Here is a 138,435-nt window from a genome sequence, read left to right on the forward strand (position 1 = left end):
GCCCTGACCCATTGAGGCATGGACATCAAAGTCACATCCACATGAATGACAGAACCCAAGGTTTCCCAGCAGCACATTGGCCAAAACATCACCCGGTGTCATGACCCGGATTGTATTCGAACCGGGATCTTCCTGGTCGCTTAAACCATAGCCTTACCTGTTGTGCTACAGAAGAGATCTAGACCTTGGGAATGTTCTTACTGTGTTCAACACTACATCATACTCACTAGCTCCACCTGCTGCCAGCTGTGGACAATTCTCAATCTGGACAGCCTTTAAATAGGAAGTGAGGTCATCACTCAGTGCCCGTTTATTTGGATTACTTCCCTGGGTGTTTTGACTTCAGTGATCTTCCTTGTATTGAACTCCTGCCTGATATCCCGACTATTCTACAGCCTGCTGATTTTGTACCTTACCGCCAGATCGTGAATGACCTTAGCCTGCCTGACCCTTCTCCGGATTTTGATTGTGAACTATTTGCCTGACGACGCTTTGCCTGGATCTCAAGCATACTACTTCCACTTCGGACACTACCTTTTACAGGTACCTTACACCCGGCCTTCTTATACCGCATCCTGGTGCCAGCTATTCCCCAGGTAAGTTATGCCCACTCAACCGGCCATCCACTAGATGTAAAAGAAAACGTCATTCATCAGACCTGGCCACCGTCTTCTTTTTATTTATTATTATTATTATTTTTTTACTAGTAATGGCGATGATCAGTGGGACTGCAACAATGCAGCGGACAGATCGGACACTTTTGACACTTTTTTGGGACCAGTGACATTTATCGATTAGTGCTAAAAATAGCCACCGATTACTGTATAAATGTCACTGGCAGGTAAGGGATTAACACTAGGGGGTGATCAAAGCGTTACATGTGTTCCCTGGGAGGTGCTTCTAACTGTGAGGGGAGTGGACTGACTGGAGGAGGAGAGCGATCGCTGTTCCTGATCACTAGGAAAATCTGATCTCTCTCTACTCCCCTGTCAGAACGGGGATCCGCCTTGTTTACACTGGCAGATCCCCGTTATGGCTGTCTGTAGGCATAAAAAAATATGCCAAGCTTTGAACATCTCACGGAGATCTGTTCAATCCATCATCTGAAAATGGAAAGAGTATGGCACAACTGCAAACCTACCAAGACATGGCCGTCCACCTAAACTGACCGGGTCGGGCAAGGAGAACATTCATCAGAGAAACAGCCAAGAGGCCCATGGTAACTCTGGGGGAGCTGCAGAGATCCACAGCTCAGGTGGGAGAATCTGTCCACAAGACAACTATTAGTTGTGCTCTCCACAAATCTGCCCTTTATGGAAGAGTGACAAGAAAGTCCTATTAGAGTCTACAAAAGACTGGAGACTGGGGTGGAGGTTCACCTTGCAGCAGGAAATGACCCTAAACATTTATTTATAACCATCCATAGGAGCCGGGTTGTGCTTGTGGAGTGAGGACAGGGGGAAATGGCACACACACCACCATGGTTCCTTCTCCTCCATATTGCAGAGCGGTGTGTCACACAGACCAAAGACAGTGGCTTGCAGGCTTCATGCCCCGTACACACCATCACTTTATGTGATGAAAAAAAATGACGTTTTTAAAAACGTCACTTTAATTGACTGTGTGTGGGGGAAAACGTCGTTTTATGTCTTCTAAAAAACGACCAAAAAAAATTGAAGCATGCTTCAATTTTATGTGTCGTTTTTCAAAACGTCAACTTTTACTTCACAGAAATTGACCGTGTGTAGCAAAAAACGTTGTTTAAAACAAAGTTTTTTCACCCGCGCATGCCCAGAAGCTACTTATGAAGCGAGCTTCAATGGAAAAACGTGGTGGAACGTAACCTCGCTTTGCTAGAACATTGTGAGAAAAACGATGGTGTGTAGGCAACTTCGTCTTTGAAAATTGAAGTTTCAAAAACGTCATTTTTTACTTCACAGAAAATGTCGTTTTTTTTCATCACATAAAGTGATGGTGTGTACGGGGCATAAGGAGCGTGAGCCCGAGGCAAGCCGTGAATACCGCAACACGTTTCCGAGGGCAATTCAATTCCAATGCATCGTCAGAATGGCAGAAAATTAGTACATATTAGCTGTAGATTTTTTAAACCTTTTTGATAGTCAGCAATATCAGAGGGAGAGCACAGGTAGATTTCATGTCCAAGAAAAATAAATGATTGCCTCATTTCTAGGAAGGAAGACCAAAAAATTGCACAGATTTACAGAACACCTTTTAACCGTTTCCTGTCATATGAGGTCCTTGACTTTGAGTGGTTATATCTGAATGATGGGTGTAGTTACAGGCATCATTCAGATATCCACTTTTAGAGCCGACAATTCCCTACACCATGAGAGTGATCAAAGTGGCTGGTCAGCCGCTTGATCGTTCTTATGGGCGTCAAAGTGGGACCCCCACCCCCTCCCCTTGCCCTTTGGTGCTTCTACTGACTCACCACTGCCATCAGTGAGTCAGAGAAGGGATCCAGCAGCCCCGGATGCTTACGATAGAGATTTCCGGCAGACCAGATGGTTTCCAGAGTCTCTATGATGGTTCTGAGGCCGGGCGCAATGTTATGACGTCACGCCCGCCCTCTGCATTCAAACAAACGGCGCTGCCTTGTCCGGGAAGCCAAGATTGCTTTTTTTTATTACATTTCAGCCTTCCCAGCCTAGAGGTGAGATGTGGGGTCTTATTGACCTCATATCTCACTGTAAAGAGGACCTGTCATGCTATATTCCTATTACAAGGGATGTTTACATTCCCAATGCCCCCCCCCCGGTCGGTATGTTGGTCACACACTCGACTCCCGTCGCTCGATCATCAGTCCACCAGCCCCCCCGCAATTACCCCATCTAGACTGCATGCAGCGCTTCCTCCTCATCTGCTTCCCCCATGTCTCCTCCTCCTCGGCTTAATGGCAGCTTCCCCTGCATCTTCTCCTCCTCTTTGGCGACCAATACGATCACTTTTCCTTTCGGCCAATCGGGACAGGCTTCCTGATTGGCCGGAAGGAGAATCAGGAAGTTAATAGTGACAATTATTTTTCTATTGTCACACAACTGGGTGGGCTCACTGCGCTCCCGAGCCCACCCTTTTTTTAAGCCAATTAGAGCCTCAGGCTTTAATCATGTGTGTCTAAAAAAAAAAAAACATTGGAATCCATGTGTCCGGTGCCCTGAATGTAGATTGGGGGCAGACGCATGGATTAGGGGGGTGGCGCCCCTTATGGACTTTAATCACTTGCCGACCGTATTCTGTATATAAACAGCGGCAAGGCGGCTCTCCTGTGCAGAATCACGCACCTGTATGTGATTCTGCACTTCCGGGTCTGGGGTGCGCATGCGTGCCTCCAGAGACCCGCTCCTGCTGTGATTGGAGACAGAACAGTGATCTGCCGATGTGAGAATGGGAGGGAGAGATCCTGTGTTTCTTCTATCCTAGAACACGGACCTCTGCCATCCCACAGTTAAAGCACCTCCCCCACAGTTAGTTAGCACCCCCTATGGACACATTTAACCCTTAGATCACCCCTGATGTTAACCCCTTCCCAGTCAGTGTCATTAGTACAGTGACAGTGCATATTTTTAGCATCAATCACTGTATTAGGCCTCGTACAGACGAGAGAATATCCGTTGGAAACGGTCCGCCGGACCGTTTCCAGCGGACATTTCTGCTCCCGATTTTGATCTGATGGGCTGTACACACCATCAGATCAAAATCCCAGCGGAAAACATACGCGGTGACGTGCCGCGCCGTCGCCGCGACGATGACGCGGCGACGATGACGCGGCGACGTGCGTGACCCTGGAAGGTTAATACTTCCAATCATGCGTCGAATCACTTCGACGCATGCGAGGGATGGGGATCGGGCGGACTTATCCGGTGAGTCTGGAAAATGTCCGCTCGGGCCTAAACACGACCAGATCTGTCCGCTGGAACTGATCCGCGGATAAATCCCAGCGGACAGATACGGTCGTGCGTACGGGGCCTTAGTGTCACTGGTCTCCAAAAAAGTGTCAAAAAGTGTCAATCTTTAAAAATTTGCACTTTAGATTTCTCCCATAGACTTTTAAATGTGTTCTGCGGCTTTTCGAATTTGCCGCAAACACCCCAAATTGTTTGCTGTTTGCCGAACAGCCAATGCTCAAGTCAAACTCATGCTCGACTCGAACATAAATCTCATCTCTATCTCTGACATAGCACACTGACTTTAATTTCTGGGTAAAAATGCTTCATCTCTCGATATTTAAATGCAGTCTACTAGAAGGCTTATATGATGTCTCTGTAAGATTTCTGCCTCTTGACTCATTTCTCCTTCTTCAAAAGAAGCCCACCACCAAGACTTACAGGATGTTCATCGTGTCCCTGTAATACTTCTTATTTGTGTCTTTCACATAATCAATGTAATATTTATTTCTTGCTAAAATAAAACATCCTTGATTCTCTCCCTCTTCAAATTCGACCCACTTAAAAGGCTTACATGATTTGCAGAATGTCTCTGCAATATTTCGGCATAATCACTGTAATTTTTATTTTATATATTTTGTTAAAAACTTGCCTTGTCTCTCCATCTTACATTGCTGCCAATCAAGCTGCTTACATACTCTCCAGCCACTGCGTTATTTGTCTGACTATTGTCTCTGAAATATGCCTGTGTCGTTTTTATTTCTTCATAACAATTGCCTCATCTATGGAACATGTGATTCTGTCTATCAAGGTGTTTTGTACACTCTGTGATGACATTTGATTAAGGTCTGCAGACAATACAGTGTGGTACTCCATTAAATGAAGATCACACGCTCTGCTATGAAACATGTTTTGCCACTCTTTGGAAATTGTTGAAAAGTATTTAGCAATATTTTATTTAGAAATGTAATTGTATTCTATGCATTAAGATAAAGACTCTTCCATGTGCATCAGCCCCCCTAATACTTACCTGAGGTCCCTCTAGATCCAGCAATGTTGCAGGAGTGTCTCACCCATCCAGAACTCCCCTACTCATTGGCTGAGACAGCAGGGCGGTGCCATTGGCTCCTGCTACTGTCAATCAAAGTCAGTCAGCCAATGAGAATAGAAAGGGGGCGGACCGGGCTTCACCATATCTGAATGGACACAGGAAGCTATAGCTCGGCTCGGGTACCCGCATAGCAAGCTACTTGCTGTGGGTAACTCAACTGTAGGGAGGGGCCAGGAGCACCGAAGAGGGACCCAGAGAAGAGGAGGATCCGGGATGCTCTGTGCAAAACTATTACACAGAGCAGGTAAGAATAATACCAACACTTCACAATCATCTACAACCGAGAAAAACTTTATTTACATTAACATCTTTCCAAATTCCTCCTCCCTCACCAGGACATATCTTGTGATTATAAGACACACCATCACATGATACATTATATTAGGATACATTATAAAAGTGATCCTATAGAATTCTATTGATGGTCCATTCTATGGGGACACATTATATTGGGGACACATTCTAGTTCTAGTAATCATACATTATAATGGTGATATTATTATATTAGTGATAAATCCCATTATTTATTTTATTAGTAAATCTCTGGATCATTTCTTCACATGTTTCCTCTGAGATTTTTTCATCGATTTTCATCTCTTTCTATTTGTAGATCTATTATTAATTTCTATTTCTTCACACAGTAAAATAATCAATAGAATAATCATTGTAAATGTATTAATAATAAAGAAAGAGATAGATTTTTTTTCTTTCAACATTGGGTCCCTCGGCAGCCATTTCTCTACTATGACATCACAGCTCGGACACAGACAATAAGTCATATTACACTCTGTTCTCTGTCTCAGCTCTGGCACTCTATACAATTCTTCACCGTCCCATCTCACTATACACAGTGCTCATGTACTGGGAGGAGCCATTAGAACTAATGCCCCGCCCCTTTACGTAGGTGACACAGGAGCCGTACACACCCACTTATACTTTCCTTTGTTGTTCTTCAATCAAAGTCCTCACTAAGTCCCCATTTTCCTGGGTATGAGGGATCATGTGATCTTATTCCAGGATGCAGTGATCAGACCTGAGTGGCCAATCACAGGACTTACATGCTGTCACGTGATGGAGGGGTGACATCATAAGTCCTGTGTAAGCTCCGACATAACCCACCATGTATCTTACATGGGTGAGGACTCAGGGATCTGACATGGATTGATGGGGGGCTATGAAAGTGGATAGAAGTGGGTCGGGGGTGGGATGTGACTGCCTTAAAGCGGAGGTTCACAATAAAACAATTATATACCATTACATCCAGCATACTTCCGAGATCTACAGTATGCTGTTTTTTTTTTTTTTTGCTGTACATACTGTTTTATTGTTATTTTCCCCCCGGCTTCCAGGTTCTGGCTCCCGCGGGAGTGGGCGTTCCTATTCAGAGGTTAGATGATTGATGTCTGGTGAAAAAACTTCCCCTGGCGCATAAGGCGCGTCACCAGTTTTCCATAACTAGCCGACCTGCCAGTCGGCTCTATATGGCGCCTGCGCAGCTGTATAGCGCTGTATAGAGCCGACTCACAGGTCGGCTAGTTACGGAAAACTGGTGATGCTCCTTATGCGCCAGGGGAAGTTTTTCACCAGACATCAATCATCTAACCTCTGAATAGGAACGCCCAATCCCGCGGGAGCCAGAACCCGGAAGCCGGGGGGAAAATAACAATAAAACGGTATGTACGGCAAAAAAAACAGCATACTGTAGATGTCGGAAATATGCTGGATGTAATGGTATATAGATGTTTTTTTTTAGGGTGAACCTCCGCTTTAAGTGAGCATGTAGCATTTAGTGCGATTTTACCGCATTTATTGCCACAATTTGTGTTTTACATTTTTTTTATCTACCCAACAACAAATTTGCCGAGATAAAAAAAGCATAAAAATGCAAAACACAAAGCGCAGCAAGAACGCAGTAAAATTGCATGTTCAAAACACAAAAAGCACAGCAGAAATGCTGAAAAGCAACCTGCATAGGTGTGAATGGAGCCTTAGGCTGGGATGACACTTGTGGGATGCGGGAACCAGTGCGATTCCTTTGCGGGTTCCCTCATCACGCCTCAATCACCGGTCATTCACACCAACATCTGAGAACCGCTGCGGGTGTCAATGTAAAGTTAATTACACCACCAAATCAGACAGCACAGCAATGTGATCCCAGCCTAATGCCTAGTACACACAATTGGTTTCCCAGCGGTAAAAAGTCCGCCGGGAATACTGAAGGGAAAACCGAGAACCTACTCGGTTGCTTTCCCCCCTACACACGGCCGGGTTTCGTGGCAGGAAAACTGCCATGAGAGCTTTGGTCGGGAAACCCGGCCATGTGTATGCTCCACCGCAGTGTTTCCCATAGGAAAACTGCCGGCTTAAAAATTAGGAAAAAAGAGAACATGTTATTGTTACTACAGTAATTGGACAGATATTCTACCCAATCACAGCGATCAGTAAGAAATCTCACATTTATTTATAGTAGAAAAACTTGCAGGAAGCCACGCCCACTGTTATATACTATTGGATGAATATTATATAGATCCCAATTCTTCGTCATCTTCCGCCCCCCCACACATCTTTATACAACCTTTATATACACATATCCCAGCATGGAGGGGCTCAGTGAAGGTGGTGGTGAAGGTGTGGAGGTGTCGGGTCGGGTCACACAAATCATAAAAGGAGATCCGCCCGACCTCATAATCCAGATATATCATGACTCTGTTACTGGAGGGATTGGGGGGTAAGGGGGTCTCATCACTGTCATGTATCACAGAATACTGATTATTATATCTTTTCAATGCCCAGGACTTCTTATTAAATCCAATCTCTGACTCCCCCCCTCTCCTCTCTATACTGGGGTAACACATCCCGACTGTCCATCCATCTGATCCCCCGACATCCACTTCCCAGTAATGTCTCCCTGAGGAGAAACTCTGACTGCTCATCACCTGAGAATAATTCTGAAATCTCTCTGGTGTTTCTGGGTGATTCTGTTTTCTATCTGACACGGATACAGTTGTCCTGTCATCTGATATCTGTAGATCATTATTAGCTGTGTTTCCATCCAATAATATGTCTGCAGCTATCTCTATATAGAAGTATACATTTACCTCTGTTATTATATCAGATAAACCTGTGTGTAAGACCCCCGCCACATCCAGACCCCCTCCATCATGGAGGAGCTTCTCATGTCTCTCTCTGTCCTCATTATCTCCATCCTCAGTATCACACAAGTCACCTGTGTCTGATTCCTGTAAGACAGTCAGTGGATCCGTCATGTTACACAGCTCCTCAATGTGACGCATCTTCCTGGACAGCTCCTCCTTCTTTATTTCCAGATCCCGGATGAAGATGGAGATCCGCTCTGCCCTCCCGGAGATTTCCCTCAGGACTCTCTTCTCCAGATCTTCCAGACATCTCCTGAGCTCTATAAACAGGTCAGTGACTCTCTCGGTGTCACCAGCTGCTTCTTCTTCTACTTTCCTCCTGTGTTCCTGCAGACTCTGGACACTTTCCTCCGTCTCCTCTCTCTTTGTCAGAAGTTTCTGCAGAACATTCCTCAGTGTCTCCTTCTTCTTCTCAGAAGCCTCATTCAGTGTCTCCACCTGATGTCCCCGATGTTCTCCAGCCAAACTGCAGGACACACAGATACAGGTCTCATCCTCAGTGCAGTAATACTCCAGGATCTTCTTATGGACGGAGCATTTCCTGCTCTCCATGGACAAGGTGGGGTCACATAAGACGTGTGGTGGTGAGGTTTTGTGGACTCTCAGGTGTTTATCACACAGAAAAGCCTCACAGTGTAGACAGGATCTAACAGCTGGTACAGGAGAGTCCACACAGTGTGTACAGAAGACCCCGGACTCCTGATCTGGATGAGCAGACACAAAATGTCCCACTATGTTATGTAGTGTTGTGTTCCTCTGCAGTGCAGGACGACTCCTGAACCTTTTTCTGCATACAGGACAGAATAAATCTCCAGACCCCTCCTGTGTATCCAGCACACGATCAATACAGACCCGGCAGAAGTTGTGACCACATCTCAGGGTTACAGGATCGGTATAAATGTTCAGACAGACGGAACATTTCAGCTCAGCTCTCAGATCTGCAGACGCCATTGCTAAGGGGATAAGAGAAACGAAACTGAAAGTCTCTGACACCGGAGAGGAATGTGGATGGGGGAGGGGTGACATCCTCCTACACAGGGGGAGGCTGGATGAATGTTATAGAACACGGAGATCAGAGTACAGAAGGGAGAAGTTTAGTTTTGCAGTAGTAATGATGATCATACCTCCCAACTTTATAAGATAGAGAAAGAGGGAAAGACGGATGTGGAGAAGCATTGAGATGAAAAGTGGAGATGACTACATCATGATGAAAAGGAAATTGGTTATATAATCACCTGACCTCTGGAAGATTCACCCCCTTTATGACCAGGCCATTTTTTGCGATACGGCACTGCGTTGCTTTAACTCACAATTGCACAGTCATGCAACGTTGTACACAAATTACATTTATATAATTTTTCCCACAAATAGAACTTTATTCTGATGGTATTTGATCACCTCTAGGTTTTTTTTGCGCTATAAAAAAAAATAAAACAGTTTTGGAAAACATATATTTTTTCTTCCTTTTTTTTTCCATAAAAGTTTTTTTATTTATTAAGAGTAAAGCATAACATACAAGACAAGGTAATTGTCACAGAACAGAAATTAACAGGATAACACGGAAGGTACCTATGTCACGATACAACAGGAGGATCCCAACTGAGATTAACTGACCACGACCGAGGAACAAAAATGTGATGTAGCGTAAAAGGGCGGAGGATCGTAATTTTCAATCCCCCCCCCCCCCCCCCATTAAATGCTGAGGGAAGAAAAAGACGTAAAACAATGATCATGTTTATTATTTAAAGTGCAAGGTATCATGACAGCACAAAGGCGAGGAACCCACAAACAGGAAGAAAAGAGACAAGAAAAAAAAGAGAAGCAGGAAGTAGAGAAGGAGGACTGAAGAAAAGGGAAAGGGGGAAAGAAACAGAGGCAAACGGGTCTTTAGGGGAACAACGAAGAGACGGATAAACACAGCAGGGGAAAATGAGTATGAGTGGATCCGCGCAAGCCCCCCAACCCCCCATGCAACAGTGGGAGCAAAGCCCTCTTTGTTAGACAGCCTAAGAGACATACTGACGGTAGTGTGCTGTCACGCAGCTTTTACTGTCTAGCAGTTATTACATGTTATGTTATTATGTTATTTGGTATGATCCTTACCCCCCTGCTGTTCTGACTAGTTTGGTTGCTCCCACCCACCATTTCCTGCTCTAAACCCCATCTTTGCTTAGTTGCTTGAAAAGTCTGCAGAGTGTGGGAGCTGTGTATCTTAATTGGAAATCTATCTATGGAAAAGCCTCTATGTTTATATCCTTGTTACCTTGAAGCATAAAGAAGCATTGGAAAACACCTCTGGAGTCTTTATTCATTGAGTAAGCTGTCTGTTAAAGTCATCATTCAACCTGCTGCATACATCCTTACAGACTGGGTCTACAAGAAGCTTGTCACAGGTACAACCGATGCTGATACAGAACAGGTAGCGATCAGTGGTGACAAAGTGATTCCAGGAAGCCCATATAGTAGAGAATTTATGCATTCTATCTTGCGAAGTGAAAATCAGTTCCTCCATTTATTTTATGGAGGAAATCTGTGCAAGCCACTCCCTGACTGTTGGAACGCCAGTGGAGCGCCAATGTCTGGGTATACAATGTCTGGTAGCATTAACCATGTGCATGGCTAAGGATTTGTAGTAGTCCTTTTTAGGTAGTGATGTATGGTGCAAGAGAAACTGGGACGGGGTAAAGTCTAGGGTGTAAGTAGTGATATGCAAGATGAGACCATGGACCTCCTTCCAAAAGGGTTGAAGAATCACACACTCCCTCCACACATGAAGCATGGTTCCCACCCGGGCCCACATCTCCAACACGTATCAGGAATACTAGGGGAAAATTTGTGAAGACGTGACGGGGTCCTATACCACTTAGTGATCACCTTGTAGCCATTCTCTTGAATGGCCACATTCGGAGAACCTTTATGAGCGTATTCATAGATAGTGTTGACAAGGGCGTTTGAAGATCTCTATTTCAGGAGATTTGTGAAGGAGTGGGATTCTGTAATGGGGTCTCCAAGAGGTGGGTGTACAGGAGGTTAGATTAGGTGTCTTTGCGGCATTTTACGGTGGCACACGGATTCAAAAGGGCGTAAGTTGTCGTGTCCAAAGTGACTGACTGGCATGGGTTGTGAGAAAGTGTCGGATTTGTCTGTAGGTCCAGAAGGGTAGAGAGGACGTCTTAGTGATAGTTTTCAGGGCTTCATAAGATAAAGGCCTCCCATCAGAGTAGAACTGGAGTGCTAATACGTCCTTAAAAGGCCATTCCTGGCTCAAAAATTCCTCAGACACCCCTGGAGGAAAGTCCGGGTTCCCTCGTAAAGTTGTCAAAGGACTTGGGAGAGGGGGTGGAGACCCGTGTAAAGAGGCCTTTTTGAATGCCAGAAGAGAAGGGTGGATGAGCGGGTGAGCTAACAGGGAATGTGACCAGTTCTTAGAAGGCAGCCAAGGGAGTAGGTGCAAGGGTCCTGACGAGATGGCTTTCTCAAGGAATACCCATAGCTTCTTGAAGGTGTGGATATTCCATTTGGCGATCCTTGTGAGATGACATGATATTTTTGGAGGTCCGGTAGACCAATTCCCCCTCTAGACTTGGGTAAAGTGAGTTGGGAGTACTTGATGCGCGGTGGAGTACCCCTCCATAAGAAGAAAGAGCAGGCTTTCCGATAGGATTTGAAGAAACCTGGGGGTAGGGAAATGGGGATTGACTGTATTAGGTAAAGTAGACGGGGTAGAACTATAATTTTAATCAGGGCTGATCGACCAAACCAGGAAACGTTCAAGCCCATCCATTCTTTAAGGTGCTTTTGGATCTGGAGAACGTCAGGATGGAAATTTTTCAATTTCAAGTCTGTCAGGCAAGCGGGGATTCTAATGCCAAGGTATGTAAGTGCATTTTGTTCCCACCGAAAAGGGATTAACCCAACAGGACCAAAGTCTCTGCCATCCTCATATGCATATCTCTATTCCTAGAGCATCGAGGATGTGAGGTAACAACAGCAAAAAAATATATTAGAATAATAAAAGCAAGCAAAAATAAAAACGAAAAGTAAAAATTAAAAAATAAATGTTAAAAAGTTCCAAAATCTATAATAGAAAAAAAATAGAGGGGGGGGGGGGGGGTTGCAAAAAGTACACCACTTGACAAGAAACGGGGGCAAAAAAAACAAGGACAAAAATAAAAAAAATAAAAATTGTGGGCAAAAAACCCAGCCAAAAGATTAGAAGGAAGGGCCCAGTAGTTCCTAATGTGAAAGTTCTGCTCACCCGACCTGTGGCACGGACACTGCAAAAATGCTGGTGTGCAGTATAAAGTGACACTTCCAGTGGATCAAGGCAATATCTTCAGGTTCGGCCTTTGTGCTGACAGTTCCCTGGGGGGGATTGCAGGAGAAGATAGCGATGACCAGGAGGGATGAAGATTGATGAGTCAACGTGAGTGGGCCTTCACCGTTGCCGTCTCGCTAGCGGGTCATAGCATCTGTGGTCTAGTAAAGTCCACCGGCGAAATGGAAGTTGAGGGTGGGTGATGGCACTTGGCAGGGAAGAGTCAAGAGTCATTAGGCATCCACGCGCTCTCTTCTTCTAGAGGCCGTGGAGGGTGAGCCCGGGCTGCGCTGGTGCAGGTCGCGTCGAGATGCATGGTTTCCTGGGGAAAATGGGGCAGCTCTATACCTGCAGGATCTGTGTCGCTGGGCCTTCGGCGACGGGGGAAGAGAGACCGGGAGCCATGGTTCAGAGGGTAAATAAAAGGCATACCACTCTGGAAGCTTGATGTGAGGGAGGTCGAGTTGCTCACAGAAACCTTGCAGATCCGCGAAGTAGCGCAGAGAGACCCCCAGCCGATGCTGAGAGCCCAAAAGGAAATTTCCAGCAGTATTGAATATTTTTGAAACGCAAATCCTCCAGCAGGGGGCGTAGGGCTCGCCTGTTCTGGAGTGTTATCTGGGACAAGTTTTGAAAGAGTTTGATTTCTGCGCCATTGTTAGGACCTGAACCTGGAATGCTGGACAGCTCCTTGGACAGTTCCTTGCATAGTTACTTGAATGATCTTGTCGTGAATCTTGTTTGCCTTGAACCTTGAACCCTTGGCTCCTCCCATGAACTTCCTGATTTAAGCCATGTCCCTGCACTTCCTGGTTGCCAGAATATTGTGCCTTCACCAGCCATTATCTTGCTCCTGTCTCCTGCTGCCGACCGTATCTTTGCTACCATTCGCTACCGACATTTGGCTCGTCCACGACTACGCTTCTGCTGAATCCCAACCTGCAACTATTTGTTAACCACTTTTGGCTTGTTCCCCGACTACGCTTCTGCTTGATCCCTGCCTGTTATATCTGCTTCCGGACCACAGAGTGCTCACCTCCTGGTGGGGCTGTCCTGAGGACCACGACCTGGCACTAACACGCAGCAAAGCCCATTTCCACCATCAGGAGCTTTGGTGAATACCGGTTAGTGCTTAGACCCCGCACCTCAGGTAAACCTGTGTCATCAGCAGGGTGACCTGTGTGAATCCCTGCTCTGCTGCTATAGCTACTGGCCTCTGAGCTTGACTCCAGACCGTGACAGCCATTATGGAGGATTCTGCCTCTTTCTCTGGCTTTGCGGAGGATTTCCTCCTTATGTGGAAAGTTAACCACACAACAAATCACATCCCTTGGTGGTTCATTCTCACGGGGCAGTGGGCGCAAAGCACGATGGGCCCTCTCCATTTTCACGGGAGAGTTAGCTGGGCGACCGATCAAATCATTAAAGATCGTGCAGATTGTCTGTTGTAGGGAGCCCGGTTCAATACTCTCAGGGACCCCCCTCACTCTGATATTATGTCTCTGGCCTCGATTGTCGAGATCCTCGACATGCCTATGAATGTCCAGGAGTTGGGAGAGTTGGTCGTCGTAGGTGGTTTGAACTTGTCGAATACCTGCCGCATGCCTCTGGGTGGTTTGTTCCACCCCATCAATGCGATGTGCTAACGCATGGATTTTGGCTTTAATTTCCGTGACCGCCGCTGCAACAATGTTCTTGATATTGGCAGCCATTGTCTCTAAGTCAAACAGGCTGGGGGGAGGAGCGCATCCAATGGTCATATCTGAAGCCGCGGGTAGTGGTGTATCGGGTGCCGTTCCAAGCAAGACCCGGGTTTGGGCCTGTGAGGCCACGTGTGCAGCCATACGTTGGGAACAGAACAGCTCCGGTATGTTTCTGCTGAGCTGCGTACCTGAGTCAAAGGCTGCCCGGGATGCAGAGGAGCTCCGTGTGGATCTGCTCATGGTGATTGCAAGGAGTAGGTTCCCCTAGAAAGCAAGATTCAGTCCCTGGATCGCAGGAGCTCTCGGCTTATGCTGCCATTCAGGTCTCCGTTCAGGCAACGCCCCTTTATACTTTTTGTAAAAAAATATATCCAATAAAAACATTAAAAAAATCAAATTTCTTCATCAATTTAGGCCAATATGTATTCTGCTACATGTTTTTGGTAAAAACAAATCCCAATAAGCTTATATATTGATTGTTTTGCAGAAAAGTTAAAGTGTCTACAAACTATGGGATAGATACTGTGGGCCGGTATGAGATACATTTTCATATCTATCGGCGGGCGTAACGTATCTCAAATACATTACGCCGCCGTAACTTAGGGCGCAAGTTCCGTATTCAGAAAGAACTTGCACCCTAAGTTACGGCGGCGTAGTGTAAATGTGTCGGCGTAAGCCCGCCTAATTCAAATGTGGATGACGTGGGCGCGTTTTATTTAAATTACTTATGACCCCACGTTTTTGACATTTTTTACGAACGGCGCATGCGCTGTCCGTGAACGTTTCCAAGTGCGCATGCTCCAAATTACGCCACACACTGTTAATGCTTTCGACGTGAACGTAACTTACGTACAGCCCTATTCGCGAACAACTTACGCAAACGACGTAAAATACGACGCTGTTCATGTGTTTCCGACGTCCATACCTAACATGACTTACCCCTGCTTTATGAGGGGTAACTTTACGCCGGAAAAAGCCTTACGCAAACAACGTAAAAAAATGCGCCGGGCGGACGTACGTTTCTGAATCGGCGTATCTACCTAATTTGCATATTCCTTGCTTAAATCTACGGAAGCGCCACCTAGCGGCCAGCGTAAATATGCAGCCTAAGATACGACGGTGTAAGAGACTTACGCCGGTCAGATCTTAGGGAAATCTATGCGTAACTGATTCTAAGAATCAGGCGCATAGATACGACCTCCCGCACTCAGAGTTACGACGGCGTATCCGGAGATTTGCTGTCGTAACTCGTATCTGAATCCGGGCCTGTAATTTTTATTTATTTTTTTGTTATGCTGTTAATGGTGGCGATCGGCGACTTATAGCCGGACTTCGATATGAGTGAATCTGACACTTTGTGGGGACCGGTGACACTAATACAGTGATCGGGGCTATAAATATGCACTGTCACTGTACTAATGACACTGGTTGGGGAGGGGTTAAACATCTAGGGCAATGAAAGAGTTAAATGTTTGTCTAACCAGTGTTTTTGTGTGTGCAGTGTGGTGCTTTCACTAAGGCATGTACTTTGCAGAGAAACCAGCACATCCCACTGACAGGACAGGGCTCTGCATTGTTTACATAGACAGAGCTCTGTCCTCTCATCCTCCTCTCTGATCAGTGGGTGCTGGTGGTCATCTATTGGCTGGCACCCACTGATCAGCTTGTGCTTTTAGTAATCACAGCCCGAGCTTGTAGTATATTGTGGAGTAGATCTTTGACCTCCTTGCACAGGGTTGGGGGAATGTGACAGCACCGCTTACCAAAAATATGTAGAAGAATACATATTGGACTAAACTGAGGGAAAAAAATATGTTTTATATATATTTTGGGGGGATATTTATTATAGCAAAAAGTAAAAAATATACCGTATTTATCGCGGTATAACGCGCTCCCGCGTATACCGCGCACCCCTAAAGTTGCCCTGAATCCTGTGGAAAAAAAGTTTTGTTTGTACTTACAGTTTTGGTGTCTTGCGCGGCGTCCATCGGCGGCTTTGTTGGGTCCAGCGTCCGTCTGCGGCTTCGGGTGTCCTCTTTGTCGGGTCCGGCGTCCTTCTGCGGCTTCGGGTGTCCTCTTCGTCGGGTCCGGCGTCCGTCTGCGGCTTCGGGTGTCCTCTTCGTCGGGTCCAGCGTCCTTCTGCTGCGTCCTTGCATCCTCCCCGCTCGTTTCCCACGCCAAGTTTGAATACTGCACCGACATATACCGATCGCAGTACACTCGTGTATCGTCGGGCAGGCTCGGCAACTCTCGCGCTGACATCCTGTACGCTCAGGACGTCAGCGCGAGAGGCGCCGAGACTGCCCGAAGATACACGAGTGTACTGCGCTCGGTATATGCCGGCGCAGTATTCAAACTCGTGGCGGGAAAGCGGGTATCGGCGTATACCACGCACCCACGATTTTGCCCTGATTTTCAGGGCAAAATAGTGCACGGTATACGCTGATAAATACGGTAGATTTTTTTTCAAAATTGTCGCTCTATTTTTGTTTATAGCGCAAAAAATAAAAAACGCAGAGGTGATCAAATACCACCAAAAGAAAGCTCTATTTGTGGGGGAAAAAAAGGAAGCCAATTTTGTTTGGGAGACAGTTAAAATGACGCAGTGCCCAAATCGCAAAAAGGGGCCAGGTCCTTTAGCTGCATAATGGTCCGGGGCTTAAGTGGTTAATATGTATTGTCATAGTGTCGCCCAGTGTTAGTTCTCCCGCAGCCCTCTCTAAAGAGCTGACTGGGGCAGACTGACACTGGTTGAATCCCGTCTGGTGGTGGAAAACTTCCTGGGATTGGAGAGACGTGTTTGCAGAGTGGGGATATGTCCGCCAGTGAAAGGGCCCCTGTGCATTGCACAGAACGATCGTCTGAGGGGATACGTTTACTCTGCAATGACATTATCGGTTATAGGCAGATGTACGCCTTTGTCTCTGCTGTGTGTCTGATCAGCATAGGTCGAGATTCGTGGCGTACACCTGCAGATAACCTCCCATCCACAAGGAACGGTAGTATAATCTGGGTATGCGTTGTTCTCTGGAACAATGCAGAATAAGGATTTATAACCAGCGGTAAATACAGGAGTCTGAGTTGTTATGGTCAGAGATAGAGTTCATGTTTGTTTAGCCATGTGGCTTCCTTTGTTTAGTCATGCGGCTTCCTTTGTTTAGTTGAACAACATGGCTTCCAGGTAAGGCATACACCCTGTCTCTGCTCAGACACGCCCAATAGGACTCCTTTAGCCATTATTCATTGGTTGCTTGTATTAACTCATCCTGTTGGAAGGATTTCCTGTTAGGTCATTTCCTGTGTGGAGGTAGTTTCCTGTGATGTCACTTCCCATGGAGGAGGAGGCGATTGGCTGTTGGAGTCGTCACTTCCTGTTTGTGTTTTCTTTTGTGGTCTCTGAATAAAAAGCCAAGCACACTGCTCGCTGGGGCAGTCGTACGATGGAGCTGAGAACGTGAGCTGTGGTGATGTCTGTTTACTTGGGGATATACGGGAGATAGAGTGATAGGTAAGATGCATTATATCATTAGATGAAATGTGTGCTTATTAGCACAGGAGATATGGTGTGCGCTCTACGTACAGGGAGAAGGTCTCTTCACTATGCTCACTCTAAACTGTCTATTATTGTCACAAGGGATGTTTACCAGTGGCGGCTGGTGCTCAGATTTTTTTTTTGGGGGGGTGGGGGCACAAACGTAAAAAAAAAAAGAAAAAATTGCAGCCTCACTGTGCCATCAAACGCAGCCACTGTGCCATCAATTGTCACCACTGTGCCATGCCATCAAACACAGCCACTGTGCCATCAATTGTCACCACTGTGCCATGCCATCAAACACAGCCACTGTGCCATCAATTGTCACCACTGTGCCATGCTATCAAACACAGCCACTGTGCCATCAATTCACACCAATGTGCCATGTCATCAAATGCAGTCACTATACCATCAATTCGCACCACTGTGCCATGCCATCAAACGCAGTCACTGTGCCATGCCATCAAACGCAGCCGATGTGCCATGCCATCAAACGCAGTCACTGTGCCATGCCATCAAACGTAGCCGCTGTGCCATGCCAAATGCAGTCACCGTGCCATGCCATCAAACGCAGCCACTGTGCCATCAATTTTTCACCACTGTGCCATGCCATCAAACGCAGCCACTATGCCCCTCAATTGTCGCCACTGTGCCAATTGTCACCACTGTGCCCTTTAATTGTCGCCACTGTGCCCATTGTTGCCACTGTGCATGTCAATGTGCCCTTTAATTGTTGATACTGTGCCCATTGTTACTACTGTGCCCATTGATGCCACTGTGCCCTTTGTCGCCACTGTGCCCATTAATGCCACTGTGCCCTTTGTCGCCGCTGTGCCCTGTAAAATGCACTTACCTTAATCCTTCCACGTCCCTTGATGTCTTCTCCCGCCTTGGTGACGCTTCAGCCAATCAGGTTACCGATAACCAGAATCGGCGAACCTGATTGGCTGAGACGGCCGTCAGTCTTATTCAAGGAACGCACCCCCCGTACGTTCCGAGGATAAGACATCCGGGAGACGAGGGCTGTACTGGCTCTGATAGGCACTTCCGCACAGCCAACCAGCTGCCGTTATTCAGGTGGTCGGCGCTCAATGTCCGGCCATCTGAATAGACCAGCGGCAGCTGGCAACAATAACATGCAATGCATGAATGTATGTCATTTTCAGTGGCGGTGCGGAGCCAGGGGGGGCGGCGCTCCAGCGCCCTCTATGGACGGACCGCCGCTGATGTTTACATTTCTTGTGACAGCAATAAAAGTGATCTTTTTTTTAACCACTTACGGACCGTCCCCGGTCGTTATACGTCGCTACTTTGAAGAGGAATACCGTCGTTATGGTAGCGGCTAGCTACCATAACCCCCGGTACCCTCTTCAAGAGCGGGCGGTCCGCTTTAAAAAAAATGGTCTTTGTGGCGGATTCGCTGCGAGATCACTTTTATCGGCAGCAGGAGAGGCCCTCAAAACTTCACTTCCGTCCAATGCTCTGAAAGGGACATTTTTTTTTTTTTTTAATGACATAACATTTTTTTTCCTATTGCATTTTAGTGTAAATATGAGATGTGACGTCTTTTTGACCCCCAGTGTCTCATATATAAGAGGACCTGTCATGCTTTTTTTTTCATTACAAGGGATGTTTACATTTCTTATAATAGGAATAAAAGTGACCCAAACATTTTAAAAAAAGTGTCAAAATAAAAAAAATTAAGGAAAATATATAAGTAAAAAAAAAAACTTTTTTAAAGCGCCACGTCCCGACGAGCTCGCATGCAGAAGCGAACGCATACGTGAGCAGCGCCCGCGTATGAAAACGGTGTTCAAACCACACATGTGAGGTGTCGCCGCGATCGTTAGAGCGAGAGCAATAATTCTAGCCCTCTGTAACTCAAAACATGCAACCTGTATATTTTTTTTTTTAACCTTGCGTTTGGAGATTTTTAAGTGTAAAAGTTTTCGCCATTCCACGAGCGCAGCGCAACTTTGAAGCGTGACACGTTGGGTGTCAATTTTAACATTATCTTTCACAATATAAACAAAATTGGGATAACTTTACTGTTGTTTTATTTTTTTATTAAAAAAAGTGAATTTGGTCCAAAAATAGTGCGCTTGTAAGACCGCTGCGCAAATATGGTGTGACAAAAAGTATTGCAACAACCATCATTTTATTCTCTAGGGTGTTCAAAAATATATATAATGTTTTGGGGTTCTAAGTAATTTTCTAGCAAAAAAAAAAATGTTACTTGTAAACAACAAATCCCAGAAAGAGGCTCGGTCCTTAAGTGGTTAAAGATTAAGGGGCAGATCCACAAAGCGAGTACGCCGGCGTATCTACTGATACGCCGGCGTACTTTCAAATTTCTCGCGTCGTATCTTTGTTTTGAATCCTCAAACCAAGATACGACGGCATCTGGGATCGATCCGACAGGCGTACGCCTTCGGATCTAAGATGCAATACTTTGGCGTCCGCTGGGTGGAGTTCCCGTCGTTTTCCGCGTCGGGTTTGCAAATTAGCTATTTCTGACGATCCACGAACGTACAGGCGGTCGTCGCATTCTTTTACGTCGTCTCTAGTCGGCTTTTTCCGGCGTATAGTTAAAGCTGCTGTTTTGCGGCGTATAGTTAGACTTGCCATGTTAAGTATGGCCGTCGTTCCCGCGTTTCATTTGAATTTTTTTTTTTTTCGTTTGCGTAAGTCGTCTGTAAATCGGGATGGACGTAATTTACGTCCACGTCAAAAAAAATGACGTCCTTGCGACGTCATTTAGCGCAATGCACGGCGGGAAATTTAGGGACGGCGCATTCACGCAGTTCGTTCGGCGCGGGGACGCGCTTCATTTAAATGAAACACGCCCCCCTACCCGCCAATTTGAATTAGGCGTCATTACGCCGCGAGAGATACACTACGCCGCCATAACTTAATCTGTGGGCGTGAAATCTTTATGTATTCGAACCAAACTGCAGTAAGGTACGGCGGCGTAGCGTATCTCAGATACGGTGCGCCGGGGAAGATCTTTGTGGATCTGCCCCTAAACCTTTTTCTGACACTTGTTGCTTACAAGTCAAAATCATAGGGCCAGATTCACAGAAGAAGTACGCCGGAGTATCTGCTGATATCTGCTGATACTCCGGCGTACTTTCAATTTTGCCGCGTCGTATCTTTATTTGTAATTCACAAACCAAGATACGACGCCATTTGGCTAAGATCCGACAGGCGTACGGCTTCATACGCCTTCGGATCTTAGGATGCAATACTTCGGCGACCGCTGGGTGGAGTTTGCGTCGTTTTTCCGCGTCGGGTATGCAAATTAGCTGTTTATGGCGATCCACGAAGGTACGCGCGTTCGTTGCATTCTCTTACGTCATCGCTAGTCGGCATTTCGCGTCTCAAAGATATGGCTGCTATTTAGGGGGTGTAACAATAGACAGCCCATGTTAAAGTATGGCCGTCGTTCCCGCGTCGAATTTCAATTTTTTTTTTTCGTAAGTCGTCTGGGAATACGAAAGAACGTTACGCACGTCGCCGTTCAAAAAATTACGTTGGGGCGACGTCATTTCGCGCAAAGCACGGCAGGAAATTTCAAAACGGAGCATGCGCAGTACGTCCGACGCGGGAACGCGCCTAATTTAAATGGTCACCGCCCCATTTGAATTAGGCGGGCTTGCGCCGGACGGCTTTACGCTACGCTGCCGCAAGTTTACACGCAAGTGCTTTGTGAATCAAGCACTTACGCTGAAAACTTGCGGCGGAGTAACGTAAAGGACATACGTTACGCCGCCGCAATTGTTTGTGAATCTGGCCCATAATTTTTTGCTAGAACATTTCTTATAACCCCCCAAACATTATATATATGATTTTAGCAGAAACCCTAGAGAATAAAATGGCGGTTGTTGCAATATTTTATGTCACACGGTATTTGCACAGAGGTCTTTCAAAAGCCTTTGGGGTGGATTCAGGTAGGGGCGCGCAAAACTGCGGCGGCATAACGTATGACATTTACGTTACGCAGCCGCAAGTTTTATGGGCAAGTGCTTGATTCACAAAGCACTTGCCTATAAAGTTGCGGCGGCGTAGCGTAAAAGGTGCCGGCGTAAGCGCGCGTAATTCAAATGATCCGGGTAGGGGGCGTGGATCATTTAAATTAGGCGCGTTCCTGCGCCGAACGTACTGCGCATGCGCCGTCCCTAAAATTTCCCGACGTGCATTGCGGTAATTGACGTCGCAAGGACGTCATTGGTATCCACGTGAACGTAAATGGCGTCCAGCGCCATTCACGGACGACTTACGCAAACGACGTAAAATTTTCAAATCGCGACGCGGGAACGACGTCCATACTTAACATTGGCTGCGCCTCCTAATAGCAGGAGCAACGTTACGACGAAAACGACGTACGCAAACGACGTAAAAAACTACCGCCGGGCGCACATACGTTTGTGAATCGGCGTAAGTATGTAATTTGCATACTCTACGCTGACATCTATGGGAGCGCCACCTAGCGGCCAGCGTCAGAATGCACCCTAAGATACGACGGCGTAAGAGACTAATGCCAGTCGTATCTTAGGCTAAAGTCGGCGTATCGGGCTTTCTGAATACAGAAAGTAGATACGCCGGCGCTACTTAGCAATTACGCGGCGTATCTATGGATACGCCGGCGTAATTGCTCTCTGAATCTACCCCATTGTTTGGAAAAAAAATAGACTTTAATGAATTAATAAAAAAATAAAAAAACAGTAAAGTTAGCCCAATTTTTTTGTATAATGTGAAAGAGGATGTTACGCCGCGAGAAACGCGATCTTTATTCTAAGCAAAAAAAAAAAAAATTGTGATTCTCATCTTTTCCCCAGAATTGCGCCGCTCTAATACACAGCAATGCAAAAATCACAATTAACGTCCGAACAATCCGCAAACAAAATAACAAACCCGACATTCCCAGAACCCGACAGATAACTCTCACAGCTCAACGCCGAGGACATCTAGTGGTGGATGAGGAAAATGACTAATAATCTGTAAAAGAGTGATGCCCCGTACACAGGATCGGAATTTCCGGTGGGATAAAATCCGATGGAATTTTTCGTCGGAATTCCGTTTGTGTTGTGTTGCTTACACAATGTCAGACCAATTTCCGACCGTCCAAAACGCGGTGACGCAAAACACTACGACGAGCCGAGAAAAATGAAGTTCAATGCTTCCGAGCATGCGTCAACTTGATTCTGAGCATGCGTGTGTTTTTTTCTCCGTCGGAGTTCCACACAGACGATCGGAATTTCCGATAGGATTTTTTTCCATCGGAAAAAAAATAAAACATGTTCTATTCCTAAACTCCGACGGGAAAAAAAAAATCAGATGGGGCCCAACACGGTAGGAACATCCGATGAAAAAATTCCGTCTGACTTTTTTCATCGGAAATTCCGATCGTCTGTACAAGGCATACGTCTAGGTTTACACCTATGCGTTTTTTTTGGTGTGTTTTGCGGTTTGCATTTTATATACCGTATTTATTGGGGTATAGCGCGCTCCCGCGTATAGCGCGCACCCCTAAAGTGGCCCAGAAATTCCTGTGTAAAAAAGATGTTTGTACTTACAGTTTTGGTGTCTTGCGCGGCGTCCATCGGCGGCCTCGTCGGGTCCGGCGTCCGTCTGCGGCTTCAGGGGGCCTCTTCGTCGGGTCCGGCGTCCTTCTGCGGCGTCCTCCCCGCTCATTTCCCACTTGTTCCATTATTCTCTATGGGCATTCCATCTCCCTGTTAAAGTCTATGGGCATTCCATTCTGTCATTCCTTTTAGTATGTCCCAGTTATATAGGTAGATTCACAAAGAGTTAGGCCGGCTTATCAGTAGATAAGCCGACCTAACTCTGAATCTACGCCGGCGTTTGTTTAAGCGTATGCTCAAATAGAGATACACTTAAACAAAGCTAAGATAGGCCGGCTTGCGCCGTTCTATCTTAGCTTGCAATGTTTCTGATGGCCGCTAGATGGCGCTTCCATTGCGGCCGGCGTAGATTATGTAAATGAGGGGATACGCCGATTCACGAATGTACGGCCGGCCTACACCGTCGAATTACATCGTTTCCGTAAGGGATAGGCCACCTTAAGTTAGAGCTATGCTCTAGTGGACTAGTAATGTTAAAGTATGGCCGCCGTTCCCGCCGCGAGGTTCAAATTTTTTGCGTCGTTTGCGTAAGTCGTCCGCGAATCGGGAGTTACGTAGTTTACGTCCACGTCTAAATCAATAGGCCCGTACGGCGTACTTAGCCGCAATGCGCACTGGGAAATGTAGTCGCCCGGCGCATGCGCAGTGTCAAAAATAGTCAAAAAATGTAAGGTCGAGCCTCATTTCCATACTACACGCCCCCCTCCAAGCAATTTGAATTAGGCGCCCTTACGCCCGCTCGTTTGAGGCTACGCCGCCATAGATTAGCAGGTAAATAGATTGTAAATCACTACTAGCCTAACTAATTTACGGCGGTGTAGCCTAAACAGGCTAGGCTAGGCCGTCCTAAAGTTAGGCCAATCTACGTGAATCTACCTAATAGTGTCTACAAATAGGGGATATATTTATGGCATTTTAATTTATTGAATTTTTCACTAGTGTAACGCTATCGGTAACCAGTCCTGGCACATTTGGCTCTACTGATGCCCAATTGGTACATGTGAATGTCCCAGACCCACTTACTTGGTGGTTAATGTCCCAGACACATTCCTTCTCGGGGGGGGGGGAGTCCTTTTTCGGGGTGGTGGTGGATTAAATAAGGGCGCCTGTCACTTTGAATACATTTTAGATGTTTTAATAATGAACATGCATGAAAAGTGGGAAGGAGGGTGGAGGGAACACAGGATACGTGAGGGGTTCCATTAACAACACACAGTCTCTGGTCCCATACATGGTCTTCTCACTAATACGAGTCTTTCTGTAACAGAACTCTGCTGGATGGAAAACATCTCATAAATGTGGCTCCTTGTCAACTGAGGTTCCTGTGTATTCCCAGGCCCCGTACACACGGCCGAGGAACTCGACGTGCCAAACACATCGAGTTCCTCGGCCAGTTCAGCCCTGAAGCCGCCGAGGACCTCGGCGGGACGAGAGCTCCCATAGAACAACGAGGAAATAGAGAACATGTTCTCTATTTCCTCGCCGAGGTCCTCGTCGGTTTCCTCGGCTGAAAGTGTACACACGGCCGGGTTTCTCGGCAGAATTCAGCCAGAAACTCGGTCGGAAGCTGAATTCTGCCGAGGAAACTGGTCGTGTGTACGGGGCCTGAGTCTTAGGACACAAGGCAGGACAGCAGTAGGAAGGTTCATGAGGTGCCTCCCAGCTCAGTCACTCACCATCCCTGTGGTAGGACAACCTCAGCTTTGCTTCCCCAAACGACCATCTCAGCCAGCAGCTTAGGGAAACCTCCCATGGCAGGAGATCCCTCAACACCCCATACCTCTAGGCCCTAAGACCTGAGGCCTAGATAAGTGGATCACACAGACATCCTCTCAAGGAAAGTCCCTGGAGTGAAAGAGAGAGCAGAAAGTGACTAAGAAACTTAATAGTTCTCCCAGCATTCACAGCAAGCTCCCCAGGCCTGCTGATTGGCCAGGTATTAAATATCTATAATGTGCAGTCATATCTCTAGCACACCCTGCTGGAGAACACTCACACAGCATGTGACTGAGAATAATCACTGGACACTTAGGCCCGGATTCACGTAGCACTTACGCCAACGTATCTCGAGATACGCCGCGTAAGTGTAAATGTGCGCTGTGCCCATAGACCTAGATACGTCTGAAAATAGGCTTCCTCCGACCGACGTAACTTTCCTACGCTGGCGTATCTTGGGCGCATATTTACGCTGGCCACCTCATTGCAAATATGCAAATGAGTGAGATACGCCGATTCACGAACGTACTTGCGCTCGGCGCATGAATATACGTGGTTTACGTAAGGCGTACATCCGGCGTAAAGTTAAGCCTCATAAAGCAGGTGTAAGTCATGTTAAGGTATGGACCAGGGAACAGCCGTCGTATTTTACGTAGTAGTACGTGAATAGGGCTGGGCGTAGGTTACATTCACATCGTAGGCATTGAGCCGTCGTATCTTAGGGAGTATATTCAACGTGATTCTGAGCATGCGCACTGGGATACGTCCACGGGATGGCGCATGCGCCGTTCGTTCGGCCCATCATTTGTATGGGGTCACGCTTCATTTAAATGGATCACGCCCACCTTCCACCTACTTTGATTTGGGCCAGCTTACGCCTACGAATTTACGTTACGCCGGCGCAACGTTGGGAGCAAGTGCTTGCCTCTCTGTGTTACGTCGGCGTAGCGCATATGAGATGCGCTACGCCGGCAGAAATATGCGCCGATGTATGTGAATCCGGCCCTTATGCCGTTGACTTTTTTTCATTGGAAAAAACGATCGTGTGTGGGCCCCATCTGACTTTTTTCCATCAGTGTAAAAAAATAGAACATGTTTTAGAGAGAAAAATCCATGCATGCTGAGAATCAAGTCGACGCATGCTCGGAAGCATTGAACTCCATTTTTTTGGGCTTGTTGTAGTGTTTTACGTCATAGACACTGATTACTGTATAAATATGACTTAACCCTAGGGGGAATCAAGGGGTTAAATGCATGTCCTAGCGAGTGATTCTAACTGTGGGGGGATGGGACTGCCTGGAGGAGGAGACAGATCGCTGTTCATTATCTGTAGGAGCAACAGATCTTTCTCCTCTCTCCTGACAGAACGGAGATCTTTCTGTTTACATTGACAGATCTCCATTCTGTGTCTCTCAGGAGCGATCGCGGGTGCCCGGTGGACATTGCGGCCGGTGGGTGCGCGCATCGGCTCCATCATTGCGCCGCGCCCCCTAGTGCTCTTAAAGCTGCCGATGTACAGCTACAGCGATTAGCCCAGGGGAGCCAACCTGCCACAGTATAAATGCAGCGGCTGGTCCTTAAGTGGCAGCTGGTGCTCACTTTTCTTAGGGGGCGGCCTCCTCAGCCAGCCAGCCACCCCCCCCCATTTTCTTGGCCAGCCAACCAAACCCCCCCCCATCGCTTGTTTGCTTAATAGTTACACCCCCCCACCAGCCCCGCTCTTACCCCATCCAGGTTGCGGCCTCACCAAGCCTCCCCCCGCGCATTTCCTCCAGAATTCCAGTGGTTTCTTCTTCTCCCAGCCATTCAGGACTTCAGACTCCAGGCCAATCCGGTCTTAAGACTCCCAGCCAATAAGGTCTTAGGACTTACAGTAAATCAGGACTCAGGACTCGCTTCCTGATTGGCCAGGAGGAGAAATAGTAAGACAAAAGTGAATATTAATTTGCTATTGTCACACAACAGGGGGGGGCTCGGGGGCACAGTGCCCTGCACCCGGAGCCCACCCTTTTTTAAAGAAAATCAGAGCCTCTAGCTCTAATCACGTGCTTCTAAATAATAATAATAATAAAAAACATTGGATTTCGTGCGTCCGACACCCTGAATGTAGATTAGGCGCCGGACACATGGATTAGAAGGGCGGCGCGCCTGCATCCTGCAAGAGTGGCCATCACTGATCAGCTGTCAGCGGGGCTCTACATTGACAGCTGTATATATAAAAAAAGGAGTTGCCTGCAAAGACAAAATAAGAAAATAAATCCCAACTCTCCCCCAATCCATTTTAGGCCCTTCAGGTCTGGTCTGGATTTTGAGGAAAACCCCATGCCAAAATGTAAAAAAAAAATGGCATGGGGTCCCCCCTAATCCATACTAGGCGATTCAGGTCTGGTCTGGATTTTGAGGGAAGCCACACAGCCCCCTAGAATTATTGCTCCCGCTCGAACGATCGCAGCGATACCTCACTTGTGTGGTTTGAACCCCGTTCTCATATGTGGGCGCAACTTACGTATGCGTTCTCTTCTGCGTGCGAGCTTGGCGGGACAGGGCGCGTTTATTTATTTTTTCTTATTTATTTTACCTTTTATTTTTAATTTTTTCACTGTTCTTTAAAAAAAACGGGTCACTTTTATTCCTATTACAAGGAATGTAAACATCCCTTGTAATAGACAAAAAGCATGACAGGTTCTCTTAAATATGAGATCTGGGGGTCAAAAAGACGTCACATCTCATATTTACACTAAAATGCAAAAAAAAAATTGGCATTTGAAAAAAACAAATAATAAAATGTCCCTTTAAGAGCTATGGGCGGAAGTTACGTTTTGACGTTGCTTCCGCCCCGCAATGACTTGGAGACGGGTGGGGGTCATCTTCCCCTCACTCGTCTCCATGTCAGGCTAGGGACAGGTCCGGATCGCCTCCGCCGCTATTGGCGGTAAGCGGCGGAGAGCACCGGAGCGCGGTGGGAGGGGGGCCCCTTTCCCGCCACCAATAAAAGTGATTTTGCTGCGAATCCCCCGCAGAGACCACTTTTATCTGAAAGAGAACCGCCAGCTCTTGAAGAGGATACCGGGTTTATGGTAGCTAGCTGCCACCATAACGGTATCCCTCTTCAAAGCCAGGACGTATATAGACGTCCGGTGGGAAGCAAGTGGTTAAGAAAATAGCGGGGGTTATGAAAGCTATCTGCTGCCATAACCCCTGGTATTTAAAGTCAAAGTACCAACGTATAATGACAGCGGGCGGTCCGGAAGTGGTTACGTTAATTTTAGGGCACACAAACGCAACATATTGCCAATTTGCTTGGTAAAATATAAAAGATAGATACCAAACACATCAAAACTGCGTGCGCCTGTGAAATGGCGAAAAACTTCAACCCCCTATATTTTCCATAGGCCACACCTCTAAAGCCCCTTACAGGTCACCAGCGATAACTGTGAATATTGGGCCGAGAATTATTGATCGTACTCCGGCGCGTGCGCAGTGTAGGCTCTTCTCTCCCCTCCCCCTCTGATTGGGGGAGGGGTATTACATACTTCTTTATTCATTTATGTACGTACGGGGGGTCGGTAACTGGGGGCTTCCTTATTTTTTAAAGGGGACTTCCAGATTTCAATAAAGCCCTTCAATCACAGACCCCCCCCCCACAACCACCTGGCCAGGGTTGTGTGAAAGAGGCCCTTTCCTTCATCAACATGGGGACAAGGTGCTTTGGTGGGGGGATTCACCCTGGCGAATCTTTCCACTGCATATAGGGGGGTGGCCTGGAGAGAAGGGGTGGCGCCAGAACACCCCTAATGGACTGGCCACCCCCGATTACTGCACAGATCTGGAAGCAATACAAAACGTTTACCGAGATTTAGGAAGAAGACACATGACCAATGGATTTATTATCCCGGAGTTCAGCTTTAAACTAGTCCCTCCCCCCACATTAACATGCTAATGAAAGTAAAAATAAGTTTAAACATTTTTAAAATACATTTTTAATCACAAGGTGGGAGGGGACAACAGAGGGCTGTACAAAGCTTTATGAACCCGTCACATTATCCTGCCTCAGTACTCTTCTCAAGGGTCCTCAGACCTGATACCAGCAGTGGGTTGGTTCTTGGGAGGAGTTATGCCAGTTTGGAGAAGTGGGCTTTCCTAGGAAGTCTATATTTGCATGCAGACCATCCTAGGTAACGCCCACACATTGAATGTACTTAAAGCTAGTGAACAAAAGAGGCGGAGTGATGAGTGGGTGGAGATATCAGGTGTTCTCCAGGGTTCATCAGTGCAGGTCAGGACACTGTAGTGCAGGAGGCGGAGTGATAAGTGGGTGGAGATATCAGGTGTTCTCCAGGGTTCATCAGTACAGGTCAGGACACTGTGGTGCAGGAGGCGGAGTGATGAGTGGGTGGAGATATCAGGTGTTCTCCAGGGTTCATCAGTACAGGTCAGGACACTGTGGTGCAGGAGGCGGAGTGATGAGTGGGTGGAGATATCAGGTGTTCTCTAGGGTTCATCAGTACAAGTCAGGACACTGTGGTGCAGGAGGCGGGGTGATAAGTGGGCGGAGATATCAGGTGTTCTCTAGGGTTCATCAGTGCAGGTCGGGACACTGTGGTGCAGGAGGCGGAGTGATGAGTGGGTGGAGATATCAGGTGTTCTCTAGGGTTCATCAGTACAGGTCAGGACACTGTAGTGCAGGAGGCGGAGTGATGAGTGGGTGGAGATATCAGGTGTTCTCTAGGGTTCATCAGTGCAGGTCGGGACACTGTGGTGCAGGAGGCGGAGTGATGAGTGGGTGGAGATATCAGGTGTTCTCTAGAGTTCATCAGTACAGGTCAGGACGCTGTGGTGCAGGAGGCGGAGTGATGAGTGGGTGGAGATATCAGGTGTTCTCTGGAGTTCATCAGTACAGGTCAGGACGCTGTGGTGCAGGAGGCGGAGTGATGAGTGGGTGGAGATATCAGGTGTTCTCTAGGGTTCATCAGTGCAGGTCAGGACATCTTCTTCTCACAGATGTATGGGAAGTCGGTGGAACAATGGACTTTTCTAAGTTCATTTCCATCCCGCAGCTGCCCGCACTCCTCCCAGGTTCCATGTGTATCAAACATCCATGTGCCGTACCAATAATCCACCTCACCGTTTTGCCAGAACCTGCAGGAAAGAAGAGATAGAATAGATAGTAGAGATCAGACTGAGGCTGTCATTGACCTGAAGCAAGGGTGGAGGAAATCTTCCCCTGGAGGGAGTCCATCCTCCATGAGGCCAACCTGACTTTCATACACTACAGATAAGCCCATTACATTGCTCCCTCGGCTCTCTCCTGTCAGCACATGTACACTGTAGTATAGTCTGATTGCCTCTCCCTCTCCCAGTATGAGTGCTGCTGTACAGGACATTTCAGGATGCATAGTCTGGCTGCAGTAACAAGCAGAGATCTGTAGGGGGCGTGTTCCCCAATCTTCTCAGAAAGGGAGACATTTCACTTTGATGGGACAATCGATTTCTGTGCAGCGAGGGGAGGAGCTTTAATGTTTGGGGATTACGTCTCTTACTTGGAAGTTTTGTCATAAGAAGTCCCGTCCACCCATTTCGAGCCAGAGACCTCCTCCTTCAGACCGATCCATACCCACCAAACGGACTGCGAGAATGTCCTCATAAAACCCTTTAGAGAGACAAATAAGACAGTGTGATGGAGGCCATTTATCATCATTACCTGTACCAGAGGAGCTTACACTCTAATGTCCACCCGCAGTCACACACTATTATTATTATACATTTGTATAGCTCTGATATATACCGTGGTGCTGTACAGAGATCACTGAGCCAGTCACATCAGTCTCTGTACCAGAGGAGCTTCTCCACCAGGTGGTGCTGTTTTGCAAAGTGCTGTTGGTTCAGCTGGAGGAAACATCAAGCCTGGGCCTGTCCTGCAGGTTTCTCCCCCTACCACCATGCCGTGGGTGGGATGAGAGGAAGGTGGAGGCTCTCCAGAGGCACAGAGGCCTTCTCCATGTACCCAAGCTGCAATGGATCATGGGGGTATTCCTATGCAAGAGGAGTCCTTACCAGTCATCCAGGGTAAAATGGTGAACAGATTTTCCGCATTGCTAAGGAGGAACAGAAACTTGCTGTCATGAAAGAAGATCTTAGGAAAAATAAATCCCTGCATAATAAGTCTGGAAACATTAAGAGGAAAGTGTAAATAATTGGATTAGAGGGTGGTGGCGCTGCTTGTGCTTTTTGATAAGTGTCCACAAGATGTCCTATGTGTAGTGAGATATTATGTTTGTAGGGGAGCTTCAATTACTAGGAGAGACCAATGGAGGAGGGGCTCCTAGACCTGCATGTCGTTATGTCCAAACATCCAGGTGCTACCCCCTATTATTGCTTGTGATCAACACTGGTGACCCAATGATCTGTTGGTTCTACCAGTGAAATTGATGTATATGTTTCAAAAGAGTGTAAATGCAGCCAGTAGATTAAATTTCTGTTCTGATGATATCCTATGTACTTTTATCTAATTCAGATAGATGTATCCAATTATATTCAAAGGTGTCTCAGGTGGTTCCAAGGTGTAACCTCTAAGTGATAATATGTGCAATAGGTGCACAGATCCAGTGTTCCGTGATATCCAAATTAAAAAATAGAAAACACAAAAAATAATTATAAAGTAAAGTGTCCCCCAGGGCACTGTGAAATAGGTGATAATTCAGGGTTTAACACCCTAAATTGCTGTGAGATAAAGTGTTATACAAAATTTATATAAATTATTAGTGCCTTTTCCAGGACACTGTGCAGGCAAAAAGTAAAGTTTGTACTGTAGGCCTTAGTATAGATCAACTCTGGCATCAAGTGAGTAGAAAAATGAGTGTAAAGAAAAAATAATAAATAAAAAGAAAAAGAAACAATACAGTGGGATTAGGACCACCAACAAAATTTTGTCAGGTCTTAAACCAAAAATAAGTGCAAAGCGACAATTGATTAAATGTGAATATATACCGTCCCTAGATAGGGTACACAGAGTAATGGTATTGAAAAATATATATGTTGGCTGTTAATTGTCAATTAGGAGTGAAAAAAACAGCAACAGTGAAAAGTAAACATGTAGGGAGTGAAGTTGAACGTCCGGGCTCAAATATATAGTTAATCAGAATAAACAAACAACCCTCAGTGGGTGTAGGCAATTGATTGCTAAAAAGATCTCTTGGTTAGCCGGGATCTCAGAGACCAAACAAAAGTTCAGTTTGGAAACAATGTATCACTGATGACAAAGTGCATATTTAAGGAAAAGCAAAATAGTGACTTCATGTGATTTTCTTCTTGATGGATTTTAACGTGACTTTTGTGCTCCCTCTGCTGGGTCCCCACTCACCAGATGTTGGCACCCCTAGGGGCAAAGGGCAATGGTGGTGGTACCTCGGTATTTGTTGTTGCGCTGGTTTATATTTCTAAACGGCAGGAAAATTCTTTATCACCTCTCCAGAGGGGGAGGGAAGAGAATCCAAACAGCTTCCAGGTGTCCAAAGGATAGTAATTAAAAAAGAAATCCACATAGCGTGACACTGCGTTTGCAAGAGAAAAAGACCAAACGTCTTTATTTAAAAAATGTATCCATATATAGATCTGCTATTGTTTAGGTTGTTTGACAAACCAACCATTAATCCCAAATCCCTGTGGGATAGATATAAGATTTAGCAGAAAAATAGCTTTAAAAAAACATTTCCAGGAAATAGTTAACAAGGAATGAATAAAATTAAAAATGAAATTAAAAATCAGTGGGCCATTCAAAAACAAGAATGCAGATTTAGATAAAATAAAAATGAGCTGCAATGGCACAATAAGCCCTGTTATTCGTTCCTGATCACGAGCTAATGGGAGAAGCCTGTGTCACACGATACCGCCGTGCAGTCAGCAGAGAGCGTTCGTGGCTTCCCGTTCAGGCAAATCGCGGCTCGGAGGACAACGATACAGTCAGCTGGTGGGCCGTGCGTACGTGTGTGCTTGCATCTGGGTCACCTGACGCGTTTCGTCGTATGACGTTCTCAAAGGCGATTCCTGTTTTTTTTTGTCTTGCAAACGCAGTGTCACGCTATGTGGATTTCTTTTTTTCTTTTTTAATTACTAACCTTTGGACACCTGGAAGCTGTTTGGATTCTCTTCCCTCCCCCTCTGGAGAGGTGATAAAGAATTTTCCTGCCGTTTAGAAATATAAACCAGCGCAACAACAAATACCGAGGTACCACCACCATTGCCCTTTGCCCCTAGGGGTGCCAACATCTGGTGAGTGGGGACCCAGCAGAGGGAGCACAAAAGTCACGTTAAAATCCATCAAGAAGAAAATCACATGAAGTCACTATTTTGCTTTTCCTTAAATATGCACTTTGTCATCAGTGATACATTGTTTCCAAACTGAACTTTTGTTTGGTCTCTGAGATCCCGGCTAACCAAGAGATCTTTTTAGCAATCAATTGCCTACACCCACTGAGGGTTGTTTGTTTATTCTGATTAACTATATATTTGAGCCCGGACGTTCAACTTCACTCCCTACATGTTTACTTTTCACTGTTGCTGTTTTTTTCACTCCTAATTGACAATTAACAGCCAACATATATATTTTTCAATACCATTACTCTGTGTACCCTATCTAGGGACGGTATATATTCACATTTAATCAATTGTCGCTTTGCACTTATTTTTGGTTTAAGACCTGACAAAATTTTGTTGGTGGTCCTAATCCCACTGTATTGTTTCTTTTTCTTTTTCTTTATTATTTTTTCTTTACACTCTTTTGAAACATATACATCAATTTCACTGGTAGAACCAACAGATCATTGGGTCACCAGTGTTGATCACAAGCAATAATAGGGGGTAGCACCTGGATGTTTGGACATAACGACATGCAGGTCTAGGAGCCCCTCCTCCATTGGTCTCTCCTAGTAATTGAAGCTCCCCTACAAACATAATATCTCACTACACATAGGACATCTTGTGGACACTTATCAAAAAGCACAAGCAGCGCCACCACCCTCTAATCCAATTATTTACTATTTCCAGGTCTCTCTGAGACTTGTTAGGGAGGCAGCAGCTTAACATCCCCTTATCCTAAGCGCGGATCCCCCCAATTCATTAAGAGGAAAGTCTCCACGCTGAAGTCTCTGGAGGAGGCATTGAAGAAGCAGGAGAAGTTGGTCGCCTCTCTGAAGGAACGCAGCGGTGTGTTCAGAGAAAAGTATGAGAATGAGGAGAGATTCCAACAGATGAAGGAGAGTGCCTGTGCCAGTTCCAGCCAGAAGGTGGATACCACAGCAACGGTGACAGTATAGATGTGGGGGTAAGGAAGTGGCTTCACATGGTGGCCCCAGTACCATGGCATACCTCCCAACATATTGATATTGGAATGAGGGACACCTACTTGCAAACATATGTAGGCATAGGACACGCCCCCTGACACACCCCCTTAAAGGAGAATTAACCAAAAAAAGGTTAGTTAAATCCACAAGGACTTTTTTTTACCACTCCTATTCCTTTATATTGGCTTTTAAAATTTACAAATTAAGCAGTTTAGAATTTGGATGAAAGGTTTAGCACTGGGAAACACTTTTTGAAAGATAAAAAGTGCATTTTATATACATTTTTATACAACTATATGGATCAGACCAAAATGAGGGACAAATGAAAAGCAAAGAGGGACAGAGGGACTTTGCTCCAAATCAGGGATAGTCCCTCGAAATCAGGGACAGTTGGGAGCTATGCCATGGGCATCCGCTCCATAGGGCAAGGGGGGGCAATTGACCCCCCCTGGAAAATCGAGAAGGTGTTGAATATTAATGACACCCCTCCGCGACTGAAGCAGTGACAGCGCCACAGTGATAGGCAGGTTAGAACAGGCAGAGAGAGAAGCGAGCTGTTGGCCATGGTGTTGCAAGGGGGGGCAGGGGGTGGTCTGTTGCGGGGTGACACCACTGCACCACCTGACCAACCATCCCCTTCTCTCGCGGTCGCGGACTGTCTGAGCGGTCCCTGGCCGGATGTCACACAGGCACAGCGAGTGAAGCCACCTCCCCCTCCAGTGTTGTGCTGTGCCGCGCTGATGGCTGACCTTAGGTACTGAATGGGATGGGGGAGGGGGGTCCATCTGTGCTGAATGGGGGAGTTGTGCTGAATGGGGGGGTTTGTGCTGAATGGAGGGCCATCTGTACTGCAGGGGGGCCATCTGTGCTGAATGGAGGGGTCTGTGCTGAATGGAGGGGCCTGTGCTGAATTGAGGGGTCTGTGCAGAATGGTGGGGTCTGTGCGGAATGGGGGGTCCATCTGTGCTGAATGGAGGGGTCTGTGCAGAATGGGGGGGTCTGTGCTGAAGGAGGGGGTCCATCTGTGCTTAAGGGGGGTCTGTACATGGAGTGAACCTGAATTATCTCAAGAGCTATTTCACACTGCCAGCTAGCCGCGGTAAGGCACCTGGTAAAAAGCATCGCTTTAACATCGTTTTAGCTGCGCTATTCGGCCGCTAGTGGGGCGCTTTTAACCCCTGCTAGCATTTGAAGAAAGGGTGAAATGCGACTGTGTATCGCCGCTGCCAAAGTGCCCTCCCCTGACAATATTTCAGCGGACGCCCATGCCCAGTACTACCCCTGTCTCAGGATCTGTCGTATCTGAGTCGGTATCTGCCCCCCTCCCCCCAGCAGCCTGGATCTTATCAGGAGGAGGTTGAGGAAAATGGCGGATTGCTGCAGGCCATAACAGAAATGGAATCCTTGAGTGGCACTGACTCATCAGATGAAGATGAAGTTCTTGCTGAAAATCTCTCTCAGTGTGTGGGGGACATTCCTGAGATTGCACCTGCCAACAGATCCTTGCGATGCAGGAGGACATGGCGTGTATCCAGACGGAGAAGTTTCTGCTGGCTGTGAGAAGGAATCCCAAGTGGACACTAAGGATGAGCTCAGGCGTATTCGCCAAAAAACCCACATGCAGAGCCCGCCAGGAAGTCGGCACTGCGCTGCGCCAATCACAGGCAGCGAGACATTTCCCGATCTCCGTAGCCGCGCATCGGGACAATGTCTCACTGCTTGTGATTAGTGCAGCGCAGTGCCGACTTCCTGGCAGGCTCTGCATGTGGGTTAGTGGACACTAGGGTTGCAGAGCAGGATTGTCGCATGAACATTGAAACTTCAGAGCAGGACGGCCGTATGAACGCTGAAACAGCTGGTGTTTTTTTCTAAACAGAAGACTTTATTTGGTGATGGGACTGCTGGTATCTGTGGTACTTCTGGGACTATGGTGAGCGGGACTGTTGTGTTGGAAGGAAGGAGGGAGAATCGAGTGGTGGATAATTTACCAAACCAAAATTCATCCCTAGCTGAAGCGCTGGTCACCAGACAGAGGGTCCAAGACCTCTGCCCCACACCTGTGGCAGTTCCAGAAGCTCAGGGTGAGAATGTGGTGATCACTTCCCAGCAGCAGATGTAGGGGGAGAAGGTGTTCTTCGTTCCTCCCTAGAAGTCGGCCAGGGTGGAGATCGCAATCGTTCTTCCCCAGCAAAGATCTGTGCACCTGGGAGACAGTACCATAGACATGTCGACCCAGCAGCCAGATGACGGAATTAGAAAAGGAAGCAGCCAGCTCACCTCCCCAATGGCAGCTACACAGTTTGGGTGTGGAGAAATCCAGCCTCCTGCCCCAACAGTTAGCCAAAGCGGATGATGTGGAGTCCCCTAGCAGAAGTGCTGGCAACAGGGCAGAGTGCTACCAACCTCAGCCCAGCACCAGCAACAGCTGTGGAGATCCAGGGAGCCAGGGCAGTCGGTCCATCTCTTCAGCGACAAGCTGATGTAGTGAAGCTGCTACTCCAAGCTGAATCACTGGCAACAGGGCAGAGAGCTGCTGGCCACTGCCTAGCACCTACATTGTCTCTAAAGCTTCAGAAAGCTGGGGCGATCGGCCCCTCTGACCAGCGTTGGCAGCCGGACAGAGAGTCAATGACCTCTTCCCAGCACCTATTGGTGTCAGCTACTCCTTGCAGCCAAGATTGGAGATCATGTGGACTGACTATGTGAGTTTACTCTGCCTGACTAACGCATGTCCAGACCAGGTGGAGGTCTGGGACCTTGTTTGTCGACTTTCGATGGGGGAGAAATGTGACAGACTCACCCGGGACAGAGGCTTTTGGAGGGGACTAAATGCTAGCCTCTTGCCTTTCAATCATGGGCCCTGGCATTTGGGGGAACAATGCTCTTTGTGAGCTTTATGCCTGGGGATCCCGTAGGTGGTGGTACTTTGGATTCAGGTCCTTGTCCTCCCAAGAAACACAGACTCTGGGTATCCTGTATATGTCATATTAGAAAGAGTGACTGATTCATACTGTTGGGACACTTACTGTTAGATGCTAATGTCATCAACTCCAGCCACCTGTCTGTCTGTCTGTCTGTCTGCTATAATGCAAATAAGTCTAGGATAACTTCTAAGGATCTCTCACCCATTGTTGTCTGTGCTAATTGACCCTGCAATTCAGAGGCGGCTCTCTAATTGGGCAAATTAGGCGGTCACCTAAAGCCTCGCACTCACAGGGCTCTTGCGGCCGCCTAATTTGCCTGTGATCAATACTAATGTCAGCGCCATCGAATCTCTCTATCACCCATCTCTCTTTCTCACCTCCCCCTCTTCCGCCCCTCTTGCATTGGCTGAGTATGTCTGATGGGTGAGGAGGGTGCCTTGGAAGTGGTGCTGATCACCTGTGTGCTAGATCCGTGCATTTTCTGCAGCCATTTTTCTTGCTGCCTCTGCTGCAATTGTATGAAGGTGTTCTTTGTTGATATGTATGATAATGTGTATTGTAGTTAGGGAGTCACAACGGCTGCTTTATGTGATTAGTTAATTAGCTCATGTTAATTTATGTTTCTGTGTATTGCTAGAGTAATATGAGCAGGAGGGGGAACCTCCTTCTTATACTGTATATAAGACTTGTATTCTGGTTCTAATAAACAGTTCATGTTCAGCAGACAAACAAGTATCGTCTTGTTGTGTGCTTGTGAGCAGTTGGAATATCTGATATCTATATCCAGACTGGGAGGAAGTGGTATATGACGGAAGCACTCAAGCGGAGTGTGGGATATTTTGTTACACCTGTGTTATATATTCTGCAGTAATCTTATACATTGCATAATCAATAAAAAAAATGGAGGAATGTGATAAGCATTGGCCCAGTCATGACAACTTCTGACCGTATTTTGTTTAATGCTTTCATTTTCTATGATCATCGGCTCCATCTAGTGGTCATAATGAGGTATATTTCCTAAAATACCTCAATCAGGAAAAATACCACACGATGGCCACCAGATGGAGCTGATGGTCATAGGAAATCATTGCATTAGGCGAAATACGGTCAGAATTTGTCACATGCATCCCATGAGATGCTGACTTTGTTATCTGCATGTGTACTCTATGGAAGTTTGGAAGCCAGGCAGATAGCGTTTTCAGAAGGAAAGCAGCAATTGCAGCCTCCATATTTCTCTATGTACAGGTTTCCCTTCAAGCTGACTTTCCTTGGGCCGGTACAGGCTCAGTTCTTTTCCAGTTCTCCCACTTTGCGTTCCAGGAACCCTCTTATTGGTGTCACTCACCAATCTTCTTGTATACAGGTATTGGGGTCCAGTTGAGTGACCTTTGCCCCATTATATCTCCTAAAGAGGCCCCAACATCACCCCTCTATTCTCACCATTTCATCCACATCATTGATGATCACCAGGTGACCCTTCCTGTCTTCGCAGTCCTTCTTAGCCAATGACCATGGCTGGACACGTTTGATCAACAAGTAGCAGCTGGAGCCGTGGTGCGTCCAACCCCAATCACACAATGGGTCAGCAGAGCCTGAGGGGGAGGGGAGAGAGGAAGGAGAGGGTGCTGAGACATCTAAAGATTTCTTCTGGTCACATTATTTAAGGTAGGTGAAGTTGTTAAAATGAAAGCGATAAACAATAGAGACATCTGTTTATACTGGGAACTATAGAAGGGATCTCATTATGTTGGAGACTACAGAAGAGGTCTAATTTTGATGTTGATTATAGAAGAGGTCTCTTTAAGTTGGAGACTACAGAAGGGGTTACATCATGTTGAGGACTACAGATGAGGTCTCATTAGGTTGAAGACTATAAAATGGGTTTCCTTGTATTGAAGATCATAAAGGAGGTCTCGTTATGTTGGAGACTATAGAGGTCTCATGTTGAAGACTATAGAGGAGGTCTTATAATGTTGAATACTATAGAAGGAGTCTCAATATGTTGAAGACTTTAGAGAAGGTCTCATTATGTTGAAGACTATAGAAGGAGTCTCAATATGTTGAAGACTTTAGAGGAGGTCTCGTTACATTGGAGACTATAGTGCAGGGTTTCATTATGTTGGTGATTTTAGAAAGGGTCTTGTTATGTTGGAGACTATAGAGGAGGTCTCATTATGTCGGAGACTATAGAAGGGGTCTCATTATGTTGAGGACTTTAGAGGAGGTCTTATTATGTTGAAAACTATAGAGGAGGTCAAATTATGTTGAAGAAGACTATAGAAGTGTCTCATTATGTTGGAGACTATAGAAGAGGTCTCGTTATGTTGAGGACTATAGATGAGGTCTCATTATGTTGAAGACTATAGAAGGAGTCTCAATATGTTGAAGACTTTAGAGGAGGTCTCGTTACATTGGAGACTATAGTGCAGGGTCTCATTATGTTGGTGATTATAGAAAGGGTCTTGTTATGTTGGAGACTATAGAGGAGGTCTCATTATGTTGAAGACTATAGAAAAGGGCTCGTTATGTTGAGGACTATAGATGAGGTCTCATTATGTTGACGACTATAGAAGGGGTTTCATTATATTGAAGATCATAGAGGAGGTCTCATTATGTTGGAGACTATAGAGGTCCCATGTTGGAGACCATAGAGGAGGTCTCATAATGTTGAACAATATAGAAGGGGTCTCATTATGTTGGAGACTTTAGAGGAGGTCTCATTATGTTGGAGACTACAGTGGTGGTCTCATTTTGTTGGTGATTATATAAGGGGTGTTGTTATGTTGGAGACTATAGTAGAAGTCTCATTATGCTGAGGACTTTAGAGGAGGTCTCATTATGTTGAAGACTACAGTGGGGGTCTCATTGTGTTGGTGATTATAGAAGGGGTGTTGTTATGTTGGAGACTATAGTAGAGGTCTCATTATGCTGAGGACTTTAGAGGAGGTCTCATTATGTTGGAGACTAGAGCAGGAGTCTCATTATGTTGAGGACTTTAGAGTAGGCCTCTTTATGTTAAAAACTATAGAGGAGGTCCAATGATCTAATAAAGACTATAGAAGTGTCTCATTATATTGGAGACTATAGAGGAGGTCTCATTATGTTGGTGATTATAGAAAGGGTCTTGTTATGTTGGAGACGATAGAAGGGGTTACATTATATTGAAGATCATAGAGGAGGTCTCATTATGTTGAAGACTATAGAAGGGGTCTTATTATGTTGGTGATTATAGAAGAGGTCTTGTTATTTTGGAGATAAATAAATATATATATATATACATACAGTGAGGAAAATAAGTATTTGAACACCCTGCTATTTTGCAAGTTCTCCCACTTGGAAATCATGGTGGGGTCTGAAATTGTCATCGTAGGTGCATGTCCACTGTGAGAGACATAATCAAAAAAAAAAATTCCAGAAATCACAATTTATGATTTTTTAACTATTTATTTGTATGATACAGCTGCAAATAAGTACAGGCATACCCCACTTTTAAGTACACAATGGGACCAGAGCATGTATGTAAAACGAAAATGTACTTAAAGTGAAACAATACCTTTTTTCACTTATAGGGTGTAGTGGGGGGTCAGGGGGTGTAGTGGGGTTGTTAGGAGCTGTAGTTAAGGTCTCAGGGGCTGTAGTGGGGGTGTCGGGGGCACACTGGAACAGGGCGGGCTATGCTCTCTGAGCTTCAGCTCCTTCTACTGCGGCTGCAAAATGTCTGTACAGTGCTTGTAAGGCACTTTACATACACTCACAGGTATGTCCTTACTCGCGAGTGTATGTAAAGTGAGTGTACTTAAAGCGGGGTATGCCTGTATTTGAACACCTGTCTATCAGCTAGAATTCTGACCCTCAAAGACCTGTTAGTCTGCCTTTAAAATGTCCACCTCCACTCCATTTATTATCCTAAATTGGATGCACCTGTTTGAGGTCATTAGCTGCATAAAGACACCTGTCCACCCCATACAATCCGTAAGAATCGAACTACTAACATGGCCAAGACCAAAGAGCTGTCCAAAGACACTAGAGACAAAATTGTACACCCCCACAAGGCTGGAAAGGGCTACGGGGAAATTGCCAAGCAGCTTGGTGAAAAAAGGTCCACTGTTGGAGCAATCATTAGAAAATGGAAGAAGCTAAACATGACTGTCAATCTCCCTCGGACTGGGGCTCCATGCAAAATCTCACCTCGTGGGGTCTCAATGATCCTAAGAAAGGTGAGAAATCAGCCCAGGACTACACGGGAGGAGCTGGTCAATGACCTGAAAAGAGCTGGGACCACCGTTTCCAAGGTTACTGTTGGTAATACACTAAGACGTCATGGTTTGAAATCATGCATGGCACGGAAGGTTCTCCTGCTTAAACCAGCACATGTCAAGGCCCGTCTTAAGTTTGCCAATGACCATTTGGATGATCCAGAGGAGTCATGGGAGAAAGTCATGTGGTCAGATGAGACCAAAATAGAACTTTTTGGTCATAATTCCACTAACCGTGTTTGGAGGAAGAAGAATGATGAGTACCATCCCAAGAACACCATCCCTACTGTGAAGCATGGGGGTGGTAGCATCATGCTTTGGGGGTGTTTTTCTGCACATGGGACAGGGCGACTGCACTGTATTAAGGAGAGGATGACCGGGGCCATGTATTGCGAGATTTTGGGCAACAACCTCCTTCCCTCAGTTAGAGCTTTGAAGATGGGTCGAGGCTGGGTCTTCCAACATGACAATGACCCGAAGCACACAGCCAGGATAACCAAGGAGGGGCTCTGTAAGAAGCATATCAAGGTTCTGGTGTGGCCTAGCCAGTCTCCAGACCTAAACCCAATAGAGAATCTTTGGAGGGAGCTCAAACTCCGTGTTTCTCTGCGACAGCCCAGAAACCTGACTGATCTAGAGAAGATCTGTGTGGAGGAGTGGGCCAAAATCCCTCCTCCAGTGTGTGCAAACCTGGTGAAAAACTACAAGAAACGTTTGACCTCTGTAATTGCAAACAAAGGCTACTGTACCAAATATTAACATTGATTTTCTCAGGTGTTCAAATACTTATTTGCAGCTGTATCACACAAATAAATAGTTAAAAAAATCATACATTGTGATTTCTGGATTTTTTTTTTTTGATTATGTCTCTCACAGTGGACATGCACCTACGATAACAATTTCAGACCCCTCCATGATTTCCAAGTGGGAGAACTTGCAAAATAGCAGGGTGTTCAAATACTTATTTTCCTCACTGTGTATATATATATATATATATATATATATATATATATATATATATATATATATATATATATATATATATATATATATATATATATATATATATATATATATATATATATCTAATAAAGAATTGTATATTAAAAAACAATATTACCGTATTTATCGGCGTATACCGCGCACTTTTTTCCCCTTAAAATCAGGGGAAAATTGTGGGTGTGCGATATACACCGATCCCCGCTTCCCGCGCTGCGTCCGTCTGCGGCCTCGGTGGTGTCCTCCCCGTTTCTCCCGCGCTGTTTTTGAGTCGATCCCCGCTTCCCGCGCTGTGTTTGAATGCCGCCGCCAACATATACCGAGCGCAGTACACTCGAGTACACTCGGCCAGGTTCGGCTCTCCTCGCGGTCATGCCCTGTGCCGCCTCCTAGCCTTTATGCGAGAGGAGCCGAGCGTGGCCGAGCGTGCTCGAGTGGACTGCGCTCGGTATATGTCGGCGGCGGCGTTCAAACACAGCGCAGGAAGCAGGGATCGACTCAAAAACAGTGCGGGAGAAACGGGGAGGACACCACCGAGGCCGCAGACGGACGCCAGACCGGACAAGGCCGCCGATGGACGCCGGGCAAGACACCGACGAGGGGCATTCAAACTGTAACTATTTTCTTTTTTTCCTGAAATTTCCCTTCCAGGTTGGGGGTGCGCGCTATACGCTGGGGCGCGCTATACGAAAATAAATACGGTAGTTAATACAATCAATACATGATAATACAATTTAGAAATAAGTTCTATAATAATGTTCCGTTATATTTGCACTGCACACCGGCCATTCTGGGTGGGCATTTGGCTGTTGGGGGCATAAAGGAATGATTTGCATTGCTCCGCCCTCTCTCCTAATTGAGGAACCATCCTCCTATTTTTGAGATATGTGATGGAATGAGACATGGGTGTAGGTGGGCTGCACCATGGTTTGGTGGGAATAATGCATTCAGTCCCAGTGCAATGATAGAACTTGTCTTAAAATATTGCAGAAACAATTCACAAAAAACCTGATGAGAAGGCAGCCCAAACCGGGAACACTCACAGGTCCAACAGCGTGTAGAGAGCAGAATGCAGCCGAACTGACAGCGGCTGTAGAGAGGGGAAGAATGCAACCTGGCCGTCTTGTGCCCAACGGCGGATCCAGGGGGGGGGGGGGGGGGGAAATTGCCCCCCCCCCCCCCCCCCCGAGGCAATCATGTCACATTGGCTTTAAAAAAAAAATATATATATATATTTTATTTTTTTTTATTTTTTTTACTATTTTTTTTAAACTGCTTTGTGGCAACGGCGGATCCAGGGGGGGGGCAACATGGCAATTGCTCTCCCCCCGAGGCAATCATGTCACATTGGCTTTTAAACTGCTTTGCGGTGCCTGCAGCTCCCGCTGCCGAGTCTCTAACTCTCTCTCCCTCTCTCATAACCAGGGCTGGTAGGCTGCTTTGAGCTGTAGCTGACTGCAGCGCTCCCCCTCTCTCCTGCGTGTATGACACCGGGCATCTCTGGCTGTGTGTGAGAGCTGGGTCTGTGTTCGGCTGTGCTGCCTGTGCTAGACCTGCTCGTGTGATAGTAGATGGAGATGGAACACTGATTGAATCAGTGTTTTGTCTATCACACAAGCCCGTCTAGGGTGGGACTTTGCTAGAGCCGAACACAGACCTACAGCTCCTGTTTGTTCCATGACACACGTCGGGAGAGGAGATACCTGCTGTGTGTGATCGAGGCAATGCCATGGTGAGTGCCATGCACAGTGTGGCTGCATTCATATACAGAAGTGGGACTGCATTCATATACAAAAGTGGGACTGCATTCATAGACAAAAGTGGGACTGCATTCATAGACACAAGTGGGACTGCATTCATAGACACAAGTGGAACTGCATTCATAGACAAAAGTGGGGCTGCATTCATAGACAAAAGTGGGGCTGCATTGATATACAAAAGTGGGTCTGCATTGATATACAAAAGTGGGACTGCATTTATACACAAAGGTGGGGCTGCGTTCATATGCACAGTGAGGCTGCAATGGTGGGCACTGATGAGGCTGCATTGATCTCTTGTACCATGTGTTCAGTCTCTGACCATCCCTTGTACCATGCCTGCAGTCTCTGACCATCTCTTGTACCACGTCTGCAGTCTCTGACCATCCCTTGTACCACGTCTGCAGTCTCTGACCATCTCCTGTACCACGTCTGCAGTCTCTGACCATCTCCTGTACCACGTCTGCAGTCTCTGACCATCTCTTGTACCACATCTGCAGTCTCTGACCATCCCTTGTACCACGTCTGCAGTCTCTGACCATCTCCTGTACCACGTCTGCAGTCTCTGACCATTTCTTGTACCACGTCTGCAGTCTTTGACCATGCCTTGTACCATGTCTGCAGTCTCTGACCATCCCTTGTACCACGTCTGCAGTCTCTGACCATCTCCTGTAACATGTCTGCAGTCTCTGACCATCTCTTGTACCATGCCTGCAGTCTCTGACCATCTCTTATACCACGTCTGCAGTCTCTGACCATCCCTTGTACCATGCCTGCAGTCTCTGACCATCTCTTGTACCACGTATGCAGTCTCTGACCATCCCTTGTACCACGTCTGCAGTCTCTGACCATCTCTTATACCATATCTGCAGTCTCTGACCATCCCTTGTACCATGCCTGCAGTCTCTGACCATCTCTTGTACCACGTCTGCAGTCTCTGACCATCCCTTGTACCACGTCTGCAGTCTCTGACCATCTCCTGTACCACGTCTGCAGTCTCTGACCATCTCTTGTACCATGTCTGCAGTCTCTGACCATCTCTTGTACCATGTCTGCAGTCTCTGACCATCTCTTGTACCATGTCTGCAGTCTCTGACCATCTCTTGTACCATGTCTGCAGTCCCTGACAATCGTCTACAAACTATGGGATAGATTTATGGCATTTATATTTAAATATTTTTTACTAGTAATGGCGGCGATCATTTATTTTTTAGCGGTACTGCAACATTGCAGCGGACACATCGGACACCTAATTGAGTTCTGTAAGCAACACCTTATTTTCTGGCAGTGCCCCTCCCGAGACTAGACTCTGGATCCGCCCTTGCTTGTGCCCCAACAGAAATGCGTCCAGAGAAGTTGCCAGCCCTACGCTTCATCTCCTCATCAGAAGCCTTTTCCTGCCGCTAGTACTGTCCCAACCAGACAGGATACCTATTCCTACTTATCCAATTGGATAGCTTCCCCAGTGACTAGGGATGAGCCAGATGTTCGAGTCAAACGTAAGTTCGACTCGAACATCGGGTGTTTGCCTGTTCGCCGAATAGCAAACAATTTGGGGTGTTCGCGGCAAATTTGAAAGTCTATGGGAGAAATCAAAAGTGCTAATTTTAAAGGCTTATATGCATGGTATTGTCATAAAAAGGGTTTGGGGACCCGGGCCTGCCCCAGGGGACATGTATCAATGCAAAAAAAAAGGTTTAAAAACTAACGTTGCTTAAAGTGAAACAATAAAAGTGAAATATTCCTTTAAATTTTTGATTTCGTACCTGGGGGGGTGTCTATAGTATGCCTGTAAAGTGTCACATTTTTCCCATGTTTAGAACTGTCCCTGCACAAAATTACATTTCTAAAGGAAAAAAAGTCATTTAAAACTGATCGCGGCTATAATGAATTGTCAAATCCCGGCAATACAGATAAAAGTAATTGAAAAAAATGGCATGGGTTCCCCTCAGTCCATTCCCAGGACCTTTGGGTCTGGTATGAACCTAAAGGGGTACCCCAAACCAAATTAAAAAAAATGCGTGAGGGTCCCCCAAAATTCCATACTAGGCCCTTCAGGTCTGGTATGGATTCTAAGGGGAACCCTGTGCCAAAATAAAAAAAATACCATGGGTTCCCCCCAAAAATCCATACCAGACCCTTATCCGAGCACACAACCTGGCAGGCCGTAGAAAAAGAGGGGGACGAGAGAGCGCCCCCCTCCTGAACCGTACCAGGCTACATGCCCTCAACATGGGGAGGATGCTTTGGGGTCTGGATGGGGACAAGGGCCTCATTCCCACAACACTTGCCTGGTGGTTGTGGGGGTCCGCGGGCAGGGGGCTTATCAGAATCTGGAAAACCCCTTTAACAAAGGGGACCCCCATATCCCAGCCCCCCCCCTATGTGAATTGGTAATGGGACGGTTTTAAACATGGGGAAAATGTGCCACTTTACAGGCACACTATAGACACCCCCCAGGTACGAAAATAAAATAAATATTTCACTTTTATTGTTTCATTTTAAGCATTATTAAAATCACTGCTCCCGAAAAAAATTCAGGGCCAGATCCACAAAGAAATTACGCCGGCGTATCTCTTGATACAACGCGTAATTTCTAAGATCCCACCGGCGTATCTTTGTTTTGTATCTACAAAACAAGATACGACTGAATTAGGGCTTGATCCGACTGGTGTACGTCTTAGTACGCCGTCGGATCTTAGGTGCATATTTACGCTGGCCGCTAGGTGGCGTTTCCGTCGATTTCCGCATCGTGTATGCAAATTAGCTACATACGGCGATCTACGAACGTACGTCCGGCCGGCACATTTTTTTAAGTCGTTTCCGTAAGGCTTTTTTCGGCGTATAGTTACCCCTGCTATATGAGGCGTATCCTGTTAAGTATGGACGTCGTTCCCACGTCAAATTTTAAAAATTTTACGTCATTTGCGTAAGTCGTTCACGAATAGGGCTTTGCGTAGAATGATGTTCACGTCGTAAGCATTGGCTTGTTGCGGGTTAATTTCGAGCATGTGCACTGGGATACCCCCACGGACGGCGCATTTACGTTGGGTCAAGACGTATTAGCATTAAACCCGCCCCCATCTCTTCCATTTGAATTTCGCGCCCTTACGCCGACAAAGTTACACTACTCCGCCGTAACTTCCAGCGCAAATTCTTTCAGGATACAGAAAATACGCTGTAAGTTACGGCAGCGTAGTGTATCAGAGATACGCTACGCCGGATGGAAAGATGCGCTGAGGTACGTGGATCTGACCCTCAGTTTTTAAAACTTTTTTTTGCATTGATACATGTCCCCTGGGGCAGGACCCGGGTCCCCAAACACTTTTTATGACAATAACTTGCGTATTAACCTTTGAAATGAGCACTTTTGATTTTTCATGTTCGTGTCCCATAGACTTTAACGGTGTTCGCGTGTTCCAACAAATTTTTTGCCTGTTCTGCTGCGAACCGAACCGGGGGGTGTTCGGCTCATCCCTAGTCTGGTTACTTTTGTTGCTTGGAACAGCCTAGACCTTATGGCCCAGATTCACGTAGGACGGCGTAACTTTGTGTGGGCGTAGTGTATCTGGTTTACGCTACGCCGCCGCAACTTAGAGAGGCAAGTGCAGTATTCACAAAGCACTTGCGTCCTAAGTTACGGCGGCGTAGCGTAAATGGGCCGGTGTAAGCGCGCGTAATTTAAAGTAGGCTGGTAGGGGGCGTGTTGTATGCTAATGATTCGTGACCCCACGTAATTGACGCTCCTAACAAACGGCGAATGCGCCGTCCGTGAAAGTATCCCAGTGCGCATGCTCCAAATTACGCCGCAAATAGTCAATGCTTCAGACGTGAACGTAACTTACGCACAGCCCTATTCGCGTACGACTTACGCAAACAACGTAAATGACGCAAAATTCGGCGCTGTCCCGATGTCCATACTTAACATTGGCTACGCCTCATATAGCAGGGGTAACTTTACGCTGGAAAAAGCCTTACGTAAACGACGTAAATCAATGCGCCGGGCGCACCTACGTTTCTGAATCGGCGTATCTAGCTCATTCGCATATTCGACATGGAAATATACGGAAGCGCCCCTAGCGGCCAGCAGAAATATGCACCCCAAGATACGACGGCGTAGGAGACTTACGCCGCTCGTATCTAGGCAAAATTCATGCGTAACTGATTCTAAGAATCAGGCGCATAGATATGACGGCGCGCATTCGCACTTACGACGGTGTACGTAGAGTTACGCCGTCGTAAGTCGTTTGTGAATCTGGACCTATGTATCTGAAGGAACTCTTAAAGCCACATACCCCCAACCTGTGCAACTTCACCCCTCAGTGAAAGAAAACCTACCAGGAGAGGTTTGTGTCTTTCTGAGTATAAGTCGTATTTCATCTGTTTGTAACAACAGAGGTTCTAATATCTAATGACCATTGGCAATATCAGCCCATCGTCCAAAGTCCCACTGTGTGTCCTCAGACAAAAGAAACCTCAACGTTCTCAGAATAAGGGCCTCATATGAAGCTCTAGAAGTCTCCTCACCCTTTGCTGTACTTCCACCCTTCATTACTAAATGCTCCATCCAAGGAGAACAACCATTGCTTTGGGGAAGTTTTGGTGGCGGGAATGGGATAAACTTACTGCTGTTCGGTTGAAAGATCTGGTCTGCCAGTTGCCCCAGAGCTGCCAATATCCTCTGATTATCATTGGTAAGAGAACCTGTAATAGAATAGAAGAGTAATTATCAGCAGTTTCAGTAGTTGGGGAGAATAGGAGAGAGATATATTTCAGCTGAAACAGAATCTGAGGCCTAAGGGGACCCCAAATTGTTTGTACATTACACACAATACACAATACAGTACAATTACTGTGCAAAACAACCAACCAGAGCACAGATTGCATTTCTATTAAGAAAACATGATTGCCCCATGTACATAAATGATAACAATCTATACAAAGAAAAAACGTTTATAGACAGCAAAACAAAGTATTATGATTTTTTTCATTTCCAATGTTGCAGTCTCCAACCTTCGAAAAAAATCCATGTTTTTCATAATTGTTCCTTTGTCATCAAAACACCACAAACCTCATTATTTAACAATCAACATCTGCGTTTGGTTGGATGAAGGTGGTGGGATGTTTCATCGTGTTCTTGGACAATCAACTTCTGTCTTTGGCTGAATGAAGGTGGTGGGGCGTTTCTCGTCCGATTATTGGACAATCAACATCTGCCTTTAGTTGCAAAAAGGTGGTGAGCTGTTTCTCATCCTCTTCACATACAATCAACTTCTGTCTTTTGTTGGATAAAGGTGGTGAGATGTTTCATCGTGTTCTTGGACAATCAACATCTGCCTTTGGTTGGATGAAGGCGGTGGGGTATTTTTTATTCTATTTTTGGACAGATAACATCTGCCTTTGGCTGAATGAAGGTGGTGGGGCGTTTCTCGTCTTATTATTGGACAATCAACATCTGCCTGTGGTTGGATGAAGGTGGTGGGGTGTTTCTCATCATGTTCTTGGACAATCCACATCTGCCTTTGGTTGGATGAAGGTGGTGGGGTGTTTCTCGTTCTGTTCTTGGACAATCCACATCTGCCTTTGGTTGGATGAAGGTGGTGGAGTGTTTCTCGTTCTGTTCTTGGACAATCAACGTCTGTCTTTGGTTATATGAAGGTGACCAGATGTTTCCCATCCAGTTCTTGGACAAACCACATCTGTCTTTGGTTAGATGAAGGTGGTGGGGTTTTTCTCATCATGTTCTTGGACAATCCACATCTGTCTTTGGTTGGATGAAGGTGGAAGGATGTTTCTCATTCTGTTCTCAGACAATCCACATCTGTCTTTGGTTGGATGAAGGTGGTGGGGTGTTTCCCATCCTGTTCTTGGACAATCCACATCTGTCTTTGGTTGGATGAAGGTGGTGGGATGTTTCTCGTTCTGTTCTTGGACAATCAACATCTGCCTTTTGTTGGATGAAGGTGGTGGGGTGTTTCCCATCCTCTTCATATCCAGTCGACAACTGCCTTTAGTTGAATGAAGGTGGTGGGGTGTTTCCCATCCTGTTCTTGGACAATCCACATCTGTCTTTGGTTGGATGAAGGTGGTGGGATGTTTCTCGTTCTGTTCTTGGACAATCAACATCTGCCTTTTGTTGGATGAAGGTGGTGGGGTGTTTCCCATCCTCTTCATATCCAGTCGACAACTGCCTTTAGTTGAATGAAGGTGGTGGGGTGTTTCCCATCCTGTTCTTGGACAATCAACATATGTCTTTGGTTGAATGAAGGTGGTCGGGTGTTTCCCATCCTATTCTTAAACAATCAACATCTGTCTTTGGTTGGATGAAGGTGGTGGGGTGTTTCCCATCCTGTTCTTGGACAATCAGCATCTGCATTTGGTTGGATGAAGGCAGTGGGGTGTTTTTTATCCAGTTTTGGACAGATAACATCTGCCTTTGGCTGAATGAAGGTGGTGGGGTATTTTTCGTCCGATTATTGGACAATCTAAATCTGCCTGTGGTTGGATGAAGGTGGTTTCCCATCCTGCACATGCAATTTATTATGTATGATTTTTTTCCTTGTAAATGTAATTTTCACTATAGCACATCCTACAGCAAATGTTCCCCCAAAATGCATACCAGACCCTTTGAGACTGGTATATCTTTTAACAGGGTACCCCATGCAAAAAAAAAAAAGATTGAGACACCTTAAAAATCCATACCATACAATTAATTGGAACAGGCCAGGAAACGGATCAACCGCCTTTTTTAACCACACCAGTCCACATGCCTTCAACATATGGGGGTGCCATGTTGTTAAAGACAAGGGCCTCTTCCTCACAATCCTGGCTTGGTGGTTGTGGGGGGGGTCTGTGAGCATGGGGGCTTAATCAGAATCTAGAAGCCTCCATTAAAAATAAGGGGGCCCCAAATACCACCCCTCCCCCCCTGCGTGAATGAGCTGGGACATATTTCTAAATATGCTGTGTACCATCTCCCGCACCCCGATACGTGTTCCCAATTACCTGCCACCTCGTCTGATACAATCCGTATCACCAGGGACTCGATCTCCTCTACGTTACTCATCACTTTGGATTCTATGGAGAAATAAACAACAATATTGATACATAACAACAATAATGACATCATCTTATATTCATTCAGTCTCTGGGACCCCTTTTCATTCCACGTTCATTCATTTCAGATCATTGGATATAAAAGCCCAGATTCTCGCAGGGCGGCGTAAATGTGAGCGGGCGTAGCGTATCATAGTTACGCTACGCCGACGCAACTTAGAGAGGCAAGTGCTGTATTCACAAAGCACTTGCGTCCAAAGTTATGTCGGCGTAGCGTAAATGTGCGCCTAAATCAAATGAGGAACAGGGGGGCGTGTTTTATGTAAACTAATCATGACCCCACGTAAATGACGCTTTTTTCGAACGGCGCATGTGCGCGCATGCTAAGTATCACGTTGAATTTTCAAATTAAATTACGCCCGCTCAATGCCTAGACGTCGTGAACGTAACTTACGTCCAGCCCCATTCACGGACGACTTACGCAAAGGACGTAAAATACGGCGCTGTTGGTACGTTTTCGACGTCCATACCTAACATGACTTATCCCTGCTTTATGAGGGGTAACTTTACGCCGGTGTATGTCTTACGTAAACGATGTATCTTGATACGCCGGGCGCACGTAGGTTCGTGAATCGGCGTATCTAGCTAATTAGCATATTAGACGCGGAAATATACGGAAGCGACACCTAGCGGCCAGCGTAAATATGCATCCTAAGATACGACGGCGTAGGAGACTTACGCCGCTTGTTTCTAGGCAACTGTGAGGCATATCTGATTCTGTGAATCAGGCACCGAGTTGCGACGGGCCACACTCAGAGTTACGACGGCGTATCTGGAGAATCCGGGCCTATAAATTCAGGGGATGTAATTATGTCCTTTGGTCTCTGTGACGGGAGGGCCGTGGAACCCAGGATTCCTTGGAAAGGTTGGGAAACTCTTGTTTCAGCTCTCCAAAGAGATACGACGGTGTATCTACAGATACACCATTGTATCTCTGAAAAAGAGGGATAGGATCTGACTGGTCTAGACTAAAAAATAATATTTTTAACAATAGCACCTCATCCCAAAATTATATATGGGAAAGTAGAACAGTAGCGGGACTATAACGGTGCATGCAGAGACCAATAAAGAAAAATAGAACCAATACTATAAATTTTAATGATTTATTAAAAAACACAGAGTAGCGTCAGGTTGTAAGGCATATCATAGGCTACACAAAAGCCTACTACACAGATCGACAACCTAATCACTAGTACAAAGTTAAAAAGTTCCCATGACAGACATTGGTACTCTAACAGAGATCGCAACCTGGTTGGTAAACCCTATATATTTCGCCCGGTTAGGCTTCTTCAGGGGTGGTTGAGATCAAAGTTTAGGATTCTGATAATGACATACAGAAAAAGAAAATTAGTAATTTATACATACATACATTAAATATACATAAACAATAAATAAAGTCGCTCAGCCAGTGTATATCACAAAATGCCCACCTGCTAGTCCGTAGTGGGAGTAAAAAGATTACAGGGTGCGTATATACCCTGATTCCATCACATGCCTGAAAGGTCAGGCCGGATGGGCACAAGTTGACAGCCACAAGGATACCCTAGGCAGGAAAAGGTGAGAGGCCGCTGCGGATGGAATTCACACAATCTCAAACCATCGGAGGGGCAAGGGGGGGGGGGCACCCAAAAACAGGGTGACCAACTGTGGAGAAGAATAGCAATATCAGTGTCTATTACAGTAAGAATGTTTAATAAAAATATTTATAGAAAGTAATAAGAAAAAGTGTACACTCACAGTGCTTAAATGAACAGGTATAGCATCTGTGGAGGCATGCGCCCAGCTTGAGACCGAAGGCTTGTCAAATCTGTAACAAGCTAAGTCGAATATTGTGTCACAAAATAGGCAGAAAATATATTGTTGGGAATCAAACAGAGAAGAGGGGGAAAGAGAAAACAAAGAAAGAAAAGAAAGAAAAAAATTGAAACAAGAAAAAAAAGGGAGAAGTAAACAATAGCCTCTATCCTTTAGAATTTTACCCACAACTTCAATACCCCTATCGTGGGGGATTGCGTTATACAGACTTTCAATATCGATAGCAACCAGCCAGGTATTGGGTGGGACTGATATGCCGTCGATAGTTTGCAAAAGGTCAATCGTGTCCTTGATGTACGAGGACAGGGCGGTAACATGCGGGCGAAGATAATTATCAACCAGGGAGCTGGCATTTTCTGTTAATCCCGCACAGCCCGATACTATGGGTCTACCTGGTGGGCATTTGAGAGATTTATGAATCTTAGGTAGGGCGTACATTGTAGGAACCCTGGGTTCCTGAGTGTTCAAAAAGTTCCACGTATCCTTATCAATTAGGCCCTGTCGATAGGCCTGAGTGATAAGGGCGTAGTATTCATTATTAAAGCTTAGAATTACTGACTGAGATATTGGGCGGTACCAATCCTTATTTTCAAGGATCTTGTAACACATACGTTCGTAGTCTTTTACGTTCATGACTACTACATTGCCCCCTTTGTCTGAGGGTTTGATTACTATGAAGCGATTATCCTGAAGACTTCTGAGAGCTTGTCGTTGGTTGAAAGTAAGGTTTGGGGAATTGTTAGAAAGGTCAATTTTCTCCACTTCTTTTGTGGTCTGCTGGACAAATGACCATATACTGGCATTTTTGTTCAGGAGTGGAAAATTTAGCGATTTGGGTTTAAAGGACATAGGTGGAGGAAAGGTGACCTCTGGGGCACACATTCCCAAAGTGGGTGGTACCAGGGGGGAATCATCATCCACATGACCCTCCTCCCATAGTTCCATCAAAGTCTCGATGGCCTGTATCTCATCGGCATCATTTTTAAGTTGCTCAAAATTGCTATTGTCTGACTCGATAGATGGTTTATTGTAGATGACCTTAAACATTAATTTCCGGGCAAAGAGATGGATGTCTTTAATCATTTGAAATTTATCACCTCCCATGGATGGACAAAATGTAAGTCCAAGCTTGAGGACATCAATCTCATGTCCACTTAATAAAGTGGATGATAGATTGATGACCTCAAGATCCAGAGAGGGCGTACTCACTTCATCGAGGGTATCGGGGTGGATGACAATTCCATCTGTTTGCCTAAAAAAATTGGTGCAATCTTGGGATCTATACTTGCCGAACTCTGGGGAAAGAGTGAAGATACATGTGAGGATACATTGGGTTCGCTTACCCGTCTCGTCGGGGTGGTATTGGGTGTCATTAACAGAGGCGACGTAAGTGCCGGAGCTCGCGGAGGGTGCGCTAATAAGGCATTCGTCACCTGTGGGGTATCAGGATGCAAAATTCGTGATAAGGAAGATGGACGAAAGTTGTCTAAAATAGAAGAGTTAGTAGGTAGACGCTTAGTGATATTGAGACCGGTTTGTGATAGAGATTCTGAGGACGTGGATTTTCGGTCATTTTTACGTTTCCGTGGGAAACGATCATGAGACATCTCTCGGTATACAGTTGACTGACTTGATGCTGTGGAGGAAACAGAGGTGATATTTGGTATATTAGTCAAGTTAGCAGGCATATTACGTGTAGGCGGGTGAGCTGTAGCTTTATTGAAAGTTGGTTGGTTCCATTTATAAGCATACTTATTGTCATAAGCAGCCTTGTCTCTAAGATATTTGCCCTCCTTAAAATTGATTAGATCGGTAGTATACTCTTCCAGATGTTCTTTTAGGGATTTCTCCCTCTCAATAAACAGCGGATTGGATACCGATAATACAAGTTCAATGTACCAGGCGTTAACCTGAACATCAAGATCTTCAATTTCTGCCTCGTATTGGTTGCATAAGATGTTCATCATTTCAAATGAACAGGACTGTAAGTTCTGTTCCCATCTAAGTTTGAGGGCGTCATCTACCTTTTTAAGATTGGGGAATATTTGTATCCTTAGACCCCATGGGGTGATCTGATTTTCAACGTATTTAATAAAATATTGTTTATGCCAAAATATTCTGACCTTCTTTTCCAAAAGTCGTTGTAATCTAGAAAATGCTCGATCAAGCTCGGGAATAGTTATATCAGCATTATTTGTATTGGACTGGATTTTAAACATAAAGCCTTCCCATGCAGCACCACGAAAGTCTGCCATGCTGACAGCAAAAGACAACCTGAGAGGAAAAATCAGCAGAAAAAACCGAACAGGTAATACAAAACAAAACAATAACAAAAACACATACACCGGGTGCCCTGTGACTGGTGAAGTGGGAATCTGCACCGGACAAGGCAACCAGGTGGGGGTGACAGTGATGCACACTCAAAGTGCTAGAAACACTGTCAGTAGGAGAGAGCTGGAGAAAGAGAACAGAAGAGGATCCAAAAGGAGGATCAAGGGAGAGGGGACTAAATGGCAAAGTGATGGAGACTAAGTCTTAAGGAAATATTCACAATTTAACAATATATGTATCACAATCCCAATATCATAGGTTCATAGATAAAGCCCAAAGAGCATTGCATTTAATCATACATTGCTAGATCAGTCAGGTCCAAATATGATGTATTAAAACATCCAAGAGAATATTTGGAAAAAGAGGGATAGGATCTGACTGGTCTAGACTAAAAAATAATATTTTTAACAATAGCACCTCATCCCAAAATTATATATGGGAAAGTAGAACAGTAGCGGGACTATAACGGTGCATGCAGAGACCAATAAAGAAAAATAGAACCAATACTATAAATTTTAATGATTTATTAAAAAACACAGAGTAGCGTCAGGTTGTAAGGCATATCATAGGCTACACAAAAGCCTACTACACAGATCGACAACCTAATCACTAGTACAAAGTTAAAAAGTTCCCATGACAGACATTGGTACTCTAACAGAGATCGCAACCTGGTTGGTAAACCCTATATATTTCGCCCGGTTAGGCTTCTTCAGGGGTGGTTGAGATCAAAGTTTAGGATTCTGATAATGACATACAGAAAAAGAAAATTAGTAATTTATACATACATACATTAAATATACATAAACAATAAATAAAGTCGCTCAGCCAGTGTATATCACAAAATGCCCACCTGCTAGTCCGTAGTGGGAGTAAAAAGATTACAGGGTGCGTATATACCCTGATTCCATCACATGCCTGAAAGGTCAGGCCGGATGGGCACAAGTTGACAGCCACAAGGATACCCTAGGCAGGAAAAGGTGAGAGGCCGCTGCGGATGGAATTCACACAATCTCAAACCATCGGAGGGGCAAGGGGGGGGGGGGCACCCAAAAACAGGGTGACCAACTGTGGAGAAGAATAGCAATATCAGTGTCTATTACAGTAAGAATGTTTAATAAAAATATTTATAGAAAGTAATAAGAAAAAGTGTACACTCACAGTGCTTAAATGAACAGGTATAGCATCTGTGGAGGCATGCGCCCAGCTTGAGACCGAAGGCTTGTCAAATCTGTAACAAGCTAAGTCGAATATTGTGTCACAAAATAGGCAGAAAATATATTGTTGGGAATCAAACAGAGAAGAGGGGGAAAGAGAAACAAAGAAAGAAAGAAAGAAAAATTGAAACAAGAAAAAAAGGAGAAGTAAACAATGGTTTACTTCTGTATTATGAATATCAATATAATGATTATAGTGATCTTCAGCAAAAAGCTATTCCATAATAGGATAAAAAGATCCGCTCATAAAGAAAAAGTTTGTTGGAAAATAAGCCAAGAAAGGGTTGGTAAGAAGACAGTTAGTGAGGGACATAATAATTGTTTAAGCAAGGGAATAGGTTTGTATAAACAGCAGCTATTAGGCATGGTAGAGAGGATACCTGGTCAATCGAGCTCAGCAGCACGGGTTATCTCCACAGGAGTGTACAGCACACTGACGCTCCACAACAGGACATAGTCCTGATATACCCCTCAGCCCCTCCCACACGTCCGTGCGTCAGAGGGGGCGCGGTCGGGCGTGAGCGGACACATAGTGTCAGTGCGCAGACGCCCCACACTGATGCTTAACATGAGGCCTACAATCCCCAGCAACCCCTGGGTTAGAAGGCGTGGACGGCCGAGTGATCGGCCAATCACAGCGCGCCGGGGGAGGGGCACCGCCAGAAGGCGGCGCGGCCCATAGGCAGGGAAGAAAACCCCATGTCTAAGAGCCGGGAGTGGCCAAAACGCCGGTGGATAGGGCGGGGAGCCAGCAGTCAGGGGGGAGAAGGAAAACCACTGACAGAAACGGGCTCACAAAGTGAAGCCCTTGGGTGTCCAAATGGAGGGAGACATAAGGTGAAAAAACAAGCGCAGCAGCATCACAAATCCAGCAGTGTAAAAAAAGGGGGATGATCCAACGGGCAAAGGAATAGCAACTTGGTATGGTAAAAGGATATGTCATGGCCCATAACTTAAAAAAGGCAGGGCCATTGAAAAAGCCCAGTATGGAAATAGGCAGGGTGACACATGCATATATAAACTGGCAGAGCGATTCACAACAAAGTTCATACATATCAAAAGTGATTGTAAATCAAAATAGTGATTGGAATCAAACAACATCTAGAGCATTTGTATACAGAAATAATGTTTCATACATATACATCAATTAGCAAAATGCCAGAATAGCCAAGAAAAGAAAAACATACAAAGAAAGAGAAAAGGAAAGAGAAAGACAGGCAGAAAGATCAGGGGAGAGGGTGAGGCATATAGAGGGAGAGGGTGACAAGAAGGGGTAGAAGGAAGGGAAGGGGAAACAAAGGATAGAGGGAAGGAAAAGGGGAGGAAGTGGGACGGGGGAGGGGGGGAAAAAAGGGGGAAAAGAGAATGGAAAACAAAACAAAACAGACAGATGATGCAGAGTGACAGGCATCATATATTTCATGCTGGAACAACCCAGACGGTCGCCCGATGAGAGCATGGCAAGTCAGCCAATAGAGCACAGGGGCAGCGGGATTAAGACACACCAAATAGATAGCCCTTACAGGAACGATTTAAAGCTGATATATTCATTCAGTCCTGGGTAATGGGTGGCGTTTAGAGTTTGTATCCATTTGGTTTCGAGTTGCAGAAGACTGCGATCAATACCCCCACCCCTAACATGTGTAGGCACATGTTCCAGGGCAGTGAATTTCACCATAGTCGGCTCGAAATTATGCTCATGTCCAACATGCCGGCTGATGGCAGTGGTGGACAATTTTTTTCGAATAGGTCCAATGTGGTCTGATATACGTTTGTGGAAAGGTCTTTTCGTCTTGCCTACGTAGAAGCACCCACATAGGCATTTGGCCAGGTACACCACGCCAACAGTCTGGCATGTGACCCGATGCCGGATGGTGTGGGTACGTCCACCAGGCAGGACGACTGTCGATCCACTTAAAATAAAAGGACACATATGGACACATATGACACATATGGCATCCTTTACATGAGAAGGTGCCGTTGATTGTGTGGGGTTGCTGGGGATTGTAGGCCTCATGCTAAGCATCAGTGTGGGGTGTCTGCGCACTGACACTATGTGTCCGCTCACGCCCGACCGCGCCCCCTCTGACGCACGGACGTGTGGGAGGGGCTTAGGGGTATATCAGGACTATGTCCTGTTGTGGAGCGTCAGTGTGCTGTACACTCCTGTGGAGATAACCCGTGCTGCTGAGCTCGATTGACCAGGTATCCTCTCTACCATGCCTAATAGCTGCTGTTTATACAAACCTATTCCCTTGCTTAAACAATTATTATGTCCCTCACTAACTGTCTTCTTACCAACCCTTTCTTGGCTTATTTTCCAACAAACTTTTTCTTTATGAGCGGATCTTTTTATCCTATTATGGAATAGCTTTTTGCTGAAGATCACTATAATCATTATATTGATATTCATAATACAGAAGTAAACCATTGTTTACTTCTTTTTTTCTTGTCTCCATTCTTTCTTTCTTTCTTTGTTCTCTCTTTCCCCCCTTTTTTTCTGTTTGATTCCCAATTATATTTTTCGCATATTTTGTGACATAATATTTGGCTCAGCTTGTTACAGATTTGACAAGCCTTCGGTCTTAAGCTAGGCTTATGCCTCCACAGATGCTATACCTGTTCATTTAAGCACTGTGAGTGTACACTTTTTCTTATTACTTTCTATAAATATTTTTATTAAACATTCTTATTGTAATAGATACTGATATTGCTACTCTTCTCCACAGTTGGTCACCCTGTCTTTGGGTGCCCCCCCCTTGCCCCTCCGATGGTTGGGGATTGTGTGAATTCCATCTGCAGCGGCCTCTCACCTTTTCCTGCCTAGGTTATCCTTGTGGCTGTCAACTTGTGCTCATCCGGCCTGACCTTTCAGGCATGTGATGGAACCAGGGTATATACGCACCCTGTTGTCTTTTTACTCCCACTACGGACCAGCAGGTGGGCATTATGTGATATACACTGGCTGAGCGACTTTATTTATTGTTTATGTATATTTAATGTATTTATGTATAAATCACTAATTTTCTTTTTCTGTATGTCATTATCAGAATCCTAAACTCTGATCTCAACCACCCCTGAAGAAGCCTAACCGGGCGAAATATATAGGGTTTACCAACCAGGTTGCGATCTCTGTTACAGTACTAATGTCTGTTATGGGAACTTTTTAACTTTGTACTCGTGATCAGGTTGTTGATTTGTGTAGTAGGCTTTTGTATAGTCTATGATATGCCTTACAACCTGACGCTACTCTGTGTTTTTTAATAAATCATTAAAAATTTATAGTATTGGTTCTATCTTTCTTTACTGGTTTCTGCATGCACCGTTATAGTCCCGCCACTGTTCTACTTTCCCATATATAATTTTGGGATGAGGTGCTATTGTTAAAAATACTATTTTTTAGTCTAGACCAGTCAGATCCTATCCCTCTTTTTCCAAATATTCTCTTGGATGTTTCAATACATCATATTTGGACCTGACTGACCTAGCAATTTATGATTAAATGCAATGCTCTCCTGGCTCTATCTATGAACCTATGATATTGGGATTGTGATACATATATTGTTAAATTGTGAATATCTTCTTAGGACTTAGCCTCCATTACTTTGCCATTTAGTCCCCTCTCCCTTGATCCTCTTTCTGGATCTTCTTCTGTTCCCTCTCTCCAGTTCTCTCCCACTGACAGTGTTTCTAGCACTTTGAGTGTGCATCACTGTCACCCCCACTTGGTTGCCTTGTGCGGTGCAGATCCCCACTTCACCAGCCACAGGGCACCCGGTGTATGTGTTATTGTTTTGTTTTGTATTATTTGTTCAGTTTTTTCTGCTGATTTTTCCTCTCAGGTTGTCTTTTGCTGTCAGCATGGCAGACTTTCGTGGTGCTGCATGGGAAGGCTTTATGTTCAAAATTCAGTCCAATACAAATAATGCTGATATAACTATTCCCGAGCTTGATCGAGCATTCTCTAGATTACAACGACTTTTGGAAAAGAAGGTCAGAATATTTTGGCATAAACAATATTTTATTAAATATGTTGAAAATCAGATCACCCCATGGGGTCTAAGGATACAAATATTCCCCAATCTTAAAAAGGTAGATGACGCCCTCAAACTTAGATGGGAACAGAACTTACAGTCCTGTTCATTTGAAATGATGAACATCTTATGCAACCAATACGAAGCAGAAATTGAAGATCTTGATGTTCAGGTTAACGCCTGGTACATTGAACTTGTATTATCGATATCCAATCCGCTGTTCATTGAGAGGGAGAAATCCCTAAAAGAACATCTGGAAGAGTATACTACTGACCTAATCAATTTTAAGGAGGGCAAATATCTTAGAGACAAGGCTGCTTATGACAATAAGTATGCTTATAAATGGAACCAACCAACTTTCAATAAAGCTACAGCTCACCCGCCTACACGTAACATGCCTGCTAATTTGACTAATATACCAAATGTCACCTCTGTTTCCTCCACAGCATCAAGTCAGTCAACTGTATACCGAGAGATGTCTCATGATCGTTTCCCACGGAAACGTAAAAATGACCGAAAATCCACGTCCTCAGAATCTCTATCACAAACCGGTCTCAACATCACTAAGCGTCTACCTACTAACTCTTCTATTTTAGACAACTTTCGTCCATCTTCCTTATCACGAATTTTGCATCCTGATACCCCACAGGTGACGAATGCCTTATTAGCGCACCCTCCGCGAGCTCCGGCACTTACGTCGCCTCTGTTAATGACACCCAATACCACCCCGACGAGACGGGTAAGCGAACCCAATGTATCCTCACATGTATCTTCACTCTTTCCCCAGAGTTCGGCAAGTATAGATCCCAAGATTGCACCAATTTTTTTAGGCAAACAGATGGAATTGTCATCCACCCCGATACCCTCGATGAAGTGAGCACGCCCTCTCTGGATCTTGAGGTCATCAATCTATCATCCACTTTATTAAGTGGACATGAGATTGATGTCCTCAAGCTTGGACTTACATTCTGTCCATCCATGGGAGGTGATAAATTTCAAATGATTAAAGACATTCATCTCTTTGCCCGGAAATTAATGTTCAAGGTCATCTATAATAAACCATCTATCGAGTCAGACAATAGCAATTTTGAGCAACTTAAAAATGATGCCGATGAGATACAGGCCATCGAGACTTTGATGGAACTATGGGAGGAAGGTCATGTGGATGATGATTCCCCCCTGGTACCACCCACTTTGGGAATGTGTGCCCCAGAGGTCACTTTTCCTCCACCTATGTCCTTTAAACCCAAATCGCTAAATTTTCCACTCCTGAACAAAAATGCCAGTATATGGTCATTTGTCCAGCAGACCACAAAAGAAGTGGAGAAAATTGACCTTTCTAACAACTCCCCAAACCTCACTTTCAACCAACGACAAGCTCTCAGAAGTCTTCAGGATAATCGCTCCATAGTAATCAAACCCTCAGACAAAGGGGGCAACGTAGTAGTCATGAACGTAAAAGACTACGAACGTATGTGTTACAAGATCCTTGAAAATAAGGATTGGTACCGCCCAATATCTCAGTCAGTAATTCTAAGCTTCAATAATGAATACTACGCCCTTATCACTCAGGCCTATCGTCAGGGCCTGATTGATGGGGATACGTGGAACTTTCTGAACACTCAGGAACCTAAGGTTCCTACAATGTACGCCCTACCTAAGATTCATAAATCTCTCAAATGCCCACCAGGTAGACCCATAGTATCGGGCTGTGCGGGGTTAACAGAAAATGCCAGTTCCCTGGTTGATAATTACCTTCGCCCGCATGTTACCGCCCTGTCCTCGTACATCAAGGACACGATTGACCTTTTGCAAACTATCGACGGCATATCAGTCCCACCCAATACCTGGTTGGTTGCTATCGATATTGAAAGTCTTTATAACGCAATCCCCCACGATAGGGGTATTGAAGTTGTGGGTAAAATTCTAAAGGATAGAGGCGATCAGGCAGAACCTTATAATATGTTTATCCTGGGTTTACTTAAGTTCATCTCACCAGAAATGTGTTCATGTTTGGACTCTCCCACTTCCTCCAGGTGCAGGGGGTTGCGATGGGGACTAAATGTGCCCCATCGTATGCCAACCTGTACCTGGGGGGGTGGGAGAAGGAGCTCTTTTCTGATGATGAATCCTCGATGTATCTGTGCCACGTTATTTCGTGGTACAGATACATCGATGACGTTCTGCTACTGTGGTCTGGTGGCAGAACGGAACTTGAGTTATTCATGAATAGACTGGCCAAAAATACCTTTAATCTTAAGTTTACCATGGAATGCAGTCTAAAATCGATTAATTTTCTCGATCTCACCATTTTCATTGGATCGGATGGAACTGTCTACTCCTCTCTCTTTCGTAAGCCTTCTGCAGGTAACACTATTCTGCATGCCTCTAGTGGCCATCCGCAGTCGCTTGTAAAAAGCATACCCTACAGCCAATACATTAGATTAAAAAGGAATTGTGTCCTTAAGAAAGATTATGAAATAGCTGCTAGAAACCTATATTTTCGTTTGAAAGATAGAGGTTACAGTCACAATATCCTGAAGAAGGCCTACAATCGAGCTGCGAGTATTGACCGCAGAGACCTGATTTTTCCCCCCAGAAGGGTTAACTCCCTGCAACCAATACGTCTGCTCACTCAGTATTCTGCTTGCCATGCACAGTTTAGGGAAATTTTGGATAGGTATTGGCCGTTACTACTGGCTGACAATACTGTCAATAAATTTATTAAGGATCGACCTGAAGTCACTTACCGCAGAGCACCATCTCTACGGGACAAACTTGTTCAGAGTCATCACAATCCCCTAGAAAATTCCCCACACATAATCAACGGCACCTTCTCATGTAAAGGATGCCATATGTGTCCTTTTATCCTAAGTGGATCGACAGTCGTCCTGCCTGGTGGACGTACCCACACCATCCGGCATCGGGTCACGTGCCAGACTGTTGGCGTGGTGTACCTGGCCAAATGCCTATGTGGGTGCTTCTACGTAGGCAAGACGAAAAGACCTTTCCACAAACGTATATCGGACCATATTGCACCTATTCGAAAAAAATTGTCCACCACTGCCATCAGCCGGCATGTTGGACATGAGCACAATTTCGAGCCTACTATGGTGAAATTCACTGCCCTGGAACATGTGCCTACACATGTTAGGGGTGGGGGTATTGATCGCAGTCTTCTGCAACTTGAAACTAAATGGATACAAACTTTAAACGCCACCCATTACCCAGGACTGAATGAATATATCAGCTTTAAATCTTTCCTGTAAGGGCTACCTATTTTGTGTGTCTCAATCCCACTGTCCCTGTGCTCTATTGACTGACTCGCCACGCTTTCATCGGGCGACCGTCTGGGTTGTTCCAGCATGAAATATATGATGCCTGTCACTCTGCATCATCTGTCTGTTTTGTTTTCCATTCTCTTTTCCCTTCCTTCTTCCCCCCCCCCCCCTCCCCCTTCCTCCCCCTTTTCCTTCCCTCCATCCTTTGTTTTCCCTTTCCCTTTCTTCTACCCCTTCTTGTCACCCTCTCCCTCTATATGCTCTACCCTTTCCCCTGATCTTTTTCCTTGTTCTTCTCTTTCCTTTTCCTTTTTTTCTCTGTCTGTTTTTCTTTTCTTGGCTATTTTGGCATTTTGCTAATTGATGTATATGTATGAAATATTATTTTTGTATACAAATGCTCTAGATGTGTTTGATTTCAATCATTATTCTGATCTACAATTACTATTTATGTGTATGAACTTTGTTGTGAATCGCTCTGCCACTTTATATATGCACTTGCCACCCTGCCTACTTCCATACTGGGTTTTTTCAATGGCCCTGCCTTTTTAAGTTATGGGCCATGACATATCCTTTTACCATACCAAGTTGCTTTTCCTTTGCCCGTTGGATTATCCTTTTTTACACTGTTGGATTTGTGATGCTGCTGCGCTTGTTTTTTCACCTTGTGTCTCCCTCCATTTGGACACCCAAGGGCTTCACCTTGTGAGCCCGTTTCTGTCAGTGGTTTTCTTTCTCCCCCCTGACTGCTGGCTCCCCGCCCTATCCACCGGCGTTTTGGCCACTCCCGGCTCTTAGACATGGGGTTTGTTTCCTTGCCTATGGGCCGCTCCGCTTTCTGGTGGTGCCCCTCCCCCGGCGCGCTGTGATTGGCCGATCACTCGGCCGTCCACGCCTTCTAACCCAGGGGTTGCTGGGGATTGTAGGCCTCATGTTAAGCATCAGTGTGGGGCGTCTGCGCACTGACACTATGTGTCCGCTCACGCCCGACCGCGCCCCCTCTGACGCACGGACGTGTGGGAGGGGCTGAGGGGTATATCAGGACTATGTCCTGTTGTGGAGCGTCAGTGTGCTGTACACTCCTGTGGAGATAACCCGTGCTGCTGAGCTCGATTGACCAGGTATCCTCTCTACCATGCCTAATAGCTGCTGTTTATACAAACCTATTCCCTTGCTTAAACAATTATTATGTCCCTCACTAACTGTCTTCTTACCAACCCTTTCTTGGCTTATTTTCCAACAAACTTTTTCTTTATGAGCGGATCTTTTTATCCTATTATGGAATAGCTTTTTGCTGAAGATCACTATAATCATTATATTGATATTCATAATACAGAAGTAAACCATTGTTTACTTCTTTTTTTCTTGTCTCCATTCTTTCTTTCTTTCTTTGTTCTCTCTTTCCCCCCTTTTTTTCTGTTTGATTCCCAATTATATTTTTCGCATATTTTGTGACATAATATTTGGCTCAGCTTGTTACAGATTTGACAAGCCTTCGGTCTTAAGCTAGGCGTATGCCTCCACAGATGCTATACCTGTTCATTTAAGCACTGTGAGTGTACACTTTTTCTTATTACTTTCTATAAATATTTTTATTAAACATTCTTATTGTAATAGATACTGATATTGCTACTCTTCTCCACAGTTGGTCACCCTGTCTTTGGGTGCCCCCCCCCTTGCCCCTCCGATGGTTGGGGATTGTGTGAATTCCATCTGCAGCGGCCTCTCACCTTTTCCTGCCTAGGTTATCCTTGTGGCTGTCAACTTGTGCTCATCCGGCCTGACCTTTCAGGCATGTGATGGAACCAGGGTATATACGCACCCTGTTGTCTTTTTACTCCCACTACGGACCAGCAGGTGGGCATTATGTGATATACACTGGCTGAGCGACTTTATTTATTGTTTATGTATATTTAATGTATTTATGTATAAATCACTAATTTTCTTTTTCTGTATGTCATTATCAGAATCCTAAACTCTGATCTCAACCACCCCTGAAGAAGCCTAACCGGGCGAAATATATAGGGTTTACCAACCAGGTTGCGATCTCTGTTACAGTACTAATGTCTGTCATGGGAACTTTTTAACTTTGTACTCGTGATTAGGTTGTCGATCTGTGTAGTAGGCTTTTGTGTAGCCTATGATATGCCTTACAACCTGACGCTACTCTGTGTTTTTTAATAAATCATTAAAATTTATAGTATTGGTTCTATTTTTCTTTATTGGTCTCTGCATGCACCGTTATAGTCCCGCTACTGTTCTACTTTCCCATTGTATCTCTGACTTACACTGGTCCTATCTATGCGCCTGATTCATAGAATCAGATACACATAGATAGGGCTTAGATCCGACAGTGTTACAATGTGTTACACTGTCGGATCTTATTTTCGATTTAAAAATGGCGCCGGGGGCGTTCCCGCTGATTTACCTTGAATAATATGTAAATCAGCGAGATACGCAAATTCACGAACGTACGCGGACCCGACGCAGTCTTCTTACAACGTTTCCGTAGCGGCTTTCCCGTCGTATACTTACCCCTGCTTTTATCAGGCGCAGCCAATGTTAAGTATAGCCGGCGTTCCCGCGTCGAATTTGAATTTTCTAACGTCGTTTGCGTACGCCGATTCACAAACACGCGCGTCGCAAGTCACGCTCACGTCGAAACCACTGACGTCCTAGTGACGTCAGTGGGAGCAATGCACGCCCGGAAATTCCCAGGACGGCGCATGCGCATTTAAATCGGCGCGGGAACGCGCCTGATTTAAATAGTACACTCCCCCTAGCCGCGGAATTTGAATTCCGCCGGGGGATTTAGGATCCGCCGCCGCAAGTTTGGAGGTAAGTGGTTTGTGAATTAGCCACTTGCCTCTCAAACTTGCGGGAGCGGATCTTAAATCACGTAGATCGAGTGGATCTATAGATCCGCTGATCTACGTGAATCTGGCCCCTTATGTCTAAGTCACCCTGTGACATCCTGGCACGGGGTGACTGAGAAAATATATCTTGGATTACTTAAAATGGGACAGTGATATTTATCCACAATATCTCCCAGGATATATGTAAAGACTATTCTTGGTTTGTTTGATTCTGAACTCAACGTGTTAGTTGAGAGAGCTGATCACATTGGCCTCTGTACAATGTAGGAGATGGGCCAACTCATGTTGGAGCTCCTGCTATTGTGAGAAGGTGTCCTGTGTTTATACTTATGATAATGTATAATCTGCTGTGTGAAGCTCGGTGACAACAAGTCTGACCTGTAGTGAAATCCTGATTTATCATAACAATGCCCAGGAGAGCACAGAGTGACACCGGCTGCTTTAAAGGATTAGTTAATTAGCTCATGTTAATTTATGTTTCTGGTTACAGGTGTATTGTTAGAGTAATATGAGCAGGAGGGGGGAACCTCCTCCTCAACTGGATATAAGACTTGTATTTTGGTTCTAATAAACAGTTCATGTTCAGCAATCAAACGAGTATCGTCTTATTTTGTGCTTGTCAGCTGTTGGAATATCTGATATCTATATTCAGACTGGGAGGAAGTGGTATATGACAAAAGCACTCAAGCGGAGCGTGGGACGTTTCGTTACAGTCTCTATGACCCCTCTTAATTCCACATTCATTCATTTCAGATCATGGGATAATATATATTCAGGGGATGTAATTATGTCCTTTTGGTCTCTATGACCCCTCTTCATTCCACATTCATTCATTTCAGTAGATAAATGTCTCTCAGTCTCTATGACCCCTCTTTATCTCATTACTCACCTTTGATGCCTTTCAAAAAGTGTTCCATGACTTTCATTCTCTCCATCATCTGAGATCCTGGTGGAGGAGAACATTCATATGGTGAGTAAATGTGATACCCCCGGTCTTCCCCTTCCCCCCTCAGAGGTTTATCTCACCAAGTTGGCTCAGTCCCCCCACTCTGGATTGCAGTCCCATACTCAGATTCCTCAGCTTCACCTCCATGTTCTGCTCCATCTGATTCACCCCTTGACCTGCCGTAGAGACAAGGAACCAGAAATCATTCCAGTGGCTGAAACGGGGGGATGGTGGTGTTAGAGGGACCCTACAACTGAATCCAAACTGGAGTCCCCCTAAGGTCACCCAGTGGGGGTCTTCTCAGAGACGTTGTAGATCTGGGAAAGGTGGAGTTCCCCCACCCTAGTGCCCAAATCCACATCCAATCACCAAAGACATCTTGAGGGGGGTTTACTGTGACAAGGACAAGGCTAGATTCTCATATTCCAGAGTGATGTCATGTGACCAGTGTGATGTCATATCATCGAGATGGTGTCATGTGACCAGTGTGATGTCTTGTTGCTATGGTGATATTTCTAGTGTAATACTATGGTAGCAATGGGATTCTGCTTGCGTGATGATGTCATATTATTACAGTAATGCCATGTGATGATGTGACCAGTATGACATCATGATATCAGTGTGATGTCATATTACCAGTGTAATGCAATAGAGTGATATTATTTTACCTGTGTGATGTCATGTTATCAGTGTGATGTAATGTTATCATCCGTACCATATCACTTTAATGTGAGGTGTGTGGAGAGAACTCACGTGTGAATACGACGAAGAGGATGATGATGATGAAGAGGAGCGCAGTGCAGAGAGATGAGAGGAAGCAGATCAGGGCGGAGGAGGGCCGAGCAGTCTGTCTGTCCACCAGGATTCCTGATATCAGAGAAAAACAAGAGAGGGTCAGAAATCTATAAAACCGACTATATCACTGAGGAACCGGCAGAACATCTCGCCAACCGAGGACCGAACCTGAGACTTACACCAACTGTGGACTGATATCGAGACTTACACCACCTGAGGATCAACTCTTACACTAACTGAGGACTGATACTGAGACTCACACCAACTGAGGACTGATACTGAGACTTACACCACCTGGGGATCAACTCTTACACTAACTGAGGACTGATACTGAGACTCACACCAACTGAGGACCAATACTGAGACTCACACCAACTGAGGACCAATACTGAGACTCACACCAACTGAGGACCAATACTGAGACTCACACCAACTGAGGACCAATACTGAGACTCACACCAACTGAGGACCAATACTGAGACTTACACCAACTGAGGACTAATAACGACACTTACACCAACTGAGGACCAATACTGAGACTTACACCAACTGAGGACTAATAACGAGACTTACACCAACTGAGGACCAATACTGAGACTTACACCAACTGAGGACTAATAACGAGACTTACACCAACTGAGGACCAATACTGAGACTCACACCAACTGAGGACCAATACTGAGACTTACACCAACTGAGGACCAATACTGAGACTTACACCAACTGAGGACCAATACTGAGACTCACACCAACTGAGGACCAATACTGAGACTTACACCAACTGAGGACCAATACTGAGACTTACACCAACTGAGGACTAATACCGAGACCTACACCAACTGAGGACTGATACTGAGACTTACACTAACTGAGGACTGATACTGAGACTCACACCAACTGAGAACCAATACTGAGACTTACACCAACTGAGGTCCAATACTGAGACTTACACCAACTGAGGTCCAATACTGAGACTTACACCAACTGAGGACCAATACTGAGACTTACACCAACTGAGGACTAATACCGAGACCTACACCAACTGAGGACCAATACTGAGACTTACACCAACTGAGGACCAATACTGAGACTTACACCAACTGAGGACCAATACTGAGACTTACACCAACTGAGGACCAATACTGGGACTTACACCAACTGAGGACCAATACTGAGACTTACACCAACTGAGGACCAATACTGAGACTTACACCAACTGAGGACCAATACTGAGACTTACACCAACTGAGGACCAATACTGGGACTTACACCAACTGAGGACCAATACTGAGACTTACACCAACTGAGGACTAAAACTGAGACTTACACCAACTGAGGACCGATAGCGAGACTCACACCAACTTAGGACCAATACTGAGACTTACACCAACTGAGTACTGAGACTTACACCAACTGTGGACTGATATTGAGACTTACACCCAGGGCTCAAGTCCTGCGGGAACGCGTGGGAACGGAGTTCCTGCACTTTTTTCACAGCAGGAACGCAGTTCCCTTTGCAGGACTAGAGCCGAGCCGCCTGAGCCAATCCTTCACTAAGCGGCAATGCCCAGCTCGAGTCACTGTCAGGGGCAGGCGGACCATAGTAATCCTTTGTGTTACTGGCCGCTTCCTGTATATGGATTCATCGGGTAGTGTGCAGGTATTTTGTCACTTCCTCGATGCCGCAATGTCTCCTGGGAGCTTTTGTCATTGTTCCCAGGAGACATTGCGGAGATATAGAAAGAACTTGCTTCGAAAAAAAAACATGCGGTTTAGTAATTATGCATATGATCATTTTTTTTTCAGTTGGGGTAGTGGATCTTGGGTGGGAGTTCCCACACTTTTTTCCCCAGGACTTGACCCCTGCTTACACCCCCTGAGGATCGAGACTCACACCAACTGAGGACTGATACGGAGACTCACACCAACCGAGGACTGATACTGAGACTTATACCAACTGGGGACCAATACCGAGACTTACACCAACTGGGGACCAATACTGAGACACACCAACTGAGGACTGATACTGAGATTCACACCAACGGAGGACTGATACTGAGATTCACACCAACTGAGGACTGATAATGAGACTCACACCAACTGAGGACTGATACTGAGACTCACACCAACTGAGGACTGATCCTGAGACTCACACCAACTGAGGACTGATACTGAGACTTACACCAACTGAGGGCCGATACTGAGACTTACACCATACTTAGACTTAAGACTTACACCAACTGAGGACTGATAATTCTTGGCATTTGTTCTTATTCTGTATGTATGGACTCTGCACTGTACCACTTCTCTTGTCCTGTATACTGGGTGTAATTCTCGGTATCGGTCTCACACACACTGACGATTGGTACCTTGGAGAGGCCAGGTTCCTGGAGGACTGTTGGTTGGTTTGGTGTCTTCTGGAGGACTCTGGAAGTTCCGGTATTCCACTGACATGACCTGTGGGATTAAGAGACAGTGAGGAATGATTGGACAGATGGGAGGTGCTCAGCATGTTGCTGGGCGGGGTAGAATGACACTCGCAGATCGTCTGCCATTGTCAATGAGTAATACAATATAATGATGAATTGTTGCATTGTATTTACTGCTTTATCTAATAGACCCCCAATGTCTCCATAAAGGGGACCCATCACTGCCCAAAGCTATCAAACGGGGGCTTGTTCACCCCCATGTGATGACAACAAAGTTAAATGAAAAAAAGTGTAAATAAATGTAGCGGGGTCATTCTGCCAGAGTCCAGTGGCAGGTCTTTCCCCGCTGGAACTTTACCTACGCCTGTAAATATGCTGGATACCTTTACACAAGTTATGCATTGCGGGACTACAAGTAGCAGGAGATATGGACTCCATTGACTTCCCGCAATGCTTTGCCCTCCAGGAGGATGTGACGTTTAGCTCGGACCGTTGAGGGAGGTTAATTAAGGAAGGGGAGTGGCGCTCTTTCGCTCTCTCGGGACCGGCCTTCTCTCCTGTGCGGAGCTGCGGACGGAGACAGCTGTGCGTTTAGGCCAGAAGCCTGGGCCTAGATTTGCTGAGAGACCAGCCATCCAGACGGAAGCAAGATCCCAGCACCATGCCAGCGTTCCCGGAGTTGAAGAGGCAGCCCAGCTGACAACTGTAGCAGTGGAACGCTCTCGTCCAGGATCCTGTGTGCTGTGGAACATCAGCGCATCCTGATCCCCGAGGAGAAATCGGGCGGTTCGGCCCGTTGGGTGAGAGAGCACTTGCTCGGCTTCTAAATCCCTGGTCTTCATAGACATCCTGTTGTGTGATTCCTTTTCTTAACCACTACCTGTGGATTACACTTTAACGTGCACCTACCGGCCGCCACGAAACATTGACTACCTAGAGAGACTGCCCGTTAGGGGCACTCGCGAGTATAAACTGACTTTGAATTTAGGCGAATGGTACCATTCTTAGGTTCAGAACGTATTACTAATCTACTTTAATTGCTGATTCTTGCAAGGGCCCTTGCGAATCAGGTCGAGTTACTGCTGATTGGTTGTGTTGTGTTAAATTCCTTCCTTCCTGTGTGGAGTATGTTTTTTCCTTGCTCAAAGGGATTGTACCATTTCAGTAAGTAATTTACTGTCATTTGTTATAGCATATTTTGGTTCAGCTATTGTGACTCCAGCCCAGCAGGGGTCACCATACCTCATTATCAAACTTCTGATGTGTCAAGGGAGGGTTCGAGCTATTTAAACAGGGGTGCGCTGAGCCAAAGAGAGTAGATCCCAAATCAATCAGTGGCTCCTTCGGGGGTAGCGCTACATAAAATAAAATTGGGTAGCGGGGGGGGGGGGGTCAGCTGTTTTGGTGTTAATGAAATGACCAACAGGTGCACTAGATGGGCAACAATGAGACAACCTCCAAAACAGGAATGATTTTACAGGTGGAGGCCACTGAATTTTTTGACTGTTTTTTACTAGTTTTGCATTTGGCTAGGGTCAGTGTCACTACTGGTAACATGAGGCCATACCTGGGCCCTATAGGGTTAGTGTCACTACTGGTAACATGAGGCCATACCTGGGCCCTATATGGTCAGTGTCACTACTGGTAACATGAGGCCATACCTGGGCCCTATTGGGTCAGTGTCACTACTGGTAGCATGAGGCCATACCTGGACCCTATAGGGTCAGTGTCACTACTGGTAGCATGAGGCCATACCTGGACACTATAGAGTCAGTGTCACTACTGGTAGCATGAGGCCATACCTGGGCCCTATAGGGTCAGTCTCACCACTGGTAGCATGAGGCCATACCTGGACCCTATAGGATCGTTGTCAGTAAAGGTAGCATGAGGCCATACCTGGACCCTATAGGGTCAGTGTCACTACTGGTAGCATGAGGCCATACCTGGACCCTATAGGATCAGTGTCACTACTGGTAGCATGAGGCCATACCTATACCCTATAGGATCAGTGTCACTACTGGTAGCATGAGGCCATACCTGGACCCTATAGGGTCAGTGTCACTACTGTTATAGATCCTAACACATTACCTCGTCCATACCAGTATAGATCCTAACAAACTACCCAGTCCATACCAGTATAGATTCTAACAAATTACCCAGTCCATACCAGTATAGAGTCAGTGGGCCGGATTCAGATAGGTTAGCGGATCTTTAGAATCCGGATTTACGATCCGCCGCCGCAAGTTTTTGAGGCAGTGCTTAATTCAGAAAGCACGTACCTCAAAACTTGCGGCGGCGTATCGTAAATCCCCCGGCGGAATTCAAATTCCGCGTCTAGGGGGCGTGTACAATTTAAATCAGGCGAGTTCCCGCACCGATCGAACAGCACATGCGCCGTCCGCAAATTTTTCCAGCGTGCATTGCTCCAAATGACGTCAACGTAAATTATGTCCGGCCGTATTTGCGAACGACTTACGCAAACGACGTAAAAAATTCAAAACTCGGCGCGGGAACGACGGCCATACTTAACATAGGATATGCTGCACTTACCCCTCCTATAGCAGGGGTAACTTTCCGCCGGAAAAAGCCGAACGCAAACGACGTAAAAAAAAAACGCCGGGCGGTCGTTCGTTTCTGAATCGGCGTAAATGCTCATTTGCATATCCGACGCATAAAAGATACAGAAGCGCCACCTAGCGGCCGGCCTGGAATTGCAGCTTAAGATCCGACGGTGTAAGTCACTTACACCTGTCGGATCTTAGGCATATCTATGCCTAACCTGATTCTATGAATCAGGCGCATAGATACGACGGCCGGACTCAGAGATACAACGGCGTATCAGGAGATACGCCGTCGTATCTTCTTTCTGAATCCGGCCCAGTGTCACTACTGGTAACATGAGGCCATACCTGGGCCCTATAGGGTCAGCGTCACTACTGGTAGCATGAGGCCATACCTGGGCCCTATAGGGTCAGTGTCACTACTGGTAACATGAGGCCATACCTGGGCCCTATAGGGTCAGTGTCACTACTGGTAACATGAGTCCATACCTTGGCCCTATAGGGTCAGTGTCACTACTGGTAGCATGAGACTATACCTGGACCCTATAGGGTCAGTGTCACTACTGGTAGCATGAGACTATACCTTGACCCTATAGGATCGTTGTATACAGGTTTACGCCCTTGTATTCCCAATGAGAAGAATATTAGCACATTCGTTGATTTAAATAGAGGTGTTATGCATTGATGATTAAATAATCTAATCAGTACCTAGAAATAGGTGGTGATAAATAAAGGGAAAAAGAAGGGGAGCGCAATTCACTTACTACACATATTCCTTAAAGGACCAGACACCAACAGGTGTCCTGACCCTTTTCCTCCTTGATTGCAGCAAACCCACTATAACAACATAATATAATATATATTTTTCACTTGCGCCAGCAATACTTTTACTGTTTATATAGTATGGTATAGTTTAGTATAATATGGTATTGTATAGTATAGTAGAGTACAGTAGAGTACAGTACAGTACAGTAGAGTGCAGTAGAGTAGAGTACAGTAGAGTAGAGTAGAGTACAGTAGAGTAGAGTACAGTAGAGTAGAGTATAGTAGAGTACAGGACAGTAGAGTACAGTATAGCAGAGTACAGTACAGTATAGTAGAGTACAGTACAGTATAGTAGAGTACAGTACAGTATAGTAGAGTACAGTATAGTAGAATACAGGACAGTAGAGTAGAGTACAGTATAGTAGAGTAGAGTACAGTATAGTAGAGTAGAGTACAGTAGAGTAGAGTAGAGTACAGTATAGTATAGTTTAGTGTAGAATATTTGTAACCCCTCTCACCTTCTAGTGGTGCCTGCCCCCTCTCTGGATTTGTTGATGGAGATCTCGGAGGGGATGGTGCAGAGTATGAAATGATATGAAGGGTTGGTGGAGATCTCGGAGGGGATGGTGCAGAGTATGAAATGATATGAAGGGTTGATGGAGATCTCGGAGGAGATGGTGCAGAGTATGAAATGATATGAAGGGTTGGTGGAGATCTCGGAGGGGATGGTGCAGAGTATGAAATGATATGAAGGGTTGGTGGAGATCTCGGAGGGGATGGTGCAGAGTATGAAATGATATGAAGGGTTGATGGAGATCTCGGAGGGGATGGTGCAGAGTATGAAATGATATGAAGGGTTGATGGAGATCTCGGAGGAGATGGTTGGTTAAGTTGACGATTTCTTATTCTGAATACCTGATCCGGGTCCTCCTTATGAAGTGAGCGATCATCTCCATCCTCCTCTCTTTAGATGACACCCTTTCCAGCTAATATTTCCTCATCTGGGAGGACACATCTGATTGCTGTACTGTGTGGTCAGGTCATACACCGGGCCGGGACTTGGGTTGGTCTCGTGGGTTGAGGCGGCTCTGTGCGGTTGGAATATTACGGTGAACTGTCTGATCTTCCACCATACAGAAGTATTAGAAAATAAACATCTGACTCATGACGACTTTCACAATATGAACTGAAAAGTTTCTTCTGAAGTTTCTGTTCTGCAAATTCTGCTTTCTACTGAAACCTCAGATGGTCCTTCTGTAGAATTCCCCACAGACACAGACACAAGTCTGCATGAATAAATCTCTGACATGTTACAATATACTGTATAGTGATAGTATCTAGACATGTGCAGACTGGAATATTTTGTTTCGTTTTTTCGTTTTCGTTTGGAAAATAAATTTATTTAGTTACTCCCGAAAATCGTTTTGATTTATTTCGTTTTTCGTTGGGGAATAGCTTTCGTCCGAAAATCCAATAATACTTGGTTTCTGTTGAATGGTCAAAAGAATATACGCCGGAATGTCGAATCTTTGTTTGTTCCTGTCTAATGGTCAAAAAAATATTCGACGGAACGTCGAATCTTTACGCCGAATCGTACATTTCTGTTCGAATATTCCGCCTACAAGAATTCTAATGTTGTATGACTAGTAATAATGTCGAATCTATTCTCTATAATGTCGAATCTATTTTCTCATAAATCGAAATCTATTCTCTGTAATGTTGAATCTATTATTTCTATAGTGTCGAATCTTTTTTCTATGATGTCGAATCTTTTCCCTATAATGTCGAATCTCTCTATATCGAATTTTTACCACAACGAAAACGAAAATAAAGCATTTTTTATGTCGGATCTTTCGGTTTTCGTTTCTTGCACTTTCGTTATCGTTTGTTAAAACGATAACGAAAAAAACAGATTTTCGGACGAAAATGCATTCTAACGAAAACGAATGCACATGTCTAATAGTATCAGCCATCTTTTTATCATTGGAAAGCCATCCTTGGTCTCCAGTATCTGAGGTTCTCATTCACAGTAATGCAGGATTTGTGTGAACTTTGGGAGGATTTAACAAAACAGAAAGAATAAACACTGTTTAAAAAAAAACTATTTTACTTTGTATCTCTTTATTTCCTATGTGATCAATGTTTATAAACAATATTACTTTGTCATGAATGCTAGCAGGAGTTGGTTGAGGGGTTGAAGTGCCATTTTTAAGGTTGTATAGTAATTGCTGAATGCATTAGCTATCCCTTGGGGACCTTAACTCTTGGCCTTAGAGGTGGGATGGAAGATGAATGGTATCTTGGCCTTAGAGGTGGGTGGAAGATGAGTGGTATCTTGGCCTTAGGCCCCATACACACGACCGAGTTTCTCGGCAGAATTCAGCCAGAAACTCGGTCGGAGCTGGATTCTGCCGAGAAACTCGGTCATGTGTACACTTTTTAGCGAGGAACTCGTCGGGCCGAAAAGAGAACATGTTCTCTATTTCCTTGTTGTTCAATGAGGAAAGTCGGCCCGCCGAGATCCTCGGCGGCTTCCACACTGAACTCGACGAGGAACTCGATGTGTTTGGCACGTCGAGTTCCTCGGACGTGTGTACGGGGCCTTAGAGTTGGGATGGAAGATGAGTGGTATCTTGGCCTTAGAGGTGGGGTGGAAGATGAATGGTATCTTGGCCTTAGAGGTGGGATGGAAGATGAGTGGTATCTTGGCCTTATATGTGGAATGGAAGATGAATGGTATCTTGGCCTTAGATGTGGGTGGAAGATGAGTGGTATCTTGGCCTTAGAGGTGGGGTGGAAGATGAATGGTATCTTGGCCTTAGAGGTGGGATGGAAGATGAGTGGTATCTTGGCCTTAGAGGTGGGGGGGAGATGAGTGGTATTTTGGCCTTAGAGGTGGGGTGGAAGATGAGTGGTATCTTGGCCTTAGAGGTGGGGTGGAAGATGAATGGTATCTTGGCCTTAGAGGTGGGGGGAAAGATGAGTGGTATCTTGGCCTTAGAGGTGGGGGGGAAAGATGAGTGGTATCTTGGCCTTAGAGGTGGGGTGGAAGATGAATGATATCTTGGCCTTAGAGGTTGGGTGGAAGATGAATGGTATCTTGGCTTTAGAGGTAGGGTGGAAGATGAAAGTTATCTTGGCCTTAGAGGTGGGGGTGGAAGATGAATGTTATCTTGGCCTTAGAGGTGGGGTGAAAGATGAATGGTATCTTGGCCTTAGAGGTGGGGTGGAAGATGAATGGTATCTTGGCCTTAGGGGTGGGATGGAAGATGAGTGGTATCTTGACCTTAGAGATGGGGGGGGAGATGAGTGGTATCTTGGCCTTAGAGGTGGGGTGGAAGATGAATGGTATCTTGGCCTTAGAGGTGGGGTGGAAGATGAATGGTATCTTGGCCTTAGAGGTGGGATGGAAGATGAGTGGTATCTTGGCCTTAGAGGTGGGGGGGAGATGAGTAGTATTTTGGCCTTAGAGGTGGGATGGAAGATGAATGGTATCTTGGCCTTAGAGGTGGGGTGGAAGATGAATGGTATCTTGGTCTTAGAGGTGGGGTGGAAGATGAATGGTATCTTGGCCTTAGAGGTGGGATGGAAGATGAGTGGTATCTTGGCCTTAGAGGTGGGGGGGAGATGAGTAGTATTTTGGCCTTAGAGGTGGGATGGAAGATGAATGGTATCTTGGCCTTAGAGGTGGGGTGGAAGATGAATGGTATCTTGGTCTTAGAGGTGGGGTGGAAGATGAATGGTATCTTGGCCTTAGAGGTGGGGTGGAAGATGAGTGGTATCTTGGCCTTAGAGGTGGGGGGGGAGATGAGTAGTATTTTGGCCTTAGAGGTGGGATGGAAGATGAATGGTATCTTGGCCTTAGAGGTGGGGTGGAAGATGAATGGTATCTTGGTCTTAGAGGTGGGGTGGAAGATGAATGGTATCTTGGCCTTAGAGGTGGGATGGAAGATGAGTGGTATCTTGGCCTTAGAGGTGGGGTGGAAGATGAATGATATCTTGGCCTTAGAGGTTGGGTGGAAGATGAATGGTATCTTGGCTTTAGAGGTAGGTTGGAAGATGAATGGTATCTTGGCCTTAGAGGTGGGGTGGAAGATGAATGGTATCTTGGCCTTAGGGGTGGGATGGAAGATGAGTGGTATCTTGACCTTAGAGATGGGGGGGGGGAGATGAGTGGTATCTTGGCCTTAGAGGTGGGGTGGAAGATGAATGGTATCTTGGCCTTAGAGGTGGGGTGGAAGATGAATGGTATCTTGGCCTTAGAGGTGGGATGGAAGATGAGTGGTATCTTGGCCTTAGAGGTGGGGGGGAGATGAGTAGTATTTTGGCCTTAGAGGTGGGATGGAAGATGAATGGTATCTTGGCCTTAGAGGTGGGGTGGAAGATGAATGGTATCTTGTTTTTAAAGGTAGGGTGGAAGATGAATGTTATCTTGGCCTTAGAGGTGGAGGTGGAAGATGAATGTTATCTTGGCCTTAGAGGTGGGGTGAAAGATGAATGGTATCTTGGCCTTAGAGGTGGGGTGGAAGATGAATGGTATCTTGGCCTTAGGGGTGGGATGGAAGATGAGTGGTATCTTGACCTTAGAGATGGGGGGGGAGATGAGTGGTATATTGGCCTTAGAGGTGGGGTGGAAGATGAATGGTATCTTGGCCTTAGAGGTGGGGTGGAAGATGAATGGTATCTTGGCCTTAGAGGTGGGATGGAAGATGAGTGGTATCTTGGCCTTAGAGGTGGGGGGGAGATGAGTAGTATTTTGGCCTTAGAGGTGGGATGGAAGATGAATGGTATCTTGGCCTTAGAGGTGGGGTGGAAGATGAATGGTATCTTGGTCTTAGAGGTGGGGTGGAAGATGAATGGTATCTTGGCCTTAGGGGTGGGATGGAAGATGAGTGGTATCTTGACCTTAGAGATGGGGGGGGGAGATGAGTGGTATCTTGGCCTTAGAGGTGGGATGGAAGATGAGTGGTATCTTGGCCTTAGAGGTGGGGGGAGATGAGTAGTATTTTGGCCTTAGAGGTGGGATGGAAGATGAATGGTATCTTGACCTTAGAGGTGGGGTGGAAGATGAATGGTATCTTGGTCTTAGAGGTGGGGTGGAAGATGAATGGTATCTTGGCCTTAGAGGTGGGGTGGAAGATGAGTGGTATCTTGGCCTTAGAGGTGGGGTGGAAGATGAATGATATCTTGGCCTTAGAGGTTGGGTGGAAGATGAATGGTATCTTGGCTTTAGAGGTAGGTTGGAAGATGAATGGTATCTTGGCCTTAGAGGTGGGGTGGAAGATGAATGGTATCTTGGCCTTAGAGTTGGGGTGGAAGATGAGTGGTATCTTGGCCTTAGAGGTGGGGTGGAAGATGAATGGTATCTTGGCCTTAGATGTGGGTGGAAGATGAATGGTATCTTGGCCTTAGAGGTGGGGTGGAAGATGAATGGTATCTTGGCCTTAGAGGTGGGATGGAAGATGAGTGGTATCTTGGCCTTAGAGGTGGGGTGGAAGATGAGTGGTATCTTGGCCTTAGAGGTGGGGTGGAAGATGAATGGTATCTTGGCCTTACAGGTGGGGTGGAAGATGAATGATATCTTGGCCTTAGAGGTTGGGTGGAAGATGAATGGTATATTGGCCTTAGAGGTGGGGTGGAAGATGAATGGTATCTTGGCCTTAGATGTGGGTGGAAGATGAATGGTATCTTGGCCTTAGAGGTGGGGTGGAAGATGAATGGTATCTTGGCCTTAGAGGTGGGATGGAAGATGAGTGGTATCTTGGCCTTAGAGGTGGGGTGGAAGATGAGTGGTATCTTGGCCTTAGAGGTGGGGTGGAAGATGAATGGTATCTTGACCTTAGAGGTGGGGTGGAAGATGAATGGTATCTTGGCCTTACAGGTGGGATGGAAGATGAGTGGTATATTGGTCTTAGAGTTGAGGTGGAAGATTAGTGGTATCTTGGCCTTAGAGGTGGGGTGGAAGATGAGTGGTGTCTTGGTCTTAGAGTTAAGGTGGAAGATTAGTGGTATCTTGGTCTTAGAGGTGGGGTGGAAGATGAATGGTATCTTGGCCTTACAGGTGGGGTGGAAGATGAATGATATCTTGGCCTTAGAGGTGGGGTGGAAGATGAATGGTATATTGGCCTTAGAGGTAGGGTGGAAGATGAATGGTATCTTGGCCTTACAGGTGGGATGGAAGATGAATGGTATCTTGGTCTTAGAGTTGAGGTGGAAGATTAGTGGTATCTTGGTCTTAGAGGTGGGGTGGAAGATGAGTGGTATCTTGGTCTTAGAGTTAAGGTGGAAGATTAGTGGTATCTTGGTCTTAGAGGTGGGGTGGAAGATGAGTGGTATCTTGGCCTTAGAGGTGGGGTGGAAGATGAATGGTATCTTGGCCTTAGAGGTGGGGTGGAAGATAAATGGTATCTTGGCCTTAGAGGTGGGGTGGAAGATAAATGGTATCTTGGCCTTAGAGGTGGGGTGGAAGATGAATGGTATCTTGGCCTTAGAGGTGGGGTGGAAGATGAATGGTATCTTGGCCTTAGAGGTGGGATGGAAGATGAGTGGTATCTTGGCCTTAGAGGTGGGGTGGGAGATAAATGGTATCTTGGCCTTAGAGGTGGGGTGGAAGATGAATGGTATCTTGGCCTTAGTGCGAAGTATATAAAGGCGCATGGCCATGCGCTTGCCCGCTTTGTTGCTAGTGGAGTATTAGTAGGCTGCGTTGTTTATTTGTGTAACAAAGATCTGAGTTTTTTCACTCTGTGCAAAACGAGACGCACAGTGGAGGTAAGTGTCACATGTTTGTTATTTAAAAAAAAAAAAAATATTCGAAGCTTTAGTATCACTTAAAGTTTCGGACAAATTTTCGTTATTTGGAAATTCGGATGTATCCGAATTAGAATAATACCAAATTTAATCTAATCCGAAATAACGAAAAAAAAAATTTGGACGAAATTTGGATTTAAATAATTTTCAATTCATTTTTGAATACTTTTCGAATTCGAATAATTTTCACATTTGAATTCTATTTTATTCCTTTATTTTTCTATTCTATTTTATTCTTTTTGGAAATTGGAAAAATATTCAAATTCGATTTTTTTTCTGAAACAATTAGAAAACGAATGAACAAAACAAATTCTGAAACAAAAACAATTAAACAAATGAAACAAATTTAACTACTACCAACTTGGCGCCGTTTGACGCCGTGTTTGTTAACCACTTAAGCCCCGGACCAATATGCTGCTAAATGCCCAAAGGCGTTTTTACAATTCGACACTGCGTTGCTTTAACTGACAATTGCGCGGTCGTGCGACGTGGCTCCCAAACAAAATTGGCGTCCTTTTTTCCCCACAAATAGAGCTTTCTTTTGGTGGTTTTTGATCACCTCTGCGGTTTTTATTTTTTGCGCTATAAACAAAAATAGAGCGACAATTTTGAAAAAAATTCAATATTTTTTACTATTTGCTATAATAAATATCCCCCAAAAACATATATAAAAAAATGTTTTCCTCAGTTTAGGCCGATACGTATTCTTCTACATATTTTTGGTAAAAAAAAATCGCAATAAGCGGTTATCGTTTGGTTTGCGCAAAATTTATAGCGTTTACAAAATAGGGATAGTTTTATTAATATTTTTTTTTTACTACTAATGGCGGCGATCAGCGATTTTTTTCGTGACTGCGACATTATGGCGGACACTTCGGACAATTTTGACACATTTTTGGGACCATTGTCATTTTCACAGCAAAAAATGCATTTAAATTGTATTGTTTACTGTGAAAATGACAGTTGCAGTTTGGGAGTTAACCACAGGGGGCGCTGTAGGATTTAGTGTTCACCTAGTGTGTGTTTACAACTGTAGGGGGGTGTGGCTGTAGGTGTGACGTCATCGATCGAGTCTCCCTAATAAAAGGGATCACTCGATCGATACGCCGCCACAGTGAAGCACGGGGAAGCCGTGTTTACATACGACTCTCCCCGTTCTTCAGCTCCGGGGAGCGATCGCGACGGGGCGGCTATAAACGAATAGCCGTCGTCCCGGATCGCTCCCCGCGGGAATCCGACCACCGCATGTACCGGGGGGGGGGGGGTCCCGATCAGACCCCCGACCCGCGGAAAGGCAAGGACGTACCTGTACGCCAATGTGCCTGTCCGTGCCATTCTGTGGACGTATATCTACATGCGGCGGTCTTTAAGTGGTTAATTTAATTCTGCATACTTCTCAAAAGAAAAAAAGAAAAGAAAAAAAAAGAAAAGCAAATTAACTAAACAAATTTTTTGTAAATAATGAATCAAAATGAACAGTTATGCACATGTCTACCAGTCACAGCACCTCCCCCACACAGTTAGAAAGCACTCCCTAGAACAGGGGTCTCAAACTGGCGGCCCTCCAGCTGTTGCGAAACTACAAGTCCCATCGTGCCTCTGCCTGTGGGAGTCGTGCATGTAACGGTCAGCCTTGCAATGCCTCATGGGACATGCGGTTTCACAACACCCGAAGGGCCGCCATGTTTGAGACTGCCTGCCCTAGAAGCACACTTGACCCTTTGCTGGCCCCTGATGTTAACCCCCTTCGCTGCTAGTGTCTTTAGTACAGTGACAGTGCATATTATTTAGCACTGATCACTGTATTAGTGTCACTTGTTCCCAAAAAGTGCCAAAAATGTCAGTTAGGTGTCCGGTTTGTCCGCCGTAATGTCACAGTCCCGCTATAAGCCGCTGATTGCCATCATTACTAGTAATAATAAAATAAATAAAAATTCCATAAATCTATCCCCTATTTTGTAGACGCTTACTGGGATTTTTTTTTTTTTTTTTTACCAAAAGTATGTAGAAGAATACATATCGGCCCTAAACTGTTAAAGAAATTTGTTATTGTACATTTTTTTATTGGATATTTATTAGAGCAGAAAGTAAAAAATATATATATATATATATTTTCAAAATGGTCGCTCTATTTTTGTTTATAAACGCAAAACATAAAAACCGCAGAGGTGATCAAATACCACCAAAAGAAAGCTCTATTTGTGGGGAAAAAAAGGACGTACATTTTATTTGGGTACAACGTGACACGACCGCGCAATTGTCAGTTAACCCCTTAAGGACCGCCTCCTGCACATATACGTCGGCAGAATGGCACGGCTGGGCACATGTACGTACAGGTACGTCCTCTTTAACCACTTAGCGCCCGCCGCACGCCTATTTACGTCCACAGAATGGCACGTACAGGCAGATGGCTGTATATATACGTCCTTGCCTTCTAGGGGGTCTGATCAGGACCTCCTCCGCTGCGTGCGGCGGGCGGATTCCCGCGGGGAGCGATCCGGGACGACGGCGCGGCTATTCGTTTATAGCCGCTCCGTCGCGATCGCTCCCCGGAGCTGAAGAACGGGGAGAGTCGTATGTAAACACGGCTTCCCCGTGCTTCACTGTGGCGGCGCATCGATCGTGTGATCCCTTTTATAGGGAGACTCGATCGATGACGTCAGTCCTACAGCCACACCCCCCTACAGTTGTAAACACACACTAGGTGAACCCTAACTCCTACAGCGCCCCCTTGTGGTTAACTCCCAAACTGCAACTGTCATTTTCACAATAAACAATACAATTTAAATGCATTTTTTGCTGTGAAAATGACAATGGTCCCAAAAATGTGTCAAAATTGTCCGAAGTGTCCGCCATAATGTCGGAGTCACGAAAATAACCGCTGATCGCCGCCATTAGTAGTAAAAACATTTTTTTTATAAAAATGCAATAAAACTATCCCCTATTTTGTAAACACTATAAATTTTGCGCAAACCAACCGATAAACGCTTATTGCGATTTTTTTTACCAAAAATATGTAGAAGAATACGTATCGTCCTAAACTGAGGAAAAAAAATGTTTTTTATATATATTTTTGGGGGATATTTATTATAGCAAAAAGTTAAAAATATGGGGCCAAATCCTCAAAAGAGATACGCAGGCGGATCTGCTGTTCAGCCTGCGTATCCCTGTGCCTATCTTTGGAACTGATCCTCAGAAGCAGTTTTCCAAAGATAGGCAGAAGATCCGACATCTGTAAGAGACTTACACTGTCGGATCTTAGGATGCAGTACCGCATCCGCCGCTGGGGGCATTTCGAGTCGAAATGCCGCTTTGCGTATGCAAATGAGGACTTACGGAGATCCACAAAGCTTTTCAGCTTTGTGTTTTCTGCGTAAGTTTATGTTTGCATACGTAAAATTAGTTCTGCTTTTACAAAGTGTAAACTAGTAACACCTTGTAAAAACAGATCTTTTTTTCGATCGCCGCGTTTTTTTTTTTATTTTGAATATTTTTTCCCGGCGCGTAACTTTTTTTTTACCTGACGCAACTTTATTGTCCCGTCGCAATCCACAAAGCCCGACGTAACGTAATTTCGCGCGCTGCCCGTCGGGGAAAATGACGTCACGAGCATGCGCAGTACGGCCGGCGCGGGAGCGAGCCTCATTTAAATTGTCATCGCCCCCTGCAGAAGAGGACCGCCTTGCGCCGGAGACATTTAAGTTACACGGCCTGAAATTTCTAGGTAAGTGCTTTGTGGATCGGGCACTTAGGTAGAAATTTTAAGTCAGTGTAACTTAAATGGGAAAAGATAAGTTAGGCCGGATCTTTGAGGATTTGGCCCATTGAATTTTTTTCAAAATTGTCGCTCTATTTTTGTTTATATCGCAAAAAATAAAAACCGCAGAGGTGATCAAATACCACCAAAAGAAAGCTCTATTTGTGGGAAAAAAAGGACGCCAATTTTGTTTGGGAGCCACGACCGCGCAATTGTCCGTTAAAGTGACGCAGTTCCGAATCGCAAAAACTGGCCGGGTCCTTTAGCTGCCTAAAGGTCCGGGTCTTAAGTGGTTAAAGTAACACAGTGCCGTATCGGAAAAAAATGGCCTGGTCAGGAAGGGGGGTAAACTTTTCAGGGCTGAAGTGGTTAAAGCATCGAAACCTGGTTGACATTCAATAAAGTAATTAACTGCTTCCCATCTGGCCTATAAACAAATGTAGTCCGGGAGCTCTCTCGTTCTGGTTGAACTCTGTAACTTTCCCACAGACTAAATAATATACAGTGGAACCTCGTATTACGAGGATAATCCGTTCCAGGAGAATGCTCGTAATCCAAAGCACTCGCATATCAAAGCGAGTTTGCCCATTGAAGTCAATGGAAACAAAAATAATTTGTTCCACATTGACTTCAAGGGCATGCAATACCGCATGCGGCCAGAGGCGGGGGGGCGCTGGAGAGGCTCGGAAATGGCCCGGGGACACCGTGGCTGACCTTGGCAAACCTCGGAAAGACTTTGTTCCTGAGATTTGCCAAGGTCGGCCGTGCCAATCTGCAACATTTGGCTCTGCTGGGCTCCGGTGCCCCCCCATTTCAGGCCAAACACGGTACTGCACACCGCTTTGGCCTGAATCCTGCTCATTTTGCGAGACAACACTCGCAATCAGAGTTAGGATTTTTTCCTTTATCTTGCACAGGTGCTTTAAATCAGAGTCAACGGGCCAGATTCACAAAGAGTTACGCCGGCGTATCAGTAGATACGCCAACGTAACTCCGATTCTAAGGCCGTCTTATGTCTAAATGTATTCTCAAACTGAGATACACTTAAACATGCCTAAGATACGATGGCCTGCGCCGTCATATCTTAGGGTGCAATATTTACGCTGGCCGCTAGGTGGCGCTTCCCTTGAGGTCGGCGTAGAATATGCAAATGAGTCGTTACGCCGATTCACGAATGTACGCTTGCCCGTCGCAGTCAATTTACGCCGTTTCCGTAAGAGATACGCGGCGTAAAGATAAACATGCCCCCTAGGTAGCGTATCCAATGTTAAGTATGGCCGTCGTTCCCGCGTCGCAATTTGAAAATTTTACGTTGTTTGCGTAACTCGTCCGTGAATGGGGCTGGACGCCATTTACGTACACGTCGAAACCAATGACGTCCTTGTGACGTCATTTAGCGCAATGCACGTCGGGAAATTTTAGGGACGGCGCATGCACCGTACGTTCGGCGCGAGGGCGCGCCTAATTTAAATGATCCACGCCCCCTACCCGGATCATTTAATTAGGCGGGCTTGCGCCGGGGGATTTACGCTACGCCGCCGCAACTTTACCGGCAAGTGCTTTGTGAATCAAGCACTTGCCCGTAAAACTTGCGGCGGCGTAACGTAAATGAGATACGTTACGCCGCCGCAGAGATGCAGCGAGCTACGGGAATCTGGCCCAATGGCTTGGTATTTTGGACTCTACCTAAGAGAAATTCCCAAAACATGGCCTGTTGGGGGTACTTGCGGACCGGGTTGAGATACACTGGTGTATAGAACCTACTGCAGCAAAAATTCAATTTCTGAAGAAAAAGAAACAAGTCAAATCACATTTAAAATCACTCTCAGTTGCAATTGCTGGCACCCAGCTATGGAAAACAAAAATAAAGAAAAAACGTCATGGGGTTCCCTCCATTGAGGACAGGGTTGGGAGCCACTGGTGTATAGAACCTGCTGCAGCAAAAATAACATTTCTTAAGAAAAATAAACAAGTTAAAATCACATTTAAAATGACTCGCACCCGGACATGGAAAAAAAATATGGAAAAAACGTCATGGGGTCCCCACACTGTCTATACCAGGCCCTTCGGGTCTGGTATGGATTTTAATGGGAACCTCCTGTCATTTTTTAAAAACATTTTTGGCATGGGGTCCCCCCAAATCTCATACCAGACCCTTATCCTGGCGAGGGCCCCCCCCCTAAACCATACCAGGCCACATGCTCTAAACATGGGGGGTGAGTGCATTGGGGCGGGGGGGAGACATGAAAGCACCTCATCCCTATGTTGATGGGGACAAAGGGCATGCTTGCTTGTCCCCTCCCTTCCCAGCGTGCTCAGGGCCAGATTCTCAGAGACTTACGTCGGCTTATCAGTAGATACGCCATCGTAAGTCCGAATCTGCGCCGTCGTATATTTAAGCGTATTCTGGAAACCAAATACGCTTAAATTTGGCTAAGATACGAGCGGCGCAAGTCTCCTACGCCGTCGTATCTTAGGGTGCAATATTTACGCTGGCCGCTAGGTGGCGCTTCCATTGTTTTCCGCGTCGAATATGCAAATGAGCTAGATACGCCGATTCACGAACGTACGTACGCCCGTTGCAATTAGTTACGCCGTTTACGTAAGACATACGCCGGCGTAAAGATAAAGCAGGTCTCTAGGTGGCGCAGCCCATGCAAAGTATGGACGTCGGAATAGGCGTATTTTTTTACGTCGTTTGTGTAAGTCGTACGCGAATAGGGCTGTGCGTAAGTTACGTTCACGTCGTAGGCAGTGTTCGACGTATCTTAGGCATTCTATCCGACGCATGCGCACTGGGATACAACCACGGACGGCGCATGCGCCGTATGTTCAAAACGTCATTTACGTGGGGTCATGCTTTATTTGCATAAAACACGCCCACCTCTTCCCAATTTGAATTAGGCGCGCTTACGCCGGCACATTTATGCTACGCCGCCGTAACTTAGGACGCAAGTGCTTTGTGAATACAGCACTTGCCTCTCTAAGTTGCGGCGGCGTAGCGTAAATACGATACGCTACGCCCGCCCACACTAACGCCGGGGGACGTGAATCTAGGCCTAAGGGTCTGGGATGGATTTTAGGGGGGCCACACGTCATTTTTTTTTTTATTTTGGCATGGGTTTCCCCTCAAAATCCATACCAGACCCAAAAGGGCCTGGCGTGGATTGAGGAGGGACCTCCACGCTGTTTTGTTAAATTTATTTTTCTATTACCTGCAAATCTGGCAATTTCCATGACTCCATTGTTAAGGACGTGGCTGACGGCTTCCCGGCTCGCTCCTTAACAACCTATTGACTGTGCGCTCAGCGGATGAACATCCCGCCGAACGCACAGAACATTCAGGTGCAGGACCGATCCTAGGGTCACAGGCGCCTGGGTGCAGAAATATTTCTGGCGCCCCCCACATGGGCGTTGTCCTTTTACTAACTCCTCCCCTTTACATCTCATTATACATCACATCTGTAGATGGACTAGGCGCAGGAATGGGCAGGGGCTGTGTATCCTGTGCAATCTATCATGCCATAAAACATCTAGAGCAGGGGCAGCCCAGAGCACATGTAAAGGGATGCTGGGAATGCCATCCCCCAGCACACAGCACACTGAACACTGTGACTCACCTCAATTCTCTCTCTGTGCAGCCTGAGATAGAGATGGGAGTGGGAGGCATTCCAACTGGAGTTGGTGGAGACAGTGTGGGATCCAAGACTCCGAGCACTCAGCAGCCACTGAAAACTAGAACTCTCATGTCAAGAGCCCCTCCCCCGAGCACTGCCAGGCTGGACGGGCTGCCTTATGCTCACACATCAGTTTTGGACGGACACACACCTATGCTCAGAACACTAGTTCTGGACGGACACAAACAAGGAGAGAAGGAGGGAGGGGAGAACTCTGGCACTTCGGCGCCCCCACCTCTGCAGGCGCCTGGGTGTAATGCACCCTGTGCACCCTGCCTAGGATCGGCCCTGTTCAGGTGTTCTATGAACACCCGAATGGGCGACGTTCGAGCCTAACTCCTGCTTCGGCCCAAACCGCTCCCCCATCCCTAATCCCAAAGAGGACTGAGATCTCCTGTATAAAAGGACCAACAGGAGATATATTCTCGATCCAGGAGTGGTTACCAGTAAATCTTTTTTTTTTTTTTTTATAATTTTGACACTTTTTTTGTGACTTTTGTTAATTTCCACGGAAAGACAATGAACAGAGAGATGGGGAAGTAGAGGAAATGATTCACTTCTATGTGTTCTCGGAGACACAAAAGAACGAGACATAGAGGGATGTATGGGGTATGTATTTATTCAACAACCCTACGAGGTATAGGCATCTGATCTGAGATGGTTCATCTCTACAATATATATATATATATATATATATATATATACACGGTGTGATGTCATCTACCCCACTCCACTTTGGTGAAGATGTTAGCCAAACCCCCTTACTGGTGCACAGATCAGGAATCATCACTGCGACTACGCTCTTCTTCCAGAAGGTCCTGAAAAAAAAAGTTCTGGTTACAACAAATGACCGTTTCCCGACTAAAATGAGCTAAAAAGGTACACTACATTACCAAAAGTATTGGGGCGCCGGCCTTTACACGCACATGAACTTTAATGGCAACCCAGTCTTATGGGTGGATTCAGAAAGACTTAGGCCGGCGTATCAGTAGATACGCCAGCCTAAGTCTGAATCTGCGCCGACGCAAATTTAAGCGTATTCTGGTAACCAGTTACGCTTAAATTAGGCTAAGATACGAGCGGCGTAAGTGTCTTACACCGTCGTATCTTAAAGTGTAATTTTTAGGCTGGCCGCTAGGTGGCGCTTCCATTGCGTTCGGCGTAGAATATGTAAATCACTAGATACGCCGATTCACAAACGTACGCCCGGCCGACGCAGTACAGATACGCCGTTTACGTAAGGCATTTTCAGGCGTATAGTTATTTCATCAAATAGCTGGACTAGAAATGTTAAGTATGGCCGTCGTTCCCGCGTCGAAATTTGGAAATTTTACGTAGTTTGCGTAAGTCGTCCGTGAATAGGGCTGGACTAGTAATGTTAAGTATGGCCGTCGTTCCTCTAAACCTTGTGGACAGCCTTCCCATAGACACACCCCTAAACCTTGTGGACAGACCTTCCCATACACACACTCCTAAACATTGTGGACAGCCTTTCCATAGACATAACCCTAAACCTTGTGGACAGCCTTCCCATAGACACACCCCTAAACCTTGTGGACAGCCCTTCCTATAGACACACCCCTAAACCATGTGGGCAGCCCTTCCCATAGAAACACTCCTAAACCTTGTGGACAGCCTTCCCATAGACACACCCCTAAACCTTGTGGACAGCCCTTCCTATAGACACACCCCTAAACCTTGTGGACAGCCTTCCCATAGACACCCCCCTAAACCTTGTGGACAGACCTTCCCATACACACACCCCTAAACATTGTGGACAGCCTTCCCATAGACACACCCCTAAACCTTGTGGACAGCCTTCCCATAGACACCCCCCTAAACCTTGTGGACAGACCTTCCCATACACACACCCCTAAACATTGTGGACAGCCTTCCCATAGACACACCCCTAAACCTTGTGGACAGCCTTCCCATAGACAACCCCCTAAACCTTGTGGACAGACCTTCCCATACACACACCCCTAAACATTGTGGACAGCCTTCCCATAGACACACCCCTAAACCTTGTGGACAGCCTTCCCATAGACACACCCCTAAACCTTGTGGACAGCCTTCCCATAGACACACCCCTAAACCTTGTGGACAGCCTTCCCATAGACACACCCCTAAAACTTGTGGACAGCCTTCCCATAGACACACCCCTAAACCTTGTGGACAGCCTTCCCATAAGAGTTGACGTTATAGGTGCAAAGGGCAGGGCCAACTCAATATTAAACCCTACGGACTAAGACTGGGATGCCATTAAATTTCATGTGTGTGTGAAGGCAGACGTCCCAATACTATTGGTAATATAGTGTATCTAAGGGCAAAACACAAATACACATTGCAGTGTTCTCAGGATCAGACTCACAATAAACAAGGCGCAGGCCATCAGCATGGCTTTCATAGAGACATGGAGGTCCATTGGGAAATTGATAGTATATTTGTCTTTAATGCTGAACATCTCCTTGCGTAACCCCCGCCACACACGTGTGATGACCCCGATTTGTGTGGTTTTGTCAGCAGAGAGAACCTGGAGAGAGAAGAGAGAGGATCATGATGACCACCAAATTGTCTACATGGAGAACATCAATCATAGAAGAAGTCAGAATACATTTTTACCAGATCCTCCGTAAATTTATTGAGACCCTGTTTTAGGTGACATGTTGAGTGTTATAGTTCCAAAGCTCTAAGGGTTGAAACCTTTCCACACTCTCCGTCCAAAATTAAATAATAAAACTCTGTCTTGAAACATTGGGCTAGATTCAGGTACAATTGCGCTTTTTTTACGGAGGCGCAGGGCAACGTTTTTGCCCTGCGCCCCCGCAAATTTACTGCGCTGCCCTTGATTCACGGAGCAGTAGCTCCGTAAATTGCGTGGGTGCGCCGGCAAAATGCCCGGCGTAAGCGCGCGCAATTGAAATGATCCCGTAGGGGGCGGGAATCATTTAAATTAGGCGCGTTCCCGCGCCGATCGTAGAGCGCATGCTCCGTCGGGAAACTTTCCCGACGTGCATTGCAGCAAATGACGTCGCAAGGACGTAATTTGCTTCAAAGTGAACGTGAATGGCGTCCAGCGCCATTCACATCACTTACGCAAACTACGTAAATTTGAAATTTTGCGACGCGGGAACGACATGTATACGTAACATTGGCTGCCCCTAATAGCAGGGGCAGCCTTACGTGAAAAATGCCGTACGGAAACGGCGTAAACTGCATACGCAGGGCTCGCGTAACGTTGTGAATCGGCGTTAGTATGCAATTTGCATACTATACGCTGAGCACAACGGGAACGCCACCTAGCGGCCATCGCAAGAATGCAGCCTAAGATATGCGGGCATAAGAGCCTTATGCCGCGCATATTTTAGGCTGCAGTCGGCGTAACGAGGTTCCTGAATCAGGAGCATTCGTTACGCCGGGGCAAGTAAGCAATTGCGCTGTGTAACTATGGTTACACAGGCGCAATTGCTTCTTGAATCCAGGCCATTATTAATTGGTGAAGAACCTGCTACCCGTTACGTTCACGCCGTAGGCAGTGATCCGGCATAGTTTAGGCAGTTGTTTCGACGTGGTTGTGAGCATGCGCAGAGGGATTCGTCCACGTCACGGCGCATGCGCAGTTCGTTAAAAGTACTTGTCTGGCGCTCAGACCATCATTTGCATGGGGCCAAGCCCACTTCCACCTACGCCGGCCTGCGCCTTCGAAACCTACGCCACGGCAAAACAGCGTGGGGAGCACTGGCTTCCTGAATTCCATGCTTGCCTCTATGCGCTGCGTCGGCGTGGCGTACATTGGTTTGGGCTACGGCGGCGTAATGTGCGCCCGCTCTCTGTGAATCTGGGCCAATGTTTCCTTTTTTAAAAACTTGGCAGACTGCCCGGATATTTTCTTTTGACGGCTGATAAGTCTCTCCACTTGTTATATGAAAGAATCGGCAAATTCTGAAATGGAGATCGTCAAGGGGGTTGAATCGAGATCACGATTTAACGATTAATTATGCAGGTCTAGTGATTTGTGTAAAAAAATCAATAGTGAAGGTGTTTCTCTTCCTCTTCATGAACAACAAACCAATAGAAGCTTACAGCGGGCAGGAGGCATGACAGATATTCTCGCCTAAACCACCCGGCAGAGGCAAACTGATGACATTTTCTACAAAGTATTACCGTATTTATCGCGGTATAACGCGCTCCCGCATATACCGCGCACCCCTAAAGTGGCCCCCAATCCTGTGGAAAAAACGTTTTTTTTGTGCTTACAGTTTTGGTGTCTTGCGCGGCGTCCATCGGCGGCCTCGTCGGGTCCGGCGTCCGTCTGCGGCTTCGGGTGTCCTCTTCGTCGGGTCCGGCGTCCTTCTGTGGCTTCGGGTGTCCTCTTCGTTGGGTCCGGGGTCCGTCTGCGGGCTTCGGGTGTCCTCTTCGTCGGGTCCGGCGTCCTTCTGTGGCTTCGGGTGTCCCCTTCGTCGGGTCCAGGGTCCGTCTGCGGGCTTCGGGTGTCCTCTTCGTCGGGTCCGGCATCCTTCTGTGGCTTCGGGTGTCCTCTTGTCGGGTCCGGGGTCAGTCTGCGGGCTTCGGGTGTCCTCCTTGTCGGGGCCGGGGTCCGTCTGCGGGCTTCGGGTGTCCTCTTCGTCGGGTCCGGCGTCCTTCTGCGGCTTCAGGTGTCCTCTTCGTCGGGTCCGGCGTCCTTCTGCGGCATCCTCCCAGCTCGTTTCCCGCGCCAAGTTTGAATACTGCGCCGACATATACAGAGCGCAGTACACTCGTGTATTGTCGGGCAGGCTCGGCAACACTCGCGCTCACGTCCTGTACGTCCAGGACGTGAGCGCGGAAGGAGCCGAGACTGGCCGACTATACCCGAGTGTACTGCGCTCGGTATATGTCGGCGCAGTATTCAAAACTCGGCGCGGGAAAGCGGGTATCGGCGTATACCGCGCACCCACGATTTTGCCCTGATTTTCAGGGCAAAAAAGTGCGCGGTATACGCCGATAAATACGGTATTTCTAAGGAATTAAGGAATAAGTATTTTATGTTCATTGAAAGACGGACCTTATAATCCTGGTCAGACATGAAGCCTTCCCCCCATCCTGGACCTTTCACTTTAAGACAAACAAGTCCCGATGGATCCAAGATGTCGAATTTGATGGAAAAACTTGTCCACTCTTTGTATATGAAGCCGAGGAGCTCTCCGGAGGAACAGAAGACCTGCAACTGTAAAAAAAATTAAATTGTTACAAGAGGTTGTCTAATGAGCTTGGTCATCACACCTAGAATGGTGCCTGGGCTGTCCAATGATAACATTTGAAATTATTCCCTGTCTTTAATTAAGGCAGGAACATATCTTATATCTAACCAGCTGACCAAATCTTGTATCCACCTGGATCTACAGTTTTATAGTTCATCAATCCCTTCAGTCCACAAAGCTGTGCTCACTAGTCCTAGAGGATCATATCTTGTATCACACCACTCCTACAGGCCGGCATCTTGTATTACACTCTCCAGTCCATATAGTCTCTTACCAGTCTTAGAAACCCCCTGTAAATGTGTGCCTTATATCAAACCAGTCCTATAGGACCAAGGATTTTATCATAGTGTTTCAGGTCTTTTCTCACCAGCTGTTGAGGATAGCCTAAATTGTTAACCCAATGTAGTGCTCACCCCAGTAAAGGGCCGCTGATTTGCCCGAGGTTCTTTTCCGAGGTTAGTGCAACAGCAGTCAGGCACACAGCAACAGTCACTAAATATTCAGGCTGCTGATCTGTCTCCCCCCACTCATTATTTTCTGGAATCCTCCATAAATCAGGGGGAAGCAATCAAACCTGCAGCCCAGAACAGCCCAAAGCAATCACAAACTGCTCCACTGATTACAGTGGAGCCAAAAAGAACAAAATGTTACCTTGCTTTCCTAGGAACCTATCTAGGAGGGTTCTACACCTACAATAGACCCAACTAGTCCTAGAGGACAATATCTATCAAACACCAGTGAGAGGGGATCATGCCTTGCATTTATCAGTCTCACCAGTTTTAGAGGACCATATTGTGTATCTCACCAGTCCTTAAAGATTATGACCTGTATCTTACTATTTCTAGAGAACCATTCCTTGTATCTCACCAGTACTAGAGAACCATGTCTTGTATGCCACCAGTCCTAGAGGACCATGATTTGTATCTCACCAGTCCTAGAGAACCATATCTTGTATATCACCAGTCCTAGAGGACCATGATTTGTATCTCACCAGTCCTAGAGAACCATATCTTGTATCTCACCAGTCCTAGAGGACCATGATTTGTATCTCACCAGTCCTAGAGAACCATGTCTTGTATGCCACCAGTCCTAGAGGACCATGATTTGTATCTCACCAGTCCTAGAGAACCATATCTTGTATCTCACCAGTCCTAGAGGACCATGATTTGTATCTCACCAGTCCTAGAGAACCATATCTTGAATCTCACCAGTCCTAGAGGACCATGATTTGTATCTCACCAGTCCTAGAGAACCATGTCTTGTATGCCACCAGTCCTAGAGGACCATGATTTGTATCTCACCAGTCCTAGAGAACCATATCTTGTATGCCACCAGTCCTAGAGGACCATGATTTGTATCTCACCAGTCCTAGAGAACCATATCTTGTATCTCACCAGTCCTAGAGGACCATGATTTGTATCTCACCAGTCCTAGAGACCCATATCTTGTATGCCACCAGTCCTGGAGGACCATGATTTGTATCTCACCAGTCCTAGAGGACCATGATTTGTATCTCACCAGTCCTAGAGGTCCATGATTTGTATCTCACCAGTCCTAGAGGACCATGATTTGTATCTCATCAGTCCTAGAGAACCATATCTCGTATGCCATCAGTCCTAGAGAACCATGATTTGTATCTCACCTGTCCTAGTAGTCCATGTTTTGTTTTCAAACAGCTCTAGGGGACCATGTCTTGTATGTCACCAACGCAAGAGGCATCACATCAGTTCTTGAAATCCACATTTGGACACTAACTGACACTTTGTGTGAACCAGTGGCACTAATAAAGTGATCAGTGCTAAAAATATGCACTGTCACTGTACTAATGACACTGGCTTGGGAAGGGGTTAAACATCTAGGGCGACCAAAGGGTTAACTGTGTGCCTAGCCTGTGTTTGGGTGTACTATGTCTGCTTTGTGGGGAAAGAAAATCTATTACAGTGGAACCTCGGATTACGAGCATAATCCGTTCCAGGAGAACGCTCGTAATCCAAAGTACTCTGATATCAAAGCGAGCTTCCCCATTGAAGTCAATGGAAACAAAAATAATTTGTTCCGCATTGACTTCAATAGCATGCAATACCGCTTGCGGCCAGAGGCGGGGAGTGCTGGAGAGCCTCGGAAATGGCCGTAAAGGCCCGAGGACAGTTCGGCTGACCTTTGCAAACCTCAGAAAGGCTCGGGAATGGAGTATTTCCGTGTCTTTCCGAGTAATTTCCAAGCATTCCGCTCAGCTCTGACACCCCCCATCTCAGGCCAAACGTGGTACTGCACACCGCTTTGGCCTGAATTGTGCTAGTTTTGTGAGACAACACTCGCAAACCGAGTCAGGATTTTTTAAAATACAGTGCTTGTATTGCGAAATGCTCGTTAACCGCGTTACTCGCAATCCGAGGTTCCACTGTACTTCCCTGCTGACAGGAGCGGGCTCTGCCTTGTTTACATGGGCAGAGCCCTGTCCTGTGTAAATTCATGACGATCGCCGGCGGTAATCCATTGGCCAGAACCCAGTGATCGACATCTACTGTGTTTTAATCACAGAATGGCAGAGTTGCCAGCGTGCGCGCAACTCCTACCCGTAAGTGTCTGATCATGTACTAGGTATGTGATCTGGCACAGCCGAGCCCCCTTATATCTGGGTTATTATTTTTATTATTATTATTGTTATTATTATTATTATTATACAGGATTTATATAGCACCAACAGTTTATACAGCGCTTTGCAATATAAAAGGGAGACAGTGCTGTTACCATACAATAAAATACAAGAGGGTTAAGAAGGCTCTGCCTTGAAGAGCTTGCACTCTAATAGGATGAGGGAGGTGGTACAAAAGGGGAATGAGCTGATGGTGATAAAAGATTAGTTGGAGGTGTGATAGGCTTTCCTGAAGAGATACGTTTTTAGGGATTGCCTAAAGCCAGCCAGAGTGGGAGATAGCGGGACAGGTTGAGGTAGAGAGTTCCAGAGGATGGGAGATGCTCTGGAGAAGTCCTGGAGATGAGCATCGGAGGAGGAGACAATAGAGATTGATAGCAGAAGTTCTTCAGAGCGGAGAGGACGGTTTGGGTGATATTTGGAGACAAGATTGGTGACGTAGCTCGGGGCAGAGTTGTGAATGGCTTTGTATGTTGTGGTTAGTATTTTGAATTTAATTCGCTGGGTGATCGGAAAGCCAGTGGAGGGATTGGCAGAGAGGGGTGGATGACACTGAATGGAGGCCAGTGGATAGATTGGCAGCGAGGGGTAGAGGACACTGAGGGGAGGCCAATGGAGGGATTGGCGGAGAGGGGTGGAGGACACTGAATGGAGGCCAGTGGATAGATTGGCAGCGAGGGGTAGAGGACACTGAGGGGAGGCCAATGGAGGGATTGGCGGAGAGGGGTGGAGGACACTGAATGGAGGCCAGTGGAGGGATTGGCAGAGAGGGGTGAAAGACACCCAATGGAGGCCAGTGGAGGGATTGGTGGAGAGGGGTGGGGGACAACGAATGGAGGCCAGTGGATAGATTGGCAGAGAGGGGTAGAGGACACTGAGGGGAGGCCAATGGAGGGATTGTCTGAAAGGGGTGGTAGACACTGAGGGGAGGCCAATGGAGGGATTGGCAGAAAGGGTTGGTGGACACTGAGAGGAGGCCAATGGAGGGATTGGCAGAAAGGGTTGGTGGACACTGAGAGGAGGCCAATGGAGGCATTGGCAGAAAGGGGTGGTGGACACTGGGGGGAGGCCAATGGAGGGATTGGTGGAGAGGGGTGGAGGACATCAAATGGAGACCAGTGGAGGGATTGATGGAGAGGTATGGTGAACATCGAATGGAGGCCAGTGGAGGGATTGGCGGGGAGGGGTGGTGGACACAGAATGGAGGCCAGTGGAGGGATTGGCAGAGAGGGGTGGTGGACACCGAATGAAGACCAGTGGAGCGATTGGTGGAGAGGGGTAGTGGACACAGGATGGAGGCCAGTGAAGGGATTGGCGGAGAGGGGTGGAGGATACCGAATGGAGGTCAGTATTGGCAGAGAGTAGGGATGAGCTTCGAGTTCGAGTCAAACTCGTGTTCGACTCGAACATTGCCAGTTCGCCGAACAATTTGGGGTGTTCGCGGCAAATTCGAAAAGCCGCAGAACACCCTGTAAAAGTCTATGGGAAAAATCTAAAGTGCTAATTTTAGGATTATATGCAAGTTATTGTCCTAAAAAGTGTCTGGGGACCCTGGTCCTGCCCCAGGGGACATGTATCATTGCAAAAAAATGTCATTTTTTCGGGAGCAGTGATTTTATTAATGCTTAAAGTGAAATATTTAAAATTTCATACCTGGGGGGTGTCTATAGTATCTGGAATCTTCTTCTTTTTTTTTATGTTGAATTTAGGGGGGCCCCCACACATCTTTTTTTTTTTTTCATAATTGAATTTTCTCTTTATTGCCGGGAACCGACAATTCATTGTAGCCGCGAGTGGTTTTAAATGCCCTTTTTCCCTTCAGAAATGACATTTTGTGCAGGGATAGTTCTAAGCATGGGAAACAAGCGCTGCATTACCGGCATACTATAGACACCCCCCAGGTACTAAATTTAAAGGAATATTTCACTTTTTTTGTTTCACTTTAGGCATTATAAAAATCACTGCTACCGAGCCTATGGAGAGGTAGGCCAATGAGGAGAGAGTTGCTATAGTCAAGGCGAGAGATAACGAGGAAGTAAATGAGGAGCTTGGTGGTGAATTTTAGAGATGTTACGGAGATGAAGTCTACAAGCTTCTGACAATGATTTTGGATCTGAGAGGACAGAGTCTAGGATTACACCCAGTACTCTGGCGTGAGGGGAGGGACTGATGGTTGAATACTTGACCTTGATGGGAAAGTCATGGAGGGGGGGCACGGGCAGGAGAGGGGGGATATTATTAGCTCGGTTTTAGAGAGCTGTAGATTAAGGAAGTGGTGTGACATCCATACTGATATGTCAGTTAGTAATAGTAGAGGAGACTGAAGGGGTGAGGAGAGGAGGGTCATATGGTCGGCAAGCCGTTAAAAGGCCTTCAGAAACATACAAGTGTTACTACTATGAAGAGACAAAAGTTTGTGCGCCCAACTGAATGAAACACAACTTCTTGTATCGGGTGTTTCCTGACTTACATCACTTGTGGTAACAAAGTGAGAAGATGACACAAGAGATGTATAAGAAGTAAACAGTTTGAGAATTGTGACTGCAAAAGAAGTTAATCCAGAGAAGAGTAAGAGCCGGTTCACACTGCGGCGGCACGACTTCGGGGGCAACTCTGCAAGGCGTCCTGAAGACAACTTCAGAGGCGATTAGCAAAATTACTTCTGTATAGAAGTCAATGCAAATCACCCCGAGCCGCCCCCGAAGTCGTACAAGAACCTTTTTCTAAGTCGGAGCGACTTGCGTCGCACCTATTAGAACGGTTCTATTGCACAGCCGCCTGATGAGTTGCCCCAGTGTGAACCGGCTCTCAAGGGGAAGTGAATTCGGTGCATTTCATTATTTTGTAAGACGTTGGATACTTTTGGGAAAAGACTATAAAAGGTTACATCACTTTTCAATCTTCAGTACCGTATATATTCAAGTATAATTTTTTTTGTGCTGAAAATGCCCCCCTCGGCTTATACTCAAGTTTCCTTTTTGCGCCTGATCTCCCAGAATTTGGGGACCCGGACCTTGGCACACATATAGTCCCACTCTTTCTTTACAAGTGTGCAAAGTTTGTTGTCCAGGGGACCTACGACCGGGGAGCACCGATTTTTCAAAGCCGGGCACCCCTTCCATAGACTCCTATGTTAAACGGTAATTTCTCCGGTGATTTTGGGGACCCATTACCGGCCGGTCGTAGGTCCCCTGGACCCGGAACTTGGCACACATGTAGTCCCATTTCTCCTCTACAAGGGTAAAAAGTTTGTTGTCTGGGGGACCTACGGCCTGGGAGCACCAATTTTTCAAACCCAGGCACACCTTCCACAGACTCCTATGTTAAATGGTAATTTCTCAGGTGAATTTGGGGACCCGTTACCGGCCGGTCGTAGGTCCCCTGGACCCGGAACTTGGCACACATGTAGTCCCATTTCTCCTCTACAATTGCTTAAAGTTTGTTGTCAGGGGAACCTATGGCCGGGGAGCACCGATTTTTCAAAGCTGGGCACCTCTTCCATAAACTCCTATGTTAAATGGTAATTTCTCTGGTGATTTTGGGGGCCCGGTACCAGCCGTTCGTAGGTCTCCTGGACCCGGATCTTGGCTCATATGTAGTCCCATTTCTCTTCTACAAGTGTGAAAAGTTTGTTGTCTAGGGGGCTTAAGGCCGGGGAGCACCGATTTTTCAAACCCGGCCAACCCTTCCATAGACTCCTATGTTAAATGGTAATTTCTCTGGTGAATTTGGGGGCCCGGTACCAGCCGTTCGTAGGTCCCCTGGACCCGGATCTTGGCTCATATGTAGTCCCATTTCTCTTCTACAAGTGTGAAAAGTTTGTTGTCTAGGGGGCTTAAGGCCGGGGAGCACCGATTTTTCAAACCCGGCCAACCCTTCCATAGACTCCTATGTTAAATGGTAATTTCTCTGGTGAATTTGGGGGCCCGGTACCAGCCGTTCGTAGGTCCCCTGGACCCGGATCTTGGCTCATATGTAGTCCCATTTCTCTTCTACAAGTGTGAAAAGTTTGTTGTCTAGGGGGCTTAAGGCCGGGGAGCACCGATTTTTCAAACCCGGCCAACCCTTCCATAGACTCCCATGTTAAATGGTAATTTCTCTGGTGAATTTGGGGGCCCGGTACCAGCCGTTCGTAGGTCCCCTGGACCCGGATCATGGCACACATGTAGTCCAATTTCTCCTCTACAAGTGTAAAAAGTTTGTTGTCTAGGGGGGTTAAGGCCGGGGAGCGTCGATTTTTCAAACCCGGGCACCCCTTCCATAGACTCCCATGTTAAATGATAATTTCTCCTCACGGAGACGAAGAACGGGGAAATGCTGATGTAAACAAGGCTTTTCCCCGTTCTGCCTAGTGACAGGACACTGATCTTCTGCTCCCTGTAATCGGGAGCGGTGATCAGTGTCGTGTCACTCGTAGCCCATCCCCCCTACAGTTAGAATCACTCCCTAGGACACACTTAACCCCCTTCCTCGCCCCTACTGGTTAACCCCTTCATTGCCAGTCACATTTACACAGTAATCAGTGCATTTTTATAGCCCTGATCGCTGTATAAATGTGAAAGGCGCAAAAATAGTGCCAGAAGTGTCTGCCATAACGTCGCCACGCATTATGGGGCGTTCCGCGGCGCTCAAATTTGCTGCAAATGCCCCATAATGTTCGTTTTTCGATGAATGGGCGAACACCCGATGTTCGAATCGAACTTAGGTTGGACCCAAACATCTAGGTCATCCCTAGTCACCATTCGATTACCATGTGTCTCGGAGCATCTCTGAGTGTTTCGGAGTACTGTGTACACCAGGGGTCGACAAATCCCGGTCGCCAGGTCGCCATGGCGACTAGAAATAGTGGGGTGGATTCAGTAAGCAATTGCGTCTGCGTAACCATAGTTACGCAGCGCAATTGCTTAGTTGCGCCGGCGTATCGACTGCTCCTGATTGAGAAAGGTCGATACGCCGACTGCAGCCTAAGGTATGACTGACATAAGGCTCTTATGCCGTCGTATCGTAGGCTGCATTCTTACGCTGGCCGCTAGGTGGCGTTCCCGTAGTGTATGCAAATTGCACGCGCGCCCGCCGTACGCATTTTACGCCGTTTACGTTCGTCGGGTTCCGCGTAAGGCTGCTCCTGCTATTAGCAGGGGCAGCCAATGCTAAGTATACCCGTCGTTCCCGCGTCGCCATGTTTGAAAATTACGTCGTTTGCGCAAGTGAATCGTGAATGGCGCTGGACGCCCTTTACGTTCACGTTGAAGCAAATGACGTCCTTGCGACGTCATTTGCCGCAATGCACGTCGGGAAAGTTTCCCGACGGAGCATGCGCACTACGTTCGGCGCGGGAACGCGCCTAATTTAAATGATCCACGCCCCCTACGGGATCATTTAAATTACGCGCCCTTACGCCGGGCAGTTTTAGGGAGCGCCCGCGCAAATTACGGAGCTACTGCTTCATGAATGAAGCGTAGCGCAGGTAATTTACGGAGGCGCAGCGTTTAAACGGTACGCTGCGCCTCCGTAAGAGGGCGCAAGTCGTACCTGAATCCACCCCACTGTCCTGGCGACTTGGCTTGGAAGGTGGGCAAAATTTTTTTTTTTTGTGAGCTGGCGCCATCTGGTGGTGGCCGTTGGTATTACAAGTTAAGCATTACAAGTTAAACAGCAATTCTAATGTCATTTTTCACTATTTTCACTGCCATCTTCTTCCCTCTAATTAGAACCCCCAAACATTATATATATTTTTTATTCTAACACCCTAGAGAATAAAATGGCGATCATTGCAATACTTTCTGTCACGCCGTATTTGCGCAGTGGTCTTACAAGCGCACTTTTTTGGGGAAAAAATTACACTTTTTTTAATTAAAAAAATAAGACAACAGTAAAGTTATCCCCATTTTTTTTAATATTATGAAAGATAATGTTACGCCGAGTAAATTCATACCCAACATGTCACGCTTCAAAATTGCGTCCGTTCGTGGAATGCCGACAAACTTTTACCCTTTAAAATCTTCATAGGCGACGTTTAAAATATTCTACAGGTTGCATGTTTTGAGTTACAGAGGAGGTCTAGTGCTAGAATTATTGCTCTCGCTCTACCAATCGCGGCGATACCTCGCGTATGGTTTAAATACCGTTTACATATGCGGGCGCTGCTCACGTATGTGTTCGCTTCTGCGCTCAAGCTCGACGGGACGGGGCGCGTTTTCTGGCTCCTAACTTTTTTAGCTGGCTCCTTAGATTCCAAGCAAATTTGTCAACCCCTGGTGTACATCACCAGTAGCAACTGCACTACGGCTGCACTGTATTGTGTATTAGAAAAAGAACCCCCCCCACCTCTGGCCACATGCGGTACTGCATACACCGGCAGCGACAGTGGAACAAATTATCTGAGTTCCCATTAATTCCTATGAGGAAATTTGCTTTGATATACGAGTGTTTTGGATTACAAGCATTCTTCTGGAACAAATTATGCTCATAATCCGAGGTATTACTGTCTATTGATTTGATTAAATAATCAATATCGCTGGTCCCCATTGTATGGCTAATCAATCTTTCATACCTTGGTGTCCCAGCTACAGAAGTTTGAAGGCACGAGAAGGTTGAGGACGTTGTATCCTTGGGTGTTGTTCACCTTTAAATGCATCCGAGGACCACAACACTCCCGCTGCTCGGTGGCTTGGTACACAAGTTGGCCATCGGTGCCCAATAAATCATACGTAGTATAGCTCTGGAATGTGCTCTGCCCTGAAATAACAGAAAAATTTAGTGAACAAAGTCAAATGCAGCGGCGGTCCGTCCATAGAGGGCGCTGGAGCGCCGCCCCCTCTGGCTCCGCACCGCCACTGAAAATAACATACATTCATTCATTGTATGTTATTGTTGCCAGCTGCCGCTGGTCTATTCAGATGGCCGGACATTGAGTGCCGACCACCTGAATAACGGCAGCTGGTTGGCTGTGCGGAAGTGCCTATCAGAGCCAGCGGCTCTCCGAGTACAGCCCTCGTCTCCCGGATGCTTTATCCAGGGAACGTACGGGGGGGTGCGTTCCTTGGATAAGACTGACGGCCGTCTCAGCCAATTAGGTTTGCCGATTCTGGTAACCTGATTGGCTGAAGCATCACCAAGGCGGGAGAAGACATCAAGGGACGTGGAAGGATAAAGGTAAGTGCATTTTACAGGGCACAGCGGCGACAATGGGCACAGAGGCGACAAAGGGCACAGTGGCATCAATGGGGACAATAGTGACAATGGGCACAGTGGCAACAATTAAAGGGCACAGTGACATGCACAGTGGCAACAATGGGCACAGTAGCGACAATGGGCACAGTGGCATCAATGGGCACAGTGGCATCAATGGGCACAGTGGCGACAATTAAAGGGCACAGTGGCGACAATTAAAGGGCACAGTGGTGACAATTGGCACAGTGGCGACAATTGAGGGGCATATAGTGGTGACAATTGGCACAGTGGCAACAATTGAGGGGCACAGTGGCTGCGTTTGATGGCATGGCACAGTGGTGACAATTGATGGCACAGTGGCTGTGTTTAAAGGCATGGCACAGCGACTGCGTTTGATGGCATGGCACAGTGACTGCGTTTGATGGCATGGCACAGTGGCTGTGTTTGATGGCATGGCACAGTGACTGCGTTTGATGGCATGGCACAGTGGCTGTGTTTAATGGCATGGCACAGTGGTGACAATTGATGCCAAAGTGGCTGCGTTTGATGGCATGGCACAGTGGTGACTATTTTTACGTTTGCGCCCCCCCCCCCCAAAAAAAATTGAGCACCAGCCGCCACTGGTCAAATGTCTATGGAGGAGGTTCTACAAAAATAGGGAAGGGGTTAAGTGTGTCCTAGGGAGTGATTCTAACTGTAGGGGGGTGGGCTACGTGTTACAAGACACTGATCACTGCTCCCGACTACAGGAAGCTGTGATCAGTATCCTGTCACTAGGAAGAATGGGGAAATGCTTTGTTTACATCGACATTTCACCCCCCCTCGTTCTTCCTCTCCGTGAGACGATCGCGAAGTATCCCCAATGGACATCGAGTCTGCGGGACCCGCGGTCAGACTCAAGGAGCTTGCGGCGGGCATGCACAAGCACCGCTGGCAATGCATGTGCGCCCACAATGCGGCATCTTGAAGGGGACGTATGCTTGGAAGCATCGCAATACAGCATCGCAATACAACAAGGGGCGGAATACAACAAGGGGCGGAATACAACAAGGGGCGGAATACAACAAGGGGTGGAATACAACAAGGGGTGGAATACAACAAGGGGTGGAATACTACAAGGGGTGGAATACAAGGGGTGGAATACAAGGGGCGGAATACAACAAGGGGCGGAATACAACAAAGGGAGGAATACAACAAGGGGAGGAATACAACAAGGGGAGGAATACAACAAGGGGCATAATACAACAACAAGGGGAGGAATACAACAAGGGGAGGAATACCACAAGGGGTGGAATACAACAAGGGGCGGAATACAACAAGGGGCGGAATACCACAAGGGGTGGAATACAACAAGGGGCGGAATAGAACAAGGGGCGGAATACAACAAGGGGCGGAATACCACAAGGGGTGGAATACAACAAGGGGCGGAATACAACAAGGGGAGGAATACAACAAGGGACGGAATACAACAAGGGGTGGAATACAACAAGGGGTGGAATACAAGGGGCGGAATACAACAAGGGGCGGAATACAACAAGGGGCGGAATACAACAAAGGGAGGAATACAACAAGGGGAGGAATACAACAAGGGGCGGAATACAACAAGGGGCGGAATACAACAAGGGGCGGAATACCACAAGGGGTGGAATACAACAAGGGGCGGAATACAACAAGGGGAGGAATACAACAAGGGACGGGAATACAACAAGGGGAGGAATACAACAAGGGGAGGAATACAACAAGGGGCGGAATACAACAAGGGGCGGAATACAACAAGGGGAGGAATACAAGGGGCGGAATACAACAAGGGGAGGAATACAAGGGGCGGAATACAACAAGGGGCGGGAATACAACAAGGGGTGGAATACAACAAGGGGAGGAATACAACAAGGGGCGGAATACAACAAGGGGCGGAATACAACAAGGGGCGGAATACAACAAGGGGAGGAATACAAGGGGCGGAATACAACAAGGGGAGGAATACAACAAGAGGTGGAATACAAGGGGCGGAATACAACAAGGGGTGGAATACAACAAGGGGAGGAATACAACAAGGGGCGGAATACAACAAGGGGCGGAATACAACAAGGGGCGGAATACAACAAGGGGAGGAATACAACAAGGGGAGGAATACAACAAGGGGAGGAATACAACAAGGGGAGGAATACAACAAGGGGCGGAATACAACAAGGGGCGGAATACAAGGGGTGGAATACAACAAGGGGCGGAATACAACAAGGGGTGGAATACAACAAGGGGCGGAATACAACAAGGGGAGGAATACAACAAGGGGCGGAATACAACAAGGGGTGGAATACAACAAGGGGCGGAATACAACAAGGGGCGGAATACAACAAGGGGAGGAATACAACAAGGGGTGGAATACAACAAGGGGAGGAATACAACAAGGGGAGGAATACAACAAGGGGCGGAATACAAGGGGAGGAATACAACAAGGGGAGGAATACAAGGGGCGGAATACTACAAGGGGTGGAATACAAGGGGTGGAATACAACAAGGGGCGGAATACTACAAGGGGTGGAATACTACAAGGGGTGGAATACAAGGGGCGGAATACAACAAGGGGCGGAATACAACAAGGGGCGGAATACAACAAGGGGAGGAATACAACAAGGGTCGGAATACAACAAGGGGCGGAATACAACAAGGGGCGGAATACAACAAGGGGCGGAATACAACAAGGGGAGGAATACAAGGGGCGGAATACAACACGGGGAGGAATACAACAAGGGGCGGAATACAACAAAGGGTGGAATACAACAAGGGTCGGAATACAACAAGGGGCGGAATACAACAAGGGGCGGAATACAACAAGGGGCGGAATACAACAAGGGGAGGAATACAAGGGGCGGAATACAACAAGGGGAGGAATACAACAAGGGGCGGAATACAACAAGGGGCGGAATACAAGGGGTGGAATACAACAAGGGGCGGAATACAACAAGGGGCGGAATACAACAAGGGGAGGAATACAAGGGGCGGAATACAACACGGGGAGGAATACAACAAGGGGCGGAATACAACAAGGGGCGGAATACAACAAGGGGAGGAATACAACATGGGGCGGAATACAACACGGGGAGGAATACAACAAGGGGCGGAATACAACAAGGGGTGGAATACAAGGGGCGGAATACTACAAGGGGTGGAATACAAGGGGCGGAATACAACAAGGGGTGGAATACAAGGGGAGGAATACAACAAGGGTCGGAATACAACAACAAGGGGCGGAATACAACAAGGGGCGGAATACAACAAGGGGTGGAATACAACAAGGGGTGGAATACAACAAGGGGTGGAATACAACAAGGGGTTGAATACAAGGGGCGGAATACAACAAGGGGCGGAATACAACAAGGGGCGGAATACAACAAGGGGCGGAATACAAGGGGCGGAATACAACAAGGGGCGGAATACAACAAGGGGAGGAATACAAGGGGCGGAATACAACACGGGGAGGAATACAACAAGGGGCGGAATACAACAAGGGGCGGAATACAACAAGGGGCGGAATACAACAAGGGGCGGAATACAACAAGGGGAGGAATACAAGGGGCGGAATACAACACGGGGAGGAATACAACAAGGGGCGGAATACAACAAAGGGTGGAATACAACAAGGGTCGGAATACAACAAGGGGCGGAATACAACAAGGGGCGGAATACAACAAGGGGCGGAATACAACAAGGGGAGGAATACAAGGGGCGGAATACAACAAGGGGAGGAATACAACAAGGGGCGGAATACAACAAGGGGCGGAATACAAGGGGTGGAATACAACAAGGGGCGGAATACAACAAGGGGCGGAATACAACAAGGGGAGGAATACAAGGGGCGGAATACAACACGGGGAGGAATACAACAAGGGGCGGAATACAACAAGGGGCGGAATACAACAAGGGGAGGAATACAACATGGGGCGGAATACAACACGGGGAGGAATACAACAAGGGGCGGAATACAACAAGGGGTGGAATACAAGGGGCGGAATACTACAAGGGGTGGAATACAAGGGGCGGAATACAACAAGGGGTGGAATACAAGGGGAGGAATACAACAAGGGTCGGAATACAACAACAAGGGGCGGAATACAACAAGGGGCGGAATACAACAAGGGGTGGAATACAACAAGGGGTGGAATACAACAAGGGGTGGAATACAACAAGGGGTTGAATACAAGGGGCGGAATACAACAAGGGGCGGAATACAACAAGGGGCGGAATACAACAAGGGGCGGGAATACAACAAGGTGGCGGAATACAAGGGGTGGAATACAAGGGGCGGAATACAACAAGGGATGGAATACAACAAGGAGTGGAATACAACAAGGGGCGGATCCTTTTCTCAAATGGGCGGATGTATGGTTATTATACATTCGACACAACAAGGGGAAGAGGACGCATGATGGGCAGTGCTTTTCGCAAAGGGACGGATGTATTATTGAGCAGTGCTTTTTTGGGGGATGGTTTTCTCAATAAACTACAAGTCTTTGTTCTGTATAAGCAACAAGTACAAGTAACACTTGTTGTGTTCAATGAATAACCATTCATCCGCCCCTTTACGAAAAGCTCTGCCCCTCATGCGGCCTCTTCTGTATACATCCGCCCCTTGTTGTGGTCAATGAATAACCCGCCCCGAGCATTGAGAGCGTGCGGCAGCGTATTGCGCAGGCGCCGTGTACAGCTGATAAACAGCTGTTCATCCTCTGCAATTTTCATCTGCTCCGTTTGCGCATGCGCAGTCCATGCCCGGGCATTATCCGATGGGGGACCCATATAGTCTAAACACCGGCACAGCTTGATCCCCTTGGGGCGTGCCCAGGCATCAAGGGGTCTAACCTGATCTGCCCTGATCTCCCTACGAAAGGTTTTGCCTCTATGCAGTGGCATAGCGTGGGTTGTCAGCACCTGGGGCGAGGCAAGTAATTTGCACCCCCCTGACCCATGGACTTACCTATTTTCAGCTAGCTCCAGTCTGGTCACATGATCCACTGTGTGAGACTGTGTAAAGCCTGGAGTGGTGACATCATGCATATGTTCCTATGTCCCATCTGTTGTTGGCGCTCCCTCCACACTCATGACAGTGCCCCTCACAATTTTGCGCCTGGGGCGGTGGCCCCCCTCGTACCCCCCACGCTACGCCACTGCCTCTACAGTACTCAGATGCCCAACATACTCTCCAGATTTTATCTGGCTTGAGCTCTGGGTTCAGACAAATGCCTTACGGTTATACAATTTACCTATTGTTTCTCTCATGTGTTTATGTATTCAACTTGCTGAGTTATTGCTCGCTCCTTCGAAAGGTTACTCCTGTCTTGTAACACAAACTCTGCTATCGGTATACTGATGTCCAATTTGTATATGTCTGTGTTATATATTTAAAAATGAAAATAAAAAACTTTGAAGTAAAGAGAAAATATAAAATGTGAAATATTCCTTGAATAAAAGGAGAAAAATATACCGTATATACTCGAGTATAAGCCGACCCGAATATAAGCCGAGGCACCTAATTTTACCACAAAAAAATGGGAAAACTTATTGACTCGAGTATAAGCCTAGGGCCCTAGGGTGTCCATCTGCATGCCTCACTGTGCCTCAATGTGCCTAACTGTGTCCATGTGCATGCCTCACTGTGTCCATGCCTCACTGTGCCCATGCCTCACTGTGCCCATGACTAAACTGACGTTTAACATGGGAGTCTATGAAAGGGGTGCCCAGCTTTGAAAAATCGGTGCTCCCCAGCCGAAGGTCCCCCAGACAACAAACTTTGCACACTTCCAGAGGAGGAGAAATGGGGCTACTTGTGTGCCAAGTTCCGGGTCCAGGGGACCTACGAGAGGCCGGTAACGGGTCCCCAAAGTCACTGGAGAAATTACCGTTTAACATGGGAGTCTATGGAAGGGGTGCCCGGCTTTGAAAAATCGGTGCTCCCCGGTCATAGGTCTTCCGGACCACAAACTTTTCACACTTGTAGAGGAAAAGAGGGGCTCCAGGGGACCTACAGTCGGCCGGTTCCGGGTCCCCAAAGTCCGGGAGATCAGGCACAAAAAGGTGACTCGAATATAAGCCGAGGGGGGCATTTTCAGCCCAAAAAAATGTGCTGAAAAACTCGGCTTATACTCGAGTATATACGGTAAGTAGTTCTGAACATACAACATAAAGAACAAAATCACAATGTCATTTAGGACAAAAATTGGTAACGGGTGATATCTGGAGATCTAGTCAGCTCTGCCAATAAGAGCAGCAGGAAAGAGGGTGACCACCAGGGCTGGACTTACCATTGGGCTTGACTGGGCTCAAGCCCAATAGGGGGCCCCCATGGGAGGAGGAAGCAGGAAGAGCCATGCAGCACTGGAGGGGGAAGCAGGAAGAGCCATGCAGCACTGGAGGAGGAAGCTGGAAGAGCCATGTCTCTGAACTACGATTGCAACCCCCCGCTTGACAACTTTGATTGGCGGCACCCCGCTTCTCGGCTCCAGGGGGCCCCTTCAATCAACACTCAAGCCCAGGGGCCCCCACCACCCTAAGTCCTGCCCTGGTGACCACATTTCCAAAGTGCCATTCAGGGAGACACCCTCTGGACCAGAGAGTGTGAAGAAGATCACACCGGCCAGTCCCCTGTTGCATGCCACCGGGCGCCAAAGTTTTGTCGAAGGAACAGGTGCCAGTGGGTGGAGACAGCAGTTCAGCACTAGGCAAGGGCCTAGCTCCCAGGCCGCACTCTGATTCCAATAGTCTGACGTTACTGGTTGCTAGATGCCAGGCGGGAGGGGCCCTAGCAACCAGGTCTTGACAATGTAATTCGCAGGGCGGCTGTGTCCTCCATTTCACTCCGGGACACTGTATTGGAAGGGACCCGGGACAGAGATGGCAATTGCGGGAGAGTCCCGGGCAATCCTGCACATGTGGGCACCCTAGCAGGAAAGGGTTCATTGATAAATCTATCATTTCATTGACAAGGAAAATCTTGATACATTTGTAGAACAAACAATCCTGTGAAGATGAAGACGGGATGTTAGAGGATCTAATGGAGACCTGGAGGGATGGGGGAGCTTTAAAAAGAAAAAAAGACTTACTTGTTTGTTTCATGAGGAGTCCATTGGCCTGTTAAACAGAAGAAAGACGAGTCGGTAAAGTACGCCTGGTTACCATTTCCACCACAACCAACACCACCATTCCCATAACCGTTGTAGCAGATGGACTCGCAGGGAGAAGTCTTGTTCGGGATTTACACATCTCCCAGGCTTCCTTCATATACCTTTCTGGACCTCTGGCCCTCTGTCCCCTCTGGGTTTTGCACCCCTCCCTTCCAGGCAATTTAACCGTTTGCCTACTGGACACATTCACCCCTTCAAAAAGTGTTTTTCGCAGTGCTAAATCTTTCATCCAATTACTAAATTGCTGCATGCGAACACTTCAAAAGCCAATATAAAGCAATAGTAGTGTTAAAAATAAAGCAATTGTGGTTTTAACTAATATTATTTTGTATAATTCTCCCTTAAGGGGGCGTGGCAGGATGTGTGTCCTATGCCTACATCCATTTGATAATAGGTGTCCCCAGGGCTGGATTTTCTCTCCCTGCCACCCCAAGGCCAGGTTCCGCAATGCAGCCCCCCCCCCCCCAATCAACGGAGAATGGCAACCGGATGGCAGGGGCGGCGCGCTTAGTTAAAATATTTTTTGTTTCTTTTTTAACTTTTTTTATCACTTTTTTTATGTTTATTTATTTGTAGCTTGTTGTTTACTTTTTTATTTTTGTATAATTTTCTTATTATTTTTAATATTCTTCTTCTTATTCTTTACTTTTTAATTACTTTTTTATTTTATTAATTTAATTATTATTTGTTCTTATTTTTTTATTTAAATTTTTTATTATACATTTTTTTTTTCACTTAACTTTATTGCTATCACACAGGAGAAAACAATTCCCTGTGTGATAGCAATTGGAGGTGACAGGTTCTCTTTATTGACCCTGTCACTTCCAAAACAGGAGTCCTAGCACTGGGCTAGAACTCCTGTCACAGCTGAGATAGGAAGAGCACAGCTCACCCCTCTCACTGTGTACATCGGTGGCAAGCACAGGAGACAGACTCGTCGGCCAGGGGGGAAGACGGAGACCCGAAGACAGAGAGGTATGTGAGGGGGGGGTAGAGGGGAGGACGGACGGCAGCACACATCTTACAAGTGATTTCAGCGACATCGCCACAATCACTTGTTAACGAGCGAGTGGATTCCATGCTGCTGCCGCCCCAAGGCGCCCTGCCACCCCAAGGCCTGGCCTCAGTGGCCTTGTGGTAAATCCGGGCCTGGGTGTCCCTAGCTCCCATCTCAAAAAAGTTGGGAGGTATGAGTGGGGATGAGGGGATGGGTACATTGAGTGAGGGGATGGTCACATGATGTGAGGGGATGGGTGGCTGGCATAAATAGAGGGATGTTAGGAATAAGAAGATGGGTACACAGGATGAGGGGATGAGTGCCTGGGGTGAGTAGAGGGATGTCAGGGGTAAGGGGATGGGTGTCTGGGGTGAGTAGAGGAATGTCAGGGATGAGGGGATGGGTACATGGAGTGAGGGGATGGGTGCCTGGTATAAGTAGAGGGATGTTGGGGATGAGAAGGTGGGTACAGTTTGAAGGGATGGGTGCCTGGGGTGAGTAGAGGGATGTTGGGGAGTGGGGGATGGGTACGATGGGTGTCTGGGGTGAGTAGATGGATGTCAGGGATGAGGGGGATGGGTACATGGAGTGAGGGGATGGGTGCCTGGTATAAGTAGAGGGATGTTGGGGATGAGAAGGTGGGTACAGGTTGGGATGGGTGCCTGGGGTGAGTAGAGGGGTGTTGGGGATGAGAAGGTGGGTACAGGTTGAAGGGATGGATGCCTGGGGTGGGTAGAGGGATGTCAGGGATGAGGGGAATGGTAGATGGGGTGAGGGGATGGGTGTCTGGGGTGAGTAGAGGGATGTCGGGTTGAGAAGATGGGTACATGGAGTGAGGGGATGGGTGTCTGGGGTGAGTAGAGGGATGTCGGGTTGAGAAGATGGGTACATGGAGTGAGGGGATGGGTGTCTGGGGTGAGTAGAGGGATGTCGGGTTGAGAAGATGGGTACATGGGGTGAGGGGATGGGTGTCTGGGGTAAGTAGAGGGATGTCGGTGATGAGATGATGGGTACATGGGGTAAGGGGATGGGTACATGGAGTTGAGGGGATGGGTGCCTTGGGTGAGTAGATGGATGTCGGGGAGTAGGGGTTGGGTACATGGGGTGAGGGGATGGGTGTCTGGTGTGGGTACAGGGATGTCCGGGATGGGAGTAGTAATGTGGTGACAGTTTGTCACTCTTGCTTCTGAGTTTTTCGATCTGGAAGCCCCCGTATGCTGACTCCACTATCCAGATTCTGCTGCTTCTCTTAATGGCAAATCTCCATTTCTAATCAGAAAATGACTTTTGTGTTCTTTTTTGTATGGAATAAAACTTCTTATGGACTGTACAAACCAGTGTCCCATGCTCATCCGTCTCCATTTTTTTAATGGGGTCCAGCATGACACCCCGTTGTATGGAGAGTCGCCTTCAGGAACTGCACACCCAATACCAGGACACAGCTCTACAGAGTTCAGCATTCCTACCCCCTAGAACGGCAAGATTCAATGTCTTCCTTCTGACAGGTACTCTTTATATTGTTCAACTCAACAAAAAAGTGGCAACCACCCCAACCCATAACTGGCCTTTGCAGCGAGGTGCGCATGAAAGGGCAACGCACATCACAAATAAGCGTGAGCCGCAGCGCCCGCGCCGAGGAACCTCTGTATATATTGGGGGTCTAACTCGAAATTTCCAGAGCCTCCATTGCTCTTTACATTGTCACTGTGGAAAAAATAGATCTCACCCGAAGAAGATATTCCAGTCCAGGTGGAGCAACAGGAACTCCGGCCATAATATCCTGCAATATATACAAATATGGAACTTTATTATAGGCAACACCGACTGGAATCTATGATTTGAGGAGCTCAGCTATAGGGGGTGGAGCTCAGCTATAGGGGGTGGAGCTCAGCTATAGGGGGTGGAGGAGCTCAGCTATAGGTGGTGGAGGAGCTTAGCTATAGGGGGGGGGGGGCTCAGCTATAGGAGGTGAAGGAGATCAGCTATAGGGGGATGGAGGAGCTCAGCTATGGGAGACGGAGGAGCTCAGCTATGGGAGACAGAGGAGCTCAGCTATGGGAGACAGAGGAGCTCAGCTATGGGAGACGGAGGAGCTCAGCTATGGGAGACGGAGGAGCTCAGCTATGGGTGATGGAGGAGCTCAGCTATGGGAGACAGAGGAGCTCAGCTATGGGAGACAGAGGAGCTCAGCTATGGGAGACGGAGGAGCTCAGCTATGGGAGACGGAGGAACTCAGCTATGGGAGACAGAGAAACTCAGCTATGGGAGACGGAGGAGCTCAGCTATGGGAGACGGAGGAGCTCAGCTATGGGTGATGGAGGAGCTCAGCTATGGGAGACAGAGGAGCTCAGCTATGGGAGACAGAGGAGCTCAGCTATGGGAGACAGAGGAGCTCAGCTATGGGAGACAGAGGAGCTCAGCTATGGGAGACGGAGGAGCTCAGCTATGGGTGACGGAGGAGCTCAGCTATGGGAGACAGAGGAGCTCAGCTATGGGTGACGGAGGAGCTCAGCTATGGGTGATGGAGGAGCTCAGCTATGGGAGACGGAGGAGCTCAGCTATGGGAGACAGAGGAGCTCAGCTATGTGTGACGGAGGAGCTCAGCTATGGGTGATGGAGGAGCTCAGCTATGGGAGACGGAGGAGCTCAGCTATGGGAGACAGAGGAGCTCAGCTATGGGTGACGGAGGAGCTCAGCTATGGGTGAGGGAGGAGCTCAGCTATGGGAGACGGAGGAGCTCAGCTATGGGAGACGGAGGAGCTCAGCTATGGGAGACGGAGGAGCTCAGCTATGGGAGACGGAGGAGCTCAGCTATGGGAGATGGAGGAGCTCAGCTATGGGAGACAGAGGAGCTCAGCTATGGGTGACGGAGGAGCTCAGCTATGGGTGACGGAGGAGCTCAGCTATGGGAGACGGAGGAGCTCAGCTATGGGAGACGGAGGAGCTCAGCTATGTGTGATGAAGGAGCTCAGCTATGGGAGACAGAGGAGCTCAGCTATGGGTGACGGAGGAGCTCAGCTATGGGTGATGGAGGAGCTCAGCTATGGGAGACGGAGGAGCTCAGCTATGGGAGACAGAGGAGCTCAGCTATGGGTGACGGAGGAGCTCAGCTATGGGTGATGGAGGAGCTCAGCTATGGGAGACGGAGGAGCTCAGCTATGGGAGACGGAGGAGCTCAGCTATGGGAGACGGAGGAGCTCAGCTATGGGAGACAGAGGAGCTCAGCTATGGGTGACGGAGGAGCTCAGCTATGGGTGATGGAGGAGCTCAGCTATGGGAGACGGAGGAGCTCAGCTATGGGAGACGGAGGAGCTCAGCTATGGGGGGTGAAGGAGGAGCTCAGCTATGGGTGACGGAGGAGCTCAGCTATGGGAGACGGAGGAGCTCAGCTATGGGAGATGGAGGAGCTCAGCTATGGGAGACGGAGGAGCTCAGCTATGGGAGACGGAGGAGCTCAGCTATGGGTGATGAAGGAGCTCAGCTATGGGGAGCGATGTATCACAGCTTAGGTGGAGGGAGAAGCTCAGCTCAGCGGGACAGAGGAGCTCAGCTTAGGGGGACAGAGGAGCTCAGCTTAGGGAGACAGAGGAGCTCAGCTTAGGGAGACAGAGGAGCTCAGCTTAGGGGGACAGAGGAGCTCAGCTTAGGGGGACAGAGGAGCTTAGCTTAGGGAGACAGAGGAGCTCAGCTTAGTGGGACAGAGGAGCTCAGCTTAGGGGAACAGAGGAGCTCAGCTTAGGGGGACGAATGAACTCAGCTTAGGGGGACAGAGGAGCTCAGCTTAGGGGGACAGAGGAGCTCAGCTTTGGGGGACAGAGGAGCTCAGCTTAGGGGGGCAGAGGAGCTCAGCTTAGGGGGACAGAGGAGCTCAGCTTAGGGGGACAGAGGAGCTCAGCTTAGGGGGGCAGAGGAGCTCAGCTTAGGGGGACAGAGGAGCTCATCTTAAGGGGAGGGAGGAGCTCAGTTTAGGGGGACAGAGGAGCTCAGCTTAGGGGGCGGATGAGCTCAGCTTAGGGGGACAGAGGAGCTCATCTTAAGGGGAGGGAGGAGCTCAGCTTAGGGAGACAGAGGAGCTCAGTTTAGGGGGACAGAGGAGCTCAGTTTAGGGGGACAGAGGAGCTCAGCTTATGGGAAGGGAGGAGCTCAGTTTAGGGGGACAGAGGAGCTCAGCTTAGGGGGACAGAGGAGCTCAGCTTAGGGGGACAGAGGAGCTCAGCTTAGGGGAAGGGAGGAGCTCAGTTTAGGGGAAGGGAGGAGCTCAGCTTAGGGGGACAGAGGAGCTCAGCTTAGGGGGACAGAGGAGCTCAGCTTAGGGGGACAGAGGAGCTCAGCTTAGGGGGACAGAGGAGCTTAGCTTAGGGAGACAGAGGAGCTCAGCTTAGGGGGACAGAGGAGCTTAGCTTAGGGAGACAGAGGAGCTCAGCTTAGTGGGACAGAGGAGCTCAGCTTAGGGGAACAGAGGAGCTCAGCTTAGGGGGACGAATGAACTCAGCTTAGGGGGACAGAGGAGCTCAGCTTAGGGGGACAGAGGAGCTCAGTTTAGGGGGGCAGAGGAGCTCAGCTTAGGGGGCGGATGAGCTCAGCTTAGGGGGACAGAGGAGCTCATCTTAAGGGGAGGGAGGAGCTCAGCTTAGGGGGACAGAGGAGCTCAGTTTAGGGAGACAGAGGAGCTCAGCTTAGGGGAAGGGAGGAGCTCAGTTTAGGGGAAGGGAGGAGCTCAGCTTAGGGGGACAGAGGAGCTCAGCTTAGGGAGACAGAGGAGCTCAGCTTAGGGAGACAGAGGAGCTCAGTTTAGGGGGACAGAGGAGCTCAGCTTAGGGGGACAGAGGAGCTCAGCTTAGGGGGACAGAGGAGCTCAGCTTAGGGGGACTGAAGAGCTCAGCTTAGGGGGACTGAAGAGCTCAGCTTAGGGGGACTGAAGAGCTCAGTGTAGGGGGACTGAAGAGCTCAGTGTAGGGGGACAGAGGAGCTCAGCTTAGGGGGACAGAGGAGCTCAGCTTAGGGGGACAGAGGAGCTCAGCTTAGGGGGACAGAGGAGCTCAGCTTAGGGGGAACAGAGGAGCTCAGTTTAGGGGGACAGAGGAGCTCAGCTTAGGGAGACAGAGGAGCTCAGCTTAGGGGGACAGAGGAGCTCAGCTTAGGGAGACAGAGGAGCTCAGCTTAGGGAGACAGAGGAGCTCAATACGAGGTTAGAAGAAAGGAGGTTTAAAATTAGATTAAGGAAAGGATTCTTTACTGTTAGAGCAGTAAAATGTGAAACTCGCTCCCCAGGAAGAGGTATTAGTCTTCAGGAAGCAGAATATACAAGGCTATTGGCATTGGAGAATATAAATCTCACTGTACATACAGTAGGTTGGACTGAATGGACCTGTGTCTCCTGGGATATGTGATGAGATTACCCCAGGGGGGCTGCTGGAGCATGACTAGGCCAGAATAGGGAGTGGGGGGTAAAAGGAAAAGCAAGAGTGAAGTGAGAAAGTGGCTGATGCTGATGTTTTATGCATGGAGAGGTCGTAGTTCTTGCTGGTGTACATGGCATCCTTCTAAGGGTCCGGATCGATGGGCTTATGTTCACTACAATGCAAAACCCAACTGAAGCAGGTCAGAAGGAGGCAAAACGTAGGTCAGATGGAGATCGGACATTGATCAGAAGGGGTCAAATGTGGGTCAAAAGGAGGTCAAACACAGGTCAGAAGGAGGTCAGACACAGGTCAGAAGGAGGTCAGACACAGGTCAGAAGGAGGTCAGACACAGGTCAGAAGGAGGTCAGACACAGGTCAGAAGGAGGTCAGACACAGGTCAGAAGGAGGTCAAATGGAGATCAGAAGGAGGTTGAACACATACCTTTGTGATGTCCTAGACTGTCCCCTCTCCACTCCGCGCTTTGCTGTCTCTCCTCTAGGGTGACCACGTGTCCCGGATTGCCCGGGACTGTCCCTTAATTAATGCTTGTGTCCCGTGTCCCGGACACACTCATTACGGGACAATACAGAGTCCCGGAATTGGCCTGGGCAGATCTAATGCCCCCTAAAATAGCCTTTGTATACATCCTCTCTGTCTCAGCCTGTGGTGGACCCCTAGCTGACAGAGAGTGAGACCCCTATTCACCACTGGCTCAGTGCCCAAACTGGTTGCTACCTGGCTGCCTCCCGCTTGGCGTGTAGCAACCAGTGACGTCAGAGCAGGAGAGATGCAGAGACCTATCACAGCGGAGGAGAGTTTAACTTCCTCCTCCGCGCCTTCTGTTAAGCTCCACCCACCTCCTCGTGTATGTTCTGGAGTCCAGCCAGGCAGAGGCATGCAGAAGAAACATCGGACTGTGAGACAGACTGCAGTGTAGAAACTAAGGCAAGTAACATTGCAAAGCACTGACCAGCATTGAAGATCCATCGGTGTAATAATCCTGTCAGCTCTCCCCCAGCAGTCAGAGTTCAGTAAGAAAGTGGAGTGTGTGTCTGCACAGGACACGCAGAGGCTTGCTCCAGGCTGAGTAAGATAAGGCAGATAAGGGTCGGCAGGAGAGGACACTGACACATGACACCCTGGATGGAAGGAGGACACATCTTTAGATATCAGGGCAGGGTTCATGCTGGGACTTGTAATCCTTCACTTTTGGGGATGTGACTCCCCCCCAAAAGTGAAGAACTACAGGTCCCAGCATGAACTCCTCAGAGCTGAAGATGTTTCCTGCATCCCTGCACACATGATATCTCCTCACACCCAGTCCTGTCCAGCTGCTCAATGTCTCTTCTCTCCCACTACTTGTTTGCCTCTCACTGCCCCCCCCCCCTCCCTCCTCCTTCACTCTCAGTCTTTCATGTTCTGCCACCTTTTCACCTTCTAGTCTTGTTACCCCCTCTGTATACCAAGCAATCCTCTCAGGAGTGGCTCATCAGCGACTATCACAACCTCAGAATCCTGCCAGCATTCCATTCATTGCTCCTTCAAACTGCCAGAAATGTTTTAGTTACTCCGCTGCAGCGGTGTAACTACAGGGGGCGCCATTGCAACCCAGCCTCATACTCCAGGATGGTCCATGCAGCTTCCCTCTAAACCTGGATAGGAGGGGTGGCATATAGAGGAACCGATGCCCCCCATGTTCTTCTTGCAGCCACTGAATGCCTGCAGGAGGTAAAGGAGGAAAAGCGGGCATTCAGTGGCTGCAAGAAGAACATGGGGGGCATCAGTTTCTCTATATGCCACCCCTCCTATCCAGTTTTCTTCTGCTGCCCACAGGTCCCTCAACACTCTCCTGGCTGATCTTCCCCAGTAACTTCTCTGCTCTCTCCCACCTCACCCCCCATTCACCAACCCCCTGCTGTCCTCTGGTCCCACCTGTGCTGTTCTCCAGCCCCCCCCTCCTGTGCTGTCCTCTGGTCCCACCTGTGCTGTTCTCCAGTCCCCCATCATGTGCTGTTCTTCAGTCCCCCCTCCTGTGCTGTGCTCTGGTCCCACCTGTGCTGTTCTCCAGTCCCCCATCATGTGCTGTTCTTCAGTCCCCCCTCCTGTGCTGTGCTCTGGTCCCACCTGTGCTGTTCTCCAGTCCCCCATCATGTGCTGTTCTTCAGTCCCCCCTCCTGTGCTGTGCTCTGGTCCCACCTGTGCTGTTCTTCAGTCCCCCCTCCTGTGCTGTCCTCTGGTCCCACCTGTGCTGTTCTTCAGTCCCCCCCCCCACCCGTGCTGTTCTCCAGTCCCCCACCTGTGCTGTTCTCCAGTCCCCCACCCGTGCTGTTCTCCAGTCCCCCACCTGTGCTGTTCTCCAGTCCCCCACCCGTGCTGTTCTCCAGTCCCCCACCCGTGCTGTTCTCCAGTCCCCCACCTGTGCTGTTCTCCAGTCCCCCACCCGTGCTGTTCTCCAGTCCCCCACCTGTGCTGTTCTCCAGTCCCCCACCCGTGCTGTTCTCCAGTCCCCCACCTGTGCTGTTCTTCAGTCCCCCACCTGTGCTGTTCTTCAGTCCCCCACCTGTGCTGTTCTTCAGTCCCCCCCCTCCTGTGCTGTCCTCTGGTCCCACCCTGTGCTGTTCTTCACCCCCCCCCCTCCTGTGCTGTTCCTGATTTGGAGGAACTGTCCCTCATTTAGAGCATTGTCCCTCTGCCCCTCTGTTCCTCTTTCCTCCTTGTGTGTCCCTCAAGGAGCCAATATAAGAGAATAGTAGTGGTAAAAAAGCACCTGTGGGTTTAACCAGTTTTTCTTTGTTTATAATTCTCCTACATATTTTTGCTAATAGGTGTCCTTAATTCCCATCTCAGAAAGTTGGGAGGTGTGCCTCTATCCATCCCACTGCCCCTCTGACTACTCTGTGCCCCGACCACTCAGTTGTTTTTCTTGATGCCTAGGGCCCACTTTTGATCTCGCACATGGGCCCGCTGATTTCATACGCCCCTGCCCCAAAAATCTGCAAAAAATGGGGGGGGGGGGGGTGTCCCTGAATGGCAGTTTGGAAATGTGGTCACCCTACTCTCCTCTGTGGTCTGATGTCTCCTGGTGGAGTCTCCTCCGCTCTCTGCTGTCTCTCCTCTGTGGTCTGAACTCTCCTGGTGGAGTTTTCTCCGTTTTTATTGTGACATTATTTCCTTTTATTGCTTTATGCTGTAATAAAAATGTTCCGAAAAATATGTTACTACAATTTCCTGTTACTAACCTTCCATGACCCGGCATACAGGACAGGAGAAGTGGTACTGAGAGGAGTCCATACCAGGAGACATCAGACCACAGAGGAGAGACAGCAGAGAGCGGAGGAGACTCCACCAGGAGACATCAGACCACAGAGGAGAGACAGCAGAGAGAGGAGGAGACTCCACCAGGAGACATCAGACCACAGAGGAGAGACAGCAGAGAGCGGAGGAGACTCCACCAGGAGACATCAGACCACAGAGGAGAGACAGGAGAGAGCGGAGGAGACTCCACCAGGAGACATCAGACCACAGAGGAGAGACAGCAGAGAGCGGAGGAGACTCCACCAGGAGACATCAGACCACAGAGGAGAGACAGCAGAGGAGACTCCACCAGGAGACATCAGACCACAGAGAAGAGACAACAGAGAGCGGAGGAGACTCCACCAGGAGACATCAGACCACAGAGGAGAGACAGCAGAGAGCGGAGGAGACTCCACCAGGAGACATCAGACTACAGAGGAGAGACAGCAGAGAGCGGTGGAGACTCCACCAGGAGACATCAGACCACAGAGGAGAGACAGCAGAGAGCGGAGGAGACTCCACCAGGAGACATCAGACCACAGAGGAGAGACAGCAGAGAGCGGAGGAGACTCCACCAGGAGACATCAGACCACAGAGGAGAGACAGCAGAGAGCGGAGGAGACTCCACCAGGAGACATCAGACCACAGAGGAGAGACAGCAGAGAGCGGAGGAGACTCCACCAGGAGACATCAGACCACAGAGGAGAGACAGCAGACAGCGGAGGAGACTCCACCAGGAGACATCAGACCACAGAGCAGAGACAGCAGAGAGTGGAGGAGACTCCACCAGGAGACATCAGACCACAGAGGAGAGACAGCAGAGAGCGGAGGAGACTCCACCAGGAGACATCAGACCACAGAGGAGAGACAGGAGAGAGCGGAGGAGACTCCACCAGGAGACATCAGACCACAGAGGAGAGACAGCAGAGAGCGGAGGAGACTCCACCAGGAGACATCAGACCACAGAGGAGAGACAGCAGAGGAGACTCCACCAGGAGACATCAGACCACAGAGAAGAGACAACAGAGAGCGGAGGAGACTCCACCAGGAGACATCAGACCACAGAGGAGAGACAGCAGAGAGCGGAGGAGACTCCACCAGGAGACATCAGACTACAGAGGAGAGACAGCAGAGAGCGGTGGAGACTCCACCAGGAGACATCAGACCACAGAGGAGAGACAGCAGAGAGCGGAGGAGACTCCACCAGGAGACATCAGACCACAGAGGAGAGACAGCAGAGAGCGGAGGAGACTCCACCAGGAGACATCAGACCACAGAGGAGAGACAGCAGAGGAGACTCCACCAGGAGACATCAGACCACAGAGAAGAGACAACAGAGAGCGGAGGAGACTCCACCAGGAGACATCAGACCACAGAGGAGAGACAGCAGAGAGCGGAGGAGACTCCACCAGGAGACATCAGACTACAGAGGAGAGACAGCAGAGAGCGGTGGAGACTCCACCAGGAGACATCAGACCACAGAGGAGAGACAGCAGAGAGCGGAGGAGACTCCACCAGGAGACATCAGAACACAGAGGAGAGACAGCAGAGAGCGGAGGAGACTCCACCAGGAGACATCAGACCACAGAGGAGAGACAGCAGAGAGCGGAGGAGACTCCACCAGGAGACATCAGACCACAGAGGAGAGACAGCAGAGAGCAGAGGAGACTCCACCAGGAGACATCAGACCACAGAGGAGAGACAGCAGAGAGTGGAGGAGACTCCACCAGGAGACATCAGACCACAGAGGAGAGACAGCAGAGAGCGGAGGAGACTCCACCAGGAGACATCAGACCACAGAGGAGAGACGGCAGAGAGCGGAGGAGACTCCACCAGGAGACATCAGACCACAGAGGAGAGACAGCAGAGAGCGGAGGAGACTCCACCAGGAGACATCAGAACACAGAGGAGAGACAGCAGAGAGCGGAGGAGACTCCACCAGGAGACATCAGACCACAGAGGAGAGACAGCAGAGAGCGGAGGAGACTCCACCAGGAGACATCAGACCACAGAGAAGAGACAGCAGAGAGCGGAGGAGACTCCACCAGGAGACATCAGACCACAGAGGAGAGACAGCAGAGAGCGGAGGAGACTCCACCAGGAGACATCAGACCACAGAGGAGAGACAGCAGAGAGCGGAGGAGACTCCACCAGGAGACATCAGACCACAGAGAAGAGACAGCAGAGAGCGGAGGAGACTCCACCAGGAGACATCAGTCCACAGAGGAGAGACAGCAGAGAGCGGAGGAGACTCCACCAGGAGACATCAGACCACAGAGGAGAGACAGCAGAGAGCGGAGGAGACTCCACCAGGAGACATCAGACCACAGAGGAGAGACAGCAGAGAGCAGAGGAGACTCCACCAGGAGACATCAGACCACAGAGGAGAGACAGCAGAGAGCGGAGGAGACTCCACCAGGAGACATCAGACCACAGAGGAGAGACAGCAGAGAGCGGAGGAGACTCCACCAGGAGACATGAGGCCACAGAGGAGAGACAGCAGAGAGCGGAGAAGACTCCACCAGGAGACATCAGACCACAGAGGAGAGACGGCAAAGAGGAGGAGACTCCACCAGGAGACATCAGACCACAGAGGAGAGACAACAGAGAGCGGAGGAGACTCCACCAGGAGACATCAGACCACAGAGGAGAGACAGCAGAGAGCGGAGGAGACTCCACCAGGAGACATCAGACCACAGAGAAGAGACAGCAGAGAGCGGAGGAGACTCCACCAGGAGACATCAGACCACAGAGGAGAGACAGCAGAGAGCGGAGGAGACTCCACCAGGAGACATCAGACCACAGAGGAGAGACGGCAGAGAGCAGAGGAGACTCCACCAGGAGACATCAGACCACAGAGGAGAGACGGCAGAGAGCGGAGGAGACTCCACCAGGAGACATCAGACCACAGAGGAGAGACGGCAAAGAGGAGGAGACTCCACCAGGAGACATCAGACCACAGAGGAGAGACAGCAGAGAGCGGAGGAGACTCCACCAGGAGACATCAGACCACAGAGAAGAGACAGCAGAGAGCGGAGGAGACTCCACCAGGAGACATCAGACCACAGAGAAGAGACAGCAGAGAGCGGAGGAGACTCCACCAGGAGACATCAGACCACAGAGGAGAGACAGCAGAGAGCGGAGGAGACTCCACCAGGAGACATCAGACCACAGAGGAGAGACAGCAGAGAGTGGAGGAGACTCCACCAGGAGACATCAGACCACAGAGGAGAGACAGCAGACAGCGGAGGAGACTCCACCAGGAGACATCAGACCACAGAGCAGAGACAGCAGAGAGTGGAGGAGACTCCACCAGGAGACATCAGACCACAGAGGAGAGACAGCAGAGAGCGGAGGAGACTCCACCAGGAGACATCAGACCACAGAGGAGAGACAGGAGAGAGCGGAGGAGACTCCACCAGGAGACATCAGACCACAGAGGAGAGACAGCAGAGAGCGGAGGAGACTCCACCAGGAGACATCAGACCACAGAGGAGAGACAGCAGAGGAGACTCCACCAGGAGACATCAGACCACAGAGAAGAGACAACAGAGAGCGGAGGAGACTCCACCAGGAGACATCAGACCACAGAGGAGAGACAGCAGAGAGCGGAGGAGACTCCAACAGGAGACATCAGACTACAGAGGAGAGACAGCAGAGAGCGGTGGAGACTCCACCAGGAGACATCAGACCACAGAGGAGAGACAGCAGAGAGCGGAGGAGACTCCACCAGGAGACATCAGACCACAGAGGAGAGACAGCAGAGAGCGGAGGAGACTCCACCAGGAGACATCAGACCACAGAGGAGAGACAGCAGAGGAGACTCCACCAGGAGACATCAGACCACAGAGGAGAGACAACAGAGAGCGGAGGAGACTCCACCAGGAGACATCAGACCACAGAGGAGAGACAGCAGAGAGCGGAGGAGACTCCACCAGGAGACATCAGACTACAGAGGAGAGACAGCAGAGAGCGGTGGAGACTCCACCAGGAGACATCAGACCACAGAGGAGAGACAGCAGAGAGCGGAGGAGACTCCACCAGGAGACATCAGAACACAGAGGAGAGACAGCAGAGAGCGGAGGAGACTCCACCAGGAGACATCAGACCACAGAGGAGAGACAGCAGAGAGCGGAGGAGACTCCACCAGGAGACATCAGACCACAGAGGAGAGACAGCAGAGAGCAGAGGAGACTCCACCAGGAGACATCAGACCACAGAGGAGAGACAGCAGAGAGTGGAGGAGACTCCACCAGGAGACATCAGACCACAGAGGAGAGACAGCAGAGAGCGGAGGAGACTCCACCAGGAGACATCAGACCACAGAGGAGAGACGGCAGAGAGCGGAGGAGACTCCACCAGGAGACATCAGACCACAGAGGAGAGACAGCAGAGAGCGGAGGAGACTCCACCAGGAGACATCAGAACACAGAGGAGAGACAGCAGAGAGCGGAGGAGACTCCACCAGGAGACATCAGACCACAGAGGAGAGACAGCAGAGAGCGGAGGAGACTCCACCAGGAGACATCAGACCACAGAGAAGAGACAGCAGAGAGCGGAGGAGACTCCACCAGGAGACATCAGACCACAGAGGAGAGACAGCAGAGAGTGGAGGAGACTCCACCAGGAGACATCAGACCACAGAGGAGAGACAGCAGAGAGCGAAGGAGACTCCACCAGGAGACATCAGACCACAGAGAAGAGACAGCAGAGAGCGGAGGAGACTCCACCAGGAGACATCAGTCCACAGAGGAGAGACAGCAGAGAGCGGAGGAGACTCCACCAGGAGACATCAGACCACAGAGGAGAGACAGCAGAGAGCGGAGGAGACTCCACCAGGAGACATCAGACCACAGAGGAGAGACGGCAGAGAGCGGAGGAGACTCCACCAGGAGACATGAGGCCACAGAGGAGAGACAGCAGAGAGCGGAGAAGACTCCACCAGGAGACATCAGACCACAGAGGAGAGACGGCAAAGAGGAGGAGACTCCACCAGGAGACATCAGACCACAGAGGAGAGACAACAGAGAGCGGAGGAGACTCCACCAGGAGACATCAGACCACAGAGGAGAGACAGCAGAGAGCGGAGGAGACTCCACCAGGAGACATCAGACCACAGAGAAGAGACAGCAGAGAGCGGAGGAGACTCCACCAGGAGACATCAGACCACAGAGGAGAGACAGCAGAGAGCGGAGGAGACTCCACCAGGAGACATCAGACCACAGAGGAGAGACGGCAGAGAGCAGAGGAGACTCCACCAGGAGACATCAGACCACAGAGGAGAGACGGCAGAGAGCGTAGGAGACTCCACCAGGAGACATCAGACCACAGAGGAGAGACGGCAAAGAGGAGGAGACTCCACCAGGAGACATCAGACCACAGAGGAGAGACAGCAGAGAGCGGAGGAGACTCCACCAGGAGACATCAGACCACAGAGAAGAGACAGCAGAGAGCGGAGGAGACTCCACCAGGAGACATCAGACCACAGAGAAGAGACAGCAGAGAGCGGAGGAGACTCCACCAGGAGACATCAGACCACAGAGGAGAGACAGCAGAGAGCGGAGGAGACTCCACCAGGAGACATCAGACCACAGAGGAGAGACAGCAGAGAGTGGAGGAGACTCCACCAGGAGACATCAGACCACAGAGGAGAGACAGCAGAGAGCGGAGGAGACTCCATCAGGAGACATCAGACCACAGAGGAGAGACAGCAGAGAGCGGAGGAGACTCCACGAGGAGACATCAGACCACAGAGGAGAGACAGCAGAGAGCGGAGGAGACTCCACCAGGAGACATCAGACCACAGAGAAGAGACAGCAGAGAGTGGAGGAGACTCCACCAGGAGACATCAGACCACAGAGGAGAGACAGCAGAGAGCGGAGGAGACTCCACCAGGAGACATCAGACCACAGAGGAGAGACAGCAGAGAGCGGAGGAGACTCCACCAGGAGACATCAGACCACAGAGGAGAGACGGCAAAGAGGAGGAGACTCCACCAGGAGACATCAGACCACAGAGAAGAGACAGCAGAGAGCGGAGGAGACTCCACCAGGAGACATCAGACCACAGAGGAGAGACAGCAGAGAGCGGAGGAGACTCCACCAGGAGACATCAGACCACAGAGGAGAGACAGCAGAGAGCGGAGGAGACTCCACCAGGAGACATCAGACCACAGAGGAGAGACGGCAAAGAGGAGGAGACTCCACCAGGAGACATCAGACCACAGAGGAGAGACAGCAGAGAGCGGAGGAGACTCCACCAGGAGACATCAGACCACAGAGGAGAGACAGCAGAGAGCGGAGGAGACTCCACCAGGAGACATCAGACCACAGAGGAGAGACAGCAGAGAGCGGAGGAGACTCCACCAGGAGATATCGGACCACAGAGGAGAGACAGCAGAGAGCGGAGGAGACTCCACCAGGAGACATCAGACCACAGAGAAGAGACAGCAGAGAGCGGAGGAGACTCCACCAGGAGACATCAGACCACAGAGGAGAGACAGCAGAGAGCGGAGGAGACTCCACCAGGAGACATCAGACCACAGAGGAGAGACAGCAGAGAGCGGAGGAGACTCCACCAGGAGACATCAGACCACAGAGGAGAGACGGCAGAGAGCGGAGGAGACTCCACCAGGAGACATCAGACCACAGAGGAGAGACGGCAGAGAGCGGAGGAGACTCCACCAGGAGACATCAGACCACAGAGAAGAGACAGCAGAGAGTGGAGGAGACTCCACCAGGAGACATCAGACCACAGAGGAGAGACAGCAGAGAGCGGAGGAGACTCCACCAGGAGACGACATACCACAGAGGAGAGACAGCAGAGAGCGGAGGAGACTCCACCAGGAGACATCAGACCACAGAGGAGAGACAGCAGAGAGTGGAGGAGACTCCACCAGGAGACATCAGACCACAGAGGAGAGACGGCAAAGAGGAGGAGACTCCACCAGGAGACATCAGACCACAGAGGAGAGACAGCAGAGAGCGGAGGAGACTCCACCAGGAGACATCAGACCACAGAGGAGAGACAGCAGAGAGCGGAGGAGACTCCACCAGGAGACATCAGACCACAGAGGAGAGACAGCAGAGAGCGGAGGAGACTCCACCAGGAGACATCAGACCACAGAGGAGAGACAGCAGAGAGCGGAGGAGACTCCACCAGGAGACATCAGACCACAGAGGAGAGACAGCAGAGAGCGGAGGAGACTCCACCGGGAGACATCAGACCACAGAGAAGAGACAGCAGAGAGCGGAGGAGACTCCACCAGGAGACATCAGACCACAGAGAAGAGACAGCAGAGAGCGGAGGAGACTCCACCAGGAGACATCAGACCACAGAGAAGAGACAGCAGAGAGCGGAGGAGACTCCACCAGGAGACATCAGACCACAGAGGAGAGACAGCAGAGAGCGGAGGAGACTCCACCAGGAGACATCAGACCACAGAGGAGAGACAGACGAGAGTGGAGGAGACTCCACCAGGAGACATCAGACCACAGAGGAGAGACAGCAGAGAGCGGAGGAGACTCCATCAGGAGACATCAGACCACAGAGGAGAGACAGCAGAGAGCGGAGGAGACTCCACGAGGAGACATCAGACCACAGAGGAGAGACAGCAGAGAGCGGAGGAGACTCCACCAGGAGACATCAGACCACAGAGAAGAGACAGCAGAGAGCGGAGGAGACTCCACCAGGAGACATCAGACCACAGAGGAGAGACAGCAGAGAGCGGAGGAGACTCCACCAGGAGACATCAGACCACAGAGGAGAGACAGCAGAGAGCGGAGGAGACTCCACCAGGAGACATCAGACCACAGAGGAGAGACGGCAAAGAGGAGGAGACTCCACCAGGAGACATCAGACCACAGAGAAGAGACAGCAGAGAGCGGAGGAGACTCCACCAGGAGACATCAGACCACAGAGGAGAGACAGCAGAGAGCGGAGGAGACTCCACCAGGAGACATCAGACCACAGAGGAGAGACAGCAGAGAGCGGAGGAGACTCCACCAGGAGACATCAGACCACAGAGGAGAGACGGCAAAGAGGAGGAGACTCCACCAGGAGACATCAGACCACAGAGGAGAGACAGCAGAGAGCGGAGGAGACTCCACCAGGAGACATCAGACCACAGAGGAGAGACAGCAGAGAGCGGAGGAGACTCCACCAGGAGACATCAGACCACAGAGGAGAGACGGCAGAGAGCAGAGGAGACTCCACCAGGAGACATCAGACCACAGAGGAGAGACGGCAGAGAGCGGAGGAGACTCCACCAGGAGACATCAGACCACAGAGGAGAGACGGCAAAGAGGAGGAGACTCCACCAGGAGACATCAGACCACAGAGGAGAGACAGCAGAGAGCGGAGGAGACTCTACCAGGAGACATCAGACCACAGAGGAGAGACAGCAGAGAGCGGAGGAGACTCCACCAGGAGACATCAGACCACAGAGGAGAGACGGCAGAGAGCGGAGGAGACTCCACCAGGAGACATCAGACCACAGAGGAGAGACAGCAGAGAGCGGAGGAGACTCCACCAGGAGACATCAGACCACAGAGGAGAGACAGCAGAGAGCGGAGGAGACTCCACCAGGAGACATCAGACCACAGAGGAGAGACAGCAGAGAGCGGAGGAGACTCCACCAGGAGATATCGGACCACAGAGGAGAGACAGCAGAGAGCGGAGGAGACTCCACCAGGAGACATCAGACCACAGAGAAGAGACAGCAGAGAGCGGAGGAGACTCCACCAGGAGACATCAGACCACAGAGGAGAGACAGCAGAGAGCGGAGGAGACTCCACCAGGAGACATCAGACCACAGAGGAGAGACAGCAGAGAGCGGAGGAGACTCCACCAGGAGACATCAGACCACAGAGGAGAGACGGCAGAGAGCGGAGGAGACTCCACCAGGAGACATCAGACCACAGAGGAGAGACGGCAGAGAGCGGAGGAGACTCCACCAGGAGACATCAGACCACAGAGAAGAGACAGCAGAGAGTGGAGGAGACTCCACCAGGAGACATCAGACCACAGAGGAGAGACAGCAGAGAGCGGAGGAGACTCCACCAGGAGACGACATACCACAGAGGAGAGACAGCAGACAGGGGAGGAGACTCCACCAGCATCCTCACTTGCCCTAGCTCTTCCCCCTCCACCCAGACGGGTCGGATGGGAAGGTGGCCATCCATGTCCTTACCATAGGAGGTGGCGCTGGATCTGGTGTAGGACTCCTGGAAGCTGCCCCTCCGCCTGCTGCAGCTTGTGGAGGGAAGAGCCGGACATTGCTTCTCCTCCCGGCTGAACAGGAAGTGGGTCCTGAGACCCGATTGGCCGGGAGTCCTAAGACTTCCTGGCCAATCGGGTCTCAGGACCCGAATCCTGATTGGCTGGGAGGAGAAGCAGGACATTAGCCCATATTAACTCTCTAATGTCACACTACTGGGTGGGCTCAGGGCGCTGTGCTCTGCGCCCCAAGCCCACCCTTTTTTTAAGCCAATTAGAGCCTCAGTCTCTAATCACATGCTTCAAAAAAGAAAAAAACTCCATTGAAATCCATGCGTCCGGCGCCCTGCATGTAGATTAGACGCATGGATTAGGGGGGCGGTCCCCCTGCGCCCCTAATGGAGAGGCCGTGACCGCCTGAATGCAGAAATATTACGTTCAGGGTAAGAACATTTTGACCGACGGCCGCAGGAAAGCGCAAAAACGCGGCAAAACCGCGCATTTTCCAGCAGCCGTGGTAAATGTAGGCCGGTGTAAGGAAACCGATCACCTCTGCTTGTAGTGAGAGGAAGACGGGTGGGGGAGGAACGTGTCCGGCGATGACTACAAGTGCTGTAAATATTTCCCTTTGGCCTTAAAAGATATAATCCAGATTTTCAGGGCGGGGCCGCCGCATTCCAGAGGGAGGCGGGGTCATGTCTCTGTCATGTGACCGGCGGGGACAAAGCAACGTTTTATAATCAAGAGGAAATTATCTATTCGTTTTGATTTGTTTAGTTATCTTTGTTTCATTTGTTTTTAGAATTTGTTCAATTTTTTCAAATCAATTCTATTTTATTTTTTAATTCAATGCAAATTCCGTTTGAAATTCATTTGAACTGCATTCAAATCGAATTCCTTTTTAAATCAAATGTATTCTATTCAAAATTCTAATTTTGGAAGATTATTGTATTCTTTTTATTCTATCGTTTTATTTTATTTTTTTTATATTCTATTTTTTGTGCTTTTTATTCTGTTCTTTTCTACTTTATTCTTTTCTATTTGATTTTTTCTTTTCAAAATTAGAACAGTTAAACAGTTATATTGTTCTTTCAATTATATTCTAATCTTTTCTATTGTTTATGCTATTCAATTCTATCTTTTCTACTTTATTAATTTCAATTATATTCTATTATTTTCTGTTCTATTTAGATGACAATTTATTTTATTAGAATTTTAGAAGATGCTTATATTCTTTCTATTTTATTCTATTCTATTTTTTATTATATTCTACACCTTTATTTTCTATTCAAGTTTATTCTGTACTTTTATTTTCTATTCTAATGTGTTCTGTTTTACACTATTCTTTTACTTTCTATTACAATCCTTTTTTCTATTCTTTTATTTTCTATTCTATTCTGTTTTGTTTTACTCTATTATATTCTATTATTTTATTTTATTTTATTTTATATTGTTTTGTATTCTATTCCTTTATTTTCTATTCTATTTTATTATGTGCTTTTATTTTCTATTCTAATTTGTTCTAGTTTACACTATTCTTTTATTTTCTATTATATCTCTTTTTTATATTCAATTTTTTTCTATTCTTTTATTTTCTCTTCTGCTCTGTTACTCTATTATATTCTTTTTTTTATAATATTCTCCTTTCTGTTTCTTTATTTTCTATTCTATTGTTTTCATTTTTTATTTTTTATTCTGTTCTGTTTTACACTATTATTTTACTTTCTATTACATTCCTTTTTTATATTCTGTTTTTTTCTATTCTTTTATTTTCTATTCTGTTTTGTTTTACTCTATTATATTCTATTCTTTTATTTTCTTTTATATTGTTTTGTATTCTATTCCTTTATTTTCTATTCTATTTTATTCTGTGCTTTTATTTTCTATTCTATCCCTTTTTTTCTATTCTATTGTTTCCATTTTTTATTTTGTATTCTGTTCTGTTTTACTCTATTATATTCGTTTTATTCTATTGTTTTTTTATAGATATATTCTATTTTTGTACTTTTTATTCTGTTCTTTTCTTTTCTACTTTATCCTTTACTGTTTGAATTTTTTCTTTTCAAAATTAGAATTTCGGAAAACAGTTATATTGTTTTTTCAATTATATTCTAATCTTTTCTATTGTTTATGCTATTCAATTCTATCTTTTCTACTTTATTCATTTAAATTATATTCTATTATTTTCTGTTCTATTCAGATTACAATTTATTTTATTCGAATTTTTTGAAAATGCTTATATTCTTTCTATTTTATTCTATTCTATTTTTATTATATATATATATATATATATATATATATATATATATATATATATATATATATATATATATATATATATATATATATATATATATATATATATATGTTCTGTTTTACACTATTATTTTACTTTCTATTACATTCCTTTTTTCTATTCTGTTTTTTTTTTCTATTCTGTTTTGTTTTACCCTATTATATTATATTCTTTTATTTTATTTTATATTGTTTTCTATTCTATTCCTTTATTTTCTATTCTATTTTATTATGTGCTTTTATTTTCTATTCTATTTTGTTCTGTTTTACTCTATTTTCTATTCTATTGTTTCCATTTTTTATTTTGTATTCTGTTCTGTTTTACTCTGTTATATTATATTCTTTTATTTTCTATTATATTATTCTCTATTCTATTCCTTTATTTTATATTTAATTGTATTCTGTGCTTTTAATTTCTATTCTATTTTGTTCTGTTTTACTCTATTCTTTTGTTTTCTATTCTATCCCTTTTTTTTATTCAATTTTTTGATTCTGTTCTGTTTTACTTTATTTTATATTATATTATTTTATATTCTATTCCTTTATTTTCTAAGCTTTTATTTTCAATTCTATTTTGTTCTGTTTTAGGCCCCGTACACACGACCGAGTTTCTCGGCAGAATTCAGCCAGAAACTCGATGGGAGCCGTATTCTGCCGAGAAACCGGTGGTGTGTACACTTTCGGCCGAGGAAACCGACGAGGAACTCGTCGGGCCAAATAGAGAACATGTTCTCTATTTCCTCGTTAGTCAATGGGGAAACTTGGCTCGCCGAGATCCTCGGCGGCTTCACAAGGAACTCAACGAGCAAAACCATGTGTTTTGCCCGTCGAGTTTCTCGGACGTGTGTACGGGGCCTTACTCGATTCTTTTATTTTCTATTCTATCCCTTTTTTTATATTCTGTTCTGTTTTACTGAATGAATGAATTATTGAATGAGTGACTTGTATAGCGCTACACATGCGAACTGAATCGCCTCTAGGCGCTTTTTGCATTCAGTGTCTGCTTGGCTGGTGCGGTCATTTACCCCGGAGGAAACCCACGCAGGCACAGGGAGAACATGCAAACTCCAGGCAGATGGTGGCATGGTCGGGATTCGAAAAAGCAACCCTTTTGCTGCTAGGTGAAAGTGCTATCCACTACACCAATACCATTTTTTTCTATTATATTCTTTTCTATTATATTCCTTTATTTTCTAGTCTATTTTATTCTCTTTTGGAAATTCAAATTCAATTAGAAAAGTATTCAAATTTAATTAGAAAACTGTAAAGGGACTCGTGTTGATGGCGTTAGTAATAATAATATTATTATCATTATTGCTACTATTATTACATTACTATTATTATTACATCTATGATTATATATATATATATATATTTTATTATTATTATTATTATTATTATTATTATTGTTACTATTATTATCTTAATATTATTATATTTTATCTATGATACTATATATATTTATTATTATTATTGTTATTTTTACTATCAGTATTGTAACTATTATTATACTATATTATATCTAGGGTGCTATATATTATTATTATTATTATTGTTACTATTATACCCTTACTATTATTATAGTATATCTATGATACTATATATTATTATTATTGTTATTATTACTATCCTTATTGTTACTATTATTATATTATATCTATTATACTATATATTATTATTATTATTATTATTATTATTATTATTATCCTTATTGTTACTATTATTATATTATATCTAGGATGCTATATTATTATTATCATCATCATCATCATTATTATTATTATTATTATTATTATCATCATTATTGTTACTATTATTACCTTACTAATATTATATTATATCTATGATACTATATATTATTATTATTATTGTTATAATAATAGTAAGAATAAGGATAGTAATAATAATAATATATAGTATAATAGATATAATAATAGTAAGAATAAGGATAGTAATAATAACAATAATAATAATAATATATAGTATCATAGATATAATATAATATTAGTAAGGTAATAATAGTAACAATAATGATGATAATAATAATAATAATAATAATAATAATAATATATAGCATCCTAGATATAATATAATAATAGTAAGAATAAGGATAGTAATAATAATAATATATAGTATAATAGATATAATAATAGTAAGAATAAGGATAGTAATAATATCTATTATACTATATATTATTATTATTACTATCCTTATTCTTACTATTATTATATTATATCTAGGATGCTATATATTATTATTATTATTATTATTATTATTATTATCATCATTATTGTTACTATTATTACCTTACTAATATTATATTATATCTATGATACTATATATTATTATTATTATTGTTATTATTACTATCCTTATTCTTACTATTATTATATCTATTATACTATATATTATTATTATTACTATCCTTATTCTTACTATTATTATATTATATCTAGGATGCTATATATTATTATTATTATTATTATTATTATTATTATCATTATTGTTACTACTATTACCTTACTATTATTATATCAATGATACTATATTTATTATTATTATTATAATTTTTATTATTATTGTTATTATTTTTATCATTATTGTTACTATTATTATATTATATCTATAATACTATATATTATTATTATTATTATTATTATTATTATTATTATTACTATCCTTATTGTTACTATTATTATATTATATCTAGGATGCTATATATTATTATTATTATCATCATTATTGTTACTATTATTACCTTACTATTATTATAGTATATCTATGATACTATATATATTTATTATTATTACTATCATTACTGTTACTATTATTATATTATAAGTAGGATGCTATATTATTATTATTATTATTATCATTAGTGTTACTACTATTACGTTACTATTATTATATCATATCTATGATACTATATATTATTATTCTGTGTCTCCCGTCTCTGGGACTGTAATAAATAATACGGCGCTCTCTCTCTCTCTCTGGAAAAGATCCAAGTTTCTTGTAGATTGTTCTACATCCTCTTCCTCTTGCACAATCCTTACACTTCACAATCCTTATCAGATGTCCGGAGATTATAGAGACTGACAACGCCCCCCACACACACACACATTACACAACAAGACAGGAAACCACAACTAACACCTTCCTGCAAAATCATTCTCACCCCATAAACCTGATATTATCTACAGAGAAACAAATACAATCCTAGTAATCATAGGGGGAGAATGAAAGAAACTGATCAGAGAAATCTGACATCATATGCAGATGGGAGTTCATCTCCATCTCCCGTCTGATCAATGTTTATAAACAATGTTACTTTGTATCTCCATCTCCCGTCTGATCAATGTTTATAAACAATGTTACTTTGTATCTCCATCTCCCGTCTGATCAATGTTTATAAACAATGTTACTTTGTATCTCCATCTCCCGTCTGATCAATGTTTATAAACAATGTTACTTTGTATCTCTCTCTCTCATGTCTGATCAATGTTTATAAACAATGTTACTTTGTATCTCTCTATCTCCCGTCTGATCAATGTTTATAAACAATGTTACTTTGTATCTCTCTATCTCCCGTCTGATCAATGTTTATAAACAATGTTACTTTGTATCTCTCTATCTCCCGTCTGATCAATGTTTATAAACAATGTTACTTTGTATCTCTCCCTCTCCCGTCTGATCAATGTTTATAAACAATGTTACTTTGTATCTCTCTATCTCCCGTCTGATCAATGTTTATAAACAATGTTACTTTGTATCTCTCTATCTCCCGTCTGATCAATGTTTATAAACAATGTTACTTTGTATCTCTCTATCTCCCGTCTGATCAATGTTTATAAACAATGTTACTTTGTATCTCTCTATCTCCCGTCTGATCAATGTTTATAAACAATGTTACTTTTATTTCTCTATCTCCCGTCTGATCAATGTTTATAAACAATGTTACTTTGTATCTCTCTATCTCCTGTCTGATCAATGTTTATAAACAATGTTACTTTGTATCTCTCTATCTCCCGTCTGATCAATGTTTATAAACAATGTTACTTTGTATCTCTCTATCTCCCGTCTGATCAATGTTTATAAACAATGTTACTTTGTATCTCTCTATCTCCCGTCTGATCAATGTTTATAAACAATGTTACGTTGTATCTCTCTATCTCCCGTCTGATCAATGTTTATAAACAATGTTACTTTGTATCTCTGTCTCCCGTCTGATCAATGTTTATAAACAATGTTACTTTGTATCTCTGTCTCCCGTCTGATCAATGTTTATAAACAATGTTACTTTGTATCTCTCTATCACCCGTCTGATCAATGTTTATAAACAATGTTACTTTGTATCTCTCTATCTCCTGTCTGATCAATGTTTATAAACAATGTTACTTTGTATCTCTCTATCTCCTGTCTGATCAATGTTTATAAACAATGTTACTTTGTATCTCTGTCTCCCGTCTGATCAATGTTTATAAACAATGTTACTTTGTATCTCTGTCTCCCGTCTGATCGATGTTTATAAACAATGTTACTTTGTATCTCTCCATCTCCCGTCTGATCGATGTTTATATACAATGTTACTTTGTATCTCTCTATCTCCTGTCTGATCAATGTTTATAAACAATGTTACTTTGTATCTCTGTCTCCCGTCTGATCAATGTTTATAAACAATGTTACTTTGTATCTCTGTCTCCCGTCTGATCGATGTTTATATACAATGTTACTTTGTATCTCTCCATCTCCCGTCTGATCGATGTTTATATACAATGTTACTTTGTATCTCTCTATCTCCTGTCTGATCAATGTTTATAAACAATGTTACTTTGTATCTCTCTATCTCCCGTCTGATCAATGTTTATAAACAATGTTACTTTGTATCTCTCTATCTCCCGTCTGATCAATGTTTATAAACAATGTTACTTTGTATCTCTCTACCTCCTGTCTGATCAATGTTTATAAACAATGTTACTTTGTATCTCTCTATCTCCCGTCTGATCAATGTTTATAAACAATGTTACTTTGTATCTCTCTATCTCCCGTCTGATCAATGTTTATAAACAATGTTACTTTGTATCTCTCTATCTCCTGTCTGATCAATGTTTATAAACAATGTTACTTTGTATCTCTCTCTCTCCCGTCTGATCAATGTTTATAAACAATGTTACTTTGTATCTCTCTATCTCCCGTCTGATCAATGTTTATAAACAATGTTACTTTGTATCTCTCTATCTCCCGTCTGAGCAATGTTTATAAACAATGTTACTTTGTATCTCTCTATCTCCCGTCTGATCAATGTTTATAAACAATGTTACTTTGTATCTCTCTATCTCCCGTCTGATCAATGTTTATAAACAATGTTACTTTGTATCTCTCTATCTCCCGTCTGATCAATGTTTATAAACAATGTTACTTTGTATCTCTCTATCTCCCGTCTGATCAATGTTTATAAACAATGTTACTTTGTATCTCTCTATCTCCCGTCTGATCAATGTTTATAAACAATGTTACTTTGTATCTCTCTATCTCCCGTCTGATCAATGTTTATAAACAATGTTACTTTGTATCTCTCTCTCTCCCGTCTGATCAATGTTTATAAACAATGTTACTTTATATCTCTCTATCTCCCGTCTGATCAATGTTTATAAACAATGTTACTTTGTATCTCTCCATCTCCCGTCTGATCAATGTTTATAAACAATGTTACTTTGTATCTCTCTATCTCCCGTCTGATCAATGTTTATAAACAATGTTACTTTGTATCTCTCTCTCTCCCGTCTGATCAATGTTTATAAACAATGTTACTTTGTATCTCTCTATCTCCTGTCTGATCAATGTTTATAAACACTGTTACTTTGTATCTCTCTATCTCCCGTCTGAGCAATGTTTATAGTAACGGGTGAGCGATTGGAGCTAAGCATCAGTTCACCCCCGAACATCGCCCATTCGGGTGTTCGCCAAATTTCCCATTGAGCGCCCCACAATGCACTGCACGCTGCTCAGGTGCAAGGTTTTGCCCAATCAGGGCCCAGAGCACTGTACGAGCCCCGATTGGACAAATTCATGATGACTTTGCCCAATCACGGGAGGGAACCCAATACTATCTGATAATATAAAACCCAAACTGACTTCTATATAAGAAGGGTGTTCACTCCCTGCAGCAGGTACCAGGGGGGGGAGGGCCCAGGGTTCTCACAACCAGGGGACTGAG

At 46.6% G+C, this 138,435-nt stretch overlaps 5 protein-coding genes across 5 annotated transcripts; 1 reads left to right on the forward strand and 4 right to left on the reverse strand.

The window, feature by feature from the left end:
- Positions 1-7,335: 7,335 nt before the first annotated feature.
- LOC120933793 (E3 ubiquitin/ISG15 ligase TRIM25-like) lies at positions 7,336-9,338 on the reverse strand. The gene has a single exon (XM_040347189.1). It carries the CDS (start codon positions 9,195-9,197, stop codon positions 7,536-7,538), a length of 1,662 nt encoding a protein of 553 aa, XP_040203123.1. The 5' UTR covers positions 9,198-9,338; the 3' UTR covers positions 7,336-7,535.
- A 19,505-nt stretch (positions 9,339-28,843) lies between these two features.
- Positions 28,844-31,009, reverse strand: LOC120931042 (C-type lectin domain family 10 member A-like). The gene is made up of 2 exons (XM_040342167.1): positions 30,626-31,009; positions 28,844-30,224 (listed from the first exon to the last, which is right to left on the reverse strand). The coding sequence occupies exons 1-2, from the start codon at positions 30,781-30,783 to the stop codon at positions 30,065-30,067; spliced, it is 318 nt and encodes a 105-aa protein (XP_040198101.1). The 5' UTR covers positions 30,784-31,009; the 3' UTR covers positions 28,844-30,064.
- Positions 31,010-32,699: 1,690 nt separating this feature from the next.
- LOC120930820 (C-type lectin domain family 10 member A-like) lies at positions 32,700-75,126 on the reverse strand. Its single transcript, XM_040341999.1, has 9 exons — positions 75,041-75,126; positions 71,137-71,224; positions 68,726-68,839; positions 68,053-68,148; positions 67,916-67,972; positions 51,365-51,436; positions 48,986-49,063; positions 38,788-38,939; positions 32,700-32,744 (listed from the first exon to the last, which is right to left on the reverse strand). The coding sequence occupies exons 2-9, from the start codon at positions 71,219-71,221 to the stop codon at positions 32,700-32,702; spliced, it is 699 nt and encodes a 232-aa protein (XP_040197933.1). The 5' UTR covers positions 71,222-71,224; positions 75,041-75,126.
- On the forward strand, positions 59,594-62,016 carry LOC120933794. The gene is made up of 2 exons (XM_040347190.1): positions 59,594-59,775; positions 59,886-62,016. The coding sequence occupies exon 2, from the start codon at positions 60,697-60,699 to the stop codon at positions 61,744-61,746; it is 1,050 nt and encodes a 349-aa protein (XP_040203124.1). The 5' UTR covers positions 59,594-59,775; positions 59,886-60,696; the 3' UTR covers positions 61,747-62,016.
- Positions 75,127-89,364: 14,238 nt separating the features above from the next.
- On the reverse strand, positions 89,365-117,915 carry LOC120933795 (phospholipid scramblase 3-like). The gene is made up of 7 exons (XM_040347191.1): positions 117,855-117,915; positions 113,737-113,790; positions 110,933-110,960; positions 103,216-103,400; positions 93,811-93,972; positions 91,138-91,299; positions 89,365-89,584 (listed from the first exon to the last, which is right to left on the reverse strand). Exons 2-7 carry the CDS (start codon positions 113,782-113,784, stop codon positions 89,543-89,545), a joined length of 627 nt encoding a protein of 208 aa, XP_040203125.1. The 5' UTR covers positions 113,785-113,790; positions 117,855-117,915; the 3' UTR covers positions 89,365-89,542.
- Between the last annotated feature and the right edge of the window lie 20,520 nt (positions 117,916-138,435).

This window comes from Rana temporaria, chromosome 3 (assembly GCF_905171775.1).
Source record: "Rana temporaria chromosome 3, aRanTem1.1, whole genome shotgun sequence".
Classification (NCBI taxonomy): domain Eukaryota; kingdom Metazoa; phylum Chordata; class Amphibia; order Anura; family Ranidae; genus Rana; species Rana temporaria.

Excerpts from the sequence above, each read along its gene's own strand:
- LOC120933793 (XM_040347189.1), bottom strand. The coding sequence starts at position 9,197 with ATGTCACCCCTCCCCCATCCACATTCCTCTCCGGTGTCAGAGACTTTC.
- LOC120931042 (XM_040342167.1), bottom strand. The coding sequence starts at position 30,783 with ATGATGATAAATGGCCTCCATCACACTGTCTTATTTGTCTCTCTAAAG. Across the intron at positions 30,225-30,625 it reads TCTTATGACAAAACTTCCAA|GTTCTGGCAAAACGGTGAGG; the intron begins GTAAGAGACGTA and ends TCTTTCCTGCAG.
- LOC120933794 (XM_040347190.1), top strand. The coding sequence starts at position 60,697 with ATGGCAGACTTTCGTGGTGCTGCATGGGAAGGCTTTATGTTCAAAATT.
- LOC120930820 (XM_040341999.1), bottom strand. The coding sequence starts at position 71,221 with ATGTCAGTGGAATACCGGAACTTCCAGAGTCCTCCAGAAGACACCAAA. Across the intron at positions 51,437-67,915 it reads CTTTTTGAAAGGCATCAAAG|AATCCAAAGTGATGAGTAAC; the intron begins GTGAGTAATGAG and ends ATTTCTCCATAG. Across the intron at positions 49,064-51,364 it reads TGTATCAGACGAGGTGGCAG|GTTCTCTTACCAATGATAAT; the intron begins GTAATTGGGAAC and ends ATTCTATTACAG.
- LOC120933795 (XM_040347191.1), bottom strand. The coding sequence starts at position 113,784 with ATGGCCGGAGTTCCTGTTGCTCCACCTGGACTGGAATATCTTCTTCGG. Across the intron at positions 93,973-103,215 it reads TCTGTAGCTGGGACACCAAG|TTGCAGGTCTTCTGTTCCTC; the intron begins GTATGAAAGATT and ends TTTTTTTTACAG. Across the intron at positions 91,300-93,810 it reads TGTCTGACCAGGATTATAAG|GTTCTCTCTGCTGACAAAAC; the intron begins GTCCGTCTTTCA and ends TTCTCTCTCCAG.